Genomic DNA, 143,693 nt, shown 5'->3' on the forward strand with positions numbered 1-143,693 from the left:
TAAAGGAGTAGATGTTTTCCATCATTTAATCCCATTTTGCATATAAAAAAGGCTTTCTAGTTTCTAATATGAAATCACTGAATGTGTTTTTTGGAGGAGATAAACAAACAGTCTAACCAAACCTATGAATCAGTCTAAAAATGGTCTAAAAGAAAGTATTATTTCCACATCGACAAATCATGAAACAAACCACTAAGTTGTTTCGACTTTTTGATTCACTTTTTTCTGTTTACTACCTTACAATTCAAAGTATCTCTTCCAAAAATAATGATATTACTTACATTTGGAAAGGGGATTTAATGTTTTTTTCTTCTCTGTAACTCTGTTCTGACAGTACTATAAAGCTTGAAATACGGTATCTGAACTTCTCACAGGGTTTCTTATATGGGTGTCAACAGATTTTTGTACATTTATGTATTTTTGTCCTGTGAATACAAATCGTACAAGAATAAAAATACTGTCAAAGGTATGTCACAATGTACTTTTGACAAGCATCGTGTGCTGTGTGAAAATCCATAATGCAAAATACAGTGGATGCATCCGAGCAGTGGATTCAATTAGAAATAGTTTATAGAAGTTTTACAAATGTTTTCTGGAGGTTTTGAATAAAAAAAAAGAAAAGGAATTAGAATTGTTTGTAAATGACAAACCTGATTTCTCTCTCTATCCCCCATGAACATTAGGTACAAATGTAGATGTGTGCACACACATCTTTTGACAGTGACCGAACCCTACCCTGTTCTCTTTAGTTACAATCCTCCTTGACGTTTCAGCACTGGGATTCAATGTCGACACAAAATATTTATTTTGTTAGTTTCATTTAGCAATTTAATTGTTTTAAGTTTCAGTTTCCCCGCGACCCTGACACACAGGAATACATGGGTCTGAAAATGGATGGATGGATAAGTTTCAGTTTTTTGTATTTGTCTAGTTTCAACTAACTTCACCAGGATTTTAGCCTAAAAGGCCTTTTTTTTTTAACGCATATTGACACAGACACAGAAATCTTCAAAGGCTAGTGTCAAACTTCCAACACTGATGATAATTCTGAGCTCATTTAGGTTCATGTCTCACCTTTTTACACTAATCCTAACCTTTATTCAACATTTGCAGCAAAATGAGCTCTGATTCATTGATATTTTGGTCTTGTTTTGGCAAGAATGTCAATCATCTCAGTCGTATTAACAATCATCATGCATTTGTTTGCATTTGGTCTTAGATTAGGTTTTGGCAGGTGGAATTTACCATTTAGAAAGAAAAGTTACACATAAATTTAACATTTTAGCATTGAATTAGCGCTGAGTGTCATTTTAAAACAGTAACAGAAAACAGACATGGCAGCTGTGCTCCGAAGCTCAAAATGACTCACAACAGCTGAGGCTTTCCTGTAAAGACAATCAAAGCTCCGTGAGTTATTAATCACTCATGTTTTACTTATTAATCACTTCCTGTATTGATACAAAGACTTATGGCAAACCGAGTGTTGACTTGTTTTTTTTTTTTTTTAACAGCAATAGCAGGTCATCATTGCATCACTCCTCCACATTGTTGTGATGAGTGGTTCAAGTGCAGCCCAGGCCTGCTGTTAGCAGTGGGTGGAGTGAGCCAATCTGCCTCCTCGATGTTGACAGGGTGTGTTTAGTCTCCAAGATCCATACGGATGATGTTCGGTGTAGACTGGAGGAGTTATTGGCCCGCTCACGCAGTGACTGGGCCGGAATCAAAATTGTGGTCATGTAATTATTGAAGTGGCGGGCAGGCTGTAAATGTCATTCAAAATGTGGAACAGCAGTAAGTAAGAAAAAAAATGACGACATTGTTTGAGGATTAGTCTCCTCGAATCACACAGTCTCACAAACGTGATTTCAGTTGAAAACGACAGCTGGGGTTTGATAGAGAACGTCATGCTGGCTTGAGGCCCCAGATGCTGGACTGGACTGCACTGAAGAAATCTTGTGCAGACAAGCTTGTAATTGTCCATTTTTCTGTTTAAAATTGGCATTCCATTATAGAATATCAATTTAATGTGGAACAAAAGTTGTTGCAAAAAAGTACAGCTATTCACAGCAATGTAAATGCTACACAGGAGTTTATGGCATTAGCCCAAAGACAATCCCAGATTTCCGGTGTATCTCTCTTCTGCCGGCGGGAGAGAACGTTTATGTTACGATCCTTCTGTGAAAAAGCATTAATCTTCAGTAACAACAGATTGCTTTTTAATCTCTTTCCCAGATTTTCGACCTGGGTCTTCAATAAGTGAGGTACTAAAAACATTGTGAGCTAACCCCAAGTTGCCTGATCAAGATTTCAGATGTGGTCTACTAAGGAGGTCAAAAAGCTCACGGGGCAATTTAAGCTAAATGGACTTTTCTGTGCTTTAAACATCATAAAAGTGCTATTAGGGCTTCATACACATGCCCAAAGTGTTTATTTCATTGATTCCCTCAATCATTAGTTAGAGGGTGATTTTTTCCTTTCTTACTGCAGGGTGAGCCCAAACACCTCGCTACAATTTGATGACGCGTTCCCACTTTGATGACGAATTTGACGCGGCACTGAGCTGGAGAAGCCGCGCCTCAAGGAAGCTCTCTGCCGTGATTGACATGTAAACAGATACGCCCACAAAGGTGAGCATTTCAGCGTCCTTCGCGCAGTGCTATGTATGTATTTTCTACAGTATTTGTATGTACCGGTGAACGCCCCGCCCCCACGCTCTGTCTCATGTTTATAAAGCAGAATGAGCTCGGCTACGGAGTGGGTGGCAGGAGGGCGGGCCGTCCTCTGGCCCTATGTCACTGTGCGGGGAGGAGGAAGTCAGTGTCCCGTCTATAGACACGCCTACTCGTGAATATGCATAAGTAGGACGTGAATCAGCCTGTTTGAGTTGCTCAGAAAGTGACTTTTCAGAGGCTAAATCTCTGGAAAACAGGCAAGTTTGGGAAAATAAACCTCAAATACTATGTTTTTGGGGTTCTTAGAACAAATGGAGATGGATGAAAAATAACATGATATGGGACCTTTAAATAGAAGAATCCTATTCTGATAGAAGGGAGACAGAAATCTATAGTGACCAGTAGAACACATGCTCATTGATGGGTGCGTGTCACTAAGGAACACTAGACTCTGAGTTTCCTAGCGTGTGTGTGTGTTTATGAATGTTCTCGTAGTACGGCCGGATGACAGTGACTGACTCACTCATGTGCTTTGTTACAAAGCCTTTTGTGCTTATCGTACATGGATTTAAGATCCCTTATGAAATCAGCTTCACTGACATGAAGGCTGCAATCACAGTAATTTGTCACAGCAGGGTCACTTTGGATCATTGCTCTCAAATTCTACTGACAAACACGTTCAGGAAAATAACTGCAAGGTCTGTCTCACATTTTCCACATATTAAAGGCAAGTTGGTTGTGCAGGCGCATATAGTTAAGGGTTTAAAGCAACACTCCACAGCCTGCGGGAGTGTTTATGAACAGCTCTTGTCCTGAACTCAGTCGTTAAGGCACAATCAATGCCTCAAGATAAATGCATAGTTAACTAAATGACTAAGCTGCAAAAAAAAAAGTGTATATGTCTTTTCTTAAGAGTTAATGTGAAGTCAGCAACAGTGAATTTCAATCAGAGAATAGTAAGTTAAAGGTTACGCCTCCATTGGAAAGTCCTTGGAGTCATCCTGTTTGGAATAACATACTGTAGATGCACATGACCTACTGTGGGTGTATCAAGAAGTTGATTTTACACTTGATCACTTATCTTTTGGACAGTATTTCAAACCATTGACAGCCTGGTGTAAATTCTGTGTTACTCTTCAGAAAAGCTGACTGCACATCAAAAACTACAACATGCTAACTAAATCCTACACCGTTTAGCATAAATGAATATTGCATTAAAACAATGATTTTTGATCCAAGAGTTTTTAGATTTAATTTGAACAATTATTGTTAAGTTGATGCTCAGAGGTGATAAATGCTACTTACATATCTCCAAAGTCTTTGTTGCTTCATATTCGATACATTCATTTTCAAGAATATTTAACAGATGTTACAGTAAAACAAGAGCACTAAGAGAGTGCAAACCTCTGCCAAGTGCCAAATATTGGCAGTTATCACTGATCCCGATCATTGTACCATAATCATGGTCCTTGACGTAAGGTCTGTTTTTGGTTCAAATGTTCGTGCTTTTGACGTAATACTGCTAATACACAAACAAACAAATGTCCCTTGAAAATAACACCTCCTTGGCAGATGTAATAAAAGGAGGTCAGCGCACTTCTTTACTTGCTTCAGTGTGGTCTTCATCCCTTTGTTTGTCATGTATGTGTATCCATCCAAAGCCCTAATCAGACACTTTGAGTTGGTGTCTATGATTCAGGCATTTAGAAAAGCTCCGCCTCACCATGAGTTAGAGCTCATTGAAGTTTTATCTGAGTTAGTCAGCGTTAATCATAGTAAGGACTATGGAATAGGAAACTTTACCTGATACCCAGCTTTTTATAATAATAATAATAATAATAATAATAATAATAATAATAATAATAATAATAATAATAATAATAATAATAATAATGCATTGGATTTATATAGTGCCTGATTTATTCTTTTGCTCCACACTTACCGGTGGTAAGCTACTATTGTAGCCAAAGCTGCCCTGGGGCAGGCTGACAGAAGCAAGGCTGCCATAGTGCGCCTTCGGCCCCTCCGACCACCACCATCACTCACTCACACACCACATTCATACTAGGCAAGGTGGGTAAAATGCCTTGCCCGAAGACACAATGACAATGAGTTGGCTAGAGCGGGATGTAAACCCCCAACCCTTCGGTTATTGGCTATTGATAAGCCTATCCTACACATACACATTTCTTTTTTTCTATTTTTATTGTTTATGTTCCCATCCTTTGGCTAAAACAGCAATTTTTGCTTTTAATGATTTGTTTTAGGTCTTTTTTTAAATTGTTTAAATTGCACCTTTTAAATTCAATTTTCATGAAACATTAACATTTTCTAACTAAACGGTTAGCAATCCATAGATGTTCTAGAAGTAGATTGTAACTTCACACGCTCTGCCGATTACATACATTTAAACATTGACAGCTTTTTAATGTCGCTTCAATTACAGCTGCTTATTCATGAAATTATGTAACACCTAAAATGACATGATGAAAATGGTCGTTGAATTCACAAGTGTTTGCCATTACATTGTATATTTTAGACTGAAGGGAAAGAACAGTTAATATCAAGTTTAGACCAGAACCTTAATTGTTCAGCAGCCACTCATTTACACTTAGTTCTGCAGAGTAATTAAGGGCTATCCCTGAACAACATGTTATTTCTGAGCCATGGTGATTTCGAGGAGGTGCTGCAGAAACTGGTATCTCTATCTTAGCTCCATGTTTTATGGTTGATGTAAAGTAGATTTAACAGTTGTTCTCCAGTTGAAGTTAGGCCTAAAAAAGTTCTTTACCCTTGTCCTTATTCTGCCTTCCGGCCAACTCTGTCCTCCCCCGATACACACACACAAACACACACACACACACACACACACACACACACACACACACACACACACACACACACACACACACACACACACACACACACACACACACACACACACAGTCGCTGTGGTCCCCGGCAGGAAGTACATCAGCCAAGGAGCGGCCCCAGACCAAACACTGCTGGGATTTCTGGAGCCTGAAGGCGTGTGGGAGGTGTGTGGGACCATGTGCTTGTTACTCCCTGACCAAGTAAAAAAACAGACACAGACATGTACATAACATACACCTACATATACTCATGCAAAAAAAAAAAAAAAAAAAAAAAAAAAAAAGGTGCATCCATTCCCGACTGCTAAGTGTAACATTGAAACTAGTGAATACTAGACACAAACTTAAAAAAGGAGGTTGTGTTTTTTTGGTGCTTCATTCAAATGGTGTGTCACCTAAATGTCCAGATGATTGTTATCTAACATGCCTTTTATTACACAACTCTAGGAGATATCACTCTCACATATGTGTCTCTCTGACCTCAGACTGTATCTGGCTTTAAACAGGGCTCACAGTGTAGTGATTAACTCACACAGTGACATGGTTCCTGTTCTTTAAAGAGTCTTATATGCCTTTTACATGGATCTTAAATCTCATTTTAGGGCATGGAAGTGATCAGTGTAGCAAGTTTGAAAATGTCTTTCTTGTGATCGTCCCCTCATTTGAAGTTTCCATTGTGCCGTTCTGAGATATAATTATTGGTATAATACATTAGACAATTGCGCCGGCAGCATCTGACTAACTGAAACCTAATAATTAGCTTCCCATAATTAAAACAAGGTGTAATAGCCTAGCATAATAGCCTTGCAGAAAAGTCAGAGTGGGCCTGAGCATAAGGGTTGCAATAAAGCATGAGTAATATTCCACAAGTACATGAGTCTGTTACTTAGGAGACATTTGTAGATGACAGCAGTCAACCACCGCTTTGATAATAGTTCTTTTTTTTTTAATTAAAAATAAGCTTGTCAAAACTTTCTTCAGTCATATTTAGTTGATGAACCTTTTTCTTGGATCAAAAATATATATTTTCATTCTTTTTGTGCTCTAGTCATTGCCCCATGTACCAAAATGTATAAAATAGTTTTTTTGGAGTCCCTGAATATAGCGTGAATAAAGATAAAGCAGGGAATAATACTAGTCTATGGGTAGAATCCAGTAAATGATGCTGTCATTAAAGGTCGATGAGTTCTACTGAAACAAAACAAGAGCATTCAGAGAGAGCAAACCATATTGGCAGTTGTCTGGATCAGTGATACTGATTATGGTGCCATGATCACTCACACATTTAAGGCTTAAAAGAAATATTTATACTTATTAATAATGACATAGTAGGTCTAAATGTATGGGCACTCCCATTTTTCTGAAAAATTGCGATGAAATGCGCAATTTGGATCCGATCATGATTAAACTCTGCGGGAAAATTGAGAAACCAACCCGACATAACTGAGTCAGTTTTCTTAAAGATCATTCAATCATGAACCAAGATATGGATATAAGTACTGATCCATGCCAGAACGTAATAAAAATAATACATTTGATTTACATAGTGCCTTATTTTAGTGACTCAAAGCACTTGACATGGCATTATTCTTTCACTCCACACTTAGTGGTGGTAAGCCACTATTGTAGCCACAGCTGCCCTGGGGCAGACTGACAGAAGCAAGGCTGCCGTAGTGCGCCATCTGCCCCTCTGACCACCACCACCAACACTCACTCACACACTACATTCATACTAGGCAATGTGGGGTCTTGGCTTAGGACACAATGACAGATGCCACTGGAGCGACTGTCCCCCACTGTGGCACCTGGAATTCTCAGTGGTCTCCCATCAAACTACTAACCTTGCCCAGCAGATCTGGCAATGAAATGCTGGTATGGCCACACAGACAACCCAGTCTCACTCCCAACTCGTCACATATCGACGTTCCGGAACGATTCTTTGGCATTCAGAATCGGTACGCTGCTTTTCACCACAAATTTTCAAAATAAGGCCATAACCCTAACCTCTACCATAAGTTATGGGTAAATGTCTTACTAGAAATGTAATAAAAACAATTGTAAAGCCACAATCTATCTTGAAATAAGGCAATTTGCCAAAGGTACCTTCCCAAACGTCAATATGTGACGAGTTGGGAGTGAGAATGTGTTGACATGGAATCTTCAATGACATAAGTCAACATATTACCTCTTTGGTGAACGTAATACAATTACAAAAAAAACATGTTTTATTTTTTTTTATCTTAATTTTATTTCTAAAAAATGGATAGCTTGTATATTTTTTTCCTTAATCTACATTATTAATTTAAATGGTTTTATTATGAAATGTTACATTTCTCAAATGTCTAATCTATTCTCTTTATTTTCTAGGGCGTGATGGCTTTTTGAGTCATTTATAGATGTATGTTTTTTTTGTTTTTGTTTTTAATTACACTCCAATTTTTGAAAGCAAGGGCAAAACAAAAAATATGATTGCCATGTATTGTCTAATCTGTGACTTTGTGCTTCTTTTTATTACAGTATTTTGTAGAGTGAGCTCAAAACCATTCTGACCAGAAAGTACTTTCAGTTCATGCTGATTAAAAGTGTTAAAAGAGATTCTATATACAAGATATCTGGAATCCTGCAGCAGCCAAACAGAGATAGCAGCACAGCCTTCAACATGTGAAGGCATTTCTGTCAAAACAGACCACGATAGAGCTCCTGTCTGCTGCTTGGTGTGTTGTTTACTTTTTGCACGAGAGAGGGGAAGCGCACTGTCCCAAACTCTTCCCAGCACTAACTCTGTGGATGCATACCACACTCAGGCCTGATAAGATAGTGAGTCATTGAAAAACACCCCACTCTTCCTCCTCTGGTGAAACAGCTCCTTTCAGGGATATCTCCACTCAGCCCTCTGTCAGGACAGGAAGCACCTCATCGACAGAGACCAGTGACCCTCTGCTTTGTCTTTTCTCTGCTTTCCAAACACAAGCTAACAGGAGACGCGTGTTTACGAGAGTTTACATGCAGGTGCAGTCAGTTCACATAAACGTTGGTGAATGTCCTTGTTGGAGGTTAAGTACTGTGATGCTGAGAGCATGGCAGTGTGTTGTAGACATTATGTGTGAGTAGAAGCAGAACTGGCAGTTTGTCTGTTACTCAGAACAACAGTAGAAGCAGTGATTTGTGAGTGTTGAAAAAAAAGCTCTAGTCTAGTGATTAATACGCCGGCCTGGGTTTAACACCTTACTTGTACAAAAATCTGAACACCTCGCTTTGGTGTCTGCTCCTGGTCTGCACTAGAAACATTTCCTTGTGAAGCAAAGCAGATGTCTTTGCGGGCACAGCTTAGCATAGCACACCCTGCTTGTTCCATGCTTTTCCAAAGCTTACCCTTCAGTTTCAATCAAATCATGGAGTGGCAAGAGCAGAGGGTTTAAATAATATTTTTTATCCAAAATTAGCCTGATGATTCATAAGCGGAGGAGGAAATGGGGAGTAAGAATATGTTAGGGGGTTTACAAAAGATAGGTCAGGGTGTAGTCACATGAGAAGTCGCCCACACTTAACCACAGAGGCTTTAGTCATTGGGTTTGATTTGGATTGTGGGCACGCACTAGTGTGACCATTTTGTTAACACTAAAAAAAGAATTCTACAATGCCAGGATAAATACTGAAATAAAAGAGCAAACCCAAAGTAAATCACATTGGCCCTTATTTTTCAACCGTTCGTACATTAAAAACGTTTGACATGCATTCAAGCACATTCACGCAAGCTTCGGTATTTATCAATTTTCAGTGCGCGCGAGTCTGAGTGTGTGGATTTGCATTTCAGCAAAGCAAAATCTCAGCTGTCATTCAAGCATAAGCAGACACACATTCAGAACAGATCAAAATGGATTATTAAAACAAATTCAACAAAACAAATTGAATTTCCAAAAATATCCCGTCATTACTAATACCACTTATATTTTTTTTCTTACACGAATAGTTTATAATCCTGAAGGTAAACTTTATTGCTATTCGACAAGGAGCGCATAGGTTCATCCAGTGTGCAATACGCACACGGGAGTGAAGCTGCTCTGTCATAGAACGGGGGAACGCTGTTTAGTATCATTCATGCTTTTAAAATGTAAAGTATACTTTAAACTTCTGTAAATGCGCTGCAGTATTTAATCAGTAATGATGAAGTATAGGTGAAATTGGCTAAAGGCATAATAAAAACAGGGAGAATATTTTGACATTTTTAAGGCTTTTTTAAGGGTTTTGTAAATTAATTTTAACGTGATATGTATTGCCTAAAGCATGCAGACAACTGAGGCCGATATAAATGACATATTTCCGTGTATCTCTCCAAGATCTCTGCTGTGAAGTTGTTCGCAGTGCACACAGGGGGGCAGACGTCACCTGCTCGGTAGCTGATCCTTCACAGAGCGTTTAAATGAGCTCCCATACGGTGGCCGACAGGGTTGCTGTTCCTCAGACAGAAGGATTTCCTTTCTTTTTTTGCCAGTGTTTGTTTGACCTCAGTGGGCGGGGCCTCCGAACCAAGAAGATTTAAGGGAGCAATATGTTAATGACAATTGAATTCAGCCGCTGCATTTATCAATACCCGATCATTTCGTACGCTGGGTTTGCTCAGATACAAATGTTTCACAAATCACACGTTGGTCCTGTCGTACGACCAAAAGTGCACATTTTCACGCAAGGTTGATAAATGACGGCCACTGTATGCAAAAAAAATACAACAAATAATGACAGAAATATTTACAGTAGGGTTACAGTCAGTGTCTCAAGTACAATATATGTTACTGATAATATATATAAAAATCATAATCTGCTTAAATTAAAATTTAATCTCTTAAGTACTTAATACTCTTATTAACCCCCAAAAGTAACATCTTCATGCATTAGAACATTAATATATTACTTTTACGAGAATTTACTCATGTTAGCTCAGGTATGAAGCCTGTGCTACTAAAGCTGTTAAAACAAAGCTCTTTTTTAGCATTTCAAACACTTTAAACAGACTAACAAAGTAGCCTACCTACTAAATAAACTACTTAATGGGTTCATGAATGAGTAGCTTCTGTCTTCTCGGTCTGTCTCCTGCTTATTTACCTTTTCCATTCAACAGTGTGTCTGTGTTTGTTGGAAGTTTCTCACGCATGACGCAGTCTGCTCTGCGTTGCAAAACAGAACTGTTGATTCTACCCATAAACTGTTAAAAAAAAAACAAATCCACCAAAACGTAGCCTACACCGCCTCCATAGAAAAATCTAAACCCAACCTGGCAACACAGCTTCTGCAACAGTTCGCTCTCATGTCTCTGCTGTTTTGTTTGTTTCCTCACTCCCAGTCACCTCTCATTCCCAGCGTAAAGGGGAAATACTTATTTATTTATAACTGTTTTATTTCTTTTCGACCAATTTATTGAATCACTACATTTACAATCAGATAAAATATAAGATTGATTGACTCAAAAGGAGGACAAACTAGTTTCTGGCAGGGTTAATTTTCATTGTAATCACGTAATTGATAATTAGTTACAGTTATGGTGTAATTATGATTGTAATTGTAATTTTAAAAATATGTTGTAGTTAATTTAATGAAATTGTAAATTAGTTTAGTTGAATTACTTTGTAATTGTAATTGCCATAAAAATTCTTTAAAAACTGTCAATTATAATTTTACGCAAAAAACTGGGGAATCATGTTACATTTATATGTACATTTCTACACATATGTAGTAAACAATTATTCAAATATATTTTATGTCAAGCTTTCCCACATTTTACCATTTAAAAAAAAATGAAATCAAGGGGTGTACTGACACAAAAAGGCTGAGATTCCCACGCCAAAAATATTAATATCAGTATTTTCATTGATTAGGACACCGAACAAGCGGATTTAGGACCCGTTATCATAAGAGATGCTAACAGAAAGCTAACACAAGAGGAAGGTTAACTTTTACTACGTTATTTATTTCAGGCTCGGTAAATGTGATTAATTGTAATTTAACTTTAGAAATTGAGAACGTAATTGTAATTGACTTTCTGAGCATAAAAATAATTATAATTTAATTGTAATTGAAAAAAAAAAAAAATACTGGTCACTGTAATCATAATTGAGTTGTAATTGAACAAGTGTGGCCCTTTAAGAAAATGTTCCAGCATCTAATGACGCTTCCCTAAAGAGAGCTCGCAGTCAGTCCCACACAGCTGACTGTGCAGCCACGCACATTGTCACAAGTGTCACTCCTCCAGCAGAAGGGTGTGTAACATGTTGCATCAGTGATTCACTTTTCCGCACCAATTATTCCTCGTAATGAAAATTTCCACCTTCTCATTTCCAAAAGTTTGAACCCTGTGTAAATGTTTGCTTCCGGAGAGGTTCAGTGACATTTCCCTGTGTGTGTACAGGTGTAAACACTCGATAGTGCAGCACAGCCTGTATGGCACAGTGTGTGCTTGTTATTGCTCTTTTCCTGCAGTTCTTTATGGCAGGCGTTGCATAACAGGGTCATTGATTTTTAGTCAATGAAAAACAAGAGACTGACATTCTTCTGATGGAGTTCACTTCTCTTAGTGGGATTGTATCCATCACCTAATGTTTTCCCTCACCCAGTGTCCCACGTCTCCAGGTATACCCACCGCCACCTCGTGTTATGTATATTCTAGCTGATGAATTTCTCTCCGCTTGTGTAGGCTAAGATAAGAGTGGAGGCTAAGATAAGCTGGAATGGATATTGTGAGCTTGTTCCCTATTTAATGCACATGTGGTTTGTGTAAATCTATTATTGCCAGCTCGGGCAGGGCCGTAGGGTGTTTCTAGAGGTGATTTGCACTGTGACACAAGCAGATGTAAAAACATTCCTGAAGAGCAGGCTTGATTACTCAACAGCTCACGGTCTAAGTTGCATTTGTCAGTGATGCACCAAATTTTACCAATCTTTGCACATTGGTTCTAAATCATTTATTTACTGTGGCGATGGCGCTTTGGTCCAAATGCACGTGTTATTCCGTCACTGAAGCAACATGTTTTAGAATATCATCACTAAGTCCTTTATGGCCTGTGATTTTGATGTTGTGGTTTCCTCATGGAGTGCAGCCATTAGCTGTGTTTCCATTACAGTTGTTCGTAAAAAAAAAAGCGCTAAAATTCTAAAATTTGAAAGTGTTTTCATTCAAAGTTGTGTTGGGCCGGAGCCTCGTAACTCTTGTGAAATCTCATCCCGTGAGATTTTGCTGCAGGAAGCTAGACGCTAAGAACCTCCTTTTAACCCTCCATATTCCTTTGTTGTTTGCTGTCCAATGTGGCAGTAAAAATTCTTGAGCATTATGCTAAGAAATATCTTGGTCTCCTCTGTCCACATGTACCACGCCATGTTTTCTCGGAGAGAAGTGGTCATAACCAGGTATGTCACATCTTGTGAAGTGAAACTGCAGAAAAGTGTTTCCATTGCGCTTTTACGATACATTTCAGTTTCGAAACGTCTGAAAAACGTCCTCATGAAAGCGATAATTGAGTCTTTTCGAAATAGTGCAAGTTTCCATTGCCAGCTTTTATTGCGCTTTTTCGATTTTGCGCATTTCCAAGGGGAAACGCAGCTAGAGTTATCAATCCTCTTGAAAGATGGTCCTGTAAAGGAACTTCAAAATAAGGAGTAAAAAACTGGCAGAGATTAAGAAACTAGCCTGGCATGGGCGTCATTTGCAAGTTAAACAAAACCAGTGGTGTTGTAAAACTTGTTGTAAAACTAATGTGTTGGTTTGCTCTAAAAAAAAAATGGCTGACATGATTTTTAAACTTGAACTATTCTAAAGGCACATGGTCCGTCTAAATAACACGTGTGTGTAGGCTCACAAACGCTCACACATCTCCACAATCACCTTTCAATTTACACTGTCTCATCTGTTACAATTCTCAACCGCTCTATAAGTCAAATGATATTTAAGCCACCTTCAAACATGGTCATCATAAATCTCAGAGAGAACCGTTGATCTGCTGCTACGTTTAGCTTTGTCAGTATTTTAGCATCTACAGTAGAAGGGTTGTGGACAAATGGATGCAGAATTGTATTGGCTTTGCAACAATTGCCACAACTTACAGCAAAAACAGCGACAAAGAACAGTAGGTATATTCAACAATAATGACGACTGACACTCTCGGTTGTCAAAATATTCTACCGTTCTTAATAAGCCATTGCAGTTAGCATTATCAATTACTGTTTACGTCTTCTAAGGCAGTGTTTCCCAACTTTTTCTGTCTCATGTACCCTCAATTCCTCTCTTCAGATTAGGAGAACCCCTTCTTCAGTCCAATTTAATAACCTTTCTTGTATTATTTACATGTTGTTAACATGTTGGCCTCTGAAATCTCCTGCAGCTTGAAAATGTCAACCTGTAAGTTTAACGCTCACTAAATATCAATTTTGTACATTACAATTATTGTACGTCAGAGAATATATTTACCTCAATTTTTAGTAATGTGCATAACATGTTAGTAACAATTTAGTAGGATATTAAGGCCACAATAATGTTTATTTCATTAATGCCGTTTATTGTCAACGGGTGGATAAGCATGTACAGTGTCTAAAATAGGCTTAAAAATGACTCAGCATTTTGGAAATAGATTCATCAATGTTTCCAAGTACCCCCTGCAATGTGTTCAAGTACCCCTAGGGGTACACTTACCCTTGGTTGGGAACCACTGTTCTAATGGACGTATTTATTCTATTCTAGAATGTATTAATGCAATATGTTGTCGCCTTGATAGAAAAAACCCACAATCTAAAACCTAGGTCAGAGCGAGGACTGCTCAATTGAATGAACTGATTGAGAAAATGAGGTGCCCCAGTTTTGCTCTAAGTGTGGGAAAAGCTTCTCAGCACAGATCCACCTCATCAGACCAAGCTGAGCTGAGTCAACCATCTTGTTGGAATAAAGTTGTGGCATTGTTGTGTTGACAAATGTTTCCTCAACGGTAAACACACAAAGTTCCACTTTTAAACACAAAGTCTGAAGTTTTTGAACCTCCACCCACTATGTCTCATAAAGGTGGGATCAGATTTAAATACACAAGGCTCAGACTGTTTCTAGACGTCATTCTTTTCTCACTGACTCTGTTGTGTGTGACTGTCTAATCAGAGTATCGTGTTTCATACAGAACCCACATGTTGTTTGTTTTACTTGTTGCCCCAGTGATTGGGGCATCTCTCAATAGTTGACCTGAATAGATGTCGTGGCGATGGCGCTGCCTACAGCTTTAATTCACTTTGCTTCCGCTAAATTTATGGGTCTGAAAATGGATCAGATGGAAGATGATCTACAGTGATGAAAACCTCTCCTGGAAAATAAATTATACCGGGTTTGTTTACTCTCGGTAGCTTCAAGTATACATTGTCACCTGTTGGGTTGGACATGCTGTATTATACTTACTGCCACCCTGACCAAAGGGCTTTGTCTTAAATAAGACATTTTTTTATATACGTGTTCAAAATTAGGCCCCTGTCAGTGCTGGGAGTTGGAAGGGTAACTCTAGCCTCTGTGGAGGGAAGCAGAATCATCTGTATGTGGCAATGAGCGTCTGTTTGGACGGTGATCGAGAGAGACCAATGCAGGGCATCCTCGGTTGGCATAGGATTGGTGTGTGTGTCTGCGTGCATGCCTGTGTGTATATGTGCAACTGCGTGTGGTGTACGTGTGTGTGTTCCTTGCACTGTTAGCTCTTTGACAGATAAAGAGATATATTACTGCTGTGTGATTGCTTTACAACCCATTGGCACCAGACCGTCTGCCGCAGGTCGGATCTACACCTGTGGGCTCAATGAGCTCACGAGCAGCTCACAGGTCTGAAAACTGCCTCCCTAGGCTTTAAAGCATGACTGTTTTCCTGTGTCAGCCAGGTTATGAGTAAATATAGGCAGTCAGGTGATGCAAATTACACAGTCAGCTTTAAAACTAACTGCAAGCACACTACTGCTGTGACGACACTGAATTAATCAGTGTGAATTACAGACTAGGAATTTGTGATTTTCTTGTAAACAATAAAACTTCCATTTTTTTTTTCGTAATCTTCATTTCAATCAAGCTTTCAAAGAATGGCTCCTACAAAGGGCTTAAACTTTTGTCAGATAATTTTGGGGCAGCGCTGTGAGTTTGTCATATGTGACTGGTTGGACCTGATTTGTCACATGTATCTCTGTCCTGTTGTCGAGTACAGAGGGTGGGGTTTACCCCTGGCCTGTCAATGCTGAAGGGTTAAAAAAGCATGTTTCATGCGTGCACTGCAAAGCCCATTATTTTAAACACTGATGCAGCTTTATTTGTGCTTCCTGAAATAAAGTGATCAAAAAAACCTTCAGGATTGTAGATTTAGGTGCAAGTAAAGACAGCAGCATGGTGGTTCTTTTGTACTTTTTTTATGGCCCTTTGAGTCACACTGACAGCTAATGTGAAGCTCTGACAATAAACAGCATGTAGTTTATAAAAGTGTCACATTCTAGCAGTGGTAGTACACTATATCTCCAACATCTTTGATGCATGACTTTAATCCCCACTGCATGCATTCACTGAAAAAAGAAGAAAAAAAAAACAGATCAGCATATTGTGCAACTAGTTGGCACTGACACACGCTGCTGAGCGTGCGTGTACGAGTGTGTGTTTTTTTTTTGTTAGTCTGCCAAATCATGAAGGCAGTTGTGTGCAGAAATAAATACAAATGAGCTATCACGCAATTGTTTAAGAGTCTGTTTTACTTTGGTTGTTTTGCCAAATTTTGATTGTTGAATCACAATTGTTGGTCTTTTTTGTAGAATTATTCAGGAAAAAAAACCCCAAAAAGTTAAAATGTTAAACATGAAAGTCAGGATTTGATGAGAAATAAAGAAATGTGCGGCTGGCTAGCTCACAGGCCGACTGTCCTGCTGCCATGTCGACCATTATCGTGCCTCCTGACCTCTGAACAAGAGTACATGTGTTTCCATCACCTGTGGCGTCATGCATGTAAACTGAACTTGTGTGTGCGTGCGTGCGTGTGTCAGATGGCCATGGTTTACAAACACAGTCTGCTTCCCGTTACCGGACACCGCAGCTATTCTGGCCTTCTCTTCCGAATCACACCATCGCAGTGTCCGTTCTCCTTGTGAAAGTCTGCAGGCCAGGGTCAACAAGTCACATTCCTCCAGCTCTTTGGCATTCTGCCCAAGGGTTCAACTAGTGTGTGTGTATGTGTGTATTGAGTACACGCACACACGCACACACACACACACACACACACACACACTTGGCTGGCAGGTGAGTGCTATGAGAAATAGTTATTTGCTCGGGGGCGGACACTGATCCCTCAGGATCAATTACACATGGACATATTTTCAGTCTATCTGGTTGATTTAGTCTCTGACACTTGAGTACTTCGGGGGAAGTCGAGAGAATCTTGTGCAGAACCCAAGTGTGAGAATTACAACATTTTGGTAGGTAAGGAAAAATTCAGTCGTGAGCTAAAGTAGGAAATGTATCAGAAAAACAGAAATTAAACAATAGTTTCTAAGGGTGTGAGGATATTGAAACAGCTTTTTACATCCACAGGTATCAGCCTTTTAGTATATTGAATATAATGTATAGCTAAAAAACAGGTAAATGCATAGTATCAGTAGCTGTGTTTCCATTACAGATTTTCACAAAATAAATGCGATATTTCTAAATGTCGACAAAGTATAATTTGCGCTTTGAACGTGTTTCCATTGAAGGTTGCTTTGGGCTGGAGCCTCGTAACTCCCATGAAATCTCATCCCACGACACTTCGCTTGAAACACTCTGCATTACTTTGTTGTTTCACGTTTAATGTGGCAGTAATGATTTTTAAGTAGAATGCTTAAAAAAGTCTCGGCCTCCTCTTCTGTGTACACGTACCGCGTCATGTTTTCTCGGAGAGAAGTGGTCATGTGAATACACGTCACGGTCTGTGACGTGTATTTCCGTGAAAAGTATTCTTTGCAATACATTTCAATATCGAAACGTCTAAAATTCTTCTTTATGAAAGCGTAAAAACTTTTTAGCGATATTTGAGTGTTCTTCGAAATGCATGTGTTTCTATGACCAGTTTTCATTGTGCTATTCAGATTGTTCCCATTTCCAAGGGTAATGGAAACCCAGCTATTGAACAGTACAGAGCGAGTACAGTGAAGAGACAGAAGCTCCGGTGGTAGAGCAGACTGTACTAATCATGATGTTTATGTCTTTGCAGCACTTCACCTTCCTCTGTAACGATGTTAAGTGCAAAGTATGTTCAGATTCATCTCTAGGGTGTCTATGTAGTGTGGGTCAGCAACAGAGAGAGAGAAAGAGAGAAACAGGGGAGGGTTGGCTCAGAGAATAACTACACCTGTGAACAATTACCTTTGCAAATTGTCACAGGTGTAGCTAGGCAACTGTTTGATCGAGTGGCTAAAACCAGTGCTGATCATGGAAAGACACACCAGCCTTTATTTGAGGCATGCTCTTTATTACTCTTTATGGTGTACATTCCTGTTCAACGTGTGGACTGTGAATGAAAACATCAAAACCAGAGACTGTCGCCCACGTGTCGACGTTAACAGGGACACAAAGTCAAGTGGTCAACATCCTCTTTTGTCTTTTCAAGTCCTTTACGCAACAAAAAAAAAATGACAAAAACTATAAAGTCATTGTGTGTATTTTGTTGTACATAAAAATATGTATGTTAGATTGCAGTGGAGGGGCCATGCAGTCACTTTTCATAGAAGTGACCAGACTCAGAAACCATTGCTCACATTTAATGGGGTTTCTTAGTCACTCACTTATTTATTTAAACAGGCAGGCGAATGAGTGCCATGTAGTAACTGTAGGGACTTTGACTACCACAAACGTCTTCCTAAACATCTTTTAAATGACCTGAAACAGCTGTGAAATCAGCGTATTTTTAAATGTTTGATGTCGTTAACAAATATTTCTATTCTGTCATTAAAGTGATACACAGTGTACAACTCACTACAAAACAAACTTACAGAAGGCCTAATCTTTGGTAATGTTTGTGTTAATGAAACTCTGAATACTCAGGACACAACGTAAACACAGCGTGCATTACTGTGTTCCACAACACTGCTAAGTATATGGTAATCTGTACACAAGCTGTTTACATAATATTGTATATTATTCCTATCGTTTTTGGGCATTAAAAATGCTTTTAATCAAACTTTTACCACACACGTGGTTCTTCACGGGTGCCACTATTGTTGTGTGACGTTAGACTGATTTCTCAAAGATATCTGACTTTACCGAGTAGGAACTCCGTCTTCAGGAGGCGTTCCAAGTCACTTTTTCAAGTAGGAGGTTGGAAAATCCCTAGTTTTAAATTGGCTGAGTAGCATTTTTAAAATGGAATATTTTTTCAACAATCATTTATTTTGTAAGAAACTTTATTAGAAACTATGTTTCACATAATCTCGCAAATGTGTGTTGACGTTTAGTTTATCCATTTGTCCGGTATAGGACAAAAGATAGCTAATATATACATCTATGTTATTATTCTGTTCCACGCTTCTTTAAAATCTATTTATTTCAAAAAATGACTCGCATTGTAAATGTCGTTTAACTTAAAAGACAATGATTCTAGTCAAGTAGTGTTATAGTCTCTAATAGCAAAATCTTTGTATGACAAGAAAATGTTCTTGTTTCAACATCCCTGTTCGTATCACGTCAATTAAAACCTTACATGTTAAATATTTTAACAATGTTTCATAAAGCTAAATACTTCCGGCGCACATTGCACCAGTTGACATCGATCTTAGTTTTAGATAACATTTTTAAACTCTGTTTGTGACCTCTTTTTGTATTTGTTTATTGCAAAACCGTTGTTTACCAAAGAGGAGATAAAGTGGGAACATTAATGGGGACATTTCTCAGAAGTTTCCGGAAGTGCTGTTCCCTGGATTTCCATGATTCCATGAAATCGAGCATGAGGCAACATTCTGCCCCGCTGAAAGGGTCGCAAAGTGTGAATAAGTCCACAGAGCGAACGTGGCTGTGGCTGTCAGACGGACTGAGTCAGCGCCACATTCCAGTGGAGTCAACCATCCACTTTACCCGGACACACAGATGTAGACACACACACACACGCGCCTCACTACCCCAATTTTCTCTTGTCGTGTTACACACTTTTAAGGTGTTCCATGCTCGTACCCAGTTAACACTCCAACGCTCACATGTACGAGCAACACTGAACACAACTGTTTGAGACTCTACCTCCAGCTTTCTGCTGACATGACATCTTTTGTAAATATTTTACTCACACTGCTGTTTTTGCCATTCAGCACACAGACTCTTTAATCCAGGACCAAAAACATGCAGGGCATCTATTATGTAAGGACATATTGCGTTGGAAAGTAAGGTTCTTCTTTTCTTTTCACATGTGCACTCATCACATACCCTCCAAACTCTCTCAAACAGGGAAAACAGTTGTAGAAGATTAGTCAATACGGGCAAGATACCTAGATTTAAAAAAAAAAAAAAAAACTGTGAATAAGCTGTAAACAGTTTTCCTCTCTATTATCTGAAACTTTAATAAAAATTTTTTATTTTTTCTTGAAGAATTGAGAGGCTGCAGGTACAAGGCATCGAAATGACCTTTCCATGCATCTTTATGCTGATGACACAGTGGTTTCCTGTTGTGCAAACACAGTTGACCAAGTATTTTGCCATTCACGATTTGCCTTTGACATCATTCAGTCTCATTTGCACACAGACATACACACTCATGCACTTTTTTTCATGATTAATGAGGCTCCTCTGGTGTCGGATGTATTAAATGTATGAACCCAATAAAAGCTTTAATGTGCAACATTTCTTTTTTTGATGTAACTTTATATTTGCAAATAGGGCACAGGTATGTCCTTGTACTTTTATTTTATTATGTTATTGTGTATTCTTGCGTATAATGTACATTCTTGCACTGAAATGGAACACGCTCAACATAGTGTACAATGAAGACTGATTCTGGTTGTATTTTAATTTGGACATTAAATGAAATATTTAGTTGTTAGCTTTTAATTATGCTTCATTAATCCATATTTCAACAAAATAATAGCAAAAAACAAGAATTTTCATCATAAGCAAATTATTTTGTTCTTTTAAAATGATATTTTTAATGTTTTTTTGGCTGATCTCTCTCTCTCTCTCTCTCTCTCTTTATAAAAATGAAAATAGTGATTGATCTTACCTTTATTTGTATATGAAGTGTGGGGGATGAGGGTCTCATAGGGACTAATGGTGGGGAAGGCCATGCCTACTCATTGTAGAGGTCTGACATTATGTTTTTATGAGAAAAAAATATCACAAATTTCACAAACATTGATGTAAATCTGGTTGTTTTTCCACTGTCGCTGATGGTTTTTTCTTTTTTTTTTTTTACAAATTTCATATTTTGATAACGCTTAGAGATGACTTTTTTTTTTAAATTTGTGCTATATAAATATAGTTGAATTGAATTAAATTGAAAATGTCAATAACTTTTAAATGTGACATTAAATCAAACACCGAACACTGCTACCATGAATTTACCTGGTTTCCTTCACCTCAGCGTTCATCTTTCTATGAATATACAAGAAGTGGATAAATATCATGAATGAATTTCTTCAGCACATCAATGGAGTTTCAAAGAATAAAAAGGTGAATAGTAGATTATTGCTGCGGGCGGATATTGTGCCAGTAATCACCCTATTGTTACCAATCTTTCTTTCACTTCTGCTCACCTGTAGCGCTGTGCTCCAAAGTGTGTGATTAAGTGTGCATGAGTCAGATGAAGGTGTCTCGCAATTAAAGGGAGGCCTCAGACATGCACTACCTTCTTCCTGGTCCTTCACTTTATAGCTGTGAGACGGCATTAATCTTCACACGCAAGCCTTCTGTCAGTCAGGACGAGCCGCGCAGATTATCGTTCACCCTGAAGACAGTTGGAGGGTCTGCAGCTGGGCCATCTGTGTTTACACAACCACAGATTTAGAACAAGTCTGGACACCAATGATTATCTGGTGAAGGGGGGGATTAAAATTAATAGCAGAAAAAAGGTGGAGTTCACACTCCCTTTTGATTGGGATATCAGCAACAGATAAATGGTGCATTAGTGACCATGACAGAGACAGAGTTGTAAACTCAAGTCCTTAGATAAGATAAACAGACAGATATTGAGGTCCCTGTGTGGGCTGACAGCAGACTCATCTTAAATTTGGCAGAGGGACTTTAAACTAAGTCCAGGGTCTTCAATCCAATCCTTCGCCCATCCCTGTGTCACCCTGCCAGCTTGTCATCATGATGGCTATTACCAAGTGCCGGCTGGGAGTAACGCAATGTGGATTTTCCTGTAAGGTCACCGGAGTGACGCAAACCCGTGTCTCAAGAGTGCAAACTGAGTCATCTAACTAAATAAAATACAAGATACCTGTTAGGCGTGCTGTTCAGAAGGCTTTTGTTTTCTAATTGATGCTGAGCTGTGCAATAGATAAGGTCCAGAAAGGCGAGTGCAACACAGATTTTCCTCAGGATTATTAATGTCACAGGGGTTTGTGTGGTGGAAGAGCCAAATGTAGAGTAGGAAGGAGGCAGGCAGTACAAACTAAAGACAAGTCAAAGGCATATAACCTGACCTAGCATGCAAGCAGGGAAACTCCTAGAAGTGAGGGAGCGAATCAGGGAAGAGGAGACTCACCTGTGTAAAATTGGGAGGAGAGACTCAATCTCTCAAACACACATCCTGACAAGACGGCGTCTGTTTTCAAAATCACATTCTAGCATACACTCATAGTAAGTCTGACATCAAAGTGAGTATGTAGTGCATTCATATTAGATAGTATGGAAAGATTGAGTACATGAGAAGTATGCATGGTGGGCACACGAGTCCTACTTAAGTTGGTAACTTTAATAAAAGTGACTTTTTTGTAATATTTGCTAAAACTGTCACTATGTAAAGATAGCATTACCTGAAACTATTAATTTGTTAAACCCTAACCCCAAACCCCAAGGGCTCCCGCCAGCATGTGTGTGTTTAGTGAATGTAAGAAGTGCTATTAAAAAAAGGTGGATGGGGGGGGGGGCAGTGCTCCCATCCAACCTATTTGTATATATGTGGAAGTGGTGGTCCCACCCTACGGGGAGTGGTGTGTTGAGGTGTAATTCAAAGTGGAGGGATTAGTAGGGCTGCCAATTCTTTGGTTATTTTCTGAATGATTTTCATGGCTGCTAGTTTACTACAAAATGACGTTTTTCTACTTTATTTTCATTGGCAGAAACCTTTGCCACGATTCCTTTAAGTTTTTTAAATTTCTTCCTCACCCCATCCCTACTGTAAAATATGTGAGTCTCTCTGGCCTGAAACTCTCTACACTTACAATTGGTGATCTGATCAAAGCATACAGGAAGTTTAAATTCCATCCATCTGTTCCATCTTTACCTTTTGTTTAAACTGAGTTCAAATAAATGTTTTTCCTCCCCTTTGCATTCATTTTCTTTTCTTTTTCAATAAGGACAACTGGATATTAGCTCACAGCTTATTCTAGTACAATAATAACTTTTTAGCCATCCTCGGTGTCTGCATTTGGATTCTATCCTTGAACCTTATTATCACCACATGTTTGCCAGATGGCTTTTGCCTGCATGTGTATGTGTGTGGAGTTTTTTCAGATAATGCAACAGTGCACAGAAAAGCACACAAACAAGCAGATGAATATAACAGAAATGAGAGGGAGTTTTCATCCACGGGGGAGAAGCCTGTATAAAAAGCCATGTCAACGACAAGGACCGTAAACCAGACAAATCTGTCAACAGAGAAGCGTCACAGCTGTAATTTTCCATTCTCTTGTTGGCTCAAAGAACAAAAGTAACCAGCCTGTAAAATACATCTGACTCAGTTTAAAAAAAAAAAAAAAAAAAAAGATGTTTCCTGAGCAAGTTCTGTTACTGAACCCTGGTTTTGTCACAATATGTCTGTATCCTCAGTAATGCTGTGCTGGGCTCAGTTAGCATGAAGGTAGATATGTTGCAAAATGTGAATCTTGTAGAATGTGATCCACACGTGAAACAAATTTCATGTCACAAATGATAGGAACATTTTTTGTTATTTATGTTATTATTCACACGTTTTTTAATTACTTGCTTCATATATCATTTACAATCTAACTAATTCCTTTTCATGCCGTTACTGAACGTTACTGAACGTTAAATGCGGTGCGTTACATGCATTGATTGAATAAACTGTGATGCGAAAGCAACCCTGGCTTCATACGCAGCTGTAGTGAGGAGGCGGGTTAAAAACAAGGTGAGCGATTATGATTGGCTAAGGCAGCGTCATGTTTCATGGTCGCCAATAAGAGTCAGTGTTTTTACACGTGCCAGCACACACACACACCACACACACCACACACAACCACTACAGATTTGATGAAGCAGCAGAGATGACGAGCGTGGAGCAGTCTGATGAACAGTTGGCATTTTTAAAGGTGGCGATAAAAACACTAAGTTAATTGTGGTCAAACGCAAGAACGTGCACGTGAAGTGTACATTATATCCAGGAGTGAAGACTTTGTCGACGTCCGTTGTAAGTAACTCAAATTTAATGAAGCACCTCACGACACACGCACCTAAAAAATCTGAATTCTTTGACATAGAGCAACTTTTTTTTTTTAACAGTAACGCAAATAGTTACTTTCCTTGGTAATGAGCTACTTTTATTATAGAGTAACACAATTACTAACTCAGTTACTTTTTGGAACAAGTAGTGAGTAACTATAACTGATTACTTTTTTAAAGTAACGTTCCCAACACTGATCACAACTCTGCGGTTACAACTTCTCGAATCTGCCGCAACATAAACACAAACTACTTTTCGAAAGCCAAGTCTTTCTAAATTTAAGGTTTTGCTGTTTTTGGTTTCTGAACATCAACAGCGAATAGAGCAACATCTCTTTATTTTGAACACTTAACCTGGACAAGTTACGCCATAAGTGATGAGAAAAACGACTCTTGGGAGAATATTGCAGTTAAAAGGTGTGTGCACATTTAACAGGATGTTTTTAACAAATTGAACCAATGTATTCTACTAAAAGTTCAATTCTTGCTTCTATTGCTTTGGTGATAAAACTAGGTGTTACAGCTCACTCAGTTCCAATGGAGGACTACTTATAAAAACAAATGAAATACACACCTTAAACACTGTTTAATTCCTTTGCGGCTTTCCTTTCATACACTTCTCAGTATCTTTTGTTCGTGTCTTTTTGCCCTCACCCACATGATTGTCCTCAGGGTGTCTACACTAAAAATAACTGAAATAGTGATACACTGTCAGGCAGCCCATAATGTGCATCTGTAAACTGCAGAGTTGTGGTTTTCTTAACCTGCAACTCATCACTAATGAGTGGAAAACTCTTCAGCAAGACAGGACGGCTTTTGTGGTTAGATCATGACATGTTATAGATGATGGCTTTGTTTGACCACGTAGAATAACTTGTGATTTTGTATGATTGATTTATTTTTTTGGTAGATAATTCCATAACATGTCTAAAGTTTAAACTTCTTATTCAATATTTGTCCAGTAATTATCAATAAAATAATATTTGGTGCTGGGACTGTCATTAAAGTGTACCTATAGTGGAAATGTTTATTACAAACAATGTGTTTAATTCACACAATGTGAGCACATTTAATAATAATAAAAATAACAACAACACACATAATTAAACCTTCAACACAATCCATGGAGAGCAGCCATGTTCATTGTCTGGTGTAGTGTTTACTTTGGCTCCGACCTGATTTCTCAGATTTTCTTTTTATATATGTTTTTGTAGTGTTTTTCTCCGCATTTGCTTTAATATCTTTTTTTTTAGTTGTTATTACGATGGAAAACTCAAGAATGTGTGATGGAGCTACTTTGGACATGTATGCAGCTGTTGTTGTGAACCGGAGCAGCCACAGCCGGCAGTCAGATGTTATTTTTTACCGACAAGACGCAATCGAGATTTCTTTGCACAACATGTGAGTGACATTTAAGTGATTAAAAGGAACATTTGCTAGAGAAGCATGTGTCGCGGAGCCACCGGCAGCGCTAAATTCAATGGCCCGATGTTACTACTGACATCCTAATTCTCCTCCTGGCTGCTCTACGAAGACTTTTAAATAAAGTTGCCAAACTAAGCCTCTAATATGACATGTTGTCTTTTGGTAGACCTTGTAATTCAAATGCACTACAGGTACCCTCTGTGCAGGTTAATTATTTTATTGCCCATGACGCAATGTTTACTTGCCTAAGATAAGATGAGATAAGATGTTGCAGCAGCATTGAAAATAGACAGAAATAATGCATAAAGAAAAAGCGCTTAGTGACATAACTACAAATATGTAAATAGTTAACAAAAGATTATATAATGACAAATTATGGATAACTGGCATATTTTCGATTACTAGAAAAAAGATGCAATGTACTGAATCTAATTGAGTAGCCTTGGTATTGCTCATCTCTGCTTCTGAGTCACTTTATGTTTGTAGTTTTGATTCATCATCTTCTATTGATGTTGTTACTCCCTCTGAGTTCAATCACATTGTTTTTGAGTTTTAAACCACCATTTATAAACATGTCAAATTCCATGCTGTCAGAACTAAGACAATAAAATACAAAACTTCAATGAACTCAAAAAGATGTCGCTCTGGAGCGCTACAGCTACTTATTACACCCCAGCGACTCATCAAAGCAGAACAAAAATAAGTTCTCCCCCTGTGCATCTCTGTTTTTTTACCCAAATAAATGAATTAGATCTACAAAAATTAACAATAATTACTTAATTATTTACTGAACATCTGTATGAAATATTAATTTGCAATTATGAAATGTATTTATAGCTTTTTTAACTGAATGTGAGAGCTATGAATAGCATTTTATGAGAGATTTTTTGACGGCAGCTACAGATGTTATATTTTCTGGTCAATATGAGATTTCTGTGGCATTCAAAAGCAAATTCAATAGAATGAAGAAAGTGTCTATTTGTACGGTACGGTACACATACGTAGCGTCTTAGGGTTAGGGTTAGGGTTAGGGTTATAACCCTATATCGCAACAATTTTTAGGAGTTAAAGTTAGGCTAGGTTTAGTCTTAGTCACGTGACCTAAACTGGCCAATGACTGACCTATCACGCGACCCAAACTGGCCAATGAGGGGCGCTGCATGCGAAAAGATATCGGTACATTGATACGGCAACCGTACGAATAGCCACTGCCTAGAATGATTTACTCCATGATTTTAATGCTTGACTGTGTTGAGATGTTTTTGATAGAATACTGTGTCGTAAAATGACTTTTTTTTTTTTTTAAAAAAAAGGAGCTGTGGTTAAAATTTTAAACACTGTGCTAAACAAAGAAAACCAAGATATTTAATAATGATCGCCTGCAGCTTACTTCCTTTTCCCATCTTTGATGATGAAACATGTGACCGTGTGTGTGAGCGGATGCACACTCAGATTCCCTGAAATGACTAAAGCAGGGCAGCTTCCAACCTGCGCTGAGGAAGACAGACACCCAGAGGGTTAAGACTGTGGCATCTGGTATGCTTCTATAAACAGGCAAACGACGTACCCATCTTCCTCCTCCTCTTCCTCACCGCAGATGCTGATCATTGTCTGTCTTCAGAGGAAAGGACTGAGTCAGAGTTAAGGACGCACCTCCTCCTAATGAAACCACATCAAATCCTGTGATGACTGGCAGCCTCTGTGTGACTCACACATCGGCTGGAAACTCGAGGTTAAAAGGTTTATCAGTCGGAGAGAAAACAAGGAAATAATGGTTAGTGACTCAGTCGGTAGCAAATTTCAAACATCAGGATTCCATCCTTTTCTTTTTACATCCTTATTACATTGATACAGTATATAATCATCAGAGGTGTAAAGAATACTGATATATATTACTCAAGTAGAAGTTACAAGTAAGTCATACATAAAACACTCAAGTACAAGTAAATAGTACTGAAAGTAAAAGTAACAAGTTACTTTCACCCCTCACCAGGGTTGGGGTCTATTATATTTATTATAGTCCCGCCTTCGTCCTATAGATCCCTATACAAATAGAAAATCACGCCACAATCGCACAGCCAATAGGCTTCGACTTCCTGTAGCTGAGACTGTCAATCAAAGTGAATGCGCGTGCGTAAACTGTGCACGAAAACGAGGCTGCGCGTCACAACAGCAAACAGGCGTCACTCTGAGCAGCGTAGCATCATGGAGGAGCTTCTGTTGCGCCCTCCGCTCCAACAGTGTGGGAGAGGTAAGGTGGTTGCTTTGGAACAAATGAAGTCGACTTCCAGCTTCCTCGTTGCTTTATTCCAAAGAGCACACACACTTTTTTTGCGCAGGCGCAAAGAACACACCGCTATGCACGTCAGAAGCAATCGATCTACAAACCATCAAACACTCAAATTGCAAATTACACAGTATTTACCCTATATTAGTAATATTTCAGAAATTCTAGAAATATGAAAGATATTCTTTTTAACTCCAATTTACAAAGATTCTACTTTTAAACCGTATAGAATATACTTACAAAGTAATTTGAATAATAATTCCAATACCTTACCATTTCCAATATTAACCATTTTTAACCTGTCACACTTCTACTAAAAAACAAAAGAAAAGTCCGGATTACAAAGCTTGCAGATAAACGTCTTCGTGATCGCAACAGAATTTATCTCGGAGCTGCTTTTCAAAGGTGGAGTGACTTGCGTCTTTTAAAAGGTTTCTGAACGGACCCTGATTTAAACATGTTTTAAATCAGACTACCATAAGTGTTTTGTTAGTGACAAACATTACTACACATATTGTTAAACATTGTTGTTTTGTTCCGCTACACGCATGCACAAAAGTAGAGGCGTGGCTTCTGGGAGATTGGCAGAGGCAGGGGGAGGAAGTGGAGCTGTTTAGGGCAGGACATCGAGACGTTTACTTTTGAATTTTCTCTCTCTCTTTTCACCCTCCGGATAATCGCTTTAAGTACGAGTAAAATGACTGATTTAGAAATATAATCAAAAAAGTACAAGTACCCATAAAAGCAACTTAATTACACTTGTAATCCATTACTTTCACTTCTGCTTATTACCATTATCAGCTTCAAGTCCTGTGTCCCCTCTCTCTCTGTTACTTGTCCTTTCCTTCCTATGGAAGCACTGGTTCTTACACAAGTTTGACCTGGTAAAATTCCACAGCACTGGCTTGCTCCCTACTTCTCCAAGTTTGACAACAATTCCTCACTGTTGCCATCCAGCCGCCCACACGCAGGATGTTTTGCCAGCTGCTCACAAACAGGCTCCATCACTTCAAATAAGGGTTCACCTTCAAACAAAGCTCTTTATCTCCAAAACACTGCTGAAGCCTCTCACGAAGCTCTGGCTGAGAAAACACACAGTGCTCATCAAACGTGTTTGCACAAAGTGTTTCACCTCTTACTCATCGATGAACGCAAGAACAAAAGTCACAGATCTTTTAGCAGGAAGCAATAAGTTTGATGTCACTTTTGATTTCACTGAGTTAAATTCCTGGAAAGCAGCTTTGCTCTAAAATACAGTGGTCATCATTATCCAGCTTTAAACCAACAACCCTCCAGTGAGTTTCTGTTTCTAACCTCTTCAAACATCCTCTCACCTGAAATGTGTTCTTAAACTGGTCAGAATCGGTTTTCTATAAAACATCCTTAAAAAGTCTTAAAAGGCATAGAATTGATATGGCTTTGTTTGTCATTAAAATGTCTTAAATCAATGTTTCAAAAGTCTTACATTTTAACACAAAGGTGTGATTGTATGATTGCAATTAGTCTCACATTTCCAAACATTCGTTTTTTAAAAAATATATATAATTTACCATAACATTGTGCAATGACAACAGTAAACAGTTAAGTGTTTACAGAGAGACTCTGTGCAGATGTGTGTCATGCTTTCAACAACATGGAAAATGTAAATTTAATGAAAATTGCCTGTTCAACGAAGATTTCTCTTAATGGTTTTTCTAAATGGTTTTGTTTTTGTATTTTTGTTGTTGTTTCATAGATTTCTGGCTATTTTTGTAGTCATCTTGTGTGTTTTGAGTGACTTTGATTATTTTAGTCTGTTTTTTTGTGTATTTTACTGTCATTTTCTGTATTTTTGTGTGTGTCTAGTGCACGAAAAAAAATTTCCCCGCAATTGTGTTTACTGTGAAGTTGGTCTTAAATTTAATTTAAAATGGCATTAAAAAGTCCTGAATTTAATTTGACTGAAGCTGTAGGAATCCTGTAAAAGGTTAAGGGATTTCTGAACTAGAATAATGGGCTAGAAAGGCCTTGAGAATGAAAAATATTTATTTTTCTTTATTATTAAAGAGCTTTATTACTATTCTAAAATATGTGATTACAAGTTTTGTTATTTTCATGAGATTTGAAGAAGTGAATAGTTCAAATTATTATAATTTTTTTTCAAAAATGTAATTTTTTTTCTTCTTGTTCTGTTTTTTTTTGTTTTGTTTTGTTTTTTACCCATTTTTATGATATTTTGTGGCAATGGGGGGGGCCCTGACAGTTTTTTGTTTTTCAAAAGGAAGGCGTGGCAGAAAAAGTTTGGGAACCACTGACATAAGTAATGTACAAAGCATCTAGACATGAAGCTGTTTCCAAATTGTGTTGGATAACTGAGATATACAATAAGATGATGTGATAACAAAGTCTTCTTGATCCTAATATGCATTTACTGTAAGACTTTCCATCCTTCTAATGAAGTATTAACAGTTAAGACACTGAGCTCCAATTTCACTTTACCCTCGCATGGTTTTTATTAACTCATTTTTGGTCCATAAACGTATATAATCATATCATATATAATCATATCAATCTTGCTTTCGAGTGGCAATTTTATCCCTTTACACCTTTTTTTTCTCTCAAGCAAATGATGGTTGATTTATTGATCTATGAGGCCTACACTATGTTTTTATCTTTTATCTTTATGTTCAATTTTTTAACTTCAAAAATCTTCATATTTGCATTAAACAAAAAGAGGAAAAAGACACATATGTGTCCGGGATTACATGATTACAATAATTTTGATAAACTGAGGTTAACACACATGGCTTATAGTGGCGGAGCTGCTCTTTGCATGGTATGAATCTGGAAACATCAAAGTCAAGCTGTAATCTAAACATCTTTAAACTTGTTCATAGAAAACATTTATTTTTTAAACATGTGTGATGTGAGTATGGAACAGTACAGTTCCTCACTGCGTGATTAGACATCATTGATTTGATGAGTCACTGCAGAGGATGAAAGGTGAGACCTATCAGTTTGCAGTGGCACGTAACATGACACCCCACACGTACCAGTACACACACCCCTATAAGACATGCTTCAAACCATGATATTTGAAGATCCACATTATGCAGACTTTATGGAGACTTGGTTTTATTTCTATACCTACGGCACCGAACATTAGCTGTACATCAAAATGGACCCTGCACATGTTCGCAATGCAACACACAGCAAAATATATTATGTTCCTAAATGTGCATTGATTTCAATGACTTAAAATCATTTCAAATCAATTGATGATGTATTTTTTGCAACAAATAATTTCATTTGTTTCAATACTCAGTCATTATTTCTGCGCTCGAACCAACAGCTTTCTTTCTCATAGACAGTGTTGCTAGCGTCTGCTCCACAGTTTGCACAGCAGTTATCTCTGCAGTGTTTGTGAAGAGATATAGCCAAATAAAAAAAAATTCTAGCTCTCCAACCTGACAGGTTGCACGTCAGCCAACCACGTCTCTTCTGTTCTGTGTGTGTCTTTGTGTTGCAGAGCAGCCCTGCCAGAGGAAGCCAAACACTCTTGTCTCTAATCTGACCTGTATATGGTTTACAGAGCCAAGCCCTGACCTGAGGATTAATCAGTCCACAGCGCAAACACATCCATTGATTAGGCTGTTCTGTATTTAAGAATCGGGCCTGTTTTTCTAACTCAATGCGTCAGAAACTCATAAGCGGTGGATTTGCCGCTGTCAGTAAACCCTGATTAAAAGTGTGTGTTTTATTCCCTGTAGCTGTAAGCAAGGCAGATGCAAGCAGGACGTATACTATTGTTTACCACTGCATGCAGAATATGTACCAATATGTGTTGCAACACCGTTGTGAGATGCACAAAGACAGGCTGCAGACACGAAGAAGAACAAGTTTTACAGCTGGAGTGGGGGAGGATGAATCCTTCATTAACTCTGTGAGGTGAGGTAAAAAAAAAAAAAAAAAAACACCTGTCAGTGTGCATGGGCTCGACTGTGATATTAGCTTAGATTTTGTAAAGTTTAAAAACACCACAGCTGGTTCATACAACACCAGTTGCCATTTGTTTGTGCTGAGCGTCCAGTAGCCTAGCACGGGGCAGTGCTCTGCTGCCTGGATGACTGCTTGTCCACGCTCGAACAGAAAAGCTGGCTAATCATTTGTCAGCCCCTGTTGGGTATAAGGCCAGCATGTCAACAACGGACCCAGTGTTTCACAGGCTGGGAGTGGAGATTTGGAGAATGAGGCTGATCCGGCCATTCTGCAGAAAAAAGGAAGGGATTTGAGGAGGTGTGGAAGAGAGAGAGAGAGAGAGAGAGCGGAAGCAAAATGAAGAGGCTGGTATTTCTGTGTCCCTGTCGTACTGTCACTGCTGGTGTTTAGTGTGTGGCAGCCACAACACAAGAGTATTTGCTTACACAGGAAACAAGATGGTGTTTTCCTAAATGATTATGTGTTCACGATGTTAAAGGTGTTGTGCAACAGTGTTCCCTCCATTTTTGGAGGTCATCAGCAAAGACATTTAACAGACAGAAGCCAGATGGAAAATGTCATTTCATTTAAAGCAGAGGTCACCAACCTTTCTGAAACCGAGCTTCTTCATAGGTACTGTGTAGTCCAAAGGGCTACTAGTTTAAAAAGCAGATATTTACCCTTTAACACCTGAAATATCACTTTCTTTTTTGTTGCTTATTTTGTCTATAAAATGGTCAGCAAATGTTTTATAAAAAAGTGATTTTTTTTACCCAAAACATTTTTTTACAATTCTTTACACATGTTCTACCAGTATAATATCAGTTTAAAATGACAAAAAAAGAATGTATGAAACTATTCACAATAGAATAAATAAATTAAAAAAAAACTTATTTCCATGATTCTGAATGTGCCGTTTAATGGCTACTATTACACACGCAAACCAAAACGATTTCTTCACTGGCTTTTCTACAAAGGAGGGAATATGATTACTGTAATGTGTGTAGGTTGTCAGTAAAGTGCAACATGTTAGCTTTCAGAAAAAGTTGGAATTTTTCAAATAGAGCGAGTTTTAACAGAGTTAAAGTCATTTTAATGTGCGCAAACCAGGATGTGTTGCCGGCGACGCGATAGGTGCTAAAGGGTTAAATACTACGGTTTAACTTGAATTCGAGGGTAAGTTCATAATTCTGGCTAGCAGTAACTTAAAAAGGTTGGAAATGTTTAAGTTTCAACATGCAACACATTTATTTCTCCTAATTTATGCAATTGTTTCATTTTCATTTCAATTTATAGAAAATTATTGTCTTCCTATTTTCCTAGCTACTGAAAAACATCTTAATCGTATAATATAACATTATTGTAAAATGTAACAAATATATCATAGTTTACGAAAATCCATCCTGCGTTTTTCAAAATATATTTTGTATATCATATCAAAATATCAAATCATACCAATTCTGCAAGACTGAAAAATGTTTGTCACAATGTTTCAGTGAAAATAAACATTTAAAGATGAATAATGTTTTCTCCCCTCAAGGCCGTCACCTTTTCCGAACATACGGATTCTGTTTGCTGAAGTAAACATCAGAGGACTGCAGGCCCCACAGGCAGACAACAGTGTGCAGGCGTCCCTGTAGGTGAAGCTGATTGAATGCATACAACTGACATCTAGTGGCTGAGCTGCTCTAAAGTCAAGCCTTACTGTCTTTTTACTCTAAAAAGCACAGAAAAAAAAACTCAAGGAAAACGAGGAAGCACACGTGCAGTTCACATGTATTTTTTTAAAATTTTATTTTAATTTTTTTTAATAATGGCATACACTTGTTGTTACTAATATGGTCACAGGTTAAAAAGACTTTTTCGTACTTCATTTCAGCTACAAATATCTAAAGGAGCCTTAAATGCTTAAAGTATTACATTTTTTTATGATTTTAGCTGCTTTTGAAATAAAAATGTTTGCTCACGGAAAGTACATATATGGGCGGGGTCTTACTGTGCTATTACAATATGCAGTGAATGTGATTAATGGGGAGGAGTTGGGCATTGTAAGACACATGGTAACAATCTGTTGTTGTTTGCTTGTAAGACATTCTGTCTTCTTCTTCTTCTTGTTCTTCTTCATTAAGAAATTATACAAAGTGCTGTCTGTGTAACTGCAACATCTAGGAATCCAGGTCATGAATAGCCTGGCAAATAAATCTAGCAGCTAATGACATTTTGAATTCTTCTGAAATTTAACGTGTTTGATGCTGTCATTTAACGCTGTAAAGTCCTTAATATAAAATGAACTTTTTAGAAGAACGAAAGTTGATTTTCCAGAAAAAAAATGTATTATTAAATTTTAGTTACACTTTAGTAATGTTATACCCACTACAGTTAAATGAGCTCAAATAGTAAAAAGTATGAATGACAGTGTTTTCCACATGTTTCTGTGCAGCTCTGAACAAATCAGTGTTAGCCTGTGAACAACATTTGTGTTAAACAACAATAAAAGCTTGTCACACAGCAAGTTAGGTTGACTTTGAGCTTTTCAAACATAAACAATAGGATAATGTGATATCTGTCCACGGCGCCCGCACTAATCACTAACAAGACCCCATCAGACGTGCAGCTTCTTTTGTCAACCGCTCATCGGGGAGTGTTTGCTGTAAAAGTCCGGCCACTGAACCTCAGTCTGTAGTGACAGAATGAGTTGTAGGTTGAACAAGCAAACAGCTTGTCCTCCATGAAAACATTGGATTTCATCACCGCTCCTCTTACGTCAAGATGACTAACTAGATAAGCAGCAGAATACCTCCTTTATGTCCCTGAATAAACCCTTCCTGTAAGTGATACGTTGTGTAAGACGACTCACTCATGGCATCAAAAGATGAGTGCAGACAGATTTTTGCAGTTCCTATCATTCATTTGAGCATATTAGTTCACTCATATGCTTCTAATAAATCTAATATCAGACTTGTAAAAGGTTTTCACAGAGCCTGTTGAACAATGTTCCTCTAACACCTGATTTCCCAACCAAATGAACTCATAAGTATTAGCACAGGATTACTTTTAGTGATGTGGGTGATTGAGAAACCACTTCCTCCTTTGACTCTTTGCATTAAACTATGTGAGTGTGCTTCAAAGGGAAGTTAATCTCAGCTCTCTGTATACTACGCAGCTATTAATCAATATGTCTATTGTTTGCTGTCACACCTTCTTCCTCTTTGTTGACAGTTAACGCTTGCGAACGTGTCAAAGAATGAATCAGAACTATTAACCTCTAACCTAACCGTAGGTCGACTCACCTCTTTTCATTACCATCACCACACAAGACGTGAGGTCTTAGTTTACTGTCAAACCAGCGTCCAATTCAGTGTTTCAGGATACAGAATGCACCAGTGTGTTATTTACTGGTATGACAGACTGGTGGCCTACATATAAGGCAAGCTGCTCTGCTCTTTGAGCTCATCTTATACAGAGGACAAAAAACTGCATTACAACAATAAGAAAATGGATACATAGTTTAAAAAAAAGTGATGAGGAAATAAAATAGATAATATGTGATTTTTCAATGTTTAAAGACACTATGTATACTAGAAGTTAATCTATAATCTATAATAATAATAAAAAAACATATGCTACGTTAGTTTTACAGCTACAATATAACACTTAAACTTCAGTCAGACTGCTTTTATCATACTCATCTCCTCTTACCATTAACTGCCTCATTATGCGTCCTTATTTCACCTTTTTTTGCATAGTTCAATGCAAATAAAAGGAATACCAGGCCAAGCTGTAGTTTATTTGGCCTTTGTTTGTCTGATAGCTCAAGTTTCCAAAGACTTACACATCAGGTGAAGAGAAAACGTTTACACTGACAACTATGGGAACGGTGGCCTGTCCAGCCTGCTTTTTTTTTTTTTTATTATTGCATTGGCTGTGATAGGAATCAACTCATTTGTGTTTAAAATTATGACTAATCACAGGTGTGGGCAATAACACAGGTATTTCTTTCCATCAGAGATAAGATATCCAATAGGTGAACGCCTCACATTTCACTTCAATGCTGAGGTCAAGTAATGACAACTCAACAAATGGGTCATCAAGTCTAAAACTGCAGCTTTGCGTCACATTCCCATTTGAGGCTTCAGAGCTTCAAATCAGAGATGGTGGACCAAGTCACCAAAGATCAGCAGACAACAAAAATAGAGTTGAGTTCTGGTTAATGATCGGATGATTGATTCTGCATACCCACCTCAATCGGACAACACATGACAACAAAATGCACTTTGGGAAGAGAGCAAATCAAACAGTCGTAGTCAGGTGTCTCAGAAACAATAGAAAAACAATCCGTGTACCCTTCGTTTTTTGGTTATTCTGTTTGAAAACCAAATCAAAATAACAAATAAACTGTGTGGTTATTTTGTTTTACTGACTCAAAACCAAAACAGAAATACAGAAACCACAAAAACCAAAAAAGATGTGCTTTTCTGTTTTAGAATTAAAGTAATAATGGTGAAATCCTGTTTGTGAGATATTTGGATCTTTATGGAGAAATTAGAGCGAGAGCTTAAGTACGTCACATTCTGTCAGAGCAAATGACTGTGAGGCTGATGTGAGGAGCAATAGATGCTAGGACTTCTACGATTTGACACTTTGGCAAAAAAAAAATGTACACAAGCTTGTTTGAGGGCAGTGAAAATATTTATTTTGCATGTTATAATGCTGCCGTCAACTGACGGCAGAAGTTGATCACAAGAAATGAGGAGCACCAGTAGATTCAACACACCCCCTCTGGTTCCTTTAATCTCATATCATGTGTGCTTTTCGTAATATCCATTTTTTGTTTTGATTTATTTATGTATTGATAACATTTCAATTCATCAGTAATGTGACTTGATATGCATTGCTCCTTTTTTTGTCTTATATTTTGTCCAAATGTCATACAAACAGAGCAAGAATTAATTTTTAAAACAGAAAAATGCTGTTTGTGTGTGTGTGTTTTTTTTTTTTTTTTTTTCTGTAGTTGTGTTTAAGTTTTAAGTCAGTAAAACAAAATAACCACACTGTTTATTTGGTATTTTGATTTGGTTTTCAAACAGAATAATAAAAAATGAAAGTTACACGGATTGAAAACGTATTTTCCTAGTTGTATTGTTAGAATGGCAGGTACTGTGTAAGGTTTTTCCTCTACCTTCTTCTCAGATCTTTTAACTGAACAGCTCCAAGGACAGATGACAAGAGTAGTATAGCAAAGTTTAGTAGTGGCCGGAGTAAGAAATCTTTGTCTCTCTGTTCTCTGTGTATCTCTATCTGCGTCTATCTCTAACTTATTCGTTCAAAGAGGTATCTGGTACAACCGTCTATTAGCCATATATCAAATGGCAGTTGAGCTCCTCCATGACCTTGAGGTCATATGCACAAAGTGTGAGTGTTTAAACCAAAGCAACAGAGTTTCAGGGCCCAGACAGACATTGCAGTGCATTAGCAGATGGCACTTTGGACGATAGAGTCTGTCTCAATGTTCAGAAACGGTTCCAGATCCCAGCAACAGGCCTGAGGTGTTTATTCAGCCCCTAAATTAAGCAACCTTTGATTATCTCATTAAAAAGTTCTAATTTACAGCCAGCGTGTGCCTGTTTTAGTCAAAGGAACTCAAGCGACTTATGTGCAGACGGAAAACAAATAGTTGTGCCTACTTTTACTGGCCACACTAAAGGTTTATGTATAATTTACTGTTTATTTGAGAAGACAGTAAAGTGAAATAATAATGTCCTTCACATCTGGTTAGGGTGTGTTAACCAATCATCAATTTGAACGAGCTTGTGGCCCGTTTAAGCAAATCTCATGGAAGGAAATGTAACCATTTTCTATGGATGAGCAACATTGCAGGCAAATAAGGATGCAAAATCCACACAGAGGTGCAAACAAAACATTCCAAAAAATGAAAACAAAAAACAATTGAAATCCTAATATTCACAGTATTGGAACAGCAAAAGGGGGTCGTGATGTTTGAAAAAATTGAAAATGAGTCTTCACTCAGGCTTAGGACGTAAGTACACTGTAAAATATAAGCTCAAACCGCAAGCAAATGTCATGAAAATGCTCTGGAAGTATGTGGGCCACCTGCACTACACACACGCACACACACACACGCATATTCACTATGAAATATGGGTCCCCTTTCCCTATTCCAGAAAAATGTACAGACCCTTTCCAAAAAATTAGAATATCATGGAAAAGTTGTTTAATTTCCATAATTCAATTCAAAAAGTTAAACTTTCATAGATTATAGAGTCAAGGCCCACAATTTAAATGATTTCAAGTATTTATTTGTTTATTTTTTTTTACATAATTTGGGCTTCCAGTTCATAAAACCCACAAAAATAGGAATTCAAAAAATTAGAAAACTGTAAAGAAATCATCATTTACTTTTCAGTTTTTGCAGAAAGGGAAAGGGTCTGTATACTGTATGTCAACCTCATCAACTTCTGCAATGCCCTCAAAACTAAGATAAAGTCAAAAAAAATGAGCAACCTGAGTCATGTCACAGATTTGAGGACATGCTTTGCTCTCACTTTGCTGTGACACCTTCAGGTGGTTGGGTGTGTGTGTGTGTGTGTGTGTGTGTGTGTGTGTGTGTGTGTGTGTGTGTGTGTGTGTGTGTGTCTGGGCCTTTGTTGTGAATTTGCATACAACAATATTTCATGACACATATATGCATAGCTCCAACTGCCTGATCTCCAGTATCCATCGTACCAGCATCATGTCTCCAGGCGTTGTGGTCCTTGTCATGTGTAGCATGTTTAGTCCATGCTGCACCCTTGACTTACCCGAGTGGTTCCAGAACATATCCACAAGCCTTTTCTATTTGTCTGGGGATGTCATGCTGGGGGGACTTTTTCCGATAAATCAACTCACCAGTAACTTGAGCGAGAGGACAGATCCCGACAACATCAGCTGTGAAAGGTAATGGTTAACTGGGATTCTAGTATTTTAATTGTGTGAAATGAGCCTTTTTCTCCTTTCCTTCCTGGGGTCCAACAGATTAGATGATTTTGGATTGGGCCTTGCTCTGGTAATGAAATATGCTGTGGACGAGATCAACGCAAAACAATTTCCACTCCCGGGCATTAAGCTGGGTTATGAAATTTATGACACGTGCAAACAATCTGCAGTCATTGTGAAGCCCACTCTGTCTTTTCTCACTGAGAAATCAAACAAAGTCCTATCTGTGGAGTGCAACTACACCGACTATGAGACCAGCGTATCGGCCATGATTGGTCCTTATACCTCTGAGATGGTGTCAGTCATCGGAAAGCTGATGGGATTCTTTCTGATGCCACAGGTTTGATGACAAACTTATTCGAAAACATCTTCAGTCTCACACTGAACACTAATCTATCAGCATAAAGATCTACTGTATCTTCATCTTTTCTTTTTAACAAAATAAAAAAGAGTCTATGTTCCTCCAAGATAAAAAGGCAAATGCACTACACTAACATTTTTACTGTTAATGTTAATTTAGATTTTTGGCTGTAAGAAATGTTTTCGCATTACTATTATTATTCATAAACTACTTACTGTATATTCTCTATATTTTGATATCTCCACATTCTTCTGTGCCCTCTTAAACTGGGTCTAGTGGTGCTCACAAGACAAGGCAGGAGACAAGAAAAGAACTATAATAATTATTATATTTAGTAGTATTAGCAGCAGTTGTACTGTTTTTGTTATTATTATTATATTATCTTTATTGTTAAATTTATTTTTACATGAATTTGTTGATTATATATAAAATGATCTTAAATATTTCAGCTCTAATTAATCCAACATGCTTTTAGATTGTGGGAGGAAATCAGAGAACCAGAACTGTGTATGAAAAACCCGGGTTGAATTTTCCAACTTAGCCTCAGCATGACTGACCATAAATTTGAGCATTAATTTAAGTAATAACAATGATAATAATAACTATTTTTTCTTTTCTTTTTTTTCTGCAATGGGGGTGATCTAGTCCACAAAGTATAAATCAAGCTGATCCTTGCGATCAGTATTTTGATCTAAAACCATAGCTTCCAACAAATCTGGCCTTGGGACCCAGTGTGGTTCATCCCAATTCAGAATTTATGTACAGAAAATTGAAGTTTTTATAATGCTACTTCCTATTGAATATTTAGCTAGCTGTCTTTGCTTAGGTAGTTGACAACAAACCACCTAAAACTGAATTGTAACCCACCTTTGGTTCCTGACACACGACTTTAGCTCTATGATTGACTGGTCAATAAACGTAATAAACATGCATCACAAGCATTGTTACATTTAAGTGTGACTTCTCTCTTTCAGATCAGTTACGGTGCTACTAGCGACAAGTTCAGTGACAACCATCTGTACCCGTCATTTTTTCGCACAGTGCCCAGTGACAAGTGGCAGGTGGATGCCATGGGTCGCCTCATGCAGGAGTTTAGCTGGAACTGGGTGGCAGTGGTGGGCAGTGAGGAAGAGTACGGTCAACAGGGAATACAGCAGTTCACTAAAATAGCAGAGAAGATGTCTGTCTGTGTGGCCTACCAGGGCCTGATACCAGTGTACAGTGATGCTGAGCCAGCAGTCCAAACAATAGTTCAACACATCATTGCTGCCAAAGTGGGGGTGGTGATAGTGTTTTCTCTTCCAGAACCAGCTTGGATCTTTTTCAAAGAGGTTAGTGAGTTTTAAAACAAAGCAAAAAAAAAAACATCTTGGAGTGTTGATTAACTACCTGGCAATCAATCCTTTTTCAGGTGATCAGAAGGAATTTTACAGCGGTATGGGTCGGTAGCACCAGCTGGTCCATCAGCAATCGTGTAGTTTCTCTTCCCAACATTGAATCAATTGGAACTATCTTAGGTTTTACTGACAAGACAGACCCCCCGAGTTTGTTTTCAGCCTATGCTGAAACACTCCTCAACAAACTGAGTGAGGAACAGGCCAACATGTCCCCACCAACACTGAAGCCCGGAAATCCAGACAATCCTTGCTCACAGTGCTGGAACTTGTCACCTGCTAATATGAGCTTAGTGGAAAGTCCTGCTGTTCAGAAATCTGCTTTCAGTGTCTATGCTGCCATCTACAGTGCTGCCCACGCATTGCATAACTTGCTGAGGTGCAACTCAACTATGTGTTTGTGGGGAAACCAAACCAAAGTCTACCCCTGGAAGGTGACCACTAATTTCCTTCTGTCAAGTTAGAGCTTGATGGGTTACGCTGAACAGCACAAACATTAATATAAACCTTCTTTTGCAGTTGTTGGAGGCTCTAAGAAATGTGTCTGTTAATATCAATGGTACGCTGATAAATTTTGACGAGAATGGCAACCCAAACATTGGATACAATGTAGTTGAGTGGGTGTGGGAACCTACATTATCCTTCAGACTTGTTGGGAGCTTCTATTTACATAAGCTGTCTCTCAACAAGGAAGACTTTGAATGGCACACTGATGGATCTCAGGTAACAGTCAACTGTCAATTAAAGATAAATAATGACTAGATTAACAATCACCATCCGGTTTGTGCTTATGTTGCTGTGTTTTTGCTGTGCAGGTTCCTCTGTCGATGTGTTCAGCCGAATGTAAACCTGGACAGGTCCGCAGAGTCAAAGGTTTCCACTCCTGCTGTTTTGACTGTCTCGACTGCAGGCCAGGAACTTACCAGGCCAAACACGGTATTGGGTTTATACTCACCTCTTAAATATCACTTTCTGTCATAGGAATAGCCCTACAATTTCTCCCTTTGTCTAACATATATTACATTAATAATGTCACATATTGGAAACATTATATTGTACTTGGTTAAGTTAAAGACATGAAAGCAAGAAAATTGGTTCATTTCCTTAGCTTTTACATGGTACCTATTAATACACACAGGGTGCAACAAAATTACACATTCATGAACTAATTTTGTTGTTTAACACTGGTTAAGCCTATACTTGTCCAGTAAGCTGTAGGTCAGGGGTCACCAAAACGGTGGCCCCGAGTACCAGGTAGCCCGAATGGACCATGTGAGGTACCATAATTAACTCAAGTTACCAATGAGCTCCATCTAAAATCTAATTTACTTTCCAGGATTTAAACTCACAAAGATAAATACCAGTACATGTGACAGATGTAGTTAGTACTTAGTAGAGATAAAGTTTTAGTGCTAAACTGACAATCTTTAAATGTTAATTTTCACTGAAACAAACCCTGACACTGGTGAAGGTTTTCCTTTGACTGGATGTTAGCTTGAGGGCAAAGAACTCTCATTAGGGAGACATAAAGTTCTCTACATCAAAGGTTGCGTTAGGCTTTTTGTGATAAACCAAATCCCTAAAACTAGCTAATTGCAAGCTGTAATTTGTCAATATCTATACATTTCTAAAGGTGATTGATCACACTTAAATTGAGTTGTCATGGAGAAGTTATCAAGCATTGCATCTACCCACACAGCACTTTGAATACAGTCTTCCAGTATTTCTACCAATTCTCTGATGTAACGTGTTTTTTTTCGTGCATCCTACCTGACGTCCATTGTGTTCTGTTCTGTGTACTCTAGAGGACGTCCAGTGCACTCCCTGTCCAGACCGCCAGTGGTCTCTGCCTAAAAGCACAAACTGCACCGACCCCATCTTTGACTTTTTAGCTTGGGACTCACCTATGGCTCTAATAATGATGATTGTGGCACTGCTGGTTGTGCTGACCCATGTTTCAGTGGGTGGGTTGTTTCTGAAGCACAGAGGAACCCCACTGGTGATGGCCTCAGGGGGTGTCATGAGCTTTGTGGCTCTCCTGGGCCTGGTTGGGTCTTGTTTCAGTCTGTTGCTCTTCCTCGGGGAGCCAGGGGACACAGTTTGTCGTCTTCAGTTACCCCTCATAACCATTTTTCAGACAGCCGCCTTCTCTATCATTTTGGCTATCTCTCTTCAGGTGAGTAGCGATACATGCTAGTGCTACAGTGGTACTAGTAGCTGTTAACAATAGAAGAAAACTTGTGTTGGGTTACATATGCTCTAGAAATACAATACGTTCTGTTTTATTCAGTATTTTTTCATAGTAATTTGTAAATTCAACGTCATTGTGGGATTCTCAAAAATTAGGTGTAACAGCAAAAGGTTTGTATTTCTTTTTTAATTTAAATTCTCAACGTTAAACATTTTTAAAAATGCTGTTTATTTGTGGTTGCAAAAACATTTAGTAACTCATAATTTGTATTAATTTTTGCGTTTTCCTTTATGCTACCTTTTAACTATTTAATGTTATTTGGTAACACTTTACTTGAAGTTTTATACATAAGACTGACATTATGCTGTCATTATCTGTCATTAGCATGAATATGGTTTTCATGAAGGCTGTTATTAAGTGTTGTTGGCTAAATTATGACACCTTTGGAGCTATGTTGGCAGTTTTTGGGTTTGGTTGAGGGATTCAGTGGGGTTAGGGTAAAGGCTAGGGTAACAAAGGGTTAGGGTTAGGGTAACAAACAACACTTAATGACAGCCTTCATGACACTCTATTCATGCTAATGACAGGTGTCATGTCATAATAATGACAGCTTAATGTCAGCCTTTATGCATAAAACTTCAAGTAAAGTGCCACCTGTTATTTAAATGAGGTTAAAAAATCTATAATACCATAAATATGAACAAAAGCATAGATAAATGAATAAATAAAAAGTACAATGATACATTCTTTTTTTCATTCAAGCAGTAAATGAATGTGAGTAAAATAAGTATTTGCCGCATAACATTATATCGTGCTTTCTGTTTGCAATATAAAAATCACCCATTTTAATTAAACTGTGTTTTGTTTTCTTTCCCACCAGATTTTCTTAGTGACAGAATTCCCAGAAACAACTGCTCGTCACCTACATTTAAGAGGCCCAGCCAGCCTGGTGTTTGTGCTGGTGTCCTGTGCTATACAGGGTGGTCTCTCTGGCTGGTTTGTCCAAGAAGCTCCTACTCTGTCAGACTTTAAGGCCGCAATGAAAATAGACTTTGTTCAGAGGTTCCTGGCATGCCCCGTGAATCCTTTGCATGGGTTTGCTCTGATGCAAGGCTTCAATGCTGCAATGGCCCTCCTATCATTCATGAGTACCTTCATGGCTGTAAAACCCATTCATCAGTACAACCTTGCCCGTGACATCACTTTCTCCACCCTGATCTACTGTGTGATCTGGGTGAGCTTTATTCCAGTATACATAGGCACAGAAAACAAACAAAAATCCATTGTCCATGTATACTTTACCATGGCAGGCATCGTTGGACTCATGGCTGCCTATTACTTCCCAAAGTGCTACTTTCTGTTGAGAAGATCTGAAAATAACAAACGTGAGCACTTCTGTACCTTCTTGGAAGGTGTTCCACCAAGACCAGCTGAGGAACAACCACAGCCTGATCCACAGTCAGGACAATAAGCAAAAGTAGCTTAGAAACATTAATATTATAATAGAATCAATACATTAAGAAATAACCTACATTGACATTCCAAATATACATTTTATAACCAAGGTTCTAAGGGTTTGTCTTGATTGTCATTAATTTATCTTTTGTTATGTAGAAGACATTAGATTACCAATAGATTCATTTCCCAATCATAGGCTAAAATAAATGAATGATTTTGTAAAAGTTTCTTTTTAATAAAAGTTGTCAATTAGAATAACACATTTGAGTGGGTTACATGGTTTGAACTTGTTCATTTACAATAACGTTTAAAGAATAAAAGTGTGCTGTAATCAAAATGTATTTAAAAAATAAATAAACAATTTTAGTGAGTCTCTTCATTTTCAGTATACTGTAGGTGTGAATGGTGATTAATGGTGCAGCTGATTAATTTGTTGCAATGACAGTAAGATATAATATCAACAAAAACCGAAATGTATAAAGAAAATGAGGTCCAGTCTGGTAAATAAGAGGAAAATATGCAGGTGAGTTACACAGAAAAAAAACAAAAAGCTGAGATGAGATTAAATATTTTCAAATGTTACACTATTTACATTGTACATACTTGGTTACAAAATCCATGGAATGTTTATGAACACAATTGCCACAATGCCTGTAAGACAAAACGTAGGGTTTTCTTTGTTTGAAGCCCTTAGCAACAGTTGCTAACAACTTCCTAGAGTCCTAGCAACCAACTCCAGTCTGCTATCGTGTTGCTTTGACTGCGCTGAATTCAATATTTTCTGAACAGCTGGTGAGATAAACTCTTCTATAAAAATTATAATGACTAATCAATGATCATCTACCTTTATTGTTTGCTAGTGTACTGTTGTGTAGCCAGTGTAGCAGGCTTCATGTTTGTAGACACAGCTTACAACTAGCAGTTTGGAAATGACTAATCAATAAAACTAGCTACTGGTTGATTTAAGTTTTTTTTCTTTTTGAGGGGTGTTGTAATAATGAATATTAGTTCATTATGATCTGTTTGAAATTTGAAATAAAAGTGTGTATTTGTGAGTCTGTCTGTCTGTCCAACAAACTAGAATACTAGCATGTATTTATTTATCTGTTTATCAGGAAGTTGCATCCACAATGTGAAGATTAAAACGTTGATTTTACTTTAAAAAATTTGAAAACTCTTTTCCTTAAAAAAAAAAAAAACTAATTTATGTTTACTTATCAATTAGATTTGATTAATGCATAAGTTAATTAAATTTAATTTATCTTAGTAAACATAACTTTTAAGTTAATCAAATCTATTTTTTAAGACAACAAATTTGTTTTTTTTTTGTTTTTTTTTCAATAAAGTCAACTTTTATTTTTCTCAGTGCATAGACGTGGAATTTAAAAAAAAAAAAAAAAAAAAGCTGTGTCTTATGGTCATGCTTTCCTTTAATCCCTTACCTGCAGGACATTAGTACAATTTTTCTATTGTTTCAAGTTCAATATTTTTACATCACAGTTTTACTTTATTCAGTTCCTGCTATATTGTGATCATGCCTCAAGGAAGATTGACCTCAAGTGGGCGATCAGACAACAGCGAGATGGATATAGATGGGACAGGTATTGTTTTTTTCTCTCAGTAGTTGCTGCTTTCACAATTATAGATTGTTGTAACATAGTGTCAATGTTTTGGTGCAGAATCAGAGATAGCCAGACTTCAGAGACAGTTCAGGATCATGGAGGGAGACCGGCAGGCCTACAACCTCCAGGCTCGGGAGCAGATCCGCAAACAACAGTGATTAAGCATTTCACCTTCATTGTTGATCTGAAATCAATTTGTGTGATTTATGTCGACTTTTAATGCTCATTTGCATTTTGTGAATGAAGGCAGGAGATAGAGAAGCTGCTGAAGGAGCAGGAGGAGCTGAATCGAAACCTCAATGTATGCAAGAGTTCAACACGGCTGCAGCAGGACAGTGAGGACACCCAGAGACTTCAGCTTCTGCTCAAGCAAAAGGATGATCTGGAAGAGGACTTGGAGAAAGAAAGACAGTGTCACAAGGAAATGCAGAAACAGGTTCCATTTTACCCGATCACACATTTTCATTTGTCTATGTATTTGCCAGAGGTGTAAAGAGTACTGATATATTCTACTCAAGTAAAAGTACTGTTACTTGATTGAAATTGTACTCAAGTACAATTACAAGTAAGTCATTCGTAAAATACTCAAGTACAAGTAAAAAGTAGGTTTCTCAAGTAAGAGTTACTAGTTACTTTCACCCACCATGTTTATTTTTGATAATAAGTCTTGCCACGGTTCCCTTGCATACAGTAAACATCTCATGGATAAACTTAAAAAGGAAGAAACCGAATCTTGCGCAATTGGAACGTAATTCATTTTCCACAAAGGCCTCCGTATAAAATAAAAGGTTTGTCAAGATGTATTTAAAAAAAATAATAAATACTCAAGCCCTAAGTATAGCTATATTTATGAATCCCAAAAACTGAGAAAATAACCTCCATTCAATGCTGTTTTTGTGTGGTGCCTTACATTTAATCTGATTGGCCAGCTATGATGTGATGCATTTGATTGTTGTCTGGTCATTATAATTTACTCAGTAACAGTTGGCTGTAGAACTGTAACAAATTACTTTACTTCTTTTAAAACGTACTTAAGTTCAAGTAAAGTTACTGATTTAGAAATATACTCAAAAAAGTACAAGTACTCATAAAAGCAACTCAATTACAGTAACGTGAGTACTTGTAATCCTTGGTATTTGCATATGTTTGTATGAAAAATTACGGGTTGTGTTCATGTCCCCGTGTGCAGATCACATGTATGGAGATGATGGTAGCAGAACAGAAAAAAACAGGGAGTAGAGATTCTGATTCCCCAAAGTCTGATGATCGCCAGACTCAGAAGGCTGTGCAAACTCTGGAGTACAAACTTGACAGAGTAAGTTAGACTCAAACGAAGAGCTGTTAGAAATAACCTGATACACTTGTACTTTATTTGAACTTTATTATATTGTTTGCATGTGTTTTGTGTTCAGAGCTTGACTCGCTTCAATGAGCAGTTAGCCAAAAACAGTCACGTCAGAGAAGAACTGCAGACTTTACATCATGAGCGTCTTCGCTTTCAACAGCTTCACAACAAGCTTAATAAGGTCATGAGTCATATCATCCTTTAAATACCAACAAATGTAGCCTTACAGTGTGGCCTATTAAGTTTGTTACTCCTTTTTGCATTTATTTGAATCAAAATTATGTTGCAGGAACTGCAGGAGCATCGGAAAAAAATTGGGGAAATGATCAACCTTTCGACTGCTGCGTATGATGCAAGGTGAATAAAAGAGCTCACTATACAGGATGAAACAAATCAAATGTTGTGGCGTTCACTTCACATTTCTAACCTCATAAGAGTGGAAGCTCAGTCAAAGATGACCATGATGAGGGAGAAGGCGGTGAAGGATCTTGCACAGTACAATGCTGAGATGAAGGAGCTCGAGCGCATCATTGCACACGAACATAACCTGAAAGAATTCATGACCACCAAGTGCAGTGAGAGAAGTGGGCAAGACAACACCCAGGAAGAAGGACCCAGTCAATGTAAGACACCTTCTCGGAGCCATCAGTGTGGGAAGGCGACATTCAGTTTGTTTAGTCGTGCTCTTACAAAACATTGTCGTGTTTTGTAAGAGCACGACTGAACGAGGAAACATGCTGAGGGTATTTGATGAAGAGTTTACTTGGTTTGGGCTAACAATTTGCGTAGCAAAAACGAAGAAAATGTGTTTCAATGTTACACAAGAGGAAAAAGATCTGAGGTCCATTGTTGTTATATACCTTGTCCAGTGTATTGCTTCAGCTCATAAGAAATGGAATAAGATAAAAACCGTGCTCACGGATCGTCTAATAAAGTTTCTAACGGTGTGTGTACGCAGCTGTCATACGTACAGTACCCAATCCTGTCATCTTAACACCTTACAGCTGGCAAAATTGGACTCCACATGGATTCATTTTCTTACAAAACTTGTCCAAAATGGGTTTGGACGTGTCAATGCACCACCAAGACAAAAAGATAAAACACCATCGTTAGAAGAAGACAAAGTAGACTAGCGCTTCAAATATATCAATGTAGACATACTCCGCCTCACCCACTCTACACCGATCCGTAGCTTCTGTCTTGTCTGTCCAACACCTTAAGTACATTGCTCATATACTGTAACTATACTTCCTAACTCAGCACTGCAAAAACAAATTCTGTTCCGCTCTAATAATAAACCGTATACCCGTGACATATGGAAAAACTACGATAAATTTACAGGCCTTTCTTTTATTCAACTCCAATGGGAAATGCAAGATAAGTCAAGGTTCCTGGCTCTGGTGGAGCTAATTCTTGGCACCCAACCCGCTGAACCAGTGGAAGGGGAAAATTGATGACGATGATGATGAATGTAGCACTAATCATCACAGTGGGTATATCTGTGAAAACTCTTGGTCATTCAAAGTAGAGCCTGGCTGAAAAAAGGACTGTAAAGCCACTGAAAAAACTGGAATACAATGTAAATAAATAAGAAAAACAGTTGCTCAAATGTCAAGCAGCAAGAATTACAAAAGTAATTTAGTCAGTAATATTTAAAAAAAATTATAATAATAAAAGTGAGTGCAAATATACTAAGTTAACTTTTTATGCATTTAAACCTGTTATTAACTAAAAGAAATACAGTTGGACAGAATATTGAGGTGTCATGTCAATGACCTTATTACAGTATTATGCTATGAGCTGTTTGTTAATTTAAGTGGGACAAAATGGTTAATGTATAAATATATTAAATATTAGACTTCACGTTGATTGAGTTCCAAACAGTAGAGTGATTGTTGGCTTTTGTGAGTCACAGTGTCCGAGCTGAGGGAGCAGAGAAGGATGGACTCTGGCGAAGAGTCTCTGGATGCTCTGGAGGAAGTCTTTGAGAGGATTCAAACTGTAACAGGGGAGGACAATCTGGATCTGTTGGTCTCCAGGTTTATCCAGGGTAAAACTCAAACTGCATAAAACAAAGACAGAGCTTTAGTTGTTTTAATTCCACCCATGAGCTGCATGACTCTTTATGCTTTGTGTTTCTCACTCTGTAGTCGAAGACCGAAACTTTGCACTCTTCAATTTTGTTAATGAGCAAAACAATGAAGCAGAGGCCCTTAGGGATCAAATTAGTCAGGTAAGTGGGTGTTTTTCTTTTAATCTTATCCTCATTTACTTTATTTACAGTAAGTCTTTCACAGTTCATAGGATACAATTAGATCTTAGCAACAGACGAGTCTAACTTTAAAGGCAGTGGCAGTTGCTGTATCAATATACTGACATTCTATCCATACGCAGTGCCCCTCATTGGCCAGTTTAGGTCACATGACTAAGACTAAACCTAACCGTAAACCTAACCCCAACCCTCAAGAAAGAGAACTTAACCCTGACCCTAACCCTAACACTATGAATCAGGAAAGATAACCTAACCCTAAATCACAGACCCAGCCCTTGTCACTCCTATTCGGTTTTATGTGGCGAAATATACGGGAGTTGGAACGAGAAAGGTAGGAGTGGAAAAGAAGGGGAAACGGAGGATGCAAAAAAGGTGGGAGAAAAAGGAAAGAGGAGAGACTTGCACATCTTTATCACATCAAGGCCCTGACTGATCTTGAAGCATGGTACCTGGTGTTGACTGGAGTGGTTGAAGGATCGCTTTCGGGGGATGAATCAAGAAAGATAACCAAAAACCTAACCTTAACCCTAACCCTAACCCTAAAAATTGTTGCAATATACAGTAGGTATATTTAGGTTATAACCTAATCCTAACCCTAATCATAACCCTAACCCTAAGACGCTACCTACGTGTACTTTGGTAAACGTAGTACCGTACAAATAGACACTTTCAACTTGAAAGCATTCATAATAATAATAATAATAATAATAATAATAATACATACATACATTTATATAGCCCTTTTTGGGGGACTCAAAGTTGCTATACAGAATACAGAAATGGTTAGAGGATGGAGATGACACTTTTCTGGGCACATGGAGAAAATAAATTGTCAGAAAACACAAGTGATGTGAATGAGAAAAGAAATGCACAAATAAGTGATAATCAATGTTTGTCTTTGACTCTGCAGGCCCAAAAGGAGATTGAGGAGCTTCGAAACAAAGGTTTGGATCGAGAGCAAGACCAACGCATAATGCTGAGAAACATTGATGAACAGAGAAAGGAGACGGAGTCTCAGACAAAGGATTATGAAAATCAAGCCATCATCCGAGGCAAAATTCTGGATGAGGTCAAAACAGGTTGATGCAAATTTTATTTTCCAATCATTAGTTATTGTTTGCTATTACTATCCTCTGTTTTGTTAGTTTGAATCCAGTCCACTAAGATCTACTCTGCAGATGTGTGTGCTTTTTCCAAAAGTGGATTTTCATAGATTACGTCATTTATTTCAGAATGAACCACTCCACATTCATCGACAGTGTTGAAATTAAATAGATAAGGCTTTATTCTGGAAAGAAATTCATAATGTTATGGGAGATTCTGATTCTTGATTGCTTTTTTTCTCTCTCTTAGGAGTGAACAACACCGTCTCTAAATTGGAGTGTGATCGCTCAGTGATTGGAGACACACTAATCTCCTCAACGGGAATCACTGACAACAACATCATGTCCTACCTCAGCCTCGTAGAACAGAAGATCAACGAGCTGCTCACCATCCAAGCTTTCCTCAAATCTAAAGTATTTTTCCAACCAAACTTCCATTCAACCATTTTCTACACCTCTATGCCTTATTAATGCTGCACAGGTTGAACAGGGTCTGCTAGTGCCTATCTCCAGTTCATATGGAGCATAACATGGGGTACACCCTGTACAGGACGCCAGTCTGTCACAGGGCCACATAGAGACACTCACACTCACATTTCGTCTCATGTCACAAAATTAGAGTTTCATTTTTATTAAATGAGTCATAGTCATCAATCCCAAAAAAATGTGACTTGATTATCTTGATTGTGTCAATACAAGTTATTTACTAATAAAGAAATTCAAACAAATACATCTATTAAGTAAAGTTGGGCAAAGACATGTATTACTGACAATAACTTCATGCACAGATTATATCCCGCTCTAGGTAAGATGAAACACATATTTCGAGAAACCGATCATTTTTCCGATTCATTGTGACCTCAAGTAATGTTTTTCTGTATATATACATTCACAAAAGAAAAACAGTCAATGAAATACAGGGATATAACTTTTTTATATCCAGAAAGAATGGGCAGAAATTTGAATTATATAAACAAAAAACTACAATGTTTGACAGGTTGTAGGCGGAACCAGAAGCTATCGATAATGCTTGGAAGAATCCAATCTATATTTATTTCAGTTTATCAGCATATATGTTTCTGATTCTATAATGTGTTAGTATCTTTTGTTGTTGTTATTGTTGTTGCATGTAAAAATATCACATCAATTGCCTCAATAAGAAACATGATCAAAGCTGACGTGTTCAATACTTATTTAAATCCTGCTGCATTATGTTATTGTACTTGATTAGTTCATTCGTATGACGGTGTTGTTGTCACTTGTTATCAGGATGCTGAAAAGGACTACAATCCAAAAGATCTAGCCAAATCTCTTCTGGGTCAGAATCTGGACATCCCTCAACCAAATGATGGTTTTCAACCTGGACTAAAAAGGTTTCTATGAAATAATGCCATTGTTTAGATGATGCTGGTGGCTGCATTGTTTTCATTTATTTATATATTTATTTATTTTTAACTCCACAGAGTGGAAACGGCTGCAGAGGAATCTTTTGTTTTTGATGAAGAACAGCGGCCACTCTCACAGGGAGAACTTCGCAAAATAATAATGAGAGGGGTTTGTATGAAACAAAATAACAGCTTTAACCTATTGTACTGGCTTTCCAAGGCTTTGAATGATTTTAATACACCCTCTTCTTTAGGTTCAACAGAAGGAGAATTTTGTTCCGCAGACCAAACCATTACAGACCAGCCAGCCGGCCGACAGCACACAGAACTCAGAGGATGAAGACAATCAAGTGTGATCCTCATTATGTAGGTTAATGAACTACTTCTTCAACTGTAAGCTATCAGCTGCTATACCCACATACAAAGAATGGGGGCAGCAAAACATTTAGCAACTGCAATTGGGAAGCTGGAATTTGGATTTGTTCTTAATAAATCAGTTTAAGTGATCTCTGAGTCAGTGATGTTTATTCTTAGAGATGTGTTGGTGAATTCCTTTGTTGACTTCACCAGAAAGTTGACTCCACTTTTAAGAAGCTATTCTCCAACCACACTGTTGACAGTAGGACATTTGTCTCCACAGTAACATTAGCTTCCACTGTATCAGACATATTAATACAAGACAAAAGCAACTCATACAAATGTGGGCTTTTTACATTCTTTATTTTGAATATCAACTATCTAATAAGTTATTGGGATGTTTTCAAATTCAAGTTCTAGTGTTGTACTGATAATCAGGTTTTTAATGTCCAGAGGTTCCCTCTGTGGCTGGAAAAACTACCTTATATATAGATATATATGTATAGTAATTCATAATTACTAGTAATCGTGAGTCTTTGAGCATTCTTGGTTTGATGATGTTCAAATGTGAACAGCAGGAGACAGAAGAGTTAAATTTAATTAATCAGAATCAAAATCAGAATTCCATTATCTATCCCAGGGAGAAATTGCTTAAACCTCACCCTATTAAACCTTTATTTTTACACAAATGCGATTATTGTGTCAATAATCCTCTTTTTAGAGAATGACGTGTTATGTAATAAACAGTGTTGCCATAGTTACCTTTAAAATTAATTGAATTACTAATTTTTCTTTTGAGAAAGCTAATTAGATACTTTACTGATTATTTGATTCTAAAAGTAAGTAAGTTTGATTACAAGGTACTTCATTAATTAAATTCAGCAGCTGCCGAAACCCCCCCAAAACCTCATCATAAAAATGACGGTTTTGCCAAAACTCACTTTATTTGAAGTGAGTTTGAAAGGGATGAGCTCACATTCTTATAGGGTAGGAGGAGCCAGGATTGTTAGGAGGAGGAGTTTTCGCTAAGTGATGTCACCTGGCGAGGAAAATCCAACTCGCCCGTTTTGAGCAGACTTTTTATAAAATGTGGAATAACAAGGGAGGGAGGAAACATAACTTTTTCAACTTTGGCCCTCCGAATGAGGCTAAAAGATAGTATATCACTGTAGCAAAACCATTGTGAAGTGATTTTTTCGTAATACTGTCCCTTTATATAAGTCACTCTGATCAGAATAAAGGGAGAAATAGAAAAGAAGATGAATAAAGAATAAATATCTAAATACATATAGAACATTTTTCAAATAGAATAAATAATTCTACAGTTAACATAAGTTGTTTAGACTGGACATTTTGAATTTGTGTGGTTGTTAAATAGTTTTAGGTGGTTTATGGAGTTCTTCACTGCCTTTCCTAGTATTGTGGGTCCCTGTGCAAGATGCTGTTCGGAGGCTGCCAGTTTGCAAACTACATGGAATGATTCCTAACCCACAAACTGCTACAATCTGTTACACATTATCAGTTGAATGGTCTACAGTCATTACAACCTCTCTTTAAAATCAAACATCCCAAGTTTGACCCACAGAAGCAAGATAAGACAAAAAAAGAGAATTTGTGAAAAACAACAATCATCTAAATGTCAATAAACAAAACAAGTTTTTTTCAATTTTTCTAGCCACAACTTATTTAAGTCCTATATCTTACATTTATTTTCCGACATATTGAGGAAGAAGAACATTTAATTAGCCTCAGATGAGGAATCAGCTTTGGCTGCCCCCTAGTGGTTCATGGTGCGCTATGCATTTGCCTTGTGCGCTAATAGCTAGAAACGGCTCTGAAGTTCTTAAATGTGTACTTATCAAGACTGTGAAAATTACCATATGTGTCATTCGCCCTTAAATATCAAAGTACATCTCAACCAGGTAACCTCTGAACCTTTGTCCCAGCACAGTCAAATAAAGTTAGGTTTATTTGCATTGCATGCACATACAATCCACAATCTGTTACCTGTTAGAAATGGGGGAAGATTGAGCAGATGGTAATAGTTTTCCACGTGTGGCAGCATCTAAACCACTCACTGTGACTTGTACTGTTGTGCCTAAGTAAAAACAAAACAAAACAAAAAACTTCACTTCATCTTCAGTGTGAAATACATCATCTCTATCCTAAAAGTCCTGAAACATGACTGTGTTGCTCTAAATATGTCAGTCATTGTATAAGAATGAATCAAGATAGGGAGACTTATTTCAGGAAATTGTTCCACTGTCCAAAGAAACAATTAACAAAGCATTTAGTTATATTTAGCTTTAAAGGTCAGCGATGTTTTCATTCTAAACTGATCTTGATTGAACTTGCACATATATTGGGTATTCTGGCAGAGGGGTACATGTTTCAACAAGGAAACACACATTTAGGTCAATGAGGTAATGATCATCAGTACTGTGGTTTGAACTAATCACCCTATCTAAAAGGCCAGTTCAGTCAGATTTTGTCAACAGTCAGTAAAACTAATCTCTGTAAACATTCATGTGTGATCGACTGGAGACTGTGTTTGCTTGAAATAATCCCCCTCAAGCCCAGCTGTGGCTATGGAAACAAATTAGCCGAGATGAAGGGTTGCTGTGGAGCAGCAGTGGGATGAAGGGAGGAGGAAGTGTTATAGAGGGAGCAGCTTTCTTTGAAATTCAACTCTCGCTTTCCGACCCTCCCTAGCACTTCCTACAAATTATCAGTGCACACGGCTCTCTGGATCCCCATAGAAACCTGCTCCTTTAATGACAACAGAAACCTCATTTCCTGCCTGTGACAAAGAGTCCTCACTGCCTGTGGAGACCGCCTGCGCCATTTTTAGGGCCCACCTCCTTCAGCAGGCTGAGCCTACCAGCAGCACCCCCAAAACCACCCCCACCCCCACCCTAGTCTCTTCTACTCCCCTTCCTTCTCTTTGAGCTGTGCAACATCTTCCACCCTCTCTGCTACTCAAGTGTTTACACTGTACTCAACCTTCTTTAACATTATTTTTTTGTCACTTTAGTACCATGCATCTGTTTTTGTCTTCACTAAAATAATGTCAGATTGGTATACTCAGTCCATCCCTCGATCCTCTATTCCTGTTCATCGCTGTTTATGATTACCAGCCTTTCTAGTAGGTGTCCTATTTCATGTTCACCTTCCGCCTCCTTCTGGTAATGGAGCAATGAGCTGATACGATAGTTAAACATGCAGCCAACAGCAGCAGGTCAGCAACCACCCATGAGTTGAAGAATCAAATTGAGCCAGAAGCAAGAAGGCTCAAACGGTAATTAGTGCATCCTGAATAGATTTATTTCTAGTTTTTATTATTTCTGGTCATATCCCTCCTGGTGTGGGACTTTGTATTTTCAATTCTTGTTCTAATCAAGATCATTTCCATTATAATTATTCTGATTATCATTTTTAACTAAAAAATAAACATTATAAAACCCCATATTTTTTGTAGCCATAACTGCCTGTCATTGCCCGATCTCGTCAGATCTTGGAAGCTAAGCAGCCCGGGCCTGGTTAGTACCGGTATTTAGATGGTAGACCACTGAGAATTTCATGGGCCACAATGGGGGGGCAGTCGCTTTACTGGTATCTGTCAATAGCCACGTTTACATGTTTTTAAATTCGGATTTAGTTATTCCGAATCAAATCATTCGGAATTAAAGTGTTCTGCTTCGTGTTTACAGGGAAATAGTAATTCCTGAATTGAGGTTTACATTGAAAACCGGTTTATTCGGCTTTTATACAATTCCGCTTTAGGTCTGGGGGTTAGGAAGGCTCTGATTGGACAGGGGGCGAACGTGATGTATCACGTCTATAGGGAAAAACACACAACAAACCTTTTATTGTTGACTGTAACACAAAAGACCACACAGAGAACTGTTTTCTTCCTTCATTTTGATTGTAGTTTTGAAGCAGGAAGTAATCACCGGTAAATAAAGCCCAGTAAAAGTCCAGGTATAAATAGTTGCTCCCTGGTAAAGATAGTAGCTCTAACAACCGTTACAGTGATAAACTTGGTGATATTACAGCCTGTGCAGCAGTATGGGGACGCACTTACTTCGCCTCCGGGTCTTAGTATCACCCGTCTGATGAAGCCGTTCCATTTGCTGATCTCCACGTTTATACCTACGTCCATCCACTCTTTTCATTATATACATGTCTTTTAAGGGTCTTATTAAATAGTGTCACTTCTGTCAGTCTGCCCCAGGCTAGCTGTGGCTACATTAGTAGCTTACTACCACTGTGTGTGAAGGGAAAGAATAATACACATCAATGTAAAGCAATTTGAGTGTCCAAAAAAGCACTATAGAAATCCAACACATTATTATTATTATGTTTTTAATGCTTTTTTTGTTCATTTTCCACTCTCTCTCTCTCTCTCTCTCTCTCTCTCTCTCTCAGTCTCTTTTTCAAGTATCCCCTGTAGTGTCTGTCAGGTTCTGTTTAGTTTTATTCACATGGTCCTCTTTGTGTTTTATGAGTCTTTGTTAATCCTGTTTCGTTCCCAGGTCTTCCTGCTCGTGTCTCCACCTCAGTGATGTCAGTGTGTTTGGGTTGTTAGCGATTTGATTGTCTCCCTCATGTCTTGCACCCAGGTGTGACCCATTCCCAAACAGGCCTCCCTCACTATTTAGCTGAATGTCTGGACACGGAATGATTGCTGGATCATTGTGAACGTCATTGTAGACCTCCTTATGTGCTACTGTCTCCTGCTCCCTGTGACCCTTGTGCCATTTCAGTTTTTGCTTGGTTTGAGAAGTTATACATTATACAATCTACACCTGCCTGCTGCTTGATTCTCTCTCTGCACTTGGGTTCTACTAATCCACAACCCTGATACTGTATGTGACAGTGTCATCCCGTACCCCCATTTGATAAATACTGCTCTCGGTAATTGAACAAGCACTCAGAGCACAAACCAAATATCCTCCTCGCCAAAATCGTGCAGTTATCTGGATCAGTGATCCTGATCATGGTATCATGATCATTCACTTTTAATGACGAAACGGGCAATTGGAAGAACCAACCTGACATAACTGAATGAGATTTAATCAAGATTGGTGAACTACCAACCAAGTTGTGATTTTTTTTTTTTTAAATTTGCTAATGATTAGGGATAGGGATTTCTGTCTTCAGTATATTGATCTGGATCCCTTCCACAATGGTCTGTCTGGTTAAAATGTTGTCAAAATCCATTAATTGCTTTTGACGTAATCCTGTTTACAGGTGAAATGAACAGACAAATTAATAAACGCTGGTGAAAATATTACCCCATTGGCTGAGGTGATAAGTTGAACTGGTTTGAGTATAGTTGACCTAAATGGGAGTGACCTTGAATGACATCCATTTGAGGAAACTTTGGTTTACTAAACCCTCAAAATCAAGAAAAATGTGCAAATTCTGAACTGAAAGATCAACACTCAAACCCACAAGTTATTAGCCATAATGCAGCAGAGTTGCCACTCTTTCACTGAGAGAGATTAAAAGCACTCAGACGCTCTGCTACACAAACAGGAGCTTGCAGGCACTGGCAGAGTTGCACGTGGCCGCTACACGCCTGTCTCTGGTCTTCGTTAGGCCATTATTATCAGGATTGTCAAAGTCCTGTTAAGCCAGATGCAATTTTGTCGGCCTCACCCAGTTCCTAAAGTAACTGTTTCAAGTAATTACTTTTAGTAATTGTGTCTGGTTCTTCTACGTTCCTGTAACTCAATGCAACATTATCTGCAATATGCTTTTTGTTTCATGTCCCTAGTCTGGTAGAAAAACTGTGCAAGCACCGTCTATCTCAGACGAGACACCGTCTCTGACCTCCAACCTCCTCCTTGTCCTGTTTGTTTTTTTAGGATCTTTGCCAGGTATTTTCCAGTCACTCCGCCTGCACCCACAGTATATTCCCTCCTCTTGTGTTAGGCCCCACCCCTTCTCTTCTTTTTTTTTTTTTCTTCTTCTACATTTTCTTCCCAACACTCCCTCATTCAATACCTCCCTCCCTCCCTCACAAGTATGTTGCTAAGCAACCATCCACCAGCAGAGCAGGAGCCATTTCATAGCCAATCAAATTTCTGGCTATATTTTCCCAAAAGCACTGTGAGGATAAGATAAATTCAAATAAATTTGTATAAAGCCTTTTTTACATATAAAAATGTTTGAGGTTTACAGGTGTTTGAGATGCTTCACCTTGTATCATGTGTTAATCTCTGTGGAAGGAGAAGTTTTGAGCAGCAGTACATCCAACACTCTTTGTGAGCAGCCCACCACTGGGTGGCAGTACGATCAGTTCTTCTGTTTCCACACAGGCAGCAAAAACAAATAAATATATATTTTATTGCTGTTGCTAAGCAATCCTTATTCTGGTGTCACACCTGCGAACATTTTTCTACAGATGTCACTGAAACCATTTTGTCTTTTGTTATCTCCATTTTAGGATACTGCTATAAATACTAAATACCTACAACAATCTACTTGCCTTCACAATGTTAACCATACAAATTGGACAAAGAAAGTCCAGATTAAAGGAGCTTCTGAAAGCACGTCTAACGTGTATGAGCCACATGTCTGGTAATGGCTACATACTAGCCTTGAACGGTTGCAGTCGGCTTCATCTCATCATGCAGGAGGCAGGAAATGTGCTCTTGAGAGATTAGGCCTGCAGCCCGACTCTCTCACTCAGACACTATTTGATGGATCTACTGCCTGGTCTTACTGTAGGTTATTGTTGTCCTTTTATTCCAGTATCTGAGGTGCTACACTGGGCTCTTTGAGCTTTGAAAACATAATCCAAATCATTAAGTTTGATTTATTCTTTTTGTAATACCTGAGTGGTTTTGTGTTTGACACGCTCCAGGTCCCTGCCCCCCCGCCACCACAATCCCTCTGTGTGTGAGTCCCTCATCTCAGCTGTGGTTGCTGTGCAGATGGTTCTTTGTTGGTTCTTCACAATGGGTCTAAGGTCATTGCGCCTCATGCCACTCTCAACACTCTCAAACTTCTTTAGTCCAGCTGTCTCGTAGGTTTATCTCCTATTTGTCTAAACTGATTTTTACCAAGCGTCTCCACTGCATGTGTGTAAAGGGTGACAGCAAAGCAACAAATGACAAGGAAGTTTTAAAATTGTAGATCCTGGTTGTAAACACATTGAGAGAGACACAGCAAAGTTCTTACAACAACAACAACAAAAAACAATAGTCCTATTTCTTGAATTTTGACTGAGTGCTGTGTCGCAAGCAGACTTTGGAGCATGTGATATGTGAAAATGAAACTATAATATCAGATCAGCATGTGAAAAAGAAATGCAAATGCACCATCTGCTCTGTGATCCCAGACCAAACCCTTTTATAACTCAGAAACCAATGTAATGCACATGCCCTAATCCTATCTGTTGAGAAATTAAGAGGTCGCAATGGAAAAAAAAAAAACTGTATTTAAACAAAGCATCAGTGCAAAAACACATCAAATAAAGCTCACAGCAGTAATAGTAACAATCTTTTGACTGAGAAAGAAACATGGGACAACACAGATTACTGTTTACCAGGAAGTGCCAAGGTTTTTATGATGCAATTTGTTAAAAAAAAAAAAAAAAAAACCCCTCCAGCAGCAGGACCATGAAGTTTTCAGTCTGGCCAGTGGCAGGAGGGAGCAGGTATGCTAAAAGGCGGGAAAGTAGAAGGAAGGATTCCTTACTGGAAATTTCCACTTTTGTCAGAGGCACAGTTTCAAGAGGGTGGAGCTAAGAGCTGAAATAAATAAGGTACTAGTGTTCTGGTAAAAGAGTTTTTAAAGTGAGAGGAAATTGTATGTCACATGCAATTTTTTCATACATTTATTAAGATTTGAACTTTGGTTCTGTGAAGAAGACAAAAAATCCACAATTTCATGTTACATGATAAAAGCTTAGCTCGGTTAACAACAATAACCCAAAGTGTGTTTTAGACTTGTTTAGACCTGAATAAACTAAACCGAGTGCATATTCTCCAATCAGGAATCATACGACACAAATCTCATCTTAGTTGTAATTTTTGCAACCCTTGTTCTGTATTATCAGCTTTTGTCTGGCATCCCTAATGACCTTTCTCAATCGTTGCACTCCAGCATTTCCAAGCAACACTCCAGTGCCTCCTCTGAGACCTATTCCCAGTGGCAGCTTTTAGGAGACTTCCAAAACCTTAGTGGGAAGAGGATAATCCAAAGATTGATGCTGTTTCTTGTCATTTTGGAAAATCCATTATTCAATTTGACTGTTTCACTGAAACCTATCACTAATACAGCAACTATGATGCATCAAATGAATGAATGCTATTATACCTCCTTATGCTGAACCATTTTGACAAATTAGACTAAAAGAAGCACCGGTTAACTTTTTCCCTTTTTAATAACAAATCCATTCACAACAGAAACTAAAAAGCTTTTAACACATTCAATCACTTGACCTTTTATCTATTAATTTGTTTTAATGCTCATCACTGGAAAAAGTTCTTAGTAATTCATGAATCGACATACTGTCACAAGCTTATTATGTGACTGAAAGACAAGGACAGACGTTGGCCACATGGACACATTCACTCCTACGGTCAATTTTGAGATTTCAAATAATTTTGGGAAGGGAAAACCAAAATACTGGGAACATCTATACAGAAAGACTGTCAAGTAGGGCTGGGCAATATGGACTAAAACTTGTATCTCTATATTTTCTCTCAAAATGGTGATATACGATATAAATCTGCTAAATATTTTTCATTCAAATAAAGTCGGACCAGACAAACAATGTGTGGCTTGTTTAGGGGAAGTTCTAGGTTAGGACTGTACTTAGCAATCCATCTAACTATGCTTGTCATGCTGTTCTGAGTAGTAGTGAACGCAGCGACTTCTAAAACAAGCATTTTGATACAAAATGAGCTATAATATATAGAATATATGTATTGTCAAGCAGGATTTAAACCCATGGAGTAGATATTCACCCACCCACCTCTGCAATCCACCTCCCTGCCAGGTGGTATCACCCATTCAAATCCTCTGTGCAAGTATAGTCCTGTGTAAACACATAACATTGTAAGGCATGTAAAGCCAAGATAGCTCCAAGAACATCGCAGGTCACAAAGTCATTAATTTACTCATTTTCTAAACCATGCACTTCCAGTCTTGAAAAATATAAACAAAAACTTGAATTTTAACCATATGAATGGATCAAAGGTGAATTTATGTTACTGTTTATTGACGTACAAACGTTCTCCCCTAGGAGCAGTTTCTGTGCGTATGTTTCCACTGTTGGCAGCAATGATGGCATTTAATTGTGTTAAATGAAGGTCAGTACAGTACACGCTACTCCTTTCAGCTGAGCATTTAAAATAAATGGTTCCTAGTGCGAAGTCAGCTTCATGTTGTCCCTGCAATCTTCAGGATGTGCATGAGAAGCAGAGAAAGGCCGGCCGACCATGCAGGACACTGCTGTTCAAAACAAAAGAGCTCAGTTTGTTACCCACCAATTCCTCCAATTATCACGACCCTTCCCCCGCCTAATCCTGACCTCTGCTCTTTAATGGGCCGCTCTCTGCTCTTCCCTCCAGCTCTAGCATTCCTGGAGTCAGGTCAGTCCTTTGTCCTCAAGAAATAAGACAAAATTAACCTCATTTACTTCCCAGTTTTCACCCATAGTTCTCTGACCTGAGCAGGTAATGTTTCACTGACAGAAAGAGGAACTCTGGAGTAACAGTCATTTTCAAACATGCGTCACTGTGAACACAAAGACTTACTTCTTACTTTTTGTGGTCTCACAATTTTATGTACTAGGGAAAAAAAAATGTTTTCCATATTCAACTTGTGGAAAAAGTGGTAACCACAGTCAGTGGTAAATGAGACCATTAAAACCACTGCAGCTCTGTTTGAGCATCTTTTGAGCTTTTATTTTGTCAAAGTGTTTGGCCACTTCTTGTATACCTGCAGGATGTATTTTATCTTAGCAACAAATCCATGGTGTGGGGACACATGCTTGGAAAGGCGGGAGAAAAAAAACTAACAGGAAATGATCTCACAAACACTCCCCCTCCTTGGATTTGCTTCCATTTTCCAGTTTAAGAAACAGAGTGAGTAATGCCGTCTGCTGCTTCAGAATCAAAGACAGCTCGACTGTTCACAGGCAACTGATACAGTATATGTGGTGTGTGTGTGTGTGTGCACGTAACCATTCATTAATCCTAAAGCAACCTGCTTGTACAATTGATCTTTGATCGCTCTGTGTAATCACAGCCTAATGTGAGATAAATGACAACTCAAGCTGGAGGCTGGCCTGGCTTGGAGAACAAACCAAAGATGGCACAGGATAGAGATTTTAAGATGGCCATAAAATTAGAGGGTGATGAAGCACTTAAGTATTGTATGTGGATGTGTTAGGACAAGATCGAGATACAAATATTTGTGGCATCTCACCGCTGTGTTGGTAGAATCTGGTAAGTAGTGCATGCTACAGCGTTTGAGAGGTGTATGTACACTCACCTGCAAGTTAGCGCAACATGAATGAGGATGACAGTGGTGCGTGAGAAGAAACCATGGGAGGTGTGGCTAAGGGGTTGTTCAAGGTCATCAGACTCTGACGAAAGCCGGAGGAATTTTAATTGCGAGTCAAGAGAGAGTCATGATCTAAACATTACCACAGAGGAGGACATTTTCACTAAAGTGACAGTAATGTATACTGACATCATGTAGATGACAAAGTGCACAAAACTGAGTGGCAACTTTAACAGTTTAAGTGACAGTATTGTATCTCCACCTCAAATGACCTTACATGAGGACTTTCTAGGTCACTAAACCACTCTGATTGGAGTTCCTGTGACACCCTTAAAAAGTAAAACAGGTCTAAACAGATGTGACAGCACAAAAAGCCTGGTTCATTGATATCTGGTTCATTGATCCTGATCATGGAACCGTGATCATTCATACTTTAAAGGCTTTGAAGAAATTTCTATCGCCATTAACAACGATACAGTAGTTCTAATTGTTTGGGCACCCCCATCACCCCCTCAATTATGTGTGCAATCTGGTTCTAATCCAAAACTCAGTGGGGTAAATGAGGAACCAGCACAACATCACTGAGCCAAATTTTCATAAATATCAGTCAATTACGATGTGAGACATGGATTTTTGAATTTATCAAATTGATCCAGAATCAGTATATTGGGATCTTCCATGGCATAAGATGTATCTTTGGTTAAAATTTGGTAGAAATCCGTTCAGTACTTTTTATGTAATCTCACTTACAGACAAAAAATACTTAATACAGTCTACTGCTGGTGGTCATTCATATATAATAATGTGTATAAGTCCCTCCTTCGTCCAATAGACATCTATACAAATGGAAACGATTGCCGAGTGCGCCCAGCCAATAGGCTTGGACTTCCTGTTTTTGAGACAGTCAATCAAAGTGAATGCGGAACTCTGCACGGAAACAAGCCCGCACGTCACAACAGCAAACAGGTAAATATGATTTTGGCTCTTACCTGACCCATAGACCTATATCAATGCAACCCGATGCGACCTTATTATGTTCCGCGATGCGTGTGCAGAACAGTAGAGGCGTGGCTTCTGGTAGATTGCAGATGCAGGGGGAGGAAGTGGAGCTGTTTAGGGCGGGACATCAATATGTTTCTTAGAAACTCCGGATATCAGCTTTAATACGCTATTTTTTATTTATCTGCTGCTGAAACTGTACAAATGTCACCTTTGTGGGTCTAATAAATGTTATCTTCATCTTTAAATACCTTATCACACAGCACCAACATTCTTGAGGTTGAATCTTGTGCTTCAAATTTAAGATACATTTCTAAATCCATTCTTCTTAACATATTTTGCTGCTCTATTAGGAAAAGGCATCTGATAACAGATACCATAGCCTGGCCAAGAAATCATTCAAAGGTGAAAAAAAAAATGTGTTATGACACTCCAACCCACTGATTTGTCAGAGGATCATTACATCACTAAAATGTGGCGTGTAAGCATAATCAAATAGTGTTCAAAGGGAAAAATATGGTCAGCACCATTTCCTTGACTTCTTCAGCAGTCATGTACCACTTGTCGTGACAAACACATGGGAATGTTAAAAGACGACCTTCAGGAACAGTTTCAGGAGCAAAATGTTTTGGAATTGATTGTTTTCTTATCTGTGGTTTGCGATGGAAAAATCCGCTTGGGAAAGTTGTGCTTTTGTTATCTCTCTATTCTATTCTGTTCTTTCCTTCATTTCCACAAACCCACTGTAGCCAATCTGGATTTCCTATTGAAAAAGAGGTTTGATAAATCTGAATGACTTATGGTGGGGAGAGTGGAACTATATTTCAATCTTAGAAGAGTTTGCATAGTCTCACTTTTGCCCGAATGGCTTTTCTAATCTATTTTATGATTTTATTATGACTGTACAGTAGATATCTATGTTTATTAGGATTTATACCTGAGGGTAAGATAGGCAAACTAAATGAATGGATTGATTGTTAAAAGGATCGTAAAAGCATTCTTGGCAGACAATAAACATAGAGTGCTACACATAGTCCACACACCACACCCAGGTACTGTTTTTGTCAGATTCTCAAATCAAAGGTGGTTCAGTAACAACAAGACATACGCCTTTTTTTTTTTGAACGCATCATTATGAATAATCAATAACAATTTGTTGTAGCTTTCTTCACATTAGATCAATCATTCATAAAGATTGAGAGTGTGATAGCCCAAGGGTTAGGATTGAAATATAAAATACTTGCTAAATGTTCACGTATAATGAATTATGACATTTTCCTGAATAATTAAATTCAGATTTTTTTTTTCTTGATTTTGCCTATCCTTGCTTAGGTGATTCAAGTGCACATTATTTGAATCGCTATATTTGTAGGACTAATTATGTTGTAACCTTTGATCGGCCCAAAACTTATGCATCTCTCTCTCTTTAAAAAAAAATCTCAGTCTTACAAGAACGTAGTTTGAAAGTAAGCTATTTCTTGTTCAAATCCTTTTCATCCAACATCAGTGGCTGACCTCACGATAATTATAGATTTTTATTTTTTATTTTTTTTTAAATAATAGTAGAATAGTAATTGTAATAGAATAGTAACCTACTTTTTGAAGTATAGTTAATGACTAAACATCTATAAAGTTTATGTTTTTATTTTCGGTAAATGTAACACTGACCACTGATCATGTGTGTATGAACAGGAACATCTGTCCACACACTGATAGAAGTGTTAAAAATAGAAAGCAGGAGTGGCCGCTTGTTTTTTACTGACATGATTATTATTAGTATTTATTTATTTATTTTGCGTGTAACATGACACCCCACCTCTGCAGAGAAAGGGAGCTACGACAAAAGACGCCTGCCTCTAATTGTAAAAAAAAAAAAAAAAAAAAAAAAAAATGGATGTACTCTCAAATTAAAACCTCTCCATTCAACACAAAAAATAAATATAAAGCCACGGAAAGATTTTAGTAAGTTTGTTATTGACAGACTTCCATCCATTGCTTTGGCTTTACCTGAAACAAAAGCTTAAGTGGAAGGCAGCGGAAAAATGAACCAGGCTCTCAGCGCTTTAAAGAAAACCGACAAATCAGCGCAAAGACAACCGGGGGGCGGGACGTCTGGTGCTGACTGACAGATAGCTGCACCAATGAAACACCAGAGCGAGGAGCATTAGCCAATCAGAGGCGACACAGAGCTGGGTTTCTAACGAGAGTTGGTTTTCCCCGGGCTGGAGAGAAAAGCGGAGACGGGCAGACATCATTCCCCTCTCACCGTCTGTGGAATATACACGGAGACGAGGAGAAAGGACGTACTTTCACATTCCTTTTTTTTTCCTGCACTAACCAGTAGGATAATTGCCTTACAGTAATCTGCTGATTTAAGCATGGCCGACACAGCTGTTGAGACGCCTGCAGCCGCTGAGGTACCAACCAAGGTGCGTTTTTATTTCAGCTTTTCTTCCATGTTACCGACCCTTGTTCCTCTCACACGGTGGGAAAAGTTAACACGAGCTAGTTTCCACGTGGTCCTGTCGACTCCGCTTATAATTCAATTAAATTGTAGATGTTATTATAACTTGGGGAGAGTTTGAGCAATTAAACTGGCTCATGTTTGATTTAAAAAAAAAAATATGTATCTATATATCGCCAAATGTGTTATAAGGTTGAATTGGTTAATGTGTACGTTCATGTAGGGGTATGAATTGTGTTTTTGTGCGGTGTGTGGTGCTTTTTAAGCGTGTTGTAGGAGCAGACAAAGCGTCTGAAACGGTCCAGCTGGTGGAGCCAGTGTTGCTGCTGTGGGCGGGAAGACGCCGCATGTTAGACACTGGCTCATTATGCAGCACTCACCGTTTCCACTCGCTTTATTCCAACATTTAGCCTCGACTCTCTAACTATTATGTTCCACCGAGCTTTTCTCATCCAAACTGGAAGCCTGCGCGCCGAGTAACTAGTCCGCGCTGAAGGATAACTGTGGGCTTTTATTTTGTAGGAGTTGAATCAGAAGAAAGAAGTGGAGGTGGAGAAAGAGGGGGAGGAGAAGAAGACCGACAACGGGGACGCACCTGCCAATGGCACCGTAAGTGTGGAGCAGAAAACCCGGCCTCATGGCCTTTTGTCCTCGGAGCCCCCCATCATGCAGGTGTCCATGCACCCTCCACCACCACCACCACCACCCAGCTCCCATTCAGCTGCTAACCCTCACTGCGCTTTGTTTGGCCTCTGAATTGGAACAAATGATTGCAGAATCAAACTTTTGGACATCTTCAATGGTGTCCTACAGTCTAGTTTCTAATCCTCTTTACTAAGAAAGATGTTTACACACACACACAAATATAAGTGCTTAACTAAATGTTTTCATGTTATTCATCCAGGATTGAATGAGAACTATTGCCACAGTGGTAGCTGTTTTGGCTTCTGCATCTTTTACTGAACTGACTCTTCGCTGCTTTCATTCAGAATGGTGCTGATCACGATGACAAAGCAAAGGAGGCCACAGAAGAGGAACATAAGAATGGAGATGGTAGGTTTGGGCCAAAACTAATTTTATTGTAAATTCTTAGACATTTCCCACAGTATTTGTCTTTAATCTACCCAAAAGCTTCTTTTGGGTTTGACCTTGTTTTCTAAACCTCTGTCTTGGAAAAAAAAATCTTGATTTAATGACATACGCTTTAGTGTTTACTTCTGAAATGGCAATTCTTCACAGGCAAAGAAGAGGAAGCGCCTCCTACTGAAGAAACTGATGCACCACCTGTGAAGCGTGCAGCTGAGGAGGAAGAGGTGGGTTGGGTTTTGGGTCACTAGTATAACGCTGCACTTTGACACGTCTGCGTCTGTCTCATCTGTGCTGTTTGCTTGTGTTTAGGAGAAAGAAGACACAAAAAAGCAGAAGACCGAGGAGAACGGAGATTCGAAAGAGGCCGAAGTAAAGGCTTAGGTTGTTGCCTTCCAGTTGTTTACAGCACTGTCTAACCAGCCTGGTCAACATCATTTTGTAGAGCTTGTGCTGTCTGTATCTTTTGAAAGAGATTTGTGTTTTGTTTGGTTGCTCCCATGATATCACATTGCACTGGAGTCTTGAGACATGGTGGCCCTGCATCCTCTGTTTTTTTTTTTTTTTTTTTTTTTTTTTTTTTTTACACGAGATGTTATTTATTGGTCTTTGAAATGAGCTTATTTTCCTACTCGTGCAAATTGGGCCACGTTATGAGATCAGTTTATTTCATTTCCTGAGGTTTTATATCAGTGTGTGTGAGAAGCACAACCTCTATTATGCCAGTGCTGACCAGGTTCAAACATACAGGCAGCTGCTCACCTCCTAGTCTCATGTCGACCTCTCAGATACACTTAAAGGACCAAAGATAAGTTTTAAGCAGGGGCTAATAAACAGCATATAGCATTATTGGTTAAGATGAAATGATTTGTTTGAGCTGCTACTTATGAATCAGCTGTAACATAACAGATGCTGCAAAATGACTAAAAGGGACAATAGTCTGCGCCTGTCTTACAAGATGGATTAACCCCTGTTCTGTGCAGGCAGGATTCAGCATTGTTAATTAACCCCTCTTAAATCTTAAAGCTTTGGTCATTTGTTCTGTATGCATTCCATGCAAATTTGTACCATTTCGACGTTGTCTTTCTTACATTTTCAACAAGTTTTATGTTATGGTTGGGTAGCCCAGGTTAGTGTACAAGACTGCCTTTTTCAGATCCAAATGGCATTCAGTCACTTCAGCCAGTGCTTTGTATATTCTGATGAACAAATAAAATGTCTTTTTACTTATGTCTGCTCTGTGTGTTGCATGATAATTGAAAAACTGATTTACTGAACCAGGGTTTCTTAAATAGATGATGTCACTTGACCTAATTCTCCCTAAACATGGAAAATGGCTGGCAGATGCTGGAATAATTTTACTTACTTGGTAATGGAGCCCACGTCCAACTTATTGGAGCACTATCGCCCCCTTGTGGTGTAAAACGATATTACATCCTCAAATTGGAGACTACTAAGCTGCATTGATTTTCTTTTTTCTTCTATTATATAATATAAATTGCAATCTTTGAGTACAAAAAGCTTTTATTTATTACACTTGTCTATTTGGGCTACACTAATTTAACCAGTGGGAAGTATTTTATTTTATACACTGTTGGGATCAATGATGTGACACCTAAATATTCTGTCCAACTGCTTTTTTTTATATATATAGTTAAAAGGTTTAAATGTATAAACAGATGCCAAATATGTACTAACTTAGTATTTTTTTTTAAAGAAAATTTTACTTGGTATATTCTGTTTTCTTTAATGTTGCCCTAAATCTTTTCAATTTTATTTTCTGCCATGTTTCAGTTATGTTATTGTCCTGTATAAGACTTGAAAGTATCATTTATTTTCTTTATATTCATGCAAACCTTGCCCAATGTTACCCATTCTATGAAATATTCAGTGAAATCCTTATAGGATGGATAGAAAGTATATTGAATAGAGGTATGATGAGTAATGATTAGCTACTTAGCATATCATTGACCCGTTAACCACAAAAGTTGTGCTTTAAATTTAAAACAGTGATATACTAAAACTGACTGCACTCAATCTCATATCTGATAAACCTCATGTTTGAGCAAAATTTTAAACACCTTTTTACCAAAAAGCTAACCAAAGAGTATTTAAACTTGGCGTTTTTCTTGATTATTTATGATTTTACATCATAAATGCAGTTGATTGGATTTCTGTGACAACAACCAACTACAAAACAACTTTAAATGTATGTGCATAACACTCCCCCACCACATAACACAGGCACTGTACTCTCAGTGGACAATCACCATATTGTAGTAAATGGCCTCATTGTAATGGGTGGGCAAGTGCATATTGACAACAACTGACACAGAAGTCAAACATGGCAAAATGATCATTTATTCTAACTAAACCCTGATCAAAGTAGCTTTTACAGTAACACTGCTAGTGAGCAATTGGTGGAATTATAATGTGTGTGTATGTTTTTTTTTTTTTTAATAACACGAGCTGCAACAGTCACTGTTTCCTCAGAAACAGTAGCATTGTGTGCATCCATTCTGTCCAGGAGGTTTTAAAAGTAGGTAATTACAGACACTGCTTAGGCACCAGAGTGTCGGAGTGCTCAGTCTGTGAAACATCACGCTGGATTTAAACACTGAAATGGATCTCCCATTACAGCCATGAAGTCGGGCCTGCAAAGAAAGCATCCTGTATTCAACTGAGCGACAAGATGTACAAAATAAATGATGAGGCGTCTTTAAAATGACACAATGTGAGGTTGGATATTACAAACGTAAATTAATTACACTTATTTAGTCGAGCATGATGGAGCAAAAGCCAAGTATCACAAGCATGCGCCCTAAGATGACCATAAGCACTTGCTGCTGGCTCTGTAAACCCCCAGTCAGTCTCTTTTAAGTGCAGTCCACCTTCAGGGTTACCCATAGTTCACATGAGTCTTCTCTCTTTTTGACGCTCTTCTGTTTTGCTGCCTTTCCGACTCAATGCTGAATCACACCCCAGTTTCAACTTCTCCTCTTCCTGATAATGACAAGAATCACTGTCATTATTACAATGGCATGGCCAGGTGTAGGCTGACAGCTCAGAGGGCTGCCCATGGCTTAGTGAGGGCCCGCACAGAAACTGCCACCAGTACACATTTCTCTGTGTTTTGAAAGCATGTCTATAAATGAATGTGTGTGTGTGTGTATGTACAGTATATATGCAGCCATTCCTGGGACACGATTATTTGTTTCCAGCACTAAAAATGCAAAATCTGGGATAGCATGCTGTGTTTAACAATCAAAGTGATCTCACCGTCTGGAAAGTGTTGTTTTCATTGGCATTTGTTAAAAATGTAGAAGGCATGAAGTCAGCGTTGCTCTGCTTCACAGAAAAGTTTGAGTATATGTTGCAATTTTATTTTATTTTTGGTAAAAAAAAAAAAGAAAACAAACAAAAAACCAAAAACGAATTAATGAAAGAATAAGGAAAACCCTGGCAAAGGTGTGATGCTATGGTGTGCTAACTCAGAGAAACAGGCTGGTAGACATTCTCTTGGCTTTTAAACTGAAACCAAAATTTCAACACAAGTGCTTCATGCAGACGTTAAGTTACAGTTAATGTGGTTAGGCCTTCATGCTGTTAGCAACACTTTTATCTGACTAAAAAAGGTTGAGAAAAAAACTACTTTACACAACTGTAAAAAAAAAAAAAAAAGATGCTTAAAGAATAACTAAACCCCAAAACCACTTTTACAGTATCTGCTGAATACAAATGTATTTGGGTATGAAGTAGTGCTGTTGATGGATCCTAGTCCAACTTTTACCATTTTAGTAAAAGTATTTTAATTTTGCGTATTTAGTTGTAAAATGTCAGAGTGACGGCCCTCTAAGAGTTGAATGTTGGCTATTGCAATTGAATTTTGCTGAGACAGATTATGATGCGTTATTTTAACCATCATGCATGTCAGGGAAAGATCCTTTCTGATCCTTTCATCACACGCACAAAACACATCTACATCCAGTTGGTCTAATTTACAGCAGTTTATGTATTATTTAAAAGGTTGAAACCCTAAATAAAAAGAATTCAAAATGTTATGTTTTGCGTGAATTTAGATTTATTTATTTATTTTAATTTTCTGTTTGTTTTTTAATTGTTAATATTGTGTATTGTGTTTTGATCTGTTTTTGTATACTGTATATCCTCTTGCGGTGGTTTTTCTTTTTAATTAACAATTAAAAACACCACAATAACAGTCACATTCTTACAAGTGTACTATTGAAATATTTAACAAACGTCGTATGGTCAGTTACATTCAAATATTATGTCCCAGGAGCTCTGTTGTAAAGATTGCGAGTAAAGGAAATGATGTAGCCTACGCGCATGCATTGAAAGGATCCGAAAGAACCAGGCCCGTGAAAGGATCGGGTACTGACAGTGTGTCACCAACTTTCACTCTTGGCCCCGCCCTTCCTATAAAAGCTGAGAGGTGGGAGGAGGGTTTCCTCCAATCACAGCTCGACAATGCTCACGGAGCAGCTCCATGCTCCGCTGCGGTGATGTTTTTCACTCTGTGCTTCTATAAAGAGCAGATTCCGCACTAATCAGAGGGTTCATCAAGCTATACGTGTGTGTACGGACACATCACGTGTGTATTCCCATCTGTTTCTGCGTGTGCGCAAACGTGCGTGTAGTTCTTGTTGCGTGTGTGCGTCTTCTTGTGTTTGTGTGAGGTGGCGTTCCAGCCCTCTGCTCAGCCATGAGCAGGGATGTTTTTTTGTGTGTGCGCGGGTGCAGCTTCACATGGGGATTGTGTGTAGTGTATATGAAGCAGTTGATCACAGATGTCACTGCAGTGCTGCCTGACTGGGCCTGTCTTACTTGGAGTCAGGAGTGACACCCATAATCAAGGCAGTTTTTGAATTTCGCTCCTAGTGGCAGGTCAGCGGAAAGCAGGGGTTTAGTTACTATTTAAAAACAACTCATCCTGAGCAATTCTCAAGCTAATCAATCAGTCACACACACACATGCAGGCATTATAAGAGAGGGCACACACTCATCTGCAGAGAAAAGTGCATGAGCTTGGGCACACACACTGTAAGAACACACTGGTACTACGCACATTTAGAGCAGTGGCCAATGTCTGTCCGTCTATCTGCCTGGATCTGAGTAGAGCAGTGGTGTAAAACAATAACTAGCATTGTGCTGTACAGTGTGTGGCAGGGTGTGAAGGTCAACATGCTCGGAAACCGGGCGACCGTGTGAGCCGTCGACTGTGAGTGAGTGAGTGTGGAGCTCGTCTACATGTGCACCAACAGTGGCTGGGTCTCGCTATCGGGGGGCTCACCCTCAGTGGGGGGCAGCTGGTACACCACGCAGAGAGAGGAGTACACGCAACCCACGAATGACATCAGGCTCGCAAAGTACATTACTCCCTGGGCCCCGCCCACCAGTGAGGTCAGAGGTCCCATCGCCACAGAGACCAGAATCTGAGCCAGGAAGTATTGACAGCTGAGCAGAGAGATGTCCACCCCCATCCCACGCCTGGTCCCTTCCTCTGAGGAGCCACAGAACTGAAACGCACAAACAATGAGTTTGGTTATGGCATCAATCCTCGTCTGACATTAGGCTGTGTACTTTGTTGTTCCTACATTAACATGAATCCAACATTTTATCTCAGCTTTACAGATGGGAAACAAAAGCAGTGAACGCACCATTATCCAAATATGACATAATATGGCCCATAGCAGTACTCGTGTGGATGTGTAGTGCACGCTTACTGAGGAATTCATATTCTGTGTCCTTTCTTTTTTTGACTTTTGGGGACTGTGTGTATAAATAATATATGTTGTTATAGGCCTGATTAATCGGTGTAGCTGATTTATTGGGCCGCTTTTAGCTACCACCCATTAATCGGCATCAGCCAATAGCCCGGCCAATTAATCACTCAGGTTATAAAGGTTATGCAATTTGAGCAACTTGAGTTTTACATTATTTTTTTTTATACAACATATTTCAGAAATACAGTTTGTCTTTTCTTATTTATCAGTGGCTTTATAGTCTTTATATTGACAGTGTTACAATTAAAGTTCCTTATTTTACTTTAGTAGTGTTTTGCTTTCTTTTTTTTTAATCATATTTTGGGTGTTATAAGAATGTTCATGTACAGTATATGTTGTGTGTATATCAATCTTCTTTGGTCATATGTCATTGGCAGATACATCAGATATTATTTTTTCTTTTTTTAATTTAAACCCCAATATTGGTATCAGCGTCAGCTTTGTTTCTTATACTTATTTTTAATTGATAACTTTTAATCACAAAAGACTGTAAAAACTGTTAGAATATTTTATGCCAATAAAGTATGTTACACTCTCCTGAAAAGCTTTCATGTTTGTTTCTGCGCATGTTGTTTCATAAATATAGTACTTTTCTATTGTGGACCTTTTGCCAGTAAATAAACTATAAGCATTAGCAGTTAGATTTGAACAAGCAATCACGTGGTAAGAATGTGCACAAATGCCAATTGTGATCCTGCTATTAGCCTCTAATCCTGCCCAACCAAGTCATGCATTATTATTAGGATTCTTTTACAAATTGAAAATCAGACTTTTTCTCAAATCCAAACACTAACCTGAGGGCTCTGGTAGTATTCACACAGCAGAGAGTAAGGCAACGTACATAGGGAGGAGAACAGCACCCCGTAGGTCACACACAGTGAGAGAACCACATAGAGGTTGGTGGACAGCGTTGCAAGGCCCGTGCCTAAACCAAACGCCAGATAAGCAAAAAAATACAGAGTGCGAAGAGAAAAACGCTCCTCCAGTTTCTCTAGTATGGCTGAAAGCAAAAGAAGACAGAAAAACCAAGGTGAGAAGTATTTTCAATCATTAAAACAGCTTAAAAAATCACACATGATGTAAGAACAGGTGCTAACCTGAGTAGAAAGCAGCACTGAATGCATAGATGCACATCCCCCAGCAGCCCATGTTAACGCCAGCATTGTAGCGCTGGTACGCCTCAGAGTCGTGGGGTGCTTTGGGGTCTCCTTCAAACACAACCTCGCCCATGAAGTCAGTGTAGAAAAGCAGCATGCCCTCAAAGGACAACCAGCCTAGAAAACCAGAGGAAAGAAATGAATCCAACGCACACGTATACGATAAATAAACACATTGATGTTCACGTGATGCGGTTTTTCTCACCCAGAAAATGGTTAGTGCATAAACTCCGTAGAGAGGGAGGCATTCTGTAGATGGCTATACACAGCAACTTCATTGACATTTGGGATTCTCCAGTTTCCGCATTCTCACTTAGATCACTCTCATAGCGCACACCGTTCAGCAAAATGTTAGCAACCTGCTCAGAAGAAATAAAGAAGGACATGTAATGGCTTTAAAAACGGCTTGTGGCGACTAGCTTAGGTGATTATCGGAGTATGTGTATGACCTGCTGGCTGAAAGTTACAGTCCTCCTACGTCCATTTTCCAGACCAACTATCTGGGTTGCTGTGGGTTCCTCCATCAGTGCAAGACTCTGAGGTCGCTTTAGGATTCCAGCAGTGGAGCCGCGGCGTGACTCCACACTGGGCTGAGCTCCAGTGGAGACCTGAGATGCTTTACAAGAAGGTGCATCCCCCTCATGCTGGAGTTCTCCTGCCTCTTGAGCATCCTCAACAGGATTCCACCTTGTGTTGGCCTGAGATAGTCCTGCAGGATCTTGCCACTGTGTGGACTCTTCAGGAGCAGGAGAGTCTCCAGGTGGCAGGGGCACAGTGGTGAGATTTGGGGCTGGGGACTGTGGTGTCTGCTGACCTGTGTAGCAGTCTATGAGCACGCTGTCAATGTAGGAGGTCCCTAATGAGGAAGCAAACTCATTGATGCCAGTGAGCGAGTTGTCCCGGCTTATGAAGCTGCCGTATTTTGGAGTAAGAGGACTGAGGGGGGATATGGGGCTGGTCAGGCCAACACAAAGTCTTGCATTTGCACTGCAGGAGTGGGCCATGGGGTCAGAATTAGTTGGGTGAGAGTTTGAGAAACTGTAGCGATAAAGGCCTTCTTCATCTTCCTCATCCAGTCGCAGAGCCGTTCCAGGGGCAACAGGAGGAGAGGGAGGAAGTGGGAGGCAGGGGCTTTTCAGATGGTTTTTACCGGAGTTTTTGTTGGGCTGGCTCTTTGGTAAGGGCCGTTCAGGAATACTCAACAGAGTCATGGCTGTGGCAAACACCAAAGTGATACTTGTAAACATGTATATCACTCTCAGCTGACCTCCCATTGACCTTCCAAATTGTGTCTGGTCCCAGTTGATGCCACCTACGATGTAGCCAAAACCACCTCCAAGTCCTGTGTGGAAACCAGTAGAGGGTGAGAAACAAGTCATCAGCTGAATGCTAGATCTTACCTGAAGGTGTTCGCCTACCTGCTAGTAACGCATGGATGTTGAGCCCTCGGTCCTGATCCTCTGGGCTGCACACATCCATCATGTAGGCATGACTTGGGTTGTCAGCTGAATCAGCACTAAAGTCCATCAGAACTACGCCACACACTGTCAGCACGATTCCCCATTTGTGATTAGATGCTGTATCAGCCAGGGCTCCTCCCATGTCCCGACCATTCAGCACAAGTGTAAGACCGACCAATGCGCCTGTGAAAGAAAATGACAGAATTGCAATTTTACAACAGATAGCATGTACGACCATTTAACCATGAGCACCAGCGCTCACAGGGCCCGCTTCCACAACAGCTACTGTATTTCCCAACTGCTGTTATGTTTGTTATTGTTAAAGAGGGCAAATACCTCAGCACTCCACCCATTGAGAAACTGGAAAATGTATCTACCACGCTGGACAATTCACCTCACTTTCTCCTATTTGCAACATGTACCTTGAGGTTTTTGTTTTTTTTTGTAGAGTATACTTCTGTTTTGTCCTTGTTTTGTACTTTCTACTATTATACTGTCTTGGCTGATTTGTTGTTTCTCATTTTTCCATCTGACTCAGGGACATGCACAAGAATTCTATTGTACCTGTTCTTTTTAACTTGTCCATATGGCAATAAAGTCTATTCTATTCTATTCTTTACTTTCAGACCGTTGAACAACAAGCTTTACCACAGGCTTCATGCACAGACTATTAATTATATGATATTCTGTCTCATTTAGGTAAAAAATCTGTTAAAAACGTGTTTTTTTCTTCACTTGCTGCATACCTTGTGCTAAAATCAGAAACAAACTCCTGGAGAACACGTAAATCTATCAAAAACATTCCACAGATAAATTGCGATTGTCTTTCACTGTGGACTTTGTATGTTCTTCCATTTTTCATGCTATGCCTGCCTGCTGCCTCAATCTCATCCTGTATTTGGGTCCTCCACCACCACATCTCCACAACAACACACTTTGTCTTTATTTTGGAGGAAAGGGAAACATTAACAGGCAAAATAAATTTGTGAAAAGAGTTTTTATTAATTCTTTATTGGAAAAAATAGAAGTTATACTAAAGCCTAAAGAGCTAAAGACAACCTGGAAAAATGCTGTCTCAAACTTATCCCTGTATCTTGAACATGGTTCCTAAGGTTTAATCCACAAACTCAAAAAGTGCAACCAATGCAACCTTCATGTGATTATTTTAATAAAAAATACTACTGTACAGTCTTCTCTGTAAAATATAGCTATACTACAGTAATTATTGCTTCCTAATGTTAGAAGTGTGATTAAATAGCTCTAGTATATAGCGTCAATTAAAGTTTCAATAAATTACAACGAAGAACAATATTTTATTGAGCAATATTATTATTAGTTGGTGGTAAATTCTTTTATAACAAAAAAGAATTGGTCAAAAAAAATGCCTAAAATGGTAACTAGGAACATTTTCCTATTATTTTTTAAATTGAGTACAAACGGCAGTGTGCTTCAGGACCCACTGGGGTACACTTACTCCAGGTTGGGAATCACTGGGTTAAAGGATGTTTGATTTATTATTTTAGATATTCTAGCTTTCATAGTCTGTTATAACTTTTATTCTATTTGTATTTATTCTTATTTCCTAATTGTTATAACTCCATCCCCTTAAGATGTTTGCTTTTACTTATTGTACATAAAGATACCTCTCTTTACTATTTAACCATCTGCACATTTCTTGTCTATTCTGCACACCCTGAGTGATCTTACTGAATTCCAAATCTAACAAGTACATTTCTCCATTGTGAGATCAATAAAGGATTATATTATCTTATCTTATTTATGTAAAATCATTTGTGGCTGAGAAAATGTAAAAAGTTTTAAAACAAAACCCTGATACTCAGAAAAAATCCCAACTATAACCCTGAAGGTTGTGGTACAGTTGAATAAGGGCTTACCTATGGCTAAAGCAAAGATAAACGGTCTCCTTCTTCCAAACTTGGATGTGCAACGATCACTCCATGCTCCAATGAGAGGCTGAACGAGGAATCCTTTAAGTCAAAATCAAGACAGGAACTTTACATATAAAAACACACTACTGTAGCCTACATTTAATGTCTTGTGCATCAGGTTATGTCTCTTTACAGCAGAGGTGTCAAACTCATTTTAGTTCAGGGGCAAAATACGGAGCAGTTTATTCTCAAGTGGCCCACAGATTTTATGAGGGAAAAACAGTAATTTCAACATTATTGTGCCCTAGTTTACACTTCCACGTATGTAAGAAACTGACAATATCCAAGCAGTAAGTGATAGATATCAGTACCAACAGGTTCTTCACTTTAAATTTCCTAGATTTTGTGACCAATTTCCAATTAAATAAGGGAAATATTATGTAAGAATTTGTAAGAATTTTGAGTTTTTTCGACTGTTCGATATTCAAAATGACTGCAATCGTGCGATATAAGCACCAGGAAAACTGTTAACCCTGTAAATATTGTTGGGTTTCATTTAGACGATGATTTGTGTTTTCTCTGTCAATTTTACTTTCTCCTGCAGGCCGAATTGGATGATCCAGAGGTCCGGATCTGGCGCCCGGGCCTAGAGTTTGACATCTGTGCTTTACACTATGCTTACCAAGAATGGGACTAATAAACCACACCAAGCTGTAGAACTGATCAGGCAGGCCCATCTGTAGGAGCACTGGGGTCACATAAGCGGTTTCCATGGCATAACTGAATTCAATACCAAACAGGATGCACCCATTGAAGAGCAACTCTTGGAAGGTACGTCTCGGAGGAAGCTCACTGAGGTCTAGCTGGTCCAGGGGACAGGGGGTGTTGGGGGGAGGGGGAGGCGAAGGTCGTATCAGCTTCCTGCGCTTTGGCTGTCTTTGGAAGTTGTTGGCTCTGTGGCTCAGGTGTCGGGTGGTGGATGTTGGGAAGCTTGCAGTTTTGGGGAGTGAGCTCCTCCAGAGACCTTCCTGAGTGGGTAGCCTCCATCCTGGACTGGCCAAGAGGGGGTCACTCGGGGTGCCCATGCCGGGAGACGACATCCCACTCAAACCAGCATGCAATGCAGCATCTAACAGGGGCAGAGGTGTAAAGAGTTCATATATATTCTAAGTACTGTTACTTGATTGAAATTGCACTCAAGTACGAGTAAGTCATACATAAAATACTAAAGTACAAGTAAAAGTAGCTCAATTATATAGTAGTCAAAGTAAAAGTTACTTTCACCTCCCACGTTTATTGTTGATAATAAATCTTGCCACAGTTCCCTTGCATACAGTAAACATCTCATGTATAAATTTAAAAAGGAAGAGACCAAATCTTGCAAAATTGGAACTTAATTTATTTTCCACAAAGTACAATTATTTTTTAAATAAAATAATACCAATTAATTTAATAATAATAAAAAAAAAAAAAAATGATCAGGCTCAAAGTAAACCTACATTTATGAACTCTAAAACTGAGAAAATAATCGACATTCAATGTTATTTTGGCGCCGTGCATTATGTTTAATCTGATTGATCGGCTATGATGTGATGCATTTGATTGTTGTCTGGTCATTTCATTTTATTGTAGTTTCACAATGTCTTGATCATTTTAAAACATAAAAATAATGATTTACTCAGTAATGGTTGGGTATAGAAATGTAATGAATGACTTTATTCTTTCAAAACGTACTTAAGTACAAATAAAATGACTGATTTAGAAATATACTCGGGGTGCACGGCTTAGTGGTTAGCACGTCCGCCTCACAGCACAAAGGTCTTGCGTTCAATCCCTGGGGTGGAGACTTGGGTCCTTTCTGTGTTGAGTTTGCATGTTCTCTCCATGCTGCGTGGATTTCCTCCGGGTACCCCGGCTTCCTCCCACACTCCAAAACACATGACTGTTAGGTTGATCAGAGTCTCTAAATGGCCTGTAGGAGTGGATGTGGGTGTTTGTCTGTCTGTGTGTTGCCCTGTGATGGACTGGCACCCTGTCCAGGGTGTACCCCTGCCTAGCACCCAGTGTGAGCCAGAGATAAGCAGAAATAGGACAAAGCGGGTCTGAAAATAGATGGATGGTTGAAATATACTTTAAAAAAAAAGTACAAGTACCCATAAATGCAACTCAGTTACACTAATGTGAGTACTTGTAATCCATTACTTAAGTTTCACCTCTGAACAGGGGTGACACACACAGATATGCTGGCATGATCCTATACTTGGTGTGTTTAGAGGTCATATGCATGGAGACAGACGTAGTGGAAGTGATGTTTGGAGCCTATAGTGCTACCAACAGGACACTGCAGTCATGTGCACTTCAGCGACGACCTGCACGACGCACTGTAACCAGTGCACATGCTGTGCGCAGAGCCAGAGCCCATGTGGCCAGCGTGGCTGCCTCCATCACAGCTCAGCACTCTGCGGCACGGCTCTCATGACGCCTGCTTGGATTTTAATTTTGCATGAGAGTGATGCTCAAAACCGGATGCAATGAAGCAGCTCTTCCCGCTTTATTTTATTTTATTATTATTATTTTTTTCTCAGGAAAAACGTGTCACATTTGCTCATGTTTGAAAATATAATCGACAAATATGATCGATATGCATCGCAGATGACATTAAACTCTTATCATTGTTTCCATTATTTACAATAAAACATATTTGATGAAGTCATCATCCATAGAGGGCCGGTGTGAATAGGACGGTGTGCTTTAGTGTTAGAGGATAAAGGCGTGCACAGTGAGACAGGAGAAGGATATGATAATTACCTGATGGTGGCTGCTCGTCATTTATTGCCTCTGACTGTGGTTATATTTAAAACGCCAAGCCCGAATGACAGCGATCATGATTGTTTTTATTTCCTTTGTTGTCATCCCCTCGCTTTTTCCTTCGTCCCTCTTCTCCTTCCCCCTCTTCCTCTCTCCCCTCCGCCTCATCTTCACGGTCTCTTCCGTGACGTCACAGCCTCCCCAACATCAGCACCGCCGCCACATTAGCGCGTGCACGCCCTATACCACACTGTGTGCACGGACTATCCGCGTGTGTGAGTTTATGCTTAGGCAATGTATCCCAATTTAACACATAGTGCTTATCCATCTTTTCAGTTTGTAGGTTCAGTATTGAGCACAAAAAAAAACCCCATAGTTTCCATAATAAGTTATTCAATAGTTTGACTTGCTTTACACGTGGTTTTAAGTATTTATGTTTGCTTTGATCAGTTGACTAAATTCATAAAGTATAGAATACTGTTGATATTCAGCTTTATATCTTCTTTCCAGAGGAGATCCATCAAACCCAATATCACATTTCCCAATAAAAATATGTGAAATTACCTCATTAAGCATAATGTCACGCCCTTATGCACTCATTTGACCATGATACTAAACTACACAATAATTTTTAAATGTTTTTTTTATAGGTATTGCTTTGTAAATGACAAACTATTCAACTCTCATTTTATTTATAATATATTATATGGATATTTATAAAAGATTACGATGAAATGTGCATTCTGGATGAAACTTGGTGGGGTAATTGAGGAACCAACTCCACATAACTGAGTCAAATTTCATAAAAGTCGATCATTATTGATAGGTGTCACGTACTGAGATTGCATCATACTGAGATTGTGTCTGAGCATGCGCACTACCGGAGAATTCATTTTTGCTACTTCAACTGTGCTGAGATTATTCATTCAATTTTAAAGTAAATGTTCAAAGTTCATTTTTTAGCATAAAATGCATTTAACTGACAAATAACTTAACTGAAATATTCAATTATTACACTTCTTAATACGCAGCATTAATGTGAATTACAACTAATCATTGTAATCTCATTTGACAATTTGCGCATGACAATCCCAGCACGGGTACAATCCCAGTACGTGACTGCTGCATGCTCAGATTGTCTTACAAATTTAGTACGTGACACCTGGATATACATTTCGGAAATTTCTCCAATAATGAAATTGATCTGGATTACTTAAAAATGTAATAGAATCTTTCATGGTGTTAGGCCTTTGGTTAAACAAAATTGTCAAACTCTATTAAGTACTTTTAATGTAATCCTACTAACAGACAAATTAACTAATACATTTTTTTTTTTTAATTGTTATCATTGAGTGGGTAATAAAAGACATGTAGATGCACAGAAGTTGCAGTATTGCAATCATAAATCAGAAATACATAATAATAATAATAATCATCATCATCATGGATGAGTGGATGTCTTACTCAACCATTTGGGGAAGAAGGAATGTTGTTGAGATGTCAAACCATTTTCTGCCAGTTTTAGTACTTAGCAAAATGAAAAAGCCCATAAACAGTCACAATATAAATGAAAAGGCTTGTTGGGAAACATGTTGTTTGCACCTTCAGGTTGTGTTTTAAAATCACAGGGAAAACAGTATTTAGCTAATCTCAAACCCCTCACGGGAAATAAAGCGGAAATCTTCCCAATCTGGCAACTGTTAAGCCCCTCCTCCACACGTTTTTTTCTCGGGGTCTAATTGGCGGACTGTTTTCCGGGGGTGTGTCAGAATGATGGTGTTTTGTAACATTTTTAGCTGAAGGTAGTAAATGAGTCTTTTTTAGTGACTTTTTTTAAACAGACGTCGTCTGTCTCGCCTCCTAGTCTGTAAACCTGTAAATGTCTGTTGTCTGAACTGAAAAATGGCTAAAGTCGACCTCGCTCAGGTTGGAAAGAACTTATTGAAGAGCGCCGAGAGTGGAGAGGTGAGTTTATTCCTGTTTTTAAATGAAGCTGTGCTGTCAGGTGGACTTTAACCCCCACTGAGACTCAAAGGTGTGACCTGCTGTGTTAAAGCTGTTATTGGAACACTAATGAGCCCCTCCAGGGGACACCATGTGGATCACACACTTTAGTTTGCCTTCACTATTAAGCTCCATTATACATAATGTGCTATATACTCACTCTGGTATTTTCCAGTGATATGGTCTTACATCTTGTACAATAAGATCACCTTTATGAGTCACATAAAGAGCAAATGTGCATTGTTACAGCAGCAAAGGATCACAGCGTAATAAAACAATAGCAATAAGAAATGGCAGCTTGAAAAATATGTACACACAAATTAATTGATGTATGAATAATAACAGTCAAACAATAACGATTAGTACCTTTTTGTATTTTGTAGCAAATTATAAAAATCTGTAACACATGATTTTTACATGCACAAGTAATTGGCGATGTTAGTTTACTTTTATTTATACACATTTTGTGTAAAATGTATATAGAAAAGACCACTGTTATATCAAATCGGATAAAAGCAAATTAACCGACATTCTGTCCGTACATAGCGCCCCTCATTGGCCAGTTTAGGTCACGTGATAAAGACACTACGTACTTGTACTTCTGTTTGCTATTAATACGTAGATTCCTAAATTATGTTACGGACTAACTAACCCTAAGCGTTACCCTAATCTTAAACTACGTTATGGACTAACTAACCCTAACCGTAACCCTAACCTTAAACTACATTACGGACTACCTAATCCTAACCGTTACACTAACCTTAAACTACGTTATGGACTAACTAACCCTAACCGTTACACTAATCTTAAACTATATTATGGACCAACTAACCCTAACCCTAACCTTAAACTACGTTACGTACTAACTAATCCTAACCGTTACCCTAACCTTAAACTACGTTATGGACTAACTAACCCTAACCGTAACCCTAAACTACATTGCGGACTAACTAACCTTAACTGCAACCCTAAACTATGTTACGGACTAACTACCCCTAACCTTAAACTACGTTACGGACTAACTAGCCTTAACTGCAACCCTAAACTACATTACGAACTAACTGTAACCCTAAACTATGTTATGTACTCACCCTAACCTTAAACTACGTCACAGACTAACTAACCCTAACCTTAAGCTATGTTACGGACTAACTAACCCTAACCCTGACCCTAAACTATGTTACGGACTAACTAACCCTAACCGTTACCCCTAACCCAAACCGTCTGAAGAGAGTGGATTTGAATTTTTTGCCTCAATGAGTCTATCGCTTGTTCAGCCATTTTTTTTTTAGTGTCTATGGTGCTGCACTTAAAGATCCTTCTTTCCGCTAACGTGGGTTCAAAGCCCACTTTTGTCATATATTTTTTTTCATTTCAACATATTTAACACAGCAAATTCCACCTTTTTTGCCTCCATCATGGTGGTTGATCAACTGCATGTGCTGTCAGATTTTTACCGTGTAAAGTGTAATCATTTGTGGAATACGTGGTTGAATCATCTCAGTCCACCTCACACTATTTGTTCTCTCTTACTTCCACAGTCAGTGGAGCTCCAGTCTCTATGGCAGGACCAGCCTGTTGTGTTGTTCTTCCTGCGCAGGTTTGGTTGCCAGGTTTGTCGATGGATGGCGTCTGAGATCAGCAAACTGGAAGCAGACCTAAAGGCTGCTGGTGTGGCCCTGGTGGGCATTGGACCAGAAGAGTTTGGGCTGAAGGAGTTTAAGGAAGGAGGGTTTTTCAAAGGATGTGAGCAACTCTTGATCCTTTCTGTATAAAAAGGAATGGAAATATCGCCAAGAAATGTAAAACACACTGGAGAGGGTGGTCAATTTAAATGATTTCAATGAAAACTTGTTTTCTTTTGTTTTTTAGCAATTTTTGTTGATGAGCAGAAGAAAAGTTACAAGGATTTGGGTTTTAAACGGTGAGTGTAAAAAAAAAAAAAAAAAAAAAAAAAAAAATGATTTGCAGAGAGAGTTTTTGTTTCTCAGTAATATTTTCCCTGTTAAAGGTGCAGTCTGTAATTTTCAGATTCCTCCCTCCCCCTCCCTTTCTGCTGCTCTCTTGCCCTGCCTCCAAAGTCCCTCCCTCAGAGGGGCTAACAAGCTAACTTTAGCCCAACAGCAACATCACAGTAATATAACATGTACTGTTAAAAGCATATTACTGGATCGCTTCTCTGTCTCAATGTGCACACACCAATCAATCAGCACCAGCAACAACACAGTGTCACTCACAGCAGCCCACACGGAGATGGTAGCGCGCACACGAACAACACACTACAGAGTTCTAGGGGGGTGTGAACAACAGCGGTCAGACAGTCCATCAAACACAGTCCTGGCTCTGATTGGTTCTTTTTGTTCGGTCGCGGTGTATTCTGGCAATCTGCCAAACTTGTTGCTCTTTTAGCTTTAATGCCCAATAGACAATTCAGGTCACATAAGACAAAACACCATGAAGTGTTTTTTGTTGGTTATTTTTGTCCTAAAGTCTGTCTTCCTTTCATTAGGTACACAGCATTAAGCGTCGTCCCTGCTGCACTGGGGAAGAAAGTGCGTGATGCAGCTTCAAAGGTGGCAATCTTTATGTTTCCTCACAGGAATTTAGAAACGGACACATTGTAGCAGCTGCTGGATGTCGTTTGTTTCTGCTGTTTTCAGGCCAGCGCTGAAGGAATTCAGGGAAACTTCTCAGGAGATTTGCTCCAGAGTGGAGGAATGCTCATTGTTGCCAAAGGTACTACCAGCTCACACAAGAGGAACCGAAAAATACATTTCAAAATGTATTTTGAAATGTTGGTTGTGTTTACATCAACAGTTGTTAAAGGGATCCTCCACTGTTTTTACAAATGTGAACTAATTAATCTTTGAAATCTCCTTATTAGAAGATCTATGCCTAACAAAACACATTATTTTGCACCACATTTGTTTTATTACCTTTTAAAAATGGGACTACTTTACCCTGTGCACCGCCATGTTGAAATGAGGTCATTGATGACGTAGTTAGCCCCTGTTAGCCCATTGTGTTCTGATGGAGTGAAGCATTCAGGATGATTTAGCAGCTTTTTCAGTCAAAATGACAACTTGTGCTGCTTTGGGTTCCTCAGAAAATCAGTAAAAGTTAAAACATTTGATGTAAATCTCTTGTTTACTGAGGGATGATAAATTAAAACCGTAAAAAAAAATATGTGGCCACAGGGGGCGACAGTTCCCACTCTGCTGTTTCGTAGACGACATTAAGGAGAGAAGAAGAGCTTCGTACGCATGTAAATAATGTAAATTTATTTATATGCACACTAAACTTTTACTGATTTTTAGAGCAACCCAATGCAGCACAAGTAAAATGGTAAAGTAGTTCCATTTTTAAAAGTTAATAAAACAAATATGGTGCAAAATAATGTGTTTTGTTAGGTATAGATCTTCTAATAAGGACATTTCCAAGGTTTTAGGCCACATTTGTAAAAACAGTGAAGGATCCCTTTAAGAAAGAGAAAGATGGAGCTGTCTAAGGAACAAAATTATTTACACTTTTTTTTTTAACTAGTGATGCATAATATTATTGGCACGTTATTGGCTTTAAAATTAAGTATTGGACATTCCACCGATATAACAACAGGCTTTACTTCCTTGATCAATCCATAACCATCATATACGCCTCATCGCCAGTGGAGAGGCGTATAAGCGCTGCCATATTGTGTGTGTGTGTGTGTGTGGAGAATACTGCAGGAGTGCTTGTAAATCAACAGATGGCACTCAACAATCTCAAAGTAAATGATTCACTGAATTTAAGCAGGTCAGAAAATGGATGGATGGATTTACCCATTTCCAAACAGTTTGATTTATTTGGTCAGATAGCTATAACACAGTAATCTTGTAAAAATGCACTTTTTACCACTTAAATACAAACTGTATGTATATAAGTAGGTAGTAACTGTTTTAAGTACAATAAACTGCTGCAAGTCTTTTCATTGTTTGGTGAAAAAAACAACTGTCATTGATAAATATGACATGTTTTGCATCACGTAAGTTGAATGATTAGTGGTGTTCCGTCATTTTCAGCTTTGTCTTATGTCTGCATTTACCAGTGTGCCAACATGATAAAGAATCTGCAGAATTATAGTGGATGTTTATTCCACCACATAAACAGAGATGATCTCTGCATTTAGGTGTGGGGGAAAATATCATTATCAGTTATCAGCCAAATGAGTTGTAAAATAACAGCTAATCAGTTTTTGACCAAAAAATAAATAAAAATCTAATATCGTGCATCCCTAATTTCATCCCAATGAAGATGGGCCAGTGACTCAATTTTGGGTTTTGACCCTTAAGTTTGGAGACTTTGCCCAACAGAATGGAACATGTTAATGTGTATATTATGTAATATATTAAATAAAGACTTTTTTTTCCAACACAAACATGGAATTGTTGACAGTTGTCCTCTAGATGGCAATGCTGCGCCAGGCTGCTGCAGCATTAGCTTTAAAGCTTGCTGATATTTTACAACGATGTGAATCCATGTCAGAAAAATACCTGAAGAAAGTTTAAAAACAGGAAAAACTGTTCCTCATATTCATACTTGCATGACCATAGTTTACAATGTTTAGTATTGTTATTAAAAACAGACAAGCATCTACTTCTTGTCAGTGACATCCATTTAAAAATGCTTTTCTTTTTGAAATATATTTATTGAAGGTATTACAACAGGCTATAAACCATTCAAGACATATTTCTGCTTTTTTTTTTTTTCACATACAGAAAAAAACAAACAAAAAGTGCACAAAAACAAACAACAGAAAAAGGACATGAAGTTTACCTTTCACAAGAAATTCTCGTGTCCTTATTGTAAAATAATAAACTAAACCATAAAAATAATTTCTCACACATGGGTGAACTATCAGGATACATTTTATTGATTTTTCTCTCTTGAGTAATGTAATCTATGTACAATTTTGTATTGGATTAGGCAATGACGTGCATCATGGAGGTGGTCTTTATTTTGTGTAAAGCTTGTTGCCAGACATCATCATGTAAAAGGAAAAACTGAATTACTCATATTCATATATATATATCCATACTTGCATTACCATAGGTTCCAATCTTTAGTATTGTTACTAAAACCAAACAAACCTCTACTTTTTCCATTTAAAAATGCCTTTCTTGTGTTTTGCTTGCCCTGAAAAGGTGGAGAGAAGATCTTACTGCACTTTATCCAGGACTCACCAGGAGACCACGTACCTCTGGAGGACATCACCAAAGTTTTGGGAATCTCTGCCTCAGTAAAGGCAGGACAGAGACCAGTGGTAAGAAAACAACCTGTTATCAAGCTCACATAATCTCATCTCTGACTATTTCCCATGACATTGTGTTGACATGGACCCTCATTTATCAACCATTGTAGATCTGAGCGTACGATGTGCGTTTGACCATATTCACGCAAGCTTCGGTATTTATCAATTCTGATGTGAGCGTATGCTGCAGATTTGGGTGTAACAAGTTAATGATGATCAAATTCAGCTGTTGCATTTATCAACACCCGATCATTTGTACGCTAGGGTTGGTCAAATACAAATGTTTCATAGATCACACGCTGGTCCGGTCATACGAGCAAATGTGCTCTCAAATTTGCAAGGTTGATAAATGAGGGTGATCAGTAAAAATACATGCATGATACATTTGTGCGTGTTAATGATCTGTGTTCTCGTGGGGTCATGCTTGATGTCGCAGTCATTGATCGAGCATCATGAGGCTCTGGTCAGGGACTTAATATCATTAAAATAACCAGTGCGTCAGACACTAACCGACAATAATAAACCGTTTAACTTCTTCTAAAACCAGCTGACTCCCACAAAGACTGTCTGTCTAGAACATTAGTTTCTGACTGTGTTTTTCTTGTTCTTGCAGTGCAATGACGATGTTTGTACGCGGTGAAGATGCAGATGCAAAGAAACGGCTCAACCTAAACATGAATGAAGTCTTAACTAAAAAATAGCCGAGAAAAATGGACGATTTTACAACTGCAGATAAAATCTAAAAAAAATAATGTGATTTTTATTTTTGGCGTGTGTGCAAAAACATGTATTCAGTGTAAATGTGATTTATGAGCTAATCTGTGTTTATTCAGGATGTATTAAATTGAGTGAAGGGTCCACCCACTTGCTTAAATGTACATTTACTGTATATGTTCCCATATTGATTAGAGATTTATTTGAACTGAATGTATTGTTTTTTTAAAAATAAGAAATATTACAATCAATTGAGTGCAAGACTAACAATAATTTTATGTTGGAGAAATATTAAACAAATACCAAAAGGTTGTGGTTAACACCTGCATAGATTTTAAAGGTCCCAAGTCATGCTATTTTTCACCCATCTCGTTTATTCTAAGAACCCCAAAAAACATAGTATTTGAGGTTTATTTTCCAAAACTCGCCTGTTTTTCAGAGTTTTAGCCTCTGAAAAGTCACTTTCTGAGCAACTCTGCACAAACAGGCTGATTTACAACCTACTTATGAGTGGGCGTGTCTATAGATTGGTCACTGACTTCCTCCTTCCCACACGGTGACGTAGGGCCAGAGGACGGCCCGCCCTCCTCCCACCCACTCCGTAGCCGAGCTCATATTTTACATTTATTTATAAACATGAGACAGAGCGTGGGGGCGGGGTGTTCGCCGGTACATACATAGCATGGAAAAAATACATACACAGCACTGCGTGAAGGACGCTGAAATGCTCACCATGGTGGGCGTGTCTGTTTACATGTCAATCACGGCAGAGAGCTTCCTGGAGGTGCGGCTTCTCCAGCTCAGTGCCGCGTCAAATTCGTCATCAAAGTGGGAACGCGTCATCAAATTGGAGCGAGATGTTTGGGCTCACCCTGCAGTAAGAAAGGAACAAATCACCCTCTAACTAATGATTGAGGGAATCAATGAAAAAAACACTTTAGGCATGTGTATGAAACCCTAATAGCACTTTTATAATGTTTAAAGCACAGAAAAGTCGGTTTAGCTTAACATGGGCCCTTTAACACTCTGCAGAGTCCATTTTATTCTTTTATTCAAACTGATGAGCTGCTACAATTAAACTGCCTTTTTTTTCTAAACCAATCATTGTTTTTGGTTGTCTTGACAGCTGTTTAACTGTTATGTCTGCATTGTCTGTGTCTTGTGTTGTTGTTTTTTTTTTTTTTTCAACGTCAATAAAACCCATGAATTCAAAGTTTCATCCTAACTCTCTAAGGCAGGGGTCATCAACCTTTCAATAAGTGCAAGCTACTGAAAAAGTTACTCAATAAGCTACAGGGCTATCAGTTTGACTTGTGAAATACTGAAACTCCACAGTTTCACTTTAATTAGAGGGAAAGATGACGAAGGATGACGGACAGTAATGACCACTTGTCAAACATTTCATAAGAAATCATCATGTTCCTGTTTCACTAGCCACTTTAAACAAATAGTAAAATATGTACCATGTTTTTCCATTTGTAAGATTTTTTTTTTTTTATAAAAAATCTACTTAAAAAAGAAATCTTATCACAATCTCAACACCAAATCAGCTTCTATCTGTGATACTTGAACACATTTGTCACATTTTACCAGTAAAAACAAACACTTAAAGTTGGTTTGTTTAATACAAACACTTAACACTCAAGTGCATCAGTATTGAATTCTAATAATGCTCTGGCTACATTTGTAATCTGTATTTATCTTTGTGTGATTGATGCCTGGCAAGAAAATCAGATTTAAGATGGAGCTCATTTTTATTTTCTACTGCCAAACTTTAAACTCCTGATGTATTTTACCTCAGTTATGAACAAATATCTTCTTTAAAGCACCTTGTTGTGTGTACAGAAATGTACTATATGGACCCATGGCCATAGATTTAATTAATTATTTGATTTTAATTTTTAGATAATTTTACATATTTTAATTTTCTTAGCATTGTGAGGATGGACAAATAGAAATGCTTGCTCGATTATTAAAAAAAATAAATAAAATTATATCTTACACTTTATATAGAAATTAAAGCAAAACCACTCGAGACGTTCCATCACTGGAGGACAGTCACTTTAATTACAGGTCTGATTCACAAAAATAGCAGTCTAGATGATTACATAGCAGCAGGAACAATCATAAAACAGCTGAAACATTGAATTCTCACAAAGCATCACTTCCATATAGAATAATTTGTGAATAAACTCTTCTGATGGTTTATATTCAGCTAAAGAATACTTGTCACGTGGAGGATTATTTTAATATGGCATAGTGTCACCATTTCAATAAATGTGAAGCTCAAAGTAACATGCGAAGCATACCTGATTTACAACGAGCCTTTATAAACATCAAGCGACTACGGTAGCACAGATAATATGAAATATTCTTGGTCTTAGGTTAAAAAAGAAAGAAAAATAGCACAAAAACCATAGAAAAATATTTAGAAGTCTACCTGCTGATTTTTGTGATGTTTTATCATTTACACTGTGAGTTATGAGGATTTCTTCAAACTGGGCGTGATGGCACCACGTTGTTTCTTTTTTGTTGTGTTCACGGCCACAGTTTTAAGCTTTATGGAAAACGTTTTCAGCGTTATTAGAGAGAGTAAGATGCTGACTCAGTATTGGCTACAGTAACATAAGAAAACATGTTGTTGGCTGAACAGCCGTAAACGCCTCATTATGTAACAACCTCCCAAAGTGTGACTAAACTTTTTTTTTCCCCTAAAAATGTCAGACCTCAGCTCTGAGCTTGCAGTTTTCTATCAAAACTAGTAGTGGGAGGTAAACAGTCCATCATTAGAGTGTCATCACAGCGGTGTTGTAGATTGAGAGAAACAAAGCTTCAAAATACACATTCAGCCTCTGTTGAGACATAACAGTCGTGTTGGGTTTACCAAGGCATCCTAAACGTGACCAGTGACAGAAACCATTCAAACCAGAATGTGTTGTTTTTTTTTCTGTCCTAATGTACAGCAGTCCCATCCTCTAATAGGAAATATGTTCTGCTTTGATGCCTCTGTCATTACTGGTTAACAAGAGTAAAAAAAATAACAGTCCTGGCCTCCAGCGACCCTTTAATGATGAGCCTTGTTCTTCAGTGCGTCCGTCCCCACCGCTTGGCGAGGAGGGTAAGTGGCTTTCAGCGCCCTTTTATCTTACACCACACTGATTTAGAGAGCAAGCCACTTCATCTGCTGCCTGCCGATGTGGGAGTGTTTCTGAGGAGCGCCTAGCCCGCATCCCTTTAGCATATAATTGTTTATGCCTGAAGGGTAAATATTTTCTAAGTGTGCGTTCCTTTCAAGAGAAAAGAGGAACCATTGTTATACAAACCAGGCATAGTTGGAACGCAAACATACACATCATGCAGATTTCTGTAACCCAGCCAAGCTGTAACGCTGGAATCCTTTCATGTAAGAGATAAAACATGAAGGGGAAATGCTGGCTTTGAGCACTTGAAACAACTGGAATCATGCTTGATCAACGACAAGTTTGGGTTGAATTATGTGAATTTCATGTCACAGGGTTTTTATTGCTGCAAAGTTGCATGCTGCCTTGGCATCAGTGCTTCGGACACTAATCATCTGGATCAGTGTTTCTCAAATGGGGGTACGCGATGGCATTACAAGGGGTACTTGAGAGAGAGAGTGGAAAATTAACAAATACAGTATAGTGTCAGTCTCGGTCTCAGCCCAAGCGTCAGATGACCGGAAATGATACAAATTATAGATTTCAATCTATTCAGGAGACACTATATCAGTTTTAGTCAATCTTGGTCAGGACCCCATGTGGGAAATTTTTTGAAAAATTTAAATAGATTTTTGAAATGTTTAAATTATTACTCTTTTTTTAAATAATTAATACTACACATAATCTTAAACAACTGTATTTCTTTACTTTCACTTTGTGAAATATAAATCTAGTTAAAATAAAATGCAATAAAAAAATAATGTCTGAGCTCAAACATGATCAAAAATTTATTCTAGAATTTTTTATTTTTTTTCATGGTCCAAAAAGGGTTCTGAACTACTGCACTAAATACAGGTTTTTTCCACTTATATATCTTCAAAATTTGTGTTATCACTAGTTCATTCTATTACTATGCTCTATATTTGTTTTTAAATAGTCTTTTAAAGGGGACATATCATGCTAAATCCACTTTTTTAGCCCTTAAATGCATTTTGTTGTATATTTCGAGTGTTTAGAAGTACAGAAAAAATCTAATTAGTCTCTTCAGGTGCTCCGTTGATATCTTTATATTCTGTTTTGCTCATATTTTTCAATCTGTTTCGATTTTTCTATTCTCTATTATGTTTTTTGAACTATTACATCACAGTATTTGCAGCGGAACTGCCAATTTAGTACATCAACTCCAGGTCCAACACTTCGAGCAATCTGCCATTTTTATTTCTCGCTTTTATTTTGTAGTCCAAGCTCCAGGATGCAGAAGTTACGAGAGGATAAGTCAAAATGTTTGGTTGTTGGATGTAGTAACCCACACGCTTCATTACACCGTCTCCCAGCATCAGAACCTTTTCAAAGTGCCTGGTTGAGTTTTATTTTTTACGGAAATGTACCCACATCTGTGGGTAAGGTCATTTCTGTGTGCGCGAAGCACTTCAAGGATGACTGCTTCAGCAACCTCTGCCAGTATAAAGAAGGATTTGCCGAAAGACTTTGATTGATTGAGGGTTCAATTCCTTCTATCTTTGGAGACGACGAACAGAGCACTTCGGTAAGCTGTAAATAACGCTAAAAAGTGTGATGATAAGACGTCCCTGTCATTGTTTTGTTAGCATTAGCAGTTGCACCGTCTTCATATGTTAGCGCTGTGTGCTCGTTTTAGATCCTTGATGATATGGCCGACGTGATTTAATTTAAGTCTAAAGTTTTGATTAATCATTTCATTTTGCCGTTTTTGTCTTTGAAAAGACTGTATTAAAATGCATTTCGTGACGTTAGCTTGGCGCTAGCGTTAGCTCGGTGCTTGTGTTAGCTCACTTGTTAGGGTTCTGCAGGTTCATCATCTTCATTTTCATCTCGCCCCGCCGGGTCAGACTCTGGCTCGAACATGCAAAGCTGGATGGACAAGTATTCCGTTGTTGACATTTTGTAAATAACCTCTGAATAAAAAGTTTATGCGCCACTACATAGCCGTATCTCTCCTATCAAACTACAAAAATGGCCGAGCAGGGTGGAGTTGAACCGAGTGTCACCTGGAGAGGGGGCGGGGTATGGAGTGTCTCATTTGCATTTAAAGAGACCGCACCAAAACGAGTTGCTCTCAGAAGCACATCAGAAAAGGGGTAGAAAAGGGGCCTGTGGAGCTATAATAATGAGGAATTCAGAACCAAGCATTGCACTTCCGCTTTATATAGACCACAACTGTATGATTTATATGTAAAAAGGAAGGATTTAAAACCATGATATGTCCCCTTTAAGCAAAATGTTGTAGTCGGACAAAGGGGGTACTTGGTATCAGAAATAAGAAAAAGGGGGTACTTGAGCCAAAAAAGTTTGAGAACCACTGATCTGGATTATGGTCATGGTGTGGCCATGACGAAATCTGCATCCATTCACTGGCAGAAAGAAAGTTTCCCCATCGTCAAACAAAAAATTGCAATTTTTTTTAACATTTTGGTTGCAGCTTTGTAACTTTAGATGGTGTGAAAGTACGACCCTGAATGTTTGTCTTGATTTGCTGTAAATACAGAAAAGATTCACATGTTTTAGTTTGCTTTTACCCTGAACTTCTGAGCGTGGACCAAAGTGGCCTGGGTAACTCATTAGCAACAGCTGCTTCATATTCACAGAAACAAACCGACTAAGAATATACAGCACCATATGTGTGTCCAACATAATGGCGGTTTATTGTAACAGAGTATGCACTCACTGCAAACAGTGAGTGCCAAGCATCATTAAGAAAGTCGTTGGATGGATGATTTGAGCTGTGGAGCTCCACCAAAAGAAATAAACAAGAAACGACAAAGCCAGAGAAAATGTTGTTGAGCAATGGTTACACATAACTTGAGCAATTGAATGGTTGCTTAGTTGACGTGAACCATTTTTTTGTCATTTTTTGGGGGGGCAGAACAAAGAACGTTGCTTTGGTTCAAACCAGAGTTGAGGAGAAATTTCCCAGCTGTCTGATTTCTGGTTTCTGTGAAAACCAAACTCTGGTCCTTTACAAACTGACCGAATAGGTCTCATCAAACTGGTCAGTCTTCATCAGTTCATTTTGGGTTTAATACTCTTTAATGAGAACCCAAGCATCTGTGTGTGTATATCTTAAAAAACATGCAAGATAGCTAAAGGCTGGGATACACTGTGCACTTTTTTAACTCAGCTCCAGCTCAAACTGTGAAACTCATGTGCAGAGCCCGAATGTGAGCAGCTCACGATTCATGTTCTCACACTATTCGGACCGACACTCTAACACGATCTGACTGCTCACGCTGTACGTTCATACACGACACGTCGGGGTCTTGTTTCTGGAAATGCAACGTACAAATTAGAAGAAAGAGAACTCTGAAGTGTCGCCATTAAAACAGACAAAGTAGAAGAACCCGGAAATGGAGAGACACTTGCAAATCTCCGCAAAATGAGCTTTAAAAAAGAAAACACGGTGATATGATGGACCAGGAACTGGCTGGACAGATGTGGGCAGTACAGTCCGCCAATTTTACAGCGTTCCTACGGTGTTGGCGCATGCGCAGTGTGAGAGTTTAAGGTAAGTTGGTCCGTGGCACTGCTTCAACTGTGAGATACCCTCACGAGGTGCGAGTGGATTTCAAACATGTTTGATTTCCTTACGACCATACAATTGCTGATCGGGAGCTGGTGTTGAGGTGTTAATCGTTTCTCGTGACCCCATGTATACTACATGATGCACGACACACGATCTAGCAGAGACTCGCACGATGCCAAAAAATAGACGCATGAGTGAAAAATCGTCTCAAAATCGGCCACAAATCGCACAGTGTATCCCTGCCTTAAGCTGATGAGATTTAGTTCTGTTTGAGAAACAACACAGTTATCCAAACCTGTACACAACATTGTAGGTGTGAGAAGAGTAGGACATTTCCATCAGACACACTGATTGGTAATAGTATGTCATCTGTATTGTGAACAGAATAATCATAATCAAATCAAGAAACCAGCGACAATTCACACCTCATCAAGTGATACATGGATTTTCAATGAGCATCAAGAAATAAATGTGTGCACTGAAGATCCCAAAGAAGTATGCAATGCACTGTCAGTCTTAAGTTTATCCAGTACATGAGTGTTAAATCACTGGAGACAGCAGCTTCCTCGGAATAGTAATGCGAGGATAAAGCAGCAAAGATTAACAGTCTTTAAGTCTTTAGGTAATTTGTTTTCACGTAACGGCGAACAAACCGTGTGTGACTAATTCAACTGTAGCTTTTCTCCAGCAAAGCCCCGCGCTCTCATTCCGGCTCCCTTACGCTTCAGTCGGAGTCAGATTTTCTCTCATTATTCTCTCTGAAGCGGCAGAAAGTCTTGGGAATCGTACATTAGGCAACAAAACACCGAAGCAACTTGCAAATGAGCGAATACATCACGAAGATCTACGAAAGAGCTTTTCAACAAGAGGCTAGTTAAGCGTTGAACACTGATTTAGCCGATTTTGTTGTGTTCAGTAATCTCTGAAACATTTTTATTCATGTTCTCACTCGTGTGTTGCTCAGGAGAACTCCAAGAACAAAACTTTTTATTTAAAAAACAGTGGCTTACTTCAAGACCACAGGGAGGATGTCTGTGGAGTTATCTAAACCCAACTGGTTCTTTGAATTTGAGTGGTCCGTATGGTGACATATTTCTGTTATTTACCAAACGCGACACTTCTGCTCGGGGTTCATCCGGCTGCCTTTGTGGCACTGAAATGCTTCTGAGAAAGCCTCAAAGTTCTGCAGCGATCCGAGCACCCTGGGGAAAGGAAAACAAAACACCAAGGATGAGAGAAGCCGAGGCATTTTGGGAATGTGGCTGCACAAGCTGCTGGTCACCAGTGGTTCATGAGAGGTATAGGACATCTAGATGTTTAATGTTTTGTCTGTGATCTAGTGATATATTTACATGTTGGTGGGATTATTCAGGGCGATAAATGAATACAGGTTGACAGAAATCTAAAAGATTAACCCTAAACGTTCCATCTAACAGACGCATTAGTTAGATTAGCCATTCATTCAATAATTCATTCTGCTTCATCCTGTACAGCATGTGTGTCAAACTCAAGGCCAGAGCATCTAGTCAAGCCCACAGAATGATTTTGTTCAAAGTTAAAATTACAACAAAAACATATATCACCATGTAAGGTGATAGGTATCTCACTCCCTTTAATGAACTCTACCAAAATACAATGGGTCTTGCAGTACTACATTATTTGCCGTAATATTGAACTGAAAACCCCAAAAATTCTTGCTAATCGTCCAACAAAACTCTGATGAATTACATTGCATATTCAAGGAATTTTGATCAATTGCTAAGTTGGTGCCAACCATGCCTGCAAGACAACTAGGTTATTTCCACTCCTGGTTTTACATGATCTTGTACAAGAACATTACCAGACTTAACCTCCAGTTTCATATTGGATCTTTTGATTCAGCTTGCAAGTAAAGCTACAATATCTACCCACGGATCGTTTTGACAGAGAAAAAGGTGTAGACTACGAGGTTTGTGCCAAATGCTGACATTGGTTGGTTATCAGAGGTTTTCAGCTGTGCGACCACAATGCTCACCTGTATTCTAAAGGACTGTGAGAGTCTGTCTTGATGGACTGGCTGGCATATTCAGGTCGATAAGCTCCGCACCACACCTGCAACAGGGAAATAAAATGAAAATCAAATATAAAGTCATGATTAAAAGTCGGTGAAGGGTGGAAAAAAAATCATTGCTTCCTGATTCCACCAGGAGATTGTAGATTGATTTAAAGGACCGGCCCATAATCGTTTACAGCCTGCTGTCATTACAGCTCAGGTAAAGCTACTTATCAGCCGCAAACACGGACATAGACATCTCACCTGACTACATTTATAAAGAAAAGTTATGAATGTCCTCCAAGGACAGGCTGTGAACCAGAAATAAAGTAACACTAACCTAAAAATCTGTGTTAGCATTCTAACAGTTGGCCATGAGTTACCTTAGTTTAAGAAGAGTTATCCTAGTAGTAGGTTAAAGGGCCCATGTCACGCTAAATCAAATTTTCTGTGCTTTAAACATGATAAAAGTGCTATTAGGGCTTCATACACATGCCCAAATTGTTTTTTTCATTGATTTCCTCAATCATTAGTTAGAGGTTGATTTGCTCCTTTCTTACTGCAGGACGAGCTCAAACACCTCGCTCCAATTTGATGATGCGTTCCCACTTTGATGACAAATTTGACGCGGCACTGAGTTGGAGAAGCCGCACCTCCAGGAAGCTCTGTCGTGATTGACATGTAAACAGACACGCCCACGAAGGTGAACATTTCAGCGTCTTTTGCGCAGTATTATGTATGTATTTTATACAGTCTATGTATGTACCGGTGAATGCCCCGCCCCCACGCTCTGTCTCGTGTTTATAAAGCTGCATGAGCGGGGTGGGCGGGAGGAGGGCGGGCCGTCTTCTGGCCCTACGTCACCGTGCGGGGAGGAGGAAGTCAGTGTCCCGTCTATAGACACGCCCACTCATGAATATGCATAAGTAGGCCGTAAATTAGCCTGTTTGTGTAAAGTTGCTCAGAAAGTGACTTTTCAGAGGCTAAAACTCTGGAAAACAGGCGAGTTTGGGAAAATAAACCTCAAATACTATGTTTTTGGGGTTCTTAGAACAAATGGAGAAAAAGCATGACATGGGACCTTTAAGTGCTGATTCAAATCAAGTCATCATCAAGGACTGCCCTACTAGAGCTTTGCCCCTTTGCTTCATAAGTAGAAACCCATTGGTACTTACTTGCGCAAAGTTGATGAAAAACAGTTGCTTGTCGTTCATATCAAGACCAGGCAGGTGCTCTTCTTCCCCCCTTGTCTCTACCCACTTGAGATAAGCCTGTAAAAAGGAATACACCAACTCTAATATTGCTGTTCTGAAACTACTCTTTGCTGCTGAAATAGTTTCGTGACGTGATGTCAGCGTTATCACACCCTAAAGGCTTGGCGAATGCCTCCATTGTCTGCAATGTTCTCTCCCAAGGTGGTGATTCCACTGACCTGCAGTCAGGCAGATGTTACCATAAAAGCATCGTAAATATGAATGTTCATTGGTCAAAAACATGCACACCACACCATGTCACTGGGCTCTTACATTCTGTCCGCCTGCAAGGTTCCACTTGAAGTTGCCATATTGTTGCACCATGCACTGGGACTGCTCTTTAAACTGCTCAGCAGAATGATTGCTCCACCAGTTTAGCATGTTACCATCTTTGTCAAAATTACGCCCTGTAGGGAAAACACAAGGCATTCAGTACTTTTTGCAAAACAGGATGCATTAAACCCATCAGCTGGTGATAAAGAAAATTACTACAATATTTTTTTTTACAAGTGTCTCACCATTATCATCAAATCCATGCATGATCTCGTGTCCGATAACCATTCCTATTCCTCCAAAGTTAAGAGCCTGAGGCTGATGTTTACTGAAGAGAGGTGGCTGCAGGATTCCTGCAGGAAATACTGGAATAACAAAAACAAGCATCCTTTTTGAATGCCACAAAGGCCACACGACTGCTAACATTTGTATACATAAATGTATCATTTCTTTATGTAAAATAATACAATCAATGAATAAATATGGGATGAATTTCTTACCAATCTGGTTTCTGTTGGGTGAATAAAATGCATTCACGACAGCAGCACCAATGATCCACCTGGAGTGATAGGAAGCGCAATTACAAGATACAACATATGCACTTTCTGCAGCAATGACGAACCCCAAGTCACTGCACATCTAAATTAGTACACATTTAAAAAAATAAAATGATAAAGATCATAAGATTGTAATGTAATCTAAATTCCAAAGTGAATTAAATGATGATACAAGTCAGAATATGAATTAATTTTTTGTTTTGTCCATACAGTATGTATGTTTAATTCAATAGTACAGTTGTTACTTAAAAGGTGGTCCAGTATTTTATATTTAAAACATAAAAAGTAGCAAAAACACAATTGTGTTGTAAGTATCTTCTTTGACTGATATTATGCATAAGTTGTTGTGATCAAGCTTACTGGTTGGGATCCACCGGCTCCCTGAGCTTCTTAAGATTCTTGTGTGCTTCTGACTTAAGGTTCTCAAGGGTGTTCTCAAAAAACTGTTCTTCACTGAAATTTAGCTGGAAAACAAATATCATGAAACCCTTTAGTTGTTACCATTAGGCAGATGTGAGACTCAACTCTCAGTACTCACAAGAGCATACTCCTCGTCCAGTTTCTCATTGTTTTCCTGCAGAATATGATCTGGATAGCCGATGAGTTCCTTGACTGCCATCACCTACGAAGATTGTAGATAAGTCATATGGATGACAGGGATTCACTCTGATTTTTGTCTGATTTAAGGAATTAAGAAGAGTATGGCATACTTTTTCTCTGGCCTTCTCTTTGGAAGGAGCATCCATCCACTCCAATTCTTCCAGTGTTTCTATATATGCTTGTTTGATCTCACCAATGAGGTCCGTGACCTGTTTGCAGAAACCCTTTAAATATGTGATATGAATTTTCTATGGACATACCACATTCTGCCAGTTGTAACATTTATGTAACCCTTTCTAGGATTTGAACCACAGGCAACTTTACAATTAACCTCAGTAAGGAACCTCTGTTTTACCACAGCGAGACTCTGTTCTAGCACTGGGGTTCATCCTTGACCCAAATCAAGGAACATTTTCAACTTTACAAATTTTATCCAATGAGAAATGTAACTTGATGTGATAATGACACAAAATTGCATTTTATTGATAGATAAAAATGTTTATCGGTTCTGAAGGCAATCAACTGACATATCCTTTATATTCAGAATTAGCTGCTTTGAACCACAAACAAAAAAACTCCATGCATGATTTTACATCTCAAGTGTTTTTAATCTATAATCTTAGAAAAAGGGCAATGAAATTAAAAATTGATATCACTGTCTTCTGGTTGGCTTATTAGCATGTATGCAGAAATAATGTGCTTGTAAAAACAATGTAAGAACTACAAATTATTGCCCTTCAAAATAAAAGCAAAAATCTTTCATTTCTTTCATTTTTCTTTTTCTTTTTTCTTTCGCTTTTTTCATTTTTTTGGCCATGACAAATGTACTTGAACATCAAGTGTAATGCAACATTAAATCTGCTTTATGAAAAATACACCACAAGCAATGAAAATGAGATATTTTACATTACTAAAATTAAGTATATCCAATCTTGTCAATTGAGCCCCAAATAAATATATTACTTATTATTGAGCAAATACTTCCACATATGATTATAGGCCCAACACATCCAACAAGACAGAGTGCTGGCTGCTTTTCTCCACTCAATTCAAAGAACGATCCAACAAAATTTACAACATGAACATGATTTATGTTGGGTCTTTACTTTCCCACAGAGTAAAGATAAATTAATTTGGCACTCATACTCACTATTAGTTTACTTTTCCCTGCGAATGCCTCGCGCACATAGAGAGCTCCTATGGCAGTCTCCATGCTGCCCTGGACGTAACGGACACAATGACGCCACCAAGCAGTCTCACCAGTGGTCCCATCGAGTGCCTAAAACAGCAAAAAAAACTAAGTTAATAATGCCCGTGAGGAAGCTCTCATGAACATGTTGGTAGTTTAGACACTTTAATCCCAAATACCTGCTATAGGAACTAACACTCACTCATTCCCCCTGTCCACAGCCACCACCTTTATAGCAAAGCTTCACACTTGTCACTATACTGCTTGATTACACAACATAATAAGCACAATATGTTCTACAACTTCACATCTCACCCTCACTGTAAAATAATCTATTCTTCCCCACCCTTTCTATTTCCTACCTTGAGTCTCTCCTCCCTGCTCCCTTACCCCCCCCTCCCCCTCCACCTAGGTGTAACACTGCTCTCCCTTTTTATATCCTCCCTATAATAAAAGATTTCTTACCCTTCCTTAGGGAGGGCTGGTGATGGTCACAATTAAGCAATACAATAAATCAATTTATTTTATTGCAATAACAAATCATGCATTGCTGTCTCATAATGACTGCACTTCTTGTAGTGTTGACCTTTGACAGCATGTGCAGACAAGGTTAAAAAATGAAACATGTTGGTAGGTTGGGCCCTGCTCTTGGCACCTTTTTATATCCGGCTCTGGCATCTTTAAATCGCTGACTTAAGCTGGTCACTTGGTCACTGATGAGCAGCCACATAAGGTAGTTTTGTAAAGTCCTGCAAAGATACAGATGCTGGGATTACTTCTGTTTTATATCATTTTGACTACTATTATTGAGCAGACCTATTACTGTGCTTGGAAAGGACATCATTCATCTTCTCTAGGTAGGATGAGCTGTACACGACCACCTCCTCCTCTGGATGGACATCGATGGGAACACTCTTCAGCACACCTTGGACGAACTGTTTCCAGTTGAAGCCCTGAAAAACCATTACAAAGACATGTTTATAACTTTTCAACAAGCTTTCTTTATCAGTAGGAAGTCGAAGTGAAAGTTAAAATGTTTGGTTCATGTGAACAAATGGGACTAGTTACATCAGTCATTGCTCAGAAATTACTTTTTATAATCAAATACCAATAATTTTCTTACATAATGAAAAATGATTTTGTTTGCTCACATTAAACGTGAATTTGTTTGACAGTTCACTGAGTTTGAGCTTCTTGTACATGGTAGTGGCGTCTTGTCGCTCCTCCACTAGTGAAGTGGCCTTCACACACAAAAAAAGAAGAAAAAAAATCAACTTCATCTTTTTAATCTCCACCAAATGTGCTTCATTAACAGTAACCACCGCAGACGGTGTTAGGTGTTACTTTCTAATCGCATCATCATGCATTTGCAGAGCTTCCACTCTTTGTTAAACTCACATTTGCAATTTCAGTCTCCAGCTCCAGCACTTGCATCATCTCTGCCAAGACTTGGTTATCATCCTGAGTCAAGTTCTTGTCTTCTCTGATTATTTTTGCAACAGAAACCATGTAGTAAAGGTAGCTCTTACGAACCTGCCGTGAAATAACGTATTTTAAAATGTCAGATCAGAGCAGCACACACAACAACCTTCTCAAAAATAAAACACTATGACAAAGACTGGCATCCAAAGGATAGTAATAGATCATGTTTATGTTTTTGCTCAGCTGCTTTACCTTTTGATTGTTTCCATCATTGAAGTATAAGTCTCTTGATGGCATCCCAAGTCCTGGCTGGTCGATCTACCAAAATATGAAAACATAAATGAAAATAAACAGCAGTAGTAAATGAGCATGCCTTCAGTGAATTGTCCATTAGAATAAACACAATGGAAATAGATCCTCCTTTACACTACTATTACAGAATACCCACTGTTTACGCAGCAAAAAAACAAGATGAGGCAGTAGCTATAATTAACAGTACAAAAAAACTTTTGTGAAAAACTGCATCAATATCCCTAAAGAAATGAGTATAATAAGTGGGAACTAAAAATTAATTGTGAAGTAAAGAGGTTGATGTTTTTAAGTGAATGTAAATTCCCCTGAGAATGTCTGCTTTGGCCTGAGCCAAAGCTTGGTGTGTATGAACATGTTTGGTTTGATTACAGATGCAACCGTGTAATTTGAAAAGACGCTGGATGTTGCTAAGTGAGCTGGGAGAAAGGCAACCTGACATTTAGTCTGATTATCACTCCTGTGGGTCGATGAATAAGGCCATTTAGTAATGCAAATGTACAGGTACAAGTTAATGCTACAGTGGAGAATACATACTTGTAATTTTTCGGGATTAAAATGCTTCTGAACTTTTTCATTCAAAGTATGAGGCCTCCATCACTCGTTCTGTAAAACACAACCCACTACTAGAACCTTTGTTCCGTCAAATTTAATGCTGCCAGTGTTTACAGTTTTTCTTTATACAGTTTCATGTTAAACAGTTTCTATGGGTTGAAATGCCGTCAAATTTTGCTATTGGCTGAGAATGGTGGTTTGGGATATTTTGGTGGCTTCTTACATCACAAATCACCACTGTTAGCCCCGCCCATCCAATAAAAACTAGCACCTGTGGCCTCGGCAATCTTTGCCAAGTGGTTGCATTGAGATAATAGTTAGTAATGAGTTAGCATAGCATGGATTTTTCTTTGGAGATTTTGGTTACACTTTTCTTAAAGTAATCCTACCTAATCCCACTAGATTTCTTCACCTAACCCAGTGTTTCTCAAATCGAGGTATGTGTACCCCGAGGGGTATGCGATGGCACTACAGGGGGTACTTAATGAGAGAGAGTGGAAAATTAAAAAAAAAAGTGTCAGTCTTGGTCCACCCCAGGCTTGAGATGACAGGACATGATAAAAACCATAAAAAATAAATATATTCTGTAGCCACTAAATCAGGGTTTTTCTAACTTGGGATCAAAAACTAAATCTAGAAAAAAATATCTTTGGGGTCACAAGAAATTATTGATGTCAAAATGGGGTCAAGGTCCAAAAAAGGTTGGAAACAATTTCACTAAATAGTGTTTCTTTCCACCTATGTACTAAATGAGATTCTTTAAAACGTGTTTTATCACTCATTCATACCATCATCATGCTCTATAGATGTTTTTAAATGGTTTTGTCTGCAAAATGTTGTAGTTGGACAAAGGGGGTACTTGGATTCAGAAATAAGAGAAAGGGGGTACTTCAGCCAAGAAAGTTTGAGAACCACTGACCTAACCCAAAAATAGCCAACATAGCTCCAAAGGTGTCAAACATTTTGCAAACAACAATTTTTCATGCTAATGACAGATAATGACAGCATAATGTCAGCCTTATGTTTAAAACTTCAAGTTTTACAGAGATTTTATAGCATAGACTGGGCGTGTCTTAACTTCTCCAGGAGCCCCGCCCATAATCAAGGCATTTTTTGCATTTCTAGCCTAGACGCATGTCAGCCAAATCCTCAGGGTTTAGTTATTCTTTAAGAAAATAGGTGTCAATGAATTAATTGTAAGAGTGAACGTGTGTGTGATAGTCTCTGTCTGTCCTGGTGTGTTCTGTTAATGGACTGACGCGTATGATATGGTGCATAGAGTCCCGATCATCCATCCACACAGACATGTCCAGCAGAGCTTTCTTATGAAAATGAGCTGTCAAAATGGCCAGCGTATCCTCCAGGCTCCATCTTTCCTCTGCAAAAAAAGATAAAAAAAACACCCCTTGTTTATATTTTGTTGCTGTTGTCGAACCATTCGAGTCAATCACACAGCATTTACACCTCAGCTGCATGTCTAACTGAGCCTTTTGTGTGTGCAGATACAGCTGTGCATGGTTAATTCAGTTGATGCCACCATCCACTGGACCCAATAAATTAAAGTGGCAAGCGCTGGGATCACGCTGGAAAGCAGCAGTGACTATTTGAAGCCTTCCTCCACGGTCCAGACTGAAGACTTTAATGTGTCCCCTTGCCAAACTCCACACCTGACTGCTCAGCTGCAAAGCCTCCGCCTGCCTCTCCATTACCACAGCGTTGCACACACTCAAAAATCAACAGCAGGCTAGAAATGTGTGTGTGAGCACCGGTTTTTAAAATGGAGCTGAGATTTGTGGATGTGCTGCATGCTGCAATTAAAGGATTATTACCTGCTGTGGTGTCCCAGTCCTCTGATGCTACAGGCCAGTCACCCAAACTGGAAATAAGCTTCAACAGGGGCTGTGAGTCCAGTTTCTCTATGAGATCTGTAAACATAGACCAGGAAGAAGTTACAATGGTTTACTGACTATAGACGGAAAAAAACTTTATTATGAATGTAATAATACACTATTATGTTTTTGAAGGAGTAGCATTCTTTGGTTAAATAAAAATGGTCAACATTTCTCTGTGACCATAAACCGAAGGATTACTTAATTACATTATTCCTGTTTATTCCTGGGGGTTAAATTAACCTTCAAAATCCATTTGATTTATTTGTAATTCCTAGAGGTGAGGCGATGCATGAAGTTCACAGAAAGATATGATATAGAAGATAAATGGCTAATGATCATGATATAATATTTTTGGAGAGGAAAAAAAAGACCAAACATTTGGAGTTGAAAAATAAGCGTTCTTTTATTTTACTTATGACCTTTTCAACTCAAAAATAAAGAAAAACCATAACAATCTGGTTCATAGTAAATAATGTGTGAAAAAATAGTAATAAATTTGCCTTTCAAATAACAAATAAAGATTATTCAATCCAAACAATAGACCAAATAAAGAACAAAGAATAAAGATCAGAGTTAAAATGTGGATAATTGTATTGTAGTAATTTATAAAAACTAATAAAGATGCAAACTCTTCTCAAGACGCAAACTCTACATGATCAAGCTCCTGTATATCTTAATTACGTGTTAATGCCCTATCGTCTGGGCAGGACACCCCGCTCTCAGTTTGCTGGAATCATGTCTAGAAGTAGAACAGGAGGCAGAGCGTTCAGCTACCAGGCTCCTCGCCTTTGGAACCAGCTCCCAGTCTTAGTACAGGAGGCTGCTGCTCTCTCCACCTTTAAGGGCGACCGTGGCTCAGGTGGTAGTGGGTCGTCTTCTGATTGAGAGGTTGGGGGTTCGATCCCAGTACCTGACTATGTGTCGAAGTGTCCTTGGGCAAGACACTGAACCCTAAGTTGCTCCCAGTGGTCGACTAGCGCCTTGCATGGCTGTCCTGTCCCACTGGTGTGTGAATGTGAGAGTGATTGGGTGAATGAGCTGATATGTAAAGCGCTTTGAGACTGCTTCAGTGTGGTGATAAAGTGCTATATAAAATCAAGTCCATTTACCATTTAAGGATAAACTCAAAACCTACCCTTTTGCTAAAGCATATATTGTATAATAGTGTGTGGTGGTTTCCCCTTTGTCCTCATGTTAATGTGATGATGTGAAGAATTCTCCGCGGACACCTTCTTGATATAAACATAACATTTTATTAATACAAAGTGAAGATGAGTGTCCGAGTTAGACCCTCCATTGCAAGGTCCTGAGTGCAGCAGAGCCAAAAGCTACACTGAGGAGCAAACTGCCAAAGACACGCATACAGTATATGGATCTGATCAGAAACCTGAAACTTAACAGGTAGAGTTTAAAGCTTTAGCTTTAAACAAAGAAGGAAAGCAACAAATGTTCATTACCATGCATCAGCAGAATAGTACGAGAATAGGCAACTTCCAGAGCTACAGAAATAACTGGCTTGGATTGTAAACCCCATGTGTTAAAGCCACCTGTTGAAGGCCTATACTCAGCTTTTAAGTGAAAAGGTGTATAGCATAAATTAATTAAGCAGTCAATACACCTCAAGTGTTAACCTAACCACTAGGAACAAAGCCCATAACCTAAAAATAGGAACTAAAAACTAAGAATATATAGTAGAACACCAACATTATATTCAAACACAATTCAAACACTGCCAGGTTGTAGCCAATCCCCCACTTCTGAACCTTGTTGTATACTCATCACATTGTTCACACTGTGTACACACTATTTACACTGATGTCCTGTATCATGTTTTTCTGCAGTCTGTGTCTTCTCCTCGCCCTTCTCTCTCTTTTCTGTTTCAGGTGTCTTAAAGCTGGAGTTGACAGTTCCCAATCTGTGGTTCACGGCTCAACTACTCTGGGACACTCTGATGTTCTGTCTCTCTATCCTGTTTGGTTCTTCATCCTGTCCACTAACCCCAACCAGTCGAAGAAGGCTGCCACCTCTGAACCTGGTTCTGCTGGAAATTTCTTCCTGTTAAAAGGGAGTTGTTTCTTCCCACTGTCACTGATAGTTGTTCATGTGGATTTGTTGGGTTTTTTATTTTTTCTGACAAATTTTATATTTTGAAAGCGCTTCAAGATTACTTTTGTTATAATTTACGCTATATAAATAAAGTTTATTTGAATTGAATTGAATTTAATTCTCAATGACGCCCCCCTGCCTAAAACTCCTTCATTCCCAGAGCTAGCTGGTCAGGACTTAATGCTTGGCAACTGTGATCAAAATAGAGCTGACAGACTTACTTTCATTCATGCAGGAGCGATAAAGAATTTTGGCCTTCTTGATGGCATCTCTGTCACGTGTGTCTGGTTTTTCAAGAATACCTGCAACAAGATAATCCAATAAACACGGACAATTTCCCTTGTAACTACTACAGCACAGCTTAGATTACTGCAATTTACTAAACATCAGAGATCCAATTTAGCTGACCTTTGAGGGAAATCTCCAGCTTGTCCCCCAGGATGTCTAAGACACTGTGATAGGAGCTTGTCTCTGGAATCACATGTCGTGCCAGCCAGCCCCCGCAGGCGTACTGGTAGAAATTATCACAGGGTTTCACGGACTGATCCATGTTCTGCAAGAGCCGAGAAGCTATATGGTATCACAAGAAGAGTGGTAGATGGGAGACATGTTACAAGTTGTACGAATAAAAAGTTTTTGAACACCTACAGAACTGACGAGAAATAAGCCTACATATGATCTCACCTGCTGTAACACAATCTGCTGTTGTGCACACATTGTTGGGGTTGGACTTGAACGGCTGATCTGTGAAAATCACTCAGTGTTTACAGACATTTCTGATGTACAGTCATTCAAACTCCTAAATCAATCTGAGGCCTGTGTGAGACCAGCAACCTGCGTGGCTGCCACCACTGTAGTGTGGCTCTTGTACTCTGTCTTTGTAGATCGAGCAGTCAATTAATTATCAACATTCATGTCAGCATTTATGATCATGATTCATCTGAGCATTAAACCAGGAAAGGGTTTTGTATTTTTGTTGTCGATTTGTATAATTTCCTGATATTTATTTTTGTTTTTGTGCGTTTTAGTAGCCACTGTGTCTAGTTCTGTTGTCATTTGGTATATTTTTCTGTTGTTTCTTGTATTTCTGTTGTCATTTTGTGTATTTTTGTTGTTCTATGTGTTCTTATTGTCTTTTCTGCATGTTTTTGGAATCATTCTAGACCAAGGGTCGCCTGTGGGCCCCAAACCACCGTTTGCCTATGTTTGACATACTCAAACCTATGCTTATTTTACTGGATTAGACTTACCTTCCCCTGAGGAGCTGCTGTCATGTTGAGGCCTTTTGAATTGCTCTGATACAAATAAAACACAAAATATTGACACAGCCTTGAGTGTTTAATTTCATTCATTCTGTTTTTTTTTATTATCATTTTTTTGTATTGTTTAATCCAAATAGCAAATTGTGCTAGAATTTTGCTGTAGGACTTCACTGTTCTGTTGAAAGATATCAGCATCTGGTAAATATCAAAACTAGAGCACTGCTCCTTCTGGGAAAAATGGTATTTTCCAATTCTGACTCAAACTAGGAAGAATACACTTCTCCTTTGACAATATCTTTCATGCATTGTTATTATTACTAATAAAACTCAGTTAATACACACTTACAAACATGAAATTACACACGTGCATACAAATGACTATATCTATATCTATCGCAGACCTTGGCTTGAGGAATAGTTTTCCCCTTTCTTATAAACCTACATCCAATGGGGTCATCTGGTCAAACTTGATTCTTCCATTTAGGTTAAAGGACTTCTGTGTGCATTACTAGTCTAAGCTGCTGTTAACAACATTTGCATATTGTTACAAATATAGCTCATCGATGCTGTTGTAGTTGTTTACAGTATATTCACACAATATTTGTTTCAAAAGGTATTTTCTGATTATGTGTTTACCACAATTCTACAAACGTTAACTCTGGACCTTTTCCCAGTGACTCTAAAGGAAGAATTACCTTTCATTGCAGATGTGTAGAGCACCACCAGCCCAACCAAGGCACAGCTGACCAAGAGCAACAGCACGGAGAGACTGATTTCTGCGACAGTCAAGCGACGCTTTCCTGGTTTACTTGGTTTCTCCATGATAACCATTTGGCTTTCCGATTTTCCCATATTCCTCCTCACAGACAGCTCTGTGTGAAAGACACCAGAGGAGTGTAGGATGGCAGAGTTAGCACTTTGTGTCTGTGTGTGTGTGTGTGTGTGTGTGTGTGTGTGTGTGGGCCTTCGATCTATCAGCAAGTTGTGTGCCAGCTGACCTGCTGAACACCTACTAACGACTGGCAGAAGATGGGACACTACCTGTCGGTTTTGATTTTTAAGCACATTTTGTTGCACATTGATGAAACAGTGGATAATGTTTTAGTTCAGGCTTTGTTCTAGGTTTACAGGTTTTTACACTTAAGTTTGATAAAGTCTTGATATTTTAATAAATTAGATAGGAAAGACCAATTACAAGTATTATCCAAAATAAACCCATAATTTCTCCATCTGACCAGTTTTTATAATGAGGTTGTGAGTGAGGGTATATAGTATACCAACAAATGTACAAACTTACCCATATTATACACATGTTTACCTAATCATATGGAATAGGAATAGGAAACCCCTGATGTTTCTATGCAAATGAAATCTATAAAATAACAAAAACATGTAAAAATGTTTATTAACTTACTCATTAGCATTTCAATAATTTTCGGGGTAGAATTAGAGGGGATATACCATATTACCAATCTACAGGAAGAGATTGCTAAAGCGTATACCGAGTAATGGCGTTAACCTAACCACGAGAGCGGACATGGGCTCATCTGTAACGGTCGCATTTACAGACCATGGAGTCACCGCTAGCTTACCAATCTACGGGAAGAGATTTAAAGAGATTTGTCGAATTTTTAACAAGCGTTAACCTAACCACTAGGAACAAAGTCCAAAACCATGCAGGTAGACCTACTAATTCTGTATCGTGTTTTTCTGCAGCCTGTGCCTTCTCCTCGCCTTTACCTGTCTTTTCTGTTTCAGGTGTCGTGAAGCTGAAGCTGGCATTTCCTGATTTGTGTTTCACAGTTCAACTAGTCTGGGACACTGATGTTCTATCTCTCTTTCCTGTTCTGTTCTCTTCCTTCTGTTCACTAAACCCAACCAGTCGGAGCAGATGGATGCCACCTCTGAACCTGGTTCTGCTGGAGATTTCTACCTGTTAAAAGGGAGTTTTTTCTTCCCACTGTCACTAAATGCTTGTTCATGTGGAGTTTGTTGGGCTTTATCCTTCTTATTAAAAATTCTATATTTTGATAGTGTTATGAGATGACTTTTGTTGTAATTTGCGCTATATAAATAAAGATGAATTGAATTGAATATGACCGCCCCGCCCACCTAAATGTTTGGTTGGGTGAGTTCCCTCTAACATCTAGGAATAAGTTTGGTAGAAAAAAGAAAAGCTGTTCCATCTTCTTTAATGGTTTTAGCTCCAAACAAAATGATTAAATTAACCAGATTAATGTTAAGATTTAAGTAATTGAATTTCAGTAATACGAATATACAAAACCTAAATCTTTTTTTCCATTGTATTTTTTAAATCATAAATTACAATATATATATATATATATATATATATATATATATATATATATATATATATATATAGGCTTTAAAGGACTCAGCTCCCTTAGTGTTTGCCTCTTTTTTAAACTTAGGTCAGCATTCAGGTTCATCTAGCAAGTCACTAAATACAATGAAACATTGGACAATTTTAATTATACAAAAGACCAGATGCACACCAAGCTATAAGTCTGCTTTAAGAGAGCTTCTTCCTATGCTTTGTGGTAGGAAGTGAGCAGAAGATTGCAAATGAGCGTTTGTGCAGGGAACAATAGAACAATCACAGAGGGCTTTGAACTGAATTGCATCGCATCTATTCAATGTGCAGCACGTTTGCTTCCTAACCATTCCCATATACTCTATCATTAGGCCTGACAGGGGACAAGCTGGAGATTACACTGCTGTGCGACATCCGCCCTTACTCATTGATACTCGTGAGACAGGCACCGGGTGATGAGGATATGCAACGGCTAATTAGAGTTTTAGTGCAATCCAGAGACAGACAAACCCTCTATGAGACCCATTCCTGCTGTAAGGCATTAAACCTGGTTTTAAGAAGAACTAGGGAATAAATTCTATTTTCACTGCATTGTTGTGAAGTTTTCTGCCTTCTCATGATTAATCATCCACACCTCTTAAAGCTAGATCCTGCCTCAAGGCTTAAGCTTTTAAGTGTAAATTATTCATTGTCAGATATTTTTGAGGACAGAAGAAAGTAAACTGCAGCCTGGAGTCAGACTTGAGTATTAGACAATGAGGTAAAACCCTTTCATCTTCATCAAAACCATTTCAACTAAATGAAGAAGCACAAGGTATTTAAAAGTTTGAACCGTTGTTCAACGATGCCAACTCCTCTGTAAGGAAAGTGACCATTGGCTATCCTAAAAGAGACTCAATGCCTAATTGAAGCTAATCCAAGCTCCTGTTGTGGGAGCTTAAAAATGGGAGACAGAAAAAAAAGAGTTAAAACATATATATATATATATATATATATATGTATACATACATTGTTTCTGGACTTTCCACATCGCCGACAAAGTTCCTAATTTGGAAACACTGTCACTATTTCCATGTCTACAATGATTAGCATCACTCCCTTCCAAATAAGTTCAATCCCCGATTCTTTGTTATTGGGGAGGTTGAGTCAATGTTTCCTTAAACAATCCAAAAGCAATATTGTAATGTTGATTAAAGTGTAGGAGTTCACTTATTTAGACCGTAGCCATAGTGATGACCTGGTCACAGTGGACCACTCTGAGTCCGCTAATATAGAGTCAGTGGATGAATGGCTCTAAATGAGCAAATAATACTTTATTGAACATCATGTTGTTATTGATGCATTTTCTCTGTCCTTTTTCTTGTAAAATATTGAGCAATGTAGCCCCATTTATCATGTAACATGTTTTTTTCCATCTGTTGCCTGATGTGGGGGGACATTTCAACCTTGGATTTATTTGCACCTAGCACACCACCCACAAACATTAGAAAACCAAGGCATCCCCTACCCGGGGGGTGAGGTTTTGCGTATCCTGAGAGACAAAACGCAGGTCAAAATGTCTCAGCGTTGCCTGCCACTTCTTGCTGTGTGAGCAGATTAACAACCGAACTGGACTGATTTTTCATTAACTTTGTTACACAAAAAGAGAAAAAATACTGTGACAGAAAATTTACTTCACTGCATGGTGCTGCCACCACAGCGCATGATTAATCAAAGTCTAACATCTCCATTTTGATTGGTTTATTCAAACACAATGAGTGATTATTAGAGTGAAGCTTGGTGAATAGAAAACTTCTCAAGCTAGGATTTACTCTGTCAGACTGTGTTATCCCTGAAGGGAATTTACCACTGGTATTAACATCTGTGCTGTCAGGGTCCGTTCGGAACCTTCAACTTGTACATTCATTGACTGATGTAAACAAAACAAAAAAAGACCAAAAAAAAAAGAGAAACAAACACACAAACAGAACAATGCTAAACCTTACAACAAGTAATAGGATATCTATCTAGATCATAATTTTGTGTGATTCAGCTCAGAATTTCACCGATATTGACAGTCACAGCTCAGCTGCAATAAACAAATTAAGCACTTTTATTTCGCACTTCATTGTGAAACCATAATTCATTCACACTCCAGCCGGAGGTCCATCCAGATGGAGGTAAGCTGCAGCTGTGGCAACAAGTCTGACAGAGACTAATGTGACAGACTGTCTGTAAGCAAGCAGGTTGAGAAAGCAGAGAGCAGCAGAGAATTGGCTTCTACAGGTAATGGGGACGCTCAGAGGTTTAGGGCTTTAAAAACCAAAGAATATGATTCTGTTTCCTTTTTTCACTTATCTACAGACCTCCGTTTTTCCGTGATAACGACTTAATTTTCTTGAGATCTCCAGATAACGAGACTTTGTTTTCCCTTGATAATGGGATAATTATCTCAAGATCTTGAGATAACTAAACAATAGTGTAGTATGATAAATCATTGCAGGAAACATCATTCAGTGTAACAATGTCAGAGGAGCCGCAGCATATAGATCACCACATCAGGACTTCAGTAAAGTTAGAAAGACCCAAATAATGTCTCGTTCTAACCGTTATGTGATAGCCAATGAGCTGCAATGAGCTGATCTTCAATACAGTTGTTGGTCATTTCAGTAGAAAATATCCTATTGCTTCCTATGAGTCGCTGACACTGAGACGTTGTGCAGGGACCGTCAACAAAGTGCAACCACCGACACAATAAATATTCAATAAGTCTGTGATCATGCATAGCAACGTGACCAAATTTGCTGCGGACGTTGATGGTCTTCATTTCCTCATACTACAACTCTTATTTAGCTAAAATACCCTTTTGTATATTTTTTTTTTATTAAATGTACTGTTTATTACATTGATTTTTTATGCATTTTTTTTTTTAATTTTCAATAACTTTGTCAAAAATGTATTTACAAAATGAGAGGAAAAATGATTTTTTTTATTGATGCCACACACACCAAATTTGGTTATCCTGTCTTAAACAGTTTCTGAGAAAAGCTGTTTCCTTTCCCCCGGACGGACGGACGGAGCGTAAACCTATACCCCCCCATCCACACTTTGTGGTGGGAGATAATAATAAGAGAGTAAGGAGAAAATATGCACAGCACAAAACATTGACAGTTAGAAAGTGTCTATAATGTAAATAAATGCAAATTTAATCATATAATTTCTTTACAACACATTTGATAGACATTTGTAAAGATTATTAGGACTGTACAGTTTTCCACATTTACAGAGAAAGGATTATATAGATCCATAGTGATATTGTTTAGTCACGCAGGTAAAGTTAAGAGGGTAAATTTGTCAAAATTTGGAGGCTTTCAACTGAAACTGAACCTAATCTCTACTCCGTAACTGTTTGGAGAACTTGTGGTTTCAAGCACAATATTTGTACATGTTCACTGACTGGTTCTCCTCTGCCCTAAACTTACTGTTCCGAATATAACAAGGAATAACACTCAGCTCTTTGCACATTTCTCACACTTTCCTAGTTTCCCCCCTTCCAATCAAATCAAATCAAATCACATCAAATCAGAAACATTGTCTGTCTCCTATACCTACAGACCACATTGTTGAAGTGGCTAACTTTAACCACTTTCTCTCCTGCAGCTTGGGGCAGCTCACAGGAGTGTAATCCAAAGGATCCAGTGACTTACCTTTGAGTGTGGATGGCAGAGGTCCCTGAGCCGTTCCCCCCACAGCGCGCTAATATCTCAAACACCCCTGCTGAGTATCCACTCAGAGCTGGTGTGTAGAGAAATGAGGTTGTGCTGAGGGCTGAGATGAGCTGAGTCGTTATCCAGAGGAGAGAGCTTCTCAGTGAATGAGTGAGGACGCAGAAAGCAAGGCAGATGAAGAGAGAGCGGGAGGGAGGAGGCAGAGGAGGAGGAGTAAGATGGGAGGTGATCGTGCAGGATTGTTTTTCAATTACAGGACAGTGATAGGAAAAACATCAGCGTGTGTGTGTCAGCAGGATATTGGATGATGTATCAGATCATCAATTTCTCCACTGGAAAGTCTTCCCATCCGAAGTGTGGAAAAGAATGAAAAGCTCCGAAGATAAGTCATCCATGTCCATAAAGCACACATAATCCAGCAAGACAGACCCCCAAAACCCTGTGTTGGCTGCTTTTACCATCCATTTAACTCAGTGGTTTAGTGCTATGAACAAAACAAACACCAATCATCTCTACTGCTGCTGTCATTGCTCTCACATCTAGGAATGGTGGGAGCACTGGGATGCCTGTGGAGCAGCGGGTAGGGATCTAAACCCTGTCGTGGAATCATATTGAAATGGCACACTGATTATAAGCTTGATTAGCCACACTAATTCACTGATAGGCGGAGACAGTTTTTTTGCTTACATCCTTAAATACTCAGACTTTGATGTTTAAGAGAGATCTGAAACAAAACACAGAATTCTGGCCAAATATTTTATAAAAAAGAATTAATAAATAATGTGAGGCCTTTATTTCACAGCAACAGGAAAGATGGAGATCAGTAGAGCCGTGCATTGACACCCAGAGTGTCAGGTTCTGTTTGGTTTTAGTTGTATTTAGCTCTTGAGTCTTTGTTTTTCAATTCTAGTTTCATGTTTTAACTCTTGTCTTTCGCTGCATCCCAATACCCCCACTTGCACCCCTCGGTTGTGCGCTCCCACTGAATGGTGCAAGTCCGTATTTTGTCTCGATCATACAGTGTTCTTTAGCTCCACCCTTCATGCACACCTTTGCGAAGCGTGCATGCAAGCGGACTTTGATGAAGGGAATTACCCATAAGTATTGCTCACAATAAACCCCGTTGGCAGCATTTGTATTATTTTCAAATGTAAATTAGGTATCAATTATTTCATCTCTGTTATGTATGATATCAAAATACATTGCCAACGCAACTGCTATCAACATGTGCCGTCACGATTGATGACGTAACCGAAAACTGTCCCGATTCTGCCCTTTCAGCACACTTGTTCCCGTACACACTTTACATCTGAAGTGCACTGAAAACAAGTGTGGCCTTTGTGGAAGTCTGTAGGGCGTAGTGTGGGTATTGGGATGCAGCATGTGTGTTCACTGGTCTTCCTGCTCATGTCTCCACCTCCCACTGCTGTCAGTGTGTTTTGGTTGTGAGTGATTGGCTGCTTCATGGTTTGCACCCAGGTGTGGCCCATTCCTAATCAAGCCTCCCTCGCTATTTAGCGAGGGAGGCTTTAGTGTTGGGACACGTGATCGCTGGTTTGTTGTTAATGTTACCCTGTTCATGTGCTGCAGCAGGTTTCTCTGTTTTCCTTGTGCCTTTTTGGATTTTGTTTTTTTTGTTAGTTTGAGCAATAAACATGTACTGGTTTTCTGAATTCTACGCCTATCTGCTGCCTCAATCTTTCTCTTTGCACTTGGGTCCTCCAACACTCCAGCTTCAAGACGGAGACACAGAGGGGTCAGTGCTCTGTGGTGGAAAGGGTCAAACAAATAATTTTCACTTTATATAGTTTATCTGCTGTTGTCAACCTAATTGTTGCTAATCAATAAACAATATAATCTTGTTTCTTCTGCAGTTGTTTTACCTCATGACGAAGGCAGTAATTTTGTGGCACAACTATGTAGAAAAACTGCCAAAAATGAAGGGTATACCTTGGGTGTAGAGGGTTCCTGTTTGGACTTCCCTGGAGATAATAGTAGGATGCCACTGCCAATGAGATAATAAATCATTTACAAGTGGAAAGATTTAGCACAAAGGATGTAGACTCTTCTGAAGTTTATCAGTGTTGATAGTATAAAAGCGGGGCATATAACATCTGAATTAGACCTGAGAACAAAAATCGATTTAATTGATCAATTTCATTGAAATTTTCCAAAATTGATTCATAGGTGCCAAAATGTATTTTTTTTTTTTTTTTTACTCTATATATATATATATATATATATATAATAGTCTCGCGCTATAGTCTGGCATTAGCAACACTGACAACTGTGTCTGTCAACTGTCTGAGTGTATTCAGTGCAAAGATGGCAGATGCAGACAAAGTAATGCTGGGTAAGCCACCCCATATCTTATTAATATCCAAGTAACATTTGAAAGATCAATACTGAATCAAAATCGAATCATGATTAATTGATTCAAAATCTCATTAATCGGTTCAGGAAATTGGCCATGATATCCAACTCTAATCAGAATTTTTTTTATCAAACATTCTCAGCACTGACTAAGGTGGAAGATGCTGATTTTAACTCCAAAGTAAAAAATTAAATCAATGGAGAGGGCAATTTGTCACTCACAAAACCTGCTGCCATCTTGGAAGCTACGTTATTATTTTGTCATTTCAGATATCTGGTAGATTCCATGTCTTTATCTTGAGGGTCTCTATTAGTTTTGAGAAGAAAGAAAGAGAGAAACCAAACCATTGGTGGAGCAGTATTTAATAAAATGCACTACAGACCAAAACAACACATCAGCATGCTATAGGGATCTCCCAGTCACGTGACCCCAAGCCGGGAGTCAACCATTTTGACGGCCAGCGACTCAGCCTACCGCCAAGGGGGAACTGCAGGTGCCGTCATCGCGCTGCTTATTGTGGCAAATTTTGCTTTCATTTGTTGTGCCATCTGCCTGGGTGTGTCAGCGGGACACACATTACTTTTATCGGAACGTGTGTGTGTGTGTGTGTGTGTGTGTGTCTGTGTGTGTGCTTGTGGACATGAAGGGAGGGGGGCAAAAGCCGATCTTCTCGTCAATGGACCGTTGTAGCGGGGAGACTGGGGCATGGAGGGCTTCCGAGGAGAGGAGAGTGATCATGCTGTCCTCCTCTTCTTCCAGCCTTTGTGCGCTGCTCACCTTTGTGAGCCGTAGCTTCAGCTGAAGCCGAAGGCTTTCCGGACCAGCCGGACAAATTGTGTTGAGGCCCGGGGCAGGCCAAGTAGTGGACAGTCTCTGTGTTCTGATCTGCGGGCCCTGAGGAGCAGTTTGCGGGAATGCTTTCTGTCACACGGGTGGAGATGGGGCCGGAGATTCCCAAGGAAGACAGAGGCGGAGGGCTCCGTCGTCACATCGTTGCTGCATGGAGCCCAGCGCGGAGCCAATGATCCCCTCTGGGACTATGGGCATGTCCAGGATGTCACTTCTTTCCCTGTCAGAAAGACGAGCTGTAGTATCACAGGCAGTTTAGCATTTTCTAGACCATCAAAATGGCATGACGCGAGGACATCTCTATTGACAACCAGCATTTAAAATCATGTTCTAGACTGCAACGGCTAATGAATGACATCTCTATCATGCTTTGAATCTCCTGACACCGTACAGCCACTCAGCACAGTTGTTGTTGTTCATAGGAACCAGAAAAGGTCATGGGGGAAAGTGCATTGAAGCATAAAGGTGTTAGAAGGACTTATATCCCTCTGAACTATGAAGTCATCCCACAGGAGAGTCATACATCACAGCCATGAGATTACCTTAAAGAAATAAATATAAAAAGATAAATCATTCCTTAATGTCTTATAATAAAAGATGATTTATTCTTTCCTCTTATTAGATGTAGATCTAGTCTTACATTGTAACAGCAGACGCCATCTTATTGCATCATGCGTTTACATTTATTATAGTCTTTCATAGAGTTTAAGGCCCCCTCCTCTGCTCAGAATAAATAAGATGCTATTAAATAATTACAAAGAAGTGCAAACTACCTTTTTGACTTTTGAGGTTTTTAAATACGTTTGGATTTTTAAAAGACTAAAATTCTCTAATAAACTCTGAAGTTGTGATTAGTCTGTCTGCCAAACAAGCTTGAAAGCTTTTTAATTAGTTCATTTCATAAGCATTTGATTGAAAAGGCTGCTTGAATTGTGCTAAAAGCTTGTTAAGAATTTTTTTTTTTACTTTTAACCTGTAGGATTAATAAAAGGCAAAGGGATGACAGCTTTTTGTTGTTTGTTTTTACCTAAATATGAGAATGCTTTAGGTTTCTTTGGTTCCATGGAAAAAAATATTTTACTATTTCATAGACATTCTTTTGTGGTTTTTTTGGTAAACTGCTTCTGGATTAGCCTGATTTGCCTCATTTTATGCTTCCAGCAAGACAGTGGCACTAATCCCAGCTTTACAGTTAAAGTAAATAACAGTTAAGCAGTGGCCACATTTCCTATGAAATTATGAATATGTTGCTTTTATCCAAACATCATCCTTTTTGTTTAAATACTGATAATTCTTCACTGGTTATGTAAGAGCAGTTAGCAGACAGGCTGAAGGAAGACGTGGCACAGACAAATACAGGTGTCTGAGGCAGTCCATCAGCCCAATGTGACACTGGCAGTCTCCCTCATGCGCCTGTTGTCCGCTTGGTTGCATCCACTCAGATTCATTGTCCTTCCTGAGCTCGATGCAATGGCTGTGATTAACACGTCGTGTACGTTCTTTCTCTGTTGATTTACTGAACGTGTTCAATCAGCCACAGCCCATTATACCCATCACTGACATAAAAGCCTCAAAATCAGCTGCTGACTAACTAAGAATCAAGCAAACTTGATACAAACCTTGTGCTCTTTGTCTTCCATGACAAAAATAATCATCAACCATTAGATGACCATGTATAGATAGACCCTCTACTGCTGTCTCTACTTCTGATCAAAAGGTTAAAGTGCTTGCTGTGATTTAAGGTATTGGTAATAACAGGGTTTGCTTCCTCGTTGCAACAATCAGGACAATTGTAGCCAATACCTGTTCATGGCAATTAGTCATTTGTCAACTTTTTTCAAAGCATGAGAAAACATGTTGTATAACCTACTAATGATGATATAGGCAGCTGTGTTGTATGTAATGAAATTGTATCCCATTTATAAATAAACTTTAAGTATTGTTTCACTGTCAAGGGCCAAAGAGCAAAGGCTTGAAAACAAGTTTTTCTGTAGTTTTCAAAAATACGAGTTCGAATTATTTACAAAAATCTTCAGTTAACAAAACCACAACATTAAAGTAAGTCCAAACAAACCCAAACAAAACTGATGAACAGAGTTCAACACACACAAAAAACACAGGTGCTTAACTTCTCCTAGCTGACCTAAAAAATGACACACATGGTGGGGTTTATATGCAAGGTGGCTCGCCAACAAAGATCATTGGGAGGGCGGAATACAAACATACCAACTGGTGGAACCCGCAATTCACTAATGGCAGCAGTTTATCAAAATAAAACTATACACATAATCAAACATTCAAATATAAATGTAAACAAAAAATTATAATTCCTGATTAAATTACTGAAACAACTATAACAGGCAGCTTCCTCCCCCCAGTGGCTACCCCAAGATTGTAGCTTCTGCTTTCAGTCTGCCCTCCTTTAGAAGCCATCTTGGATGATGCCACTTTCTTTATATTCTGGGGAGAACTGCAAACCAAACAAAACACGGTAAGCTTCAACTGAAATGAGTATTAAATGGAAATACGAAATATGTGTCGAAGTGTCCTTGGGCAAGACACTGAACCCTAAGTTGGTCCCAGTGGTTGACCAGCATCTTGCATGGCAGCTCAGTCCCATTGGTGTGTGAATAAGTTGATATTGTAAAGACAGAAATTGTAAAAATGGAAGAGTTTATGATTTGTTTTTTTAAGTAAAGAGGAAAAAGTAAAAAAAAAAAAACAACTAATTCTTTACTCTGCACTTGCCTTTTTGTAGCACTGAGGAAAACATTGCGGCAGGTCTTATCCACCTTATCTTAATGGCATTCTGCTCTGTCAGTGGAGCAGTGGGGACAATCGATCCTTTCTCTTTGGTTTATCAGCAGAAAACACTTCCCTCACCAATTCTGTTGATCACGTTTTCTGTCGGACCCATATCGCTACCTTATTCAACGTCTGAAGTCGCTGTGTGGTTGTGCACTGTCACAACTGCTGTACATCACGTGGAGTGGAGATGTAATTCCACGAAAACGGAGAAAACTCTGTGAGGGACAAGACTGCACTTCAAAAGGAAAGATGTCCCATGCTTTTTAAACAATAACAAAAACAATCACATTCATCCACAGAGCCTTGTCGTGTACTTAAACTCTGGTTATCATTATTTTCCTTTTTGTTCCATTGTGACGATAATTGCTCTGCAATATGGAGAGTCAAATAAACAGCAGAGGCAACACAGCATGCGCCAGTAACACATTTTCCTCCAACAATACAGTTTAAATGCCCACCCTGTTTCCTTGGACAAGTGCCCGATATAAAAGAACAGAAAGGATGTTTCAATTGGCGAAACTAATTCTTAAATTGTAATTACTTACATTACTGTCATATACACATGAAATTGAGTTATAACTGTAAAACACTTCATAAACATAAAGTGTATCAGTTGACTTTCTAACCTTTTAATGTTTTGATTAGGGTTAGGGAATTTACTTTGATCGCCTTATATGTTTCAACTGTCAACTGCCAGTCTTCTTCAGAGGCATCTGCTGATCGCTTTGATGTTTCCTTGACTTCCACATAATAATGTTGGTTTGTTTGTGTTTTGCGTTCCATGCTTTGTTTGGGTTTTGTGGTTCATTTGTGGTACGTTTGTGCTTTTTTCAGAATTTGTGCTTATTAATGTTTTGTTTATGCTTTGTGGTTCATTCAGGGTTCACGGTTAGTTTGTTGTTTGCGCTTTGTTGTGGCTTTGTAGTTCGTTTGTGGTTCATGCTTCGTGTTTTATTTGTGGTTCATGATTCATTTGTGCTTCCTTCATGGTTTGTTGTTTTTTCATGCTTCATTCATGCTTTGGAGTTTGTTTGTGGTTTGTGCTTCGTTCGTGTTTGTGGTTCATTTGGGGTTCATGACTTGTTCCAACAGGTTTTTTATTGTGGTTCCTTTGTGTATTGTTCACGGTTCATGGTTTTGTCATTCTTTGTGGTTCATTTGTGATTTGTGCTTCGTGGTTTGTACAGAGTTTTCGATTCTTTCAGTGTCCGAGCTTTTTTTGTGATTCGTTCGTGCTTTGTGGTTCTTTCGGAGTTCACTTGTGGTTTGTGCTTTGTTCGTGGTTGGTTTGTTGTTCATGGTTCGTTCAGGGTTCTTGATGTGGGGGGTGGTGGAAGGCTAGGAATATTGGGAGATGAGAGTTAAGGCCTCTGATGTAGGGGACATCATTGGGGGGCATCATTGGCGGGAATCAGCAGGGGGAAATGCTGGCTACTGATTGGTGGATGACGTCAGTTTTTTTTTTCTTCCAGAAACTAATTAGGGGTTCATTTCAGCTACAGTATGCATCTTCACTTGCTTTTTCTTCAGGAAATGCAAATATTCTACTAATGATTATGAAAAATGCGTCAATAAATCCGGTGTTTGATACTACAGGACTCAAAGATATTTGTAATCTTTTAGATAACTTCATAAGAGTCAAAAACCATTTTTGAGCTCATTTCAGAATACGAGTGGAACTGGCTTTCCAAAACAATTACCATCAAACTGATCTTTTGATTGTTTTCGTGTTGTTTATCAGGAAAATACATGGAGTTTCTCCTTTTTGTTTGTTTTTGTAGCCTGTGCCCTTTATGTCTGCCTAATGAACAATGAAGCATCCTAGCGCCTGGCAGTAATTGCTTATGACCGAGCAATGGGGGAGTAATGAGGGAGAGGGAGGAGTGTATGACTTTATGACTGGCACTGTTTATTGATAATGGGGTAAAACTCCACACTGCAGTGGTCAGCTAATCATACGGTACCGTCCTGGTCAACACACAATGCAAACGAACCGTGACTTGAATACTGAGCAGTCGCTCCCCACTCAGATCACTGCCATTAGCTCCATGGGGTGTGGGTGATGCAAACGGTTCTGGTTGTGACTCGGCAAAACCTGCAACTCTGACTTTACAGCCATCAATGATTGACATGTTTAATGTAAAAAAAAACTAATCTTAATAAAATATGAGGGGTTTATATGCTTTAAACCACTTTTAGTTGCATGCTGTCATTGATTGGCATTGAAAAATGAGCAAAGAAAACCACCATGTTTATCCATCAAGTTCAAGCAGTGAATAACACCGCTATTTTATGAAGGAAACAATTTGCATTTGTTGTTGTTGTTTTCTATAGGCTTTGTCTTTGATGTGCAACAACCTTTCATAAACCCAATGAACAACATAATGCTTTATGTCACGCGTCAGAAAACGTCAATCATTGTGTACTGGTAAATTAAGTAATTCAGTTGTAGATATCTCAGCACCTCCAAAAACAAAAAATCAGTGAAACTCCACAGTAATTGCCAGGGCCCACTTGATGGCTGACATTTTGAATTGCCAGCTGTTAAAAAACTCAAAATTTTTCAAAAGTCCTGCAATTTTCCTCAAATTATTCTACAAAATTTCCTCAAATTAAATAAAAACTGGTCATAAAATCAAGGACATTTAAGTCAACGTCCTGCAGTGAGTGTTTTCTATCGTATCTCTCCACTACATATTTCGTCAGTTTTTTGATGACCTTACGCTATGGCAAGAGGAGGCTGCCCCAGCACATGAGGAGTTAGACAGGGGCAGTGAGCTCTGCCTATTCAGAGAGCTGATGGGGCCGGGCAGCACAGGCATTAGGGGTAGATACTGCAATAGGTCAGGCCTCTGCGCCATCACGCTTTAATGAGGGTATGGAGACACAGCCAGCGCCATTTCTGGTGCCTCTCCTCCCAGATGTGAAGGAGTTGATGCAGGCTGGGTTTTCCAAACCCGCAGAACCACTGAAATTCTCCACCACAAGTAGATGGTTGTCTGCAATGCAGGGTCGAGAAAAGGTGGGCTGTGCAGCACTGCCACCATTGAACCAGACCATGGCGGCCCTCATGTTTCCTTCAGGCTCTGTGCTGGGGAAACCTAGCTGCCCAACGACGGGGTGCAGGATGTTGGATGCCTCTCTAGTTAAGGTACACAGGGCAATGGCAGTGCAGGCGCAGCTGGCTAATACAGGGTCCATATTAGTGCTGTATCAAGGCTGGCAGGTGAGCTGGGGGCCGGATATGATAGGCACATTGTATCCAAACAACAGCTTGTTTCATCTGTCATGGCACAGTTGATGAAGGAGCAAGTGGCAGCAGCTGGGAAAGGCATAGCATCTCTCTGGGTGACGAGGCGGCAGTAGTGGTTGTCACTGTCTGCATTGCAGCCCGAGGACCAAAGCTGCCTTTTAAAACTGGCTGTGGATCCCTCAGCCATATATGGACCAGGTTCAAATACTCTGTTACAGCAGGCCCAAGAAGCACGTCGCTGTGCCCGAGAGGTTTCTGGTGCACTGGTAAAGCGTCGCAGGTGGCAGGGGACTGGACAGCCCATCAGGCCCCCTGCCCCGATACAGGGGACAAGATGGGACTCTGGAAACCTGAGGGGTACCCTTGACGCTCTTCTTGGCAGGAGACGAGGTAAAGGCAAGCAGAGTAAGGGGGCCCAGGTCAAAGGACGACCTAAGTCACCGCCTCGCTCCTGACACCAGTCCGGGTCCGGCCTACCGTTGCCTGGCTGGTGCACATCTCACAGCTTGGAAGAAGCTGGGTACGAACCCAGTTACAGTAGTGAATCTGAAATTCAAAACTGTGCTCCAAGATTTCCACTCTGTTGGAGCAAGGGGCCATCAGAGTAGTTCCACCAGGCTACAAGCAAGCTGGGTTTTATTCCCGGTACTTTCGCATCCCCAAAAAGGACGGGAATCTCTGTGCCTTTTTAGATCTGAGAGGGCTAAACAAATATCTCCGACATTTGCTGTGCAAGATGTTGACTGTCCCGAGGGTGAAACAATCCATCTTCAGAGGGGATTGGTTTGTCACCATCAATGCCTATTTCCAGATCCCCATCTACAAATTTTGTACATTTGTATATAGTTCGTTGACATCTATGTGGTGATTCTTTTGTTCGGAGCACTGGTGGCGGCAACTTCTCATTCGAAGGACACACAGTTCATGTTGTGGGCGGGTGCTGCTCTATCCCTTCGCAGTGTGTCTTACAGTGCCCCATACATATGAAATATGTAGTGGAGAGATAGTTTCAAGGTGTAACCATGGTTCTCTGAGTGAAGAGACCATCTCTCCAGGCTCGAGGACGCTCAGGGATCTGTTCCATCAAAATTTTAATCAGTGACAGTCTGGTGCACAGGTGCTCTTATACTGTCATTAGCCACCTCACAGGCGCATTGTCTTAAAGCTAATTATCCACAACATCACCTGACCCTGTGATCTGCCCCATACATATGAAATATGTAGTGGAGCAATAGTCTCTACACTCAGAGAACCATGGTTACACCTTGTAACCTACAATTTCTGTCACTCATTGCTTGGATATTGTTGGTGACTTATATAATGTATATCGTTTTACATAGAAGTGCAAACTAGGCCATATTTATGTGAATATGACTCGTTTTAACCCCTAATTTACATTATAAACATAATGTATGATGCCAGATAAATATGTACATAAATTAAATTATTTGTCATGGTCTATGTCACTGAAGATCAACAACATATTGTTGTAGAGACAAACACAAAAGTGGTTACCAACAGGTTATAAAAAAGGAAATGAGTGTAGAGGTGGAGCAATATAGATACACCCAGTTTTCTCCATGCCATGTGTGCTGCATTTATATACATTATTATTAAAAAAAAAAAAAAAAAAAAAAACCTATTAACTGGTTTAGTTAGGTTTCCCTCAAGTTTTGTCCTACTATATAAATATACAATCCCTTTGACATCACTAGCCAAGATGGATTGCAACTCACACAAAAATGCACCAACTATTAAAAGGATCTTTTAAATTCTATAAAAACAAAGACATTTCAAATAGCTTTAAATCACATCAAAACCAACATATTCTAATAGCCACATGTTCAAAGTCAGCGTTTCTTTAGTTTTCTAATTTAACCTAATTAACACTTGCATGAACATTGGCCCTGGTTTGTGCCTAGTCAGTTTTTATCACAGTGACTAAGGTTTTTCATGTAGAGACATTTAAACAATGACAACAGGAAGTTAGAATAGAATAGAACAGGATAGAAGCTTTTATTGCCATTGTAAAACATGACAAAATTAAGGTGAGAAATGAGGAATGATATGATACACTTCAATAAAATATCGAAAAAATAAATATACAATATTATAATACTACTCAGCACACGATATAGTTTATAGTTCATAGTAAGTTTTTTGGAATAAGAGGTAGAAAAACAGACAATAATTCTGACAAAGTGTCTCATTATGTAAAATATACCTGAAGTTTGACGTCCAACAGAAGCTCTGACTTTCGGAGTGCTCCGCTTCGGTGCCAAAATAAAGCATTTGTAATGGTGGGGCCACAGCGCCCCCTGTTGTCTGGTATTACACCTGCAGCTTAAAGTGGGAATGTTGCTTTAAGAAAGCAAAGCATGCTGGGTAAAACATTGACAACCAATCAGGTTGCGTTTATCCACGCGTTGCTATGGTTGTTATTTGAAATTCATTAGAAAGCTGGACTGTTTTTTGCGTAAGAATTTAAGTTAATATAACGTACTTTATGAATTTAGAATGTTCACGGATGAAGTGGAAGTTTTACGGGAGCGAAACAGAGAATTATTGACCCAGCTGAAGATCCAGAGAGAGACTCTGGAGCGACTGAAGAGCTCCAGCCAGAGCCGCAGGAGGAAGAGGGAAGATGAGGCCCAGGAAGAGCGAGCTTCTGCCCGGGCTGCACCGCGCAAGCCCACCGTGAGATTTGCAGGTAAGTGAATGCAGCCTTTTCACACCAGGAACCACCGTTTGAAGATGTTAGCTAAGCTAGATTTTTACAAAAACACGTTATTTATCTAACACCAGAGGTGAAAGTAATGCATTACAATTTACAAGTTCTGAATTGAATTATTTTTATTGTTTTGTTTTTTTTAATTATTATTATTAATTTGAATTGAATTCATTGGTGTTATTTTTATTTTTATTTATTTTTGACATTATAATTTTTTTGACAAACTTTTTATTTCATGCAGATTTGAGGAAAATAAATAAAGTTTTTAAGTTTATACAGATGTTTACTGTATGCAAGGGAACTGTGGAAAAATGTATAACCAAAAATAAAAGTGGGCGGTGAAAGTAACTTGCAACTTTTACTTTGAGCACTATTTAATTGAGCTACTAGCTTCTAGATTTTCCATTATGGCGGTGTGAACGTACCATAACACATTGAGAGCTGCAGAAGCAAAGTTTCAACCCAGTCACGCTGTCCTTTTCCAAAAACCCTCTGACCATGATTTGAATCAAATCAAATCAAAGAAAAACAAACCATTAAAATAGTATTACATTTTTATTCAATGTTTCTTTTTTCCTTTTCTAGATTTATGTGAGATCCAAGCTGGTGATCAACAGCTTGTCTCCACATCTTCCAAACACAAAGTGGATAGTCTCACAAAACCATTGGACATCTCCAGTAAAGATCCTGAGGACCAGAATAATCCCGTCTGCCTAAAGTCCTGCCTCGTAGATCACAGTAAAAAACAGGTATGGCGTCCAGGTCCTATTTATTTTGGTATACTCGGTAAGGCCAGTGGACCTGCTTCTGACTTAATATAGGTGTTAACTGGGTTTACAGTTTTGTGGTGAACCATGTGTTGAATTTGCATGTTCTCCTTGTCACTGTGTGCTTTGGTTTTCTCCCACACGTTAAAATGGAGTGCTGTAGGAGTGTGTGAATGTGTGTCTCTGTTAAGCCTGTGACTGATTGCAGGTGTAATAGATTAATAGTAATACTCCCCCATTTCATGAGCTAATGTACACATTCACTATTACAGCACATTTTCAGATCAATATACTGAAGTATATCAAGTACCAATATACTATTGTTTGAGGTTTTGGTTCAGCAATAGGATCAGGTGTTGTTTGTTTGTTTGTTTGTTTTTGAATGCATCTTGATCCAGTTCATTTAAATAAAAAAGCTAAATATCCAAAGCATACATGTTTAGGCTGTTATGACATGTTATTGTTTGAATAATGACTTTCCTTGGTTTGTTTTTCTATTCAGAACTTCAAAACCTCCTACAGTCTCGCTTGTTCAATCAAGAAAAAATGGCAAAAAAAAAAAAAAGAAATAGGCTGCTATTTTAACATTAGATTTTTATAATTGTTATATTATTTTATCTTTTTGTAGAGCGATGTCCATCCAGAGGAGTGTGAAGTCCAACATGATTCACCTCCTGCAGAAAGGCATCATTTGCAGCCTTTACTCGGATACGATTGGATCGCAGGTACACGTTAACACCATGTTTACTGGTTGCATGTACAAACTAGGGGTGTCCGGATCCAACATTTTTACTTTCGGTACGGACATTGAACCCTTGTGTGTTCACCGTAATCGATCTAATGAGATTTCCGCTGGAAACATATATACCGTTAATTTTATTGCTTATTTTGTAGTGAGAAGTATTATGAAAGGTTTGATTAAGTTATTTGATTAAACAGAAAAATCTACGCATTTATTATTGCCAATGGTTTTCATAAATTCTAACCTTAAACATAAGAATATTCTACAATTGAACAAAATAAAATAAAAGACCCACAAAATTGAACCTCAATAAATCAAATAAAAACAATACATAGATGCTTTTTTCTTTCTTTTTTTCTTTTTTTGTTGTTGCAATTGGAGAGATATAATATAATCAATATAAATATCAGATTGGGACACGCTTAGTGCAAAGCTAATGGGCCAATAACTATGAACATTTATTATCATTTCATAAGGAGTCCTGGACAATGACGACACCCTGATGCAGCGCTCTGACCAGTTCTTCAATGACCTGTGTGTATTCCGTTCACTAAACAAAGATGAATGTGTCCATAGCACTGATTCAGAGTAAGTGCATCTCTTAGCTCTAATATATCACAGCTTTTGTTATGACACATGATGGTTTTTTTAATCAAACTCCGTTTTGACAGATTTTCAGAGGAGATCCTGCCAAGCTCACGACTGCTAAAAGAAATATTTGACGTGCAAAATACTACAGACTCACACATTGTACATCAATGTAAGAGGAACCTTTAAAAAAAAAATTTAAAACATAAATAAAGTTGAAATAATGAAGTGATCTGTTCATGCTCTCTTATTGTTCAGGTACATTCTCCTACAGAATCAACAGTCGACTTTTCCCAGTCCCTCTTCATTCCCAGGAATGCTGTCCTGTGTGCAAAAAGCACAAATCTTCCCATCCTCACACTACTGATGAACCTGCACTAGTCAGGTATGGATGATAAAATGAAGCTTTTATTTTTATTCTCACCTAAGGAGGACTTAAAGGTCCCTTGTCATGCTATCCATCTTCATTTGTTCTAAGAACCACAAAAACATAGTATTTGAGGTTTATTTTCCCAAACTCACCTGTTTTCCAGAGTTTTAGATGATTTGCATCCTACTTGTGTATATTAATGAGTAGGCGTGTCTATTGACGGGACACTGACTTTCTCCTCTCCGCACGGCCCGCCCTCCTCCCACCCACTCCATAGCCGAGCTCATGCTGCTTTAAAAACACGAGACAGAGCATGGGGGCGGGGTGTTTTCTGGTACATACATAGACTGTAGAAAATACAGACATAGTACTGCGCGAAAGACGCTAAAATGCTCAAGTTTGTGGGCGTGTCTGTTTACATGTCAATCACGGCAGAGAGCTTCCTGGAGGCGCGGCTTCTCTAGCTCAGTGCCGCGTCAAATTCGTCATCAAATTGGAGCGAGGTGTTTGTGCTCACCCTGCAATAAGAAAGGAGCAAATCACCCTCTAACTAACGATTAAGGGAATCAATGAAAAAAACACTTTGGGCATGTGTATGAAGCCCTAATAGCACTTTATGATGTTTAAAGCACAGAAAAGTCAATTTAGCGCAACATGGACCCTTTAAGGATCATATCTCCGTTTGTCAATACATCTCTAATAACTTAAAACCAACGTCTAGGAATTTTACTTGGTTCAACATAGAATATTTAATTCAGCTTATCTAATGAGGACATGTTTCCAAAAATGAATACGTTGTTATTATTATTATTCATTATGGTTTGTTTTTCCGGTGTTTGAATAATATTAATTAATCACTTATCACTTTCATTATTTGAGATAATTTTACTATGACAGCATCTTAACTTTCTAAGCTGTCGTCAGTGATGAATTAAATAATAATACATTTTATTTAAAAGCGCCTTTCAGGCCATGTCAGGACACCTTACAATAAAACAGAATAAAAAAAATAGTGTAGTACAATATAAAATAGAATAATGCAAAAAAGAACAATGTAGGAGAAATTATGAAATAAGATAATCAAACGCCATTGCTCCGGCTGTCATATCAACATCTGTATTTTGTACTTTTTATGTACTCCATTAAAGATTTTGGTTTAATGATAAATACTATACTCTCACTGAATCCACACAGTGTTGCTGTGAATTTTTGTGTCTTGCTTTTTACAGGGTCAGCGTTCCTCGCACCATCCTCCTCCCTCCATACAAGTACAAAGCTCATAGGAGATGCAGCTTTAACCCCTCTGATAGTCTGGGGTTACCATCGGTAAGTAAGGATCATATACTACACAGGACAAACACTACAAAGCACCACAATGAAGCTTGTATGAACTTTATATCACCTCTTATTTTTTAATGATTAAGTCAGTTGATCTCAACTTTTTTTGGATGGTGACGACCCATTTTGATATTAGGATTATCTGGTGACCATAAGATTTTTTCTAGAATTACTTTGATCATGTTTGTTATACTATATTGGGTCAATGATGTGATACATAAATATTCTTTCCAATTGCATTTCTTTTAGTTAAAAAAAAAGCTTTAAAGGCATAAAAAGATACCAAATATGTACTAACTAAACTAAGTATATATGCACATCGCACTCACTTTGATTTTTTTATTTAAATGTTGCTAAATTACTTATGTAATTTATTATTCAAAGTGTCAAAATGCCATGTGGTGCAACTGTCAGGCCATGATGGCTATTTTGAAAAAAATACATATATTTTATTCCCTATTTTAGTTATATTAAAGTCCTGTATAATACTTCAAAGTATTTCTATATTTATTTCCATAATAATATTCATAAACATTGCCCAATGATGCCCATTTTATGAAATATCATGCAGTGATAATCCTTAAATGTCATTGACCAAATACAGAGTAGCAAGCTGTGCCAGCTCAGATCATTTTTTAACTGCATTTTATTATTAGTAGTAGTAATAATAATAACTAGATGTATATTTTATAAAGTGAAAGTATAGAATACAGTCATTTAAGATTGTGTTTTAAATTGGAAAATATGATTACAAACATTCAAAAATGTGTTTCTAATTAGCATTTTTTTAATCAATTACTAGACATTTCAGATGACCTCATTTAAACACCAGGCGACCCTACATGAGGTTCCAACCCCAAGGTTGAAAAACACTGGATTAAGTTCCCTATAATGAGAAATTACTATTAGGGATACAAATGTTTCACTTCCGATACGATACCAATATTGCGGCCTTGAGTTTTGGCCGATATCGATCCGATACAATATCAGTACGAATCATACATACTTTTATTATTTATTTTGTAGTGTGGAATGTTAGAAAAGGTTTAATCAAGTGATGTTACTCAAACAGAGAACAATAGTCAACAACAGTAAAATGGTAAATGGACTTGATTTATTTAGCGCTTTATAAGCGCACTGAAGCAGTCCCAGAGCGCTTTACATATCAGCTCATTCACCCATTCACTCTCACATTCACACACCAGTGGGACAGGACTGCCATGCAAGGCGCTAGTCGACCACTGGGAGCAACTTAGGATTCAGTGTCTTGCCCAAGGACACTTCGACACATAGTCAGGTACTGGGATCGAACCCCCAACCTCTCGATCAGAAGACGACCACGTGAGCCACGGTCGCCCAGTAGGTATGAGAAAAACTGATCCATTTATTATTAACCAATTGGTTACATAAATTTTATCCTTCAACATAATATCTATAGTATTCTACAATTGAATGAATAAATATAATATAATATATATCAGAGATTTTAGATGCCGTTAAAATCCGATATTCGTTTTCTGGCTGATCTCGGACAGATATGCAATATCGATCGGGACACCCCTAATAACTAATTCTACTTCCATGTACTCTTGTTCTTCATGCGACATCTGTTAGTCCATCAGTTTTATCTGTGATCTTTATGCATCTCTGTTTTCTAATAGAGGTCATCATATCTAAAATGTTCATGTTGAAATAATAATGTATGACAGCCCTTTGGTTTGTTAATGGATGTCCTATTTTATCCAGCACTGTCTCTCAGGCTGGTCAAACCCAGGTCAGAGCAACACGCTGCCACCAAGCAGTCTGGATCTCCGCAGCAGTCTGAAAGTGAACGCCAGTCCGGTGATAAACAAAGAACTGGAGGTGAGGTGGACATTTATTGTCTTTAAATAAATAAGATCTGCATAAGGCTAAAACAAAGAATCCTTCTGATGTGTCCTGTCTTATAAACTACTGCACTCAGTGTGAATAAAATATTTTTTTTCCAAATATTCTTTAGGATTTGTCTTCGCAGAAAGCGTCCAGTAACCTGGAAGTAATGTCAAATGTGAAACGTTTGGCTCCTCACAACTTTCTACATTATTTCCCAAAAAGGAAAAGGAGAAGCATGTCACAACCTTTGTCCTGATGGATCATTACTGTGTGTCAGAGTGGTTAAACTTTATCTGTTGGGAAAACACAGAAAAGAAGTTGTTATATTATATATTATCTGGATCTTTTTAATGAGGGGTTTTTTTTGATTATGGAGGGTTTTTTTTTTTTTTTTTGTGCTGTGTTTGTGTATCTGTGCAAAACATGTTGTTTTCTTATGGCAAAATAAATAAAGATTTTGCACCAATAGAGATTGTCTTTATTAACAACATGTAATGTACTGTATGAGCTGTTTTCAAGATTTGAATATTTTTGTCTTTGGACTGCATTGTTTCCTTTTCACGCTTTACCTCCTACTTCTGTTATTAACTTCCTTTAAAATGCTTCCTCTGAACAAACACTGAGTACAGCAGAGGCTGTTGCCCTGCGATAAACCTGCAGATAACAGGAAACCACAGTAATCTATATTTAATATAGCGGCAGCTCCGCGTAACCCTCCATTCATTCTGTCATTTTATTTTTCATTATATAAATCCAACACCTTTGAACTTAATGACTGTATAATTTTCAAGTTTGCATTACAATACAGTGCAAAATGTTTATTTGTTTTAATGTAAAAAATGTTGTTACACAACAGTAGGGCTGTGTGATGTGGTTTAGAGATGCTAAACTTATGAAATAAGTGGTATTTATTGAAATAACACTGATAATACGCTGATGTCAGAGCATTGGCAGTCAGGTTTGAAAGGTTGCCTCTGAGATTATAATACTCTATTTGAGGCTACCATTTGTTGCCATGGAAATAAACGGCAAATTGAAACTCGTGAGGCATGACGACACACTGTCAAACAGGGCGCAGTTAATTTATTTCCATAAAAGTCAGTGATTTGCATTTCTTTGTTGTCGAGACAGGAAGTAGATACCCAAAGTCAATGAAAAATCTGACAAAATGTAACATACCACAATGTAATAAGAAAAGGACGAGTAAGGAAAAATGGCAAACTAATTAACTGCTTTTAAATAACCAAAATATGACAAGGTAAAATGTTTCAAAGAGGGCTGAAAAAGTAGCAAGAATATCTGATGGAAAACATTAATAATGACCAATTGTTATGTTTCATGTACACAGAAATGAGTATTACAGTGAAAGTCCTATACATCTGATCCAAGCAATTCTATTTAACGTTTCATTTATTCATATCATAATGTCTGAATAAATGAAACCGTAACATATTATTTCAAAAAAGAAGACAAAATGAACTTGCTGGAATCAAGAAAGCAATTCATTTTATTTCCAGGGCATGCAATGAACAGTAACTCATTAATTGTGGGGCAGATTTATTGTTTCACCTTATCCTTTGTCACTCTACGCTCTATTACTTCCTCATTGTTGAATCAGTGTTGGTGTGGTTCAGCACTCTTACATTTCCTTCCCACACTTAACACGCAAGACAGTTCAAGGAAATCACTCCTTTCTACGCTTTGATCTACTTCATAAAAATGTTCATTACAAAGCACATTGTTACATCCTCTTCCATGACATCTGCTTTGAGGAAGCAATGAAGGATCTTCTTGTATTGCTGGTGCTGCTGATCGCTCAAACTCTCACGGTAAGCGCTTTAAGTCTGTCATGAATAACAATAATAATAAAGAGTCGATTGATGTCAGTCATTTAACCAGAAATGAAAGCACTGCTTTATGTTGTCTTTGTAGCAAGTTGTGATATACAGTATAATCCATAAAGTAAGGTTGTTTGTTGTAACTGGCTATAGCTGTTTAAATGTTATTTGCAATTATTTTTACGTTGTGCTTTAGGGCTTTTTCTTTGTATGGGTAGCAGTACCCCAGTATGTATATAATTTATATATTTTTGTAGACCTGGTAAGGCCAAGAGAAGAGGGGAGAAAAACATCATGCTCAAGCTTCTTTGATTATTTTGTTCCATCACGTGATGCTCACGCACACCATGCATAAAGCCTGTGACTCAGATGTGAAGCTTCAGTGTCGTCGCCTACATTTCCTGTGACTTGAGAAACTCACTGCTGAAGTCAGCCTTTTCTTGTTTGTTAGCCATGTACTTTCAGCACCGTAACACTGGGTATATTTGGCCTATGCCACATCCTCTCACTTTACACAGAACTCTGCCACCTTGCAATGGGCCGACATCCTTGTAATCTACCCATAGCCTATGCTTGATGTCAGCTCATATTTAGAGTAGAATAGACCTTTATTGATCCCAGATGTGAAATTCACTTTTGCAGCATCACAATACAAGTGAAAACAAAATCAATATTAACATAAGATAATAGTGCAAATTATAGAATTGTAGGTCAGACATAAAATGAAAAAAAACAACAACGAAACAAAAAACACAACAATGTACAAATGACAATGCAAGAAATTGGGTTAGGGGAAGTCAGCGTGTTAAACAGTCTGATGGCAGTGGGCACAAATAATTTCATCTTTATTTTATATAGAGCTTTTCAAAAAACACATAAACAACACAATATTACATAATTAAAGTATGCCTGAAGCGCTCCGCCTGAAGGATCTGTTGGTGGTCCACAGCTCCTCATAGAGAGGGTGAGAGGAGTTGTCCTAAATCGCTCCTCTCAGCTACTGTCTACAGTCCAGGTCCAGTCCAACCACACAGCGGAACTCACCAGTTTATTGAGGGGTGTTTTTTGCCTCACCAGCGTTGATGGTACACCACTGCATAGATCAGTGCACTGGCCACCACAGCTCTGTCCCTTCCTTTAGACACTCAGATCCTTCATTTCATGTCCAAAGAGGAATATTCTGCCTCCTTAGCAGCTGGATCCAACAGATCCCTCTAAATCTGCACAACCTAAAGCATGAATAGAGTATGAATAAATGAAAAAGGTCCACACGTATGAGATCTGGCACACTGGATGTTATTTTGACAACAACTGCTGCTTCATGCTTAGCTCAGGGAACAATTGGTTATAGGTCGAGTTGTGCTGCGAAATTAGAAAGGTAAAATATGCTTAGATAACTTTGTATGAATGTAACTACACATATTCTGTAAGAGTTGCGTGTTGTACTTCATGTCTTCTGCTTCTCTGCTCTACAGAACTGTCAGCCCTATCAGGCTGATTCAGATGGGAAATGTCAAGATACACTGCGCGAGTACCCGCTCGATGGTTCAACTTTGTGTTGTAAGAAGTGTCCCCCTGGTAAGTCATTTGTCTTTTTTTTTCTATTGTAAATATATGGCAGTGGCTATCCGTACGGTTGCCGTATCAATGTACCAACATTCTATTCGTACGCAGCTCCCCTATTTGGCCAGTTTAGGTCACGTGACTAAGACTAAACCTTACCCTAAACCATAACCATAACCCTAACCCTAAAAAATGTTGCAATATTGGGTTATAATCTAACCCAACCCTAACCCTAAGACTTGTACTTGTACTTTGGTAACTCAACCAATAGCACCGGGGGTTGTCCGTACGGCAACCATACAAATAGACACTTTCATGTTCTGCCAAGCAGTTACATACAGTATATGCTCAGATTAATGTAGAGTTAATGGGGGACTCAATTACAGAGGGAAATGAAGGCAGGCAGCAGGTCACCGTTGAAACATCAGGAAAAACCGGAAATTTCAGCTTGTGTGCAGCATTAGCTTTAGCAGCTAACTCGGTCTTTCTGCCTTGGAGACTGATGCCACGTTTGCGCAAAAAATCTTTTAAGGAATCAGCGCTCCAACGGCAAAAATAATCAAAATCTCGGTCAGACTCGCTTTCTACAGCCATGGCGAGTTTATCCCTCTTGACCTTTGACCTAATGTGGAGGAACCAGTCACGTGCCGTGAGCACTAGGGTTGGGTAGGCGGGGCGTTGCAAATCGAGACCACCAATGTCAACACCAATGACAATTCCATATGTTTCTGCTGGCAAGTCGTAATTCAATTCAATTCAACTTTATTTGTATGGCGCAATTTACAACAAAGTTATCTCAATGCGTTGATCAAAATATAAAATTCATAATAATAAAGAAACCCCAATAAGATCCACATGAACAAGCATTTAGCCATTTAACAAAATCAACCTCATAAGATACTATTAAAGAAACATAAAAAAATTATTTAATATAGCCTCCATACTCTCCCAACAAAATATATCTCATGACACGGCAGCGCATCCGTTGTTTGTGTTTGAAACACAGAAACACGAAGAAAATGACAACAACAACTCGGAACAGCCGAGGTGAGGTGCATCCACAAAGCCAATCCTTCCTTTTGTACCATTCACTGTAGAAAATACCAACAATTTTCTGACCTTACCTTTGCTGAAGGTCTGGTAGCTCAGGTGTTGGTCTCCCATCTTTTAAAAGCTGTCATTTTACCTCAAAAGAAAGTTTCTCTATCATCTCTAGCGCTGTCATCCTGCCTGTAGTGTTATCCCGCCCACTAGCTAGAGAACGTAGCAGCAGCGACCACGCTGGATCAGTTCACTAATGCACTGTGAAGGTACGTATAGCATTTAACATAGCGCCTTTGGACGTAAATGGTTTTCATCTTGGGAAACTGGCAAACACATAAAAACACGCTATGGGAACAGAGGCAGAGCAGCAACGTGCTTTTGGGAGGGGGTGTGGCCTCCTCCTGCCTTACAGAGGAAAGAGACTGTGCAGCATCTCTGCCGTACCAGGAAATAGCGATGTTTAGTCATTTAGGCTATGAAAAGCACAAAATACTGACACTTTCAAACTTATAGGTACTGTAGGCAATCGGAAATGGAAAAATAAATAATTTATAATTATACTATAATGAAAACAAATAATCAAAATATCAATTCATCCTTGGATAGGCACTGCCTACCTTGCCTACCCTGACTGCACGTCACTGGGATGAACTGACCCAGCGCAAGAGTGTGAAAAGGCTTATTGATACTCATTAATGCTTGGCAGCAGCTTGCACCTATATTATGGCAATCAGGTGAGCTGGAGATTAGCAGTAGTTTGACACATAACATAATGCCCCCCCCCCCCCCCCCCCCCCCAAACCCCATCCTATACTTTACAAATGCTCAATGTGAAAGATATGTGCCTGTTTTCCTTTTTCAGGATTAGGCTTTACTCTCTCAGTCAAGGTCTTTCATCATTGATTGTGAGTGACAGTTAAAAACTGATACTTATGGCTTAAAACGTGCAATTTGCTGCTTCCCATTGGTGTGCAAGGCATCATCAGGGGCCCACATGCTATTAAAGAAAATTGTTCTGTCTCTAACCAGGTATTTAGTAAATGTGCTTCCTCACACTATACTACGTGTGTCAAACATAAAGGCCACATTCAGCCTGCCAGAGCATCCAATTCAGCCTGTGGAAGGATTTATTTCAACACAAACACAAAACATTGTGTAAATCTTAAAGTTTAGTTCTAGTAGTTTAGTTGCAGGGGCTGCATTTTTTTTTTTTTTTTTGCTTGTCATCACAATTACACTTATATTCAATCGCATATTGTCTTAGGGACATTTATTAATTCCTAAAAATCTTTCAATTCCATAAAAATCCTGATACCTGCATTCATATTTAAGAAAAAATGCTCACAAATTTAAGGACTTTGGAAGAAAAGGTTTTAAAGTTACTGATATCTGAAATGTATGATGTTGTAAGTTATATATACATATTTTTCTTTCATGTGAAAGTTCAAACTTAAGCACAACATTGTTACAATAAATAGTTTCTTCTAAATATGATCTTCTCTGTGTCCACTTAAATTATAATTTGTTATAAACTCAACATTAAATACCATGAACCTTAGCTCAGATTAATGTATTCCATATTTTCCATCTCAAAAAGGCACTTGCCAAAGGTTTTTTTTTGGCCACGTTTACATGGGAGCTTTGATTCCTAATTCTTAAAGCAGAATAAAGTTCCTCTTTAACCTGACCTTGTAAACAATTCCTAATGCTAATTTAATTCTGAATTAAACTTAATTCCGAATTAAGCTTAATTCCGAATTAAACTTAATTCCGAATTAGGTGGCTGGTTTATTCCATTTTTAATTCTAAATTAAATAATTCCTCTTTCTTGTAAACTGGACAGGCTGTAATATCACCAAGTTTATCATTGTAACGGTTGTTAGAAAACAGCTCATGTGTGGTCCTTTGTGTTACAGCCAACGATAAAAGGTTTGTTGTGTGTTTTTCCCGATAGACGTGATATGTCATGTATGTCTCCTGTCCAATCAGAGCTTTCCCAACTCCCAGATCTAAAGCGGAATTAACTAAAGACGAATAAACCGGTTTTCCATGTAAACTTAAATTCGGGAATTACTATTACCATATAAACACTTTAATTCGGAATTATTAATTCGGAATAACTAATTACAAATTAAAAAACATCATGTAACGGTGGCCAATGGCTCATCTTTCACTGCAGTTCATGTAGCCTGTCAAACATCTTCAGGTGTCATTGAACTCTTTTTTTCTCTGTATTGTGTGAAATGACTACCATAATGCCCTTTATGATTAACTCTTTGGTTTGCAGGAAAACGAAGTAACCACACATGCTCTGAGAATTCAGAGACTGACTGTGTCCAATGTGACCCAAACCTTTACACGGAAAGTTGGAACTACCATTCGAAATGCTACCGCTGCACCAAATGCAAATCAAGTTTGTGCATGCAATTTTAATCTTCTAATTACATGTTAGCGCTGTACTTTTCAGATGAATGCACTTCTATTTTCTTTTCTTTTAATTAGAGAAAGGTCTGCAGTATGCCAGGAATTGCTCGTTCGAAGCTAATGCCAAGTGTATTTGTCAACCCGGGATGTACTGCATCATGGATTTTGATGCTCCATACTGCACAGAGTGTAGGAAGTACACAATGTGCCGACCTGGCTATGGAGTTGTTACACCAGGTAGTCGTCACATGAGTTAAAATGTTTCATTTAATATAATTAAACGTTGATATGAGTATCACATGGTGAATAGCCTGTGGACACTGACACGGTGTTTAGTGATGCTCCATTAAATGCTTGTAAACTGCTCCTAGTTGTACTCTTAGAAAACCAGTAACATTTACTGGTACCTTAAGCTATGATAGTTACCCTATATATGCAAAAGTGGGAAGAGATGACAAGCTTTCTATATAGACAAATTTTAAATGTTCAGTTATTATACCCGAGACCGTTGGATGGCAAGTATTTGTGGTGGGATCACAAAAATGCATGTATATATTTGTTTTTTCTAAATAAAAAGCCCATAGGATATAACTTGAATAGAATAGAGAAAAATATTATCTTCATTGTAACGTCACTGTTTCTCCTTTATATTATTCGGCTGTTTGTATTTTGTGTTATAACTTTTTTAGTGCTGGCCAGTGGCCGGTCTTGGTTGGGTCACTTAAAAATACCAAAAAAAATAAATTATCCCTACTATTATTAATAACAATCATGATATATCAAACGGCTGAGATTCAGATCATAACGATGCTTGTATTTAGACTGTCTTTGTGTTTTTGTGACCTGTACCTTATTAACAGCTTAGGTTTAAATAAGTAATAAAAAAAGTCAACAACACAACTAAACCTTGATAGCAAAATTATTCTGATCCACAAATGGCCCAGTGGTGTCACACATGGCAAGTTTATCCGGCCCACATACCGCATGTAATGATGGCACTTGGGCGCTCCGCTCCTGCAAAAGCCTGGCCACAACCATATGTCAGCCAAGGACAGACCAAATAGTAATGGTGCCTTATATATGGGCCACTTTTGGCAAAACTGGCCCAAATAGGTTTCAAGACAAATAACCCACATTTGCAGCATCATTTGTGTTTCAATTTCTGCTCACATCTATTTTATATGGGCCAGAAGAATGCCAAAAGTGCTGAACCATTGCAGGATGTGTTCCACATCCATATGCTACCTGGGAAGGGTTGTCTGACATTTAATGGCAGTCTTATTTCACTTGTAAGAGGCTAAACGTGGCATAATGAATGAATGCATTGAGTGATGGTGTCCTGTTTGTGTGTTACATTGAGGCACAGCAAACTCTGATGTAGTGTGTGAGCAGTGCCTCAGCGGGATGTTCTCAGACACCGCGTCCTCCACTGATCGGTGTCGGCGTCACACAACGTGAGTAAAGAAGAGGCACACGTGCACAACCGCTATGACGACCTCAGGTCTGTGATCTGTGTCTTTGTTCTTTGCAGCTGTAATGACAGGACTTATATCAGAGAAGGCACAGCTACATCAGACACTGTGTGTGTCTCAACGCACCAGCCTGACACTCAAGTAGTGCTCACAACTGCTACTGCACTCATGAACAAGGTGTTAACATTCCCTGTCTCTGTGGTTTCTAATGGACTGAGAGACTTCACACAATCTGCAGGGTCTTCAGTGTCAGAGGAAATGTTCTACCCTTCAACACAAAGCCCTCCACCAACCACAGAGCCGGGCATTGAGCTGAGTATGACAACTAACTGTGTTAGTCCACTAAACAACCAGTTTACAGCAGGGGTGGATTGGGACTAAAGTTCAGTCTGGCATTCCAGACCAGCCCACTATGTTATCAGTGACACCATGTAGAAGCTGTTATTAAATCAGTGATGCTAAACATGTGGCTCTTTATATCTTCATTTTAATTATTATTCCCCCAGAAAACCTTAAAAGGGGGAAACTTGTTAGCGCCTTTTAACCTTATTTTGTTGCCTTTTTTTAACTTCCTTTGTCCCATTTTTGTCCATTTTCAAAAAGTTCTGACACTTTTTTTTCAGACTTTAGCTGCCTCTTGCCAATAATATCCCTTTCTTTCATATTTTTGTCCATTTTTGCAAGTTCTTTTTGACACTTTTATGCAATTTTTGTCCTTTCTTTAGATTTTTTTGGCCACTTTTTATCCAAATAAGTTAACTTTTGCCCAATAAATAGCACTTGTTTTTCACTATTGTTTGACACATTTTGCCCTTTTTCACTATTGATTGCCTCTTTTTCATTTCTTCATTTAAGCTACCTTTTGCCATTGCATATATCACCTGGTTATTTGCCCATTTTATGGCCACTTTTGACCCATTTTAGTCACTTTACACTTTTTTCTTGTCACGTTTTTGCCACTTTTGGACCATTGTTGGCCACCTGTGACCATGTCTGCTTCCACACGCTTGTAAAAAAAATAAACCACGTAGCAGACTGGACTGGCCCACCGGGACAATGCCCGGTATGCCAGATGCCCAGTCCACCTCTGGTGTACAGTGTGCTCAGACTTTGAAGTGTTTTTTAATCTTTCATCTTCTCTGTTGTCTGTGCTTCTGTTAGCTGGAATAGTTGGTGGCGTCAGTGGACTCATTTTGCTGTTAATCATTATTCTGTTGCTGTGTCTCTGCAAAAAAACTTGGCGGAAAGGTATTTCCTCATTTAAAAAAAAGGGCATTGATTGAGAAATATATGATCTATATCAATATTAATATTATGAAATATATTTCAATAAATAAGATGAAAATGTAGCATGTGAACAGACCAACCACTCGTTCTTTTCTCGTAGGTGCAGTGAGATTGCAACGCAAAGTTGATGCTAATGGGAACACTGGGAGAAGTGATGAAGTGAGTTTTTTGTTCAATATGAAACAATAGAAACAGCTTTTTTTCACTCCAAGTTAGATAATTGCAAATAAACAAAAGCTTAGTCGTGAATTGTAAATGTTTTTGGGCATTTGTATTTAGAGTCGGCTCACACAAAGTGAGGAATAGTCAAGATAACATTTGTTTACATTGGTGCAATATAGTTTTAACCAGAGCACTCGGAGAGAGCAAACCTTCTTCAAGCGCCAAATCTCCTCCTGGCCAGATAATGGCAGTGATCTGGATCAAAAATACCATGATCATTCACACTGTAAAGGCTTGGAAGAAATGTCTATTCTTTTATATATTCTATATTTCTATCTCCATTAATGCGCAATCAGAATCTAATCCAGATTTAAAAAAATGATGGGGTGATTAAGAAACCAACTCAACATTACTGAGTAGTATTTCATAAAGATCGGTCAATTATGAACTGAGATATGAATTTTGTTTGAAATTTTGCCAATGATGAGAAAAAAATGTTTTTTTAATTTTTGAAAATGATCCAGAATCAGTATATTGATCTGGATTGACTCCAAAGTTAAATATAATCTTCCATGGTGTAAGATCTGTCGTTGGTTGAATCGTTGTCACAATTTGTTAAATACTTGTGACATAATCCTGATAAAAAAAAACAAAATATATACATATACAGTATATACAGTATATAACAATTTATTCTAGCTGTTAATGCAAAAATTGGTGTGATTGGTAGGTAATAGCTACAGTAAATAAGGAAAAAATACAACTAAACCCTGTGTTATTCCTCATCAGGTCAGCCAGATTTATTTGGAGGACTCTCAGATGACATCAATCACAGTTACTTCACCAGAACAACTATGTCTTCTAGAAAAAACAGACTTTGACAGTGACCCCAATCAGAGCAAAACCATCAGTGAGGTTTCACCTGAAAGTGACAATAACAACAGCCACGAGCCAATAGGCCCTTTACAATCTACGTTACCTCTGGACAGTCAACACCGCGCTTCATTTGAGCCTTCACTTTCCAACTCTGAGTTTGTAGCTCCTCAGTCCAGCACCATCACAGAGCCGTCTTCTCAGCCTACCAGTCTGCTAGTCATCAGCCCTGTGGCTACCAGCCCTCATGTTAATGTCAACATCACCCTGAATATAGGGAACGGCTCATGTGGGACCCCGTCTTTTATTCCTACAAACTTGGCACAGGAAAATTGTGAACTACCCTTTGGAGAGAAAGAAGAGTCTTTTAGTATGCCAATGCAAGAAGACGGCAAACAGACCTTCACGTCTGTTCAGGAGAGCATCAGTAACTGATGTGCATCTGTGCTTTCAAAGACAATATTGAACAAAAGACAAAGGACTCCAGTGCACCTGCACTCTGAGTCTGTCAGACTTTCACAGCAAGACAGTTAATACTTTATTTTCATATCACAGTAGTTTATCTTTACGTTGTTGGATGAATTGTAAATAAAATGGCAGG

At 38.6% G+C, this 143,693-nt stretch overlaps 8 protein-coding genes across 14 annotated transcripts in view; 6 read left to right on the top strand and 2 right to left on the bottom strand.

The window, feature by feature from the left end:
• The first annotated feature begins 38,576 nt into the window (after window positions 1-38,576).
• tas1r3 (taste receptor, type 1, member 3) lies at window positions 38,577-44,320 on the top strand. The gene is made up of 8 exons (XM_028447414.1): window positions 38,577-38,781; window positions 38,860-39,160; window positions 40,156-40,512; window positions 40,593-41,009; window positions 41,095-41,298; window positions 41,391-41,511; window positions 42,381-42,751; window positions 43,647-44,320. The coding sequence occupies exons 1-8, from the start codon at window positions 38,579-38,581 to the stop codon at window positions 44,235-44,237; spliced, it is 2,565 nt and encodes an 854-aa protein (XP_028303215.1). The 5' UTR covers window positions 38,577-38,578; the 3' UTR covers window positions 44,238-44,320.
• Window positions 44,321-44,818: 498 nt separating this feature from the next.
• odad1 (outer dynein arm docking complex subunit 1) lies at window positions 44,819-52,307 on the top strand. Its single transcript, XM_028446088.1, has 15 exons — window positions 44,819-45,016; window positions 45,740-45,825; window positions 45,904-46,000; window positions 46,093-46,282; window positions 47,036-47,161; window positions 47,259-47,372; window positions 47,481-47,548; window positions 47,627-47,814; window positions 49,107-49,241; window positions 49,342-49,424; window positions 50,374-50,542; window positions 50,817-50,980; window positions 51,836-51,939; window positions 52,030-52,120; window positions 52,206-52,307. The coding sequence occupies exons 2-15, from the start codon at window positions 45,759-45,761 to the stop codon at window positions 52,305-52,307; spliced, it is 1,698 nt and encodes a 565-aa protein (XP_028301889.1). The 5' UTR covers window positions 44,819-45,016; window positions 45,740-45,758.
• A 13,728-nt stretch (window positions 52,308-66,035) lies between these two features.
• On the top strand, window positions 66,036-67,942 carry LOC114463401 (prothymosin alpha). Its single transcript, XM_028446942.1, has 5 exons — window positions 66,036-66,263; window positions 66,821-66,907; window positions 67,288-67,351; window positions 67,538-67,611; window positions 67,697-67,942. Exons 1-5 carry the CDS (start codon window positions 66,213-66,215, stop codon window positions 67,766-67,768), a joined length of 348 nt encoding a protein of 115 aa, XP_028302743.1. The 5' UTR covers window positions 66,036-66,212; the 3' UTR covers window positions 67,769-67,942.
• Window positions 67,943-69,782: 1,840 nt separating this feature from the next.
• slc45a1 (solute carrier family 45 member 1) lies at window positions 69,783-80,686 on the bottom strand. Of its 2 annotated transcripts, XM_028447879.1 has the most exons (10): window positions 80,503-80,686; window positions 78,377-78,823; window positions 77,701-77,793; window positions 75,764-75,988; window positions 74,795-75,687; window positions 74,551-74,704; window positions 74,286-74,462; window positions 73,983-74,188; window positions 72,696-72,921; window positions 69,783-70,387 (listed from the first exon to the last, which is right to left on the bottom strand). In XM_028447879.1, exons 2-10 carry the CDS (start codon window positions 78,792-78,794, stop codon window positions 70,359-70,361), a joined length of 2,421 nt encoding a protein of 806 aa, XP_028303680.1. In that variant the 5' UTR covers window positions 78,795-78,823; window positions 80,503-80,686; the 3' UTR covers window positions 69,783-70,358. The 2 variants fall into 2 exon arrangements, with proteins under 2 accessions (XP_028303680.1, XP_028303679.1); XM_028447878.1 differs by lacking the exon at window positions 69,783-70,387 and having other exon boundaries at window positions 71,113-72,921.
• A 1,576-nt stretch (window positions 80,687-82,262) lies between these two features.
• Window positions 82,263-88,835, top strand: prxl2b (peroxiredoxin like 2B). Its single transcript, XM_028447220.1, has 7 exons — window positions 82,263-82,467; window positions 84,048-84,252; window positions 84,379-84,430; window positions 85,016-85,079; window positions 85,167-85,242; window positions 87,687-87,805; window positions 88,407-88,835. Exons 1-7 carry the CDS (start codon window positions 82,405-82,407, stop codon window positions 88,431-88,433), a joined length of 606 nt encoding a protein of 201 aa, XP_028303021.1. The 5' UTR covers window positions 82,263-82,404; the 3' UTR covers window positions 88,434-88,835.
• A 6,093-nt stretch (window positions 88,836-94,928) lies between these two features.
• Window positions 94,929-114,868, bottom strand: mmel1 (membrane metallo-endopeptidase-like 1). Of its 4 annotated transcripts, none has more exons than XM_028447845.1 (24): window positions 114,717-114,868; window positions 109,391-109,567; window positions 108,684-108,728; window positions 108,118-108,177; window positions 107,842-108,003; window positions 107,655-107,735; window positions 105,265-105,360; window positions 104,695-104,813; window positions 102,824-102,889; window positions 102,548-102,682; window positions 102,301-102,390; window positions 101,966-102,102; window positions 101,805-101,898; window positions 101,111-101,239; window positions 100,071-100,169; window positions 99,899-99,982; window positions 99,721-99,824; window positions 99,304-99,362; window positions 99,049-99,168; window positions 98,804-98,937; window positions 98,644-98,709; window positions 98,453-98,548; window positions 97,260-97,336; window positions 94,929-96,447 (listed from the first exon to the last, which is right to left on the bottom strand). In XM_028447845.1, exons 2-24 carry the CDS (start codon window positions 109,545-109,547, stop codon window positions 96,348-96,350), a joined length of 2,310 nt encoding a protein of 769 aa, XP_028303646.1. In that variant the 5' UTR covers window positions 109,548-109,567; window positions 114,717-114,868; the 3' UTR covers window positions 94,929-96,347. The 4 variants fall into 4 exon arrangements, with proteins under 4 accessions (XP_028303646.1, XP_028303645.1, XP_028303649.1 ...); XM_028447844.1 differs by having other exon boundaries at window positions 100,071-100,184; XM_028447848.1 differs by lacking the exon at window positions 108,684-108,728.
• Window positions 114,869-126,439: 11,571 nt separating this feature from the next.
• On the top strand, window positions 126,440-132,802 carry miip (migration and invasion inhibitory protein). Of its 2 annotated transcripts, none has more exons than XM_028447892.1 (9): window positions 126,440-126,731; window positions 127,338-127,501; window positions 128,148-128,244; window positions 128,738-128,849; window positions 128,933-129,021; window positions 129,108-129,234; window positions 130,449-130,545; window positions 132,304-132,420; window positions 132,557-132,802. In XM_028447892.1, the coding sequence occupies exons 1-9, from the start codon at window positions 126,539-126,541 to the stop codon at window positions 132,683-132,685; spliced, it is 1,125 nt and encodes a 374-aa protein (XP_028303693.1). In that variant the 5' UTR covers window positions 126,440-126,538; the 3' UTR covers window positions 132,686-132,802. The 2 variants fall into 2 exon arrangements, with proteins under 2 accessions (XP_028303693.1, XP_028303694.1); XM_028447893.1 differs by having other exon boundaries at window positions 128,741-128,849.
• A 1,248-nt stretch (window positions 132,803-134,050) lies between these two features.
• Window positions 134,051-143,693, top strand: part of tnfrsf1b (tumor necrosis factor receptor superfamily, member 1B) — a 9,649-nt gene continuing 6 nt past the window's right edge. The window contains exons 1-9 of one of the 2 annotated variants that reach the window (XM_028447890.1): window positions 134,051-134,258; window positions 135,743-135,845; window positions 139,162-139,287; window positions 139,377-139,535; window positions 140,659-140,752; window positions 140,830-141,086; window positions 141,932-142,018; window positions 142,158-142,216; window positions 143,009-143,693. The exon at window positions 143,009-143,693 is cut by the window's right edge and continues 6 nt beyond it. In XM_028447890.1, coding sequence (XP_028303691.1) covers window positions 134,208-134,258; window positions 135,743-135,845; window positions 139,162-139,287; window positions 139,377-139,535; window positions 140,659-140,752; window positions 140,830-141,086; window positions 141,932-142,018; window positions 142,158-142,216; window positions 143,009-143,527 — 1,455 coding nt within the window. In that variant the 5' untranslated portion in view covers window positions 134,051-134,207 and the 3' untranslated portion in view covers window positions 143,528-143,693. The remainder of the gene's footprint in view (window positions 134,259-135,742; window positions 135,846-139,161; window positions 139,288-139,376; window positions 139,536-140,658; window positions 140,753-140,829; window positions 141,087-141,931; window positions 142,019-142,157; window positions 142,217-143,008) is intronic. The other variant, XM_028447891.1, reaches the window with a different exon arrangement.

The sequence above is a fragment of the Gouania willdenowi genome, chromosome 5 (assembly GCF_900634775.1).
Source record: "Gouania willdenowi chromosome 5, fGouWil2.1, whole genome shotgun sequence".
Taxonomy (NCBI): Eukaryota; Metazoa; Chordata; class Actinopteri; order Blenniiformes; family Gobiesocidae; genus Gouania; species Gouania willdenowi.

Bases quoted from the DNA above. Each gene is read 5' to 3' on its own strand.
- tas1r3 (XM_028447414.1), top strand. From the start codon at position 38,579: ATGTCTCCAGGCGTTGTGGTCCTTGTCATGTGTAGCATGTTTAGTCCA. The intron at 40,513-40,592 runs GTTAGTGAGTTT...ATCCTTTTTCAG, and splicing joins CTTGGATCTTTTTCAAAGAG to GTGATCAGAAGGAATTTTAC. The intron at 41,512-42,380 runs GTATTGGGTTTA...TGTGTACTCTAG, and splicing joins AACTTACCAGGCCAAACACG to AGGACGTCCAGTGCACTCCC.
- odad1 (XM_028446088.1), top strand. From the start codon at position 45,759: ATGCCTCAAGGAAGATTGACCTCAAGTGGGCGATCAGACAACAGCGAG. The intron at 45,826-45,903 runs GTATTGTTTTTT...GTTTTGGTGCAG, and splicing joins GATGGATATAGATGGGACAG to AATCAGAGATAGCCAGACTT. The intron at 46,283-47,035 runs GTTCCATTTTAC...CCCCGTGTGCAG, and splicing joins ACAAGGAAATGCAGAAACAG to ATCACATGTATGGAGATGAT.
- LOC114463401 (XM_028446942.1), top strand. From the start codon at position 66,213: ATGGCCGACACAGCTGTTGAGACGCCTGCAGCCGCTGAGGTACCAACC. The intron at 66,264-66,820 runs GTGCGTTTTTAT...TTTATTTTGTAG, and splicing joins CCGCTGAGGTACCAACCAAG to GAGTTGAATCAGAAGAAAGA. The intron at 66,908-67,287 runs GTAAGTGTGGAG...GCTTTCATTCAG, and splicing joins ACGCACCTGCCAATGGCACC to AATGGTGCTGATCACGATGA.
- slc45a1 (XM_028447878.1), bottom strand. From the start codon at position 78,794: ATGTCGTCTCCCGGCATGGGCACCCCGAGTGACCCCCTCTTGGCCAGT. The intron at 75,989-77,700 runs GTAAGCCCTTAT...TTTCTTTCACAG, and splicing joins TATCTTTGCTTTAGCCATAG to GCGCATTGGTCGGTCTTACA. The intron at 75,688-75,763 runs GTAGGCGAACAC...GTTTCCACACAG, and splicing joins CATCCATGCGTTACTAGCAG to GACTTGGAGGTGGTTTTGGC.
- prxl2b (XM_028447220.1), top strand. From the start codon at position 82,405: ATGGCTAAAGTCGACCTCGCTCAGGTTGGAAAGAACTTATTGAAGAGC. The intron at 82,468-84,047 runs GTGAGTTTATTC...TTACTTCCACAG, and splicing joins AGAGCGCCGAGAGTGGAGAG to TCAGTGGAGCTCCAGTCTCT. The intron at 84,253-84,378 runs GTGAGCAACTCT...TTTGTTTTTTAG, and splicing joins AGGAGGGTTTTTCAAAGGAT to CAATTTTTGTTGATGAGCAG.
- mmel1 (XM_028447844.1), bottom strand. From the start codon at position 109,547: ATGGGAAAATCGGAAAGCCAAATGGTTATCATGGAGAAACCAAGTAAA. The intron at 102,391-102,547 runs GTGAGTTTAACA...TTGTGTGTGAAG, and splicing joins TGGAGACTGAAATTGCAAAT to GCCACTTCACTAGTGGAGGA. The intron at 99,983-100,070 runs GTATGCCATACT...CAATCTTCGTAG, and splicing joins AAGAGAAGGCCAGAGAAAAA to GTGATGGCAGTCAAGGAACT.
- miip (XM_028447892.1), top strand. From the start codon at position 126,539: ATGTTCACGGATGAAGTGGAAGTTTTACGGGAGCGAAACAGAGAATTA. The intron at 129,022-129,107 runs GTAAGAGGAACC...CTTATTGTTCAG, and splicing joins CTCACACATTGTACATCAAT to GTACATTCTCCTACAGAATC. The intron at 129,235-130,448 runs GTATGGATGATA...TGCTTTTTACAG, and splicing joins GATGAACCTGCACTAGTCAG to GGTCAGCGTTCCTCGCACCA.